This window comes from Mustelus asterias, chromosome 12 (assembly GCF_964213995.1).
Source record: "Mustelus asterias chromosome 12, sMusAst1.hap1.1, whole genome shotgun sequence".
NCBI lineage: Eukaryota > Metazoa > Chordata > Chondrichthyes > Carcharhiniformes > Triakidae > Mustelus > Mustelus asterias.
In genome coordinates, this window is record NC_135812.1 from 68,517,114 (window position 1) to 68,661,292 (window position 144,179).

The window sequence follows — 144,179 nt, forward strand, 5'->3', positions numbered from 1 at the left end:
TCACAAGTTGCGCCTCGATACTCTTTTTTTTCTGGAAAGTTAGGATTCACTTTGTTCCTGGTGAATCACTTAGGTAATCATTCGGAATATTCATCTTCAGTTTCAAGCCCATTTTTATCTTTTAATGGCTCGGATGGCACAGTGGTTAGCACCGCTGCCTCACAGCGCCAGGGACCCGGGTTCAATTCCCAGCTTGGGTGACTGTGTGGAGTTTGCACATTCTCCCCGTGTCTGCGTGGGATTCCTCTGGGTGCTCCAATTTCCTCCCATAGTCCAAGGATGTGCGGGTTAGGTGAATTGGCCATGCAAAATTGCCCCTTAACATCAGTGGGACTAGCTAGGGTAAATGCATAGGGTTATGGGGATAGGGCCTGGCTGAGATTGTGGTTGGTGGTTTTATGGGTTTTATCATTAGCTTTGATGCTCTTGGGTTCAAGATGGGGAAGAAGATTGGGCAGAGTTCCATTACTTCTGTCATTTTTGATGTAAGGCCCCTTATTATTTAACAGCTCAAGATTTACATTAAATAATAATTCCTTGGGCGGGCGACTGCCTTATCCCAGCAAGAGTTAACATTTGCTTGTGGACAAAATGAAAATAAATGGTGGAATGTTGCCATAATTTAGGAAGTTAGCAGGTTTCTGTTTTCTCAACCTCCAGCAGGCTCACTTTCAACACCAACCAGAGGGAAGAATGTTCCTGTTACACTGGAGATAGACCATTTAAACAGCAGTATATCATTGTAACTAGATATATTTAGCTTTCTGCTATACTGAAGCTTTCAGTTGTTTTGTGACTAGTTACTAAAAACACCACATTTTTAATAAACCAGAGAACTTGTGGCAATAAATAATCACCTTTGTTATTTTATTGCCCATCGGCCCCAAGTCCAAATTCTGTCACCCTTGGGATCGAGGCGGTGCTGGATTCGAAGATCTTCGACATGGGGCCTAAGAGCAGCCAGCGTCTTGCAATCAGGAGTGCGGAGAGAATATCCAACTCTATCCTGCCAATGGAACAGGTCGCTGAGTGTCCGGAGAATAGGGAAGGCTTGCGGGGGAAGACAGATCTTTCAGTGCTACAATGGACTGATTCTGTCCTCTGTGATCAGCTTGGGGATCAGCTTGGGGATGGCCTCTTCATTTCTGCACTTGCTCTGTTCCAGAATTGATGCCCAGATCTCCTGAGAGGGAAAAAAAAACATTTTATTCTTAATTTAATCTTCATAAAGTTATGATTAATGCACCTGGATGGGCTCGGTACTGATGAAACCAAAGGATTTAACTGAGGGACATTATTTGGACATAAAAGGTTAAAGTCTGAGGCACATGGTGGGATTTTATGGCCTCGCTCATCCCGAAACCATAAAATCCCGCCCGAGGTCAACGAACATTTCTATTCCATCCTCCGATTCCGCGGCAGGCGGAATGGTAAAATTCCAGCCATAGTATCAGCAAGGGTTAATGAACAAAAGATATGCTGGGATTATTGCCAGGTGAAGCAATAATATATCCAGGTGCAGGCTGATTTTACCTGGTCAGTAAGCATGCTCAAAAAGAAATAGAAGTGCCAATTAAAAGAGCTCTTCCAAATGTTTTACACTGGCATTGTACAAAGCTATCATAAGAAATCGTCCCTTGCACCATTCATGCACTCATGTTCAAACTGTCGCCTTCAGATGGCAGCCATTTTGTTTCCTCACGTGACCACACCAGCACCTCAGGCCTACATTAGAAGCTGATGCGTCATCGACATCCTAATGTGCCACCCTGTTGTAAGGTTCTAGCACCCCCGATAATGTTTTCCTTTCTTTATTCATTTCATCACCAACAGCTTGCTGGTTTATTTTGTCGCAGCCTCCAAGATTGTGCTCCTTGTTTTCATAGATCACGGTTGTGTGTGTCATTTCTGAAGCTGATTGTAGGTGCTCTTATGTTGCTGCCTGGATGCTGTTCAGCTATACTTAATGGACACAGGCCAAGTGGTTTAATGATGATGAATTAGCAAAAGAGCATCCAACTTGCTGTCCGATGATTAATCTCACTGCAAGCAGGGAATGGACAAACAGCAACACAGCTGGCACCAAATTGATGGATCATTGGCAACGATGTGATATTTGACATAGTTCCTGTAGCCTCCCCTATTCTCATTCTTTAATAAAGATCAAAACGCAGTAAACGCTAATGGTTTTGTTGTATATGAATACCTTGATCCATTTCTATCAACTTTTTAAACCATTTAGCGTCTCCTTAAAATGTCACAAAAGCATTCGGAAATTTTACAATAATATCGAAAGAGCTTAATTTCCAAGCAGAAACGGCAGAATGACATGTGCGCACTTAGCAAATGTCCTCTCTTCTTTCCAAACATAACACTAGATAAGCGGACCCAGGAGGGTCCAGAGTGGAATGCCATGTTTGCCTCAGAGATGGCCTGCTGCTGGAAATTAATTTGTGATTTTTTTTCATTTTACTTCTCAGGTTAGGTGGGAATTTTACCGCCCTGCCTGCCATGGGAATCAGAGCAGGCAAAGGGCGGACAACGGGAAGATCCGTTGACCTCAGGCGGGATTTTATGATTTTGGTGCGAACGAGGCTGTAAAATCCCACCCATAGAATTCCTACAGTGCAGAAGGTGGCCATTCGGCCCATTGATATCTGCACTGCTCCTCCGAACAGCATCTTACCCAGGCCCAACACCAGGCCACCCTCCCCTCCACTCCCCTGCTCTACCCCTGTAGCCTCATGCATTTACCATACCCAATCCACCTGACCTACACATCTTTAGATTGTGGGAGGAAACTGGAGCACCCGAAGGAAACCCACACAGACATTGCGAGAAAGTGCAAACTCCACACAGACAGTTGCCCAAGGCTGGAATTGAACCCGGGTCCCTGGCGCTGTGAGGCAGCAGTGTGAACCGCTGTGTCACCATGCCACCCTGCAGTTTCTCGTGTGTGTTTGTGTTTTGCTCATGTTTGAGTCACCTCTCTCTTGCCTACATCTTTTGCCAATTAAGGAAACACTCTTATTGTCCTGGCATGCATTTCCTTTCCGCTAACACACAGGAATTTCAGTTCACTGGACAAAGATATTTCTTCTCCTGCAAAGTGCAACAACAGACATTGTCCAGGCGAGTTCTAAGGTGCAATAATAACCCGCCATCACTGTGCACACACAAAGCGCAAGATATTTATAACTTGCAGCAATTAGCAAATACCACTATTATTTTTCCCTCTTGTTGTGCAAAATATAACCATGTATTTCCAATTCATAGAATTGGCCATTCGGCCCATTGAGTCTGTACTGACCACAATCCCACCCGGGCCCTGTTCCCGCAACCCCACGCATTTACCTTGCTAATCTTCCTGACACTAGGGTAAATTTCGCATGGCCAATCAACCTAGCTGGCACATCTTTGCACTGTGGAAGGAAACCGGAGCACCCGGAAGAAACCCATACAAACACTGGGAGAATGTGCAAACTCCACACAGACAGTGACCTGAGGCTGGAATTGAACCTGGGACCCTGGTGCTTTGAGGCAGCAGTGCTCATCACCGTACCGCTATTTTTTGAATTTCACCATCTGCTGTGGTCGGATTTGAACCTGGATCTCCAGAACATTAACTGAGTTTCTGGATTAATGGTCTAGCAACAATACCACGAGGCCATTGCCTGTGTTTATCTAATTAATTTATTCTATATATATATATATGCATTTATATATATATATTGTAGATACTTTTTTAACGTAATGTCATGTGGCATTTCCTCAATGCAAGATTCCCATCAGAAGTGGGCTGAGGTCGGTATTTTGACCATTCAGCCAATCCAATTTTGGCCCTGTCCCTGTCTCTTGAGTCAGGTTAATGAGTTATTCTGGGTAGATTCCCAGCACTATGTGAACGCTGTGTTGTAGGTTCACCACTGTGGGAACGGGAAATTCTGTGTTGTTTCCCTGCTTTCTGCAACTGAATGAAGCAAGCTAACAACTTTTGAAATGAGAACTTCAAGCTCATAACAGCAGGGCGCAGCGTGTGAGTGAAGGAGAGCCGGAGAATTGCCGGTGGACGCGGAGGGGAAAAAAGAAGCAGAAATGAGAAATTAAATACTTTTTAAAAAGTAAATTCCTTCAGTTTACTTTTGTCACCATGAATAACCATGGTTAGGCTGGTTGCAGTGGTAATAGGTGAACTATTATTTCCTTCTTCATGCATGCATTCTAACTGGATAGCAAACCTTGGGCAACAGAGAAAAGAAGGCATTGATAAGGTGCCACACAAGAGACTGATCCAGAAGGTTAGATCCCAAGGGGTTGGGGGTAGAGTAGTGGCTTGGATTGAGGATTGGCTAACTGATAGAAGGTGTGGCTTTTGCTACCAAATAAACCTGTTGGACTTTAACCTGGTGTTGTTAAACTTCTAACTGATAGAAAGCAGAGGGTTGGGATAAATGGGTCCTTCTCCAGTTGTCAATCTGTGACTATTGAGGTCCTGCAGCGTTCAGTTCTCCGACCACAACTATTTCCAATCTACATCAATGACCTACAAGCAGGGATAGAGTGTAACATCGCGAAATTTGCTGACAACATGAAAATAGGTGAGAAAGCAAGCTGTTATGAAGAGATTAAAAAGTTTACAAATGGGTATCGACAGGCTAGGGGAATGGGCCAGAATCTGCCCGATGGGGTTTAGTATGGATAAATGCGAGGTTATCCATTTTGGCTGGAAAAATAAAAGGGCAAATTACTACTTAAAAGGGGAAAGGCGTCTGTGCAGAGGGAGGTGTCCTTGTGCATGAGTCTCAGAACGTTGGTACGCAGGTGCAGAATGTTATAAGGAAGGCAAATGGAATCTTGGCATTTATTGCAAAGGGTCTAGAGTATAAAAGTAGAGAAATGTTGTTACAATTGTATAAGGCATTGGTGAGACCACACTTGGAGTGTTCAGTTTTGGTCACCTTCTTTGCAGAAGACTGCGGTGGCACTGGAGGCGGTTCAGAAGAAGTTCACTAGATTGATTCCAGATTTGAAGGGGCTGTCGTATGAGAAGTAGTTGGGTAGCTTGAGCTTGAGCTTGCACTCGTTGGAGTACAGAAGAATGAGGGGGGATTTGATTGAGGTTTATAAAATACTCAATGGGATTGATAAAGTAAATATTAACCAAATGACTAAATAACCAAATAACCTTCTAGAACAGTCTAGGACAAGAGGTCATAGTTGTAGAGTAAGATGGGGGAGGTTCAAGACAGAGATGGGGCGGCACAGTAGCACAGTGCTTAGCACTGCTGCTTCACAGCTCCAGGGACCTGGGTTCGATTCCCGACTTGGGTCACTGTCTGTGTGGAGTTTGCACATTCTCCTCGTGTCTGCGTGGGTTTCCTCCGGGTGATTCGATTTCCTCCCACAGTCCAAAGATGTGCGGGTTAGGTTGATTGGCAGTACTAAAATTGCCCCTTAGTGTCCTGAGATGCATAGGGTTAGAGGGATTAGTGGGTAAATATGTCGGGATATGGGGGAGGACCTGGGTGGGATTGTGGTCGGTACAGACTTGATGGGCCAAATGGTCTCTTTCTGCACTGTAGGGTTTCTGTGATTCTATGATAAGGAGAAGCTACTTCTCACAGGGAGTTGTGAATCTATGGAACTCACTGTCCCAGAGTGCAGTGGATGCAGAATTAATGAATGGATTCAAGAAAGAGATAGATAAATATTTGATCAAAAGCGGGATAAAGGGCTATGGGAAAAAGGCAGGGAAGTGGAGTTAGGGTGAGATGGAGATCAGCCATGATCATATAGAATGGCAGAGTTGGCTCAAAGGGCTGGATACCCTACCCTCGCTCCTAATTTCTATTTTCCTATGAATTGGGGCAGCTCAGCATTCCATACCATTTTGCCATCATTTGAAGGCAAATGTTGTTGCCCATTTCCATTGAGATGAGGAGTGGAGTCAAATTATCCCAGCAATGGCTTGGGGTTGGGATTTGTTGGTGGGCCTTCTCATTCCATCTTCTTCCTTTAACCATTCTGGATCCACCGTAAAAACAGCCAGATGACCATGCAAAGGAAGATCCAGGGCAAGATACCAGCTGGGCTCCACTTTCAGCATTGTCAGTTGTGAGTAGGTTTGAGCCTCAAAACAGGAGTTTGGCCTTCTGTTGAAATTGGCAATCCATTGCATTTCAGATGGCACATTAAAGATAGAGCCTAGCTTATCATGCAGGTTGATGATAGAAGCCTTGTGGCAATTTTGCAAAAACAGCGAATAGTTCTCCAGATGTCCTGACCACCATCTTTTCCTCAGTCTCCCACAATAGAAAACATTAATGACTTACTTGCCACATTGCCATCACTGAATTCCCCGCCATCAGTGTGCTGGGGGTCACCATTGGCCAGGCATTAAATTGGACCAGCCATATAAGTACTGTAACTACGAGAGCAAGTCAGAGATTGGGAATTTTGTGGCGAGTATCTCAATTCCTGGCTCCCCACTACCTGTCCACCATCTACAAGGCATAAGTTAGGTACATAATGGAATACTCTCCCTTGCCTCGATGAGTTCACTATCCAGGACAATGCAGCCTGTTTAATTTGCACCCCATCTACCACCTTAAACATTCACTCCGTCCACCACTGGTGGACAGAGGCAGCACTGTAGCACTGCAGCAATTCACCAAGCCCCCTTCAACAGCACTTTCCAATCCTACGAGTTCTAATGCCTGGAAGGGCAAGGACAGCAGACACATGACCTGCAAGTTCCCTTCCAAACCACTCACCATCCTGACTTGAAACTATATTGCCGTTCCTTCACTGGATTGTTCAGACCTCTGCTCGAGGAAGAAGCAGAGGGCCCTCAGATCGTCCTGGTGGGGGATGGAGGTGTAGAGGGATTGGACATCCATAGTGAAGACGAGAAGGTGGGGGGTCAGGGACTGGAAATTGTTGATATGGTGAAGGGCATCAGAGGAATCATGAATCTAGGTGGTTTAAAGACTGGACAAGCATAAAGAGAACGGAGTCAAGATAGGAAGAAATGAGTTCTATAGGGCAGGAACAGGCTGAAATTATGGATCTACCAGGACTGCGCTGTTTGTGAATTTCGGGAAGAAGGTAGAAGCCGGCTGTGCGGGATTGGGGGTCTGAGGTTGGAGGCTGTGGAGGGAAGATCTCCAGAGGCGATAGGGTCAGTGAACATCCTGGAAACAATGGCTTGATTTTTGGTGGGGTCGTGGTCCAGGGGAATGTAGGAGGAAATGTCTGAGAGGTGGTGCTCAGCCTGGCAAGAGGTCAGTATGCCAGACAACAACAGCACCATCCTGCCAGCAGGTTTGATAACAAAGTTGAGGTTGCCATGATGTGGAAATGCCGGCTTTGGACTGGGGTGGGCACAGTAAGAAGTCTCACAACACCAGGTAAAGTTCAGGTTTATTTGGTATCACAAGCTTTCAGAGCACTGCTCCTTCATCAGGTGAGTCATCAGGTAAGTTCAGAAGGAGAGGGGTTGGAGTGGATGAAGGAAGCAGAGAAATTAAGATGGCCGACAGTTCTTAATGAGAAGGAGGACAGTGGCAGGGGTTCAGGTAGAGGGAGAATACTGGAGGCAGGTGAAATGATCAGTTGAATGCCGAGAAGACCCCTACCCAGATAAGTGAGCACTGAGACGGAGGCAATGGAAGAAGCGTTCAGCATCGTGCTGAGCCCGAAATTCATTGAGGTGAAGTGAATAAAACTGAGTCCTTTGCTGAACACTGGAACACTGGCTAGTTTGCAGAGGCTTTTTAAACATTTTCTGTACTGATGGTGAGAGCTGGTTAATCAATCACTTCTGTATACAGCCCATGCCTGACTCAGTTCCAACTTCCTGCTAAGTGCATTATCACTCTATATAAAATGAACAGTGTTTACAATGCCAATTATAACAGGCAAAGACAGCAAGAGACAGAAATCTTATTGTGGAATGTCTTGGAATCTTATTTTAGTTTCAGAGTATTCTGGAACTGTTAAGACCAACACAAAGGGTAAAGATTTCAGCTTGGCACAATGCAGTTTTGAAGTGAGTTGTGCGAGCTATGTTTGATCACTTCTCTCTCTTAGCCAAAATATCCTTTCTTATTTCCACTCTGGATCCTCGGCTTTGATTAACTATAATGCCGGACTGCAACAGAATTTCAGCTTTTCTTGAAATTTGGTGCCATTTAGACCTCACGTACAGTTTTTAAAAAATGTATTAGTATCACATGTAGGCTCATATTAACACTGCAATGAAGTTACTATGAAAATCCCCTAGTCGCCACACTCCGGCACCTGTTTGGGAACACTGAGGGAGAATTTAGCACGGCCAGTGCACCTAACCAGCACATCTTTCGGACTGTGGGAGGAAACCAGAGCACCCGGAGGAAACCCACGCAGACACAGGGAGAATGTGCAGACTCCGCACAGGCAGTGACCCAAGCCAGGAATTGAACCTGAGTCCCTGGCGCTGTGAGGCAGCAGCGCTAACTACTGTGCCAGCGTGCCGTAAAGGGTATTAACCTGGAGCCCACATTAGTTGGGGAGCAGGACAATCATTATACAGGAAACCAACTAAATCCTTGTTCATTTTCAATAATTCTGGATTTTAATTTTTTGAGTCATTCCCTTTTCCAGCGAAAGTCGGGTGATTGTTTCAGCATTTTCTATTTCAGAATGAGCCTGTTTGAAGGTGATGAGGACGTGGGATGTCCCTGCTTCTGCCTCCTGGGATTTGCACCAAACACCTGACTGTCAATAAAACAAATCAGGGGAGGCAATGGCCTAGTGGTATTATCATTCAACTATTAATCTCGAACCTCAATTAATGTTTAGGGGACCCGGGTTCAAATCCTACCGCAGCAAATGGTGGAATTTGAATTCAATAAAAAAGAAATATCGGGAATTAAGAATCTACTGATGACCATGAAACCACTGTCGATTGTCAGAAAAATCCATCTGGTTCACTCATGTCCTTTAGGGAGGTAAATCTGCCGTCCTTACCTGGTCTGGCCGATGTGTGACTCCAGAGCCACAGCAATGTGGTTGAGTCTCAACTGCCCTCTGAAATGGCCTAGCAAGCTGCTCAGTTCAAGGGCAATTAGGGATGGGCAATAAATGCTGGCCATCCAGTGATACCCATGACCTACGAATGAATTTTTTAAAATCCCTCTGATTCAACCTAGCTATCAGGTACGCTATCAGGAACACCCAGACAGCTCAATGGCCTCCATGTGAGCTGGGCTGAGATTGAACAACCACTGTGACTCCAAGTCAATAAGAAGAAAGATTATTCTCCTATAATGCTGACGAGATAGGCCAGATTTTATTTTTTATTTCGATTTTAATCTAACTGAACAAGTCACCAAAAAAGGGATAATGCAGCCTTGAAGCTGTTTTTATATAGAATCCAGTCAACATATGTCATGTTCTTCGATGGTGTTTGGCTTAAGGGCTGTACTTTTTTTTCCAAACAAGACCGACAATGATCTGAGCTATTAATCCTTTACAGCAACACAATCCAAAAATCTCCGGGTTACACACAGCAGAACCATTCAAGCCTTGCTCTTGCTATGTCTTTCTGTTGAAAGCATGTGTTTGTAGTCGGCAAACACATTTCCCTTTGCTGTGGGATATCTGTTCATTTTCTATCCATGATTGACATCTCAATCAGTGAAGAAACCAAAATGCAATGTTCACCAATGTTTAACAACCTCCTCATCTAACTCGCTACCTCTTCCCAACAGTGAACTAAAGCGATGGTTAGCAATAAATCAGCAATCAACCTTACATTCTGAATGTGGATGCCATACATTCTTAATACTGGGTGCCAAAGCAACATTTCACAGATATTAACACAAGGACTGCATTTTCATTTCATACTTTATACAGGGTGAAGTTGTTCCAAATGCTGCGTTGAATGATGCCAATGGCATGTATTCAAGTGTAAGATGGTGTAACACTTTGTCAAGTATTGCCAATGGCTCATGTGAAATAACTCCTTAGAAGCCGGTGTCCCTTCACCAGATTCCCTTTATTTACAAACTCAATTCCACTCCTGGAGTGTTTCAGGTACAAAGTCAGAAGCAGGAGTGCCAGTGGACCTGACACTCCCATATTTATATACAGGTGAGGCTCCCTGATTAGAGAGGCAATTATGACCTGAATCAGGGAGCTCATACTCCAAGAGGCCAGCCTCGTTGAGGTCCTTACACCATGAAAGCCACACGTATCCTTAGCCTTTCACAGCAGCATTGAACAGCCCAGTTTGGAGGTTAGGCATTTTTTCATTCGATGCAAGGGAAAATAGGAAACAGAGTTGCCCCAGCCATTGTTACTCATTTTTATTTTATTTATTGATACACGCGAGCAAGTAGATCTTGAACTTCCAAATCCATCGTTCATGATATGGGAGCATCATCTGGCAGTGAAGAAGATGGTTCTGGAGCTGCAAAGTTAAATTTTACTTAACCAACATTGTCGTCACTTCTGTTACGTGTTGGCTGGATTGCTTGCTGTCTGCTTAATCTTAGAGCAATGCAGGAATGATACAAGTTTCAAATCTACAACAAGTTCATTAGCAAAACTTTAAAACAGCTCAGAAGTCAAAGGAGTTTCCATATACACATACTATCAGTTAGAACCCAGGCTTTAGTAATAGAAGTTTCTCTGTTTAATTAGCTCTCTAGCTGTACCCACAGCAATCAAGTACAGTCACTTGGATCAGAGAAACAACTAACAAAATCAAACATAGATTTATCAAACCATTCCACTGCAAAGTCCTTGTTAAGACAAAATACCATCTTCATACTAAGGATACCATCCCATTGGGTTTGTGGCACTATCGCTATGCTAAATGAGATAGGTTCAGAGCAGAACTATAACTGTAAAACTGGGCATCCGTGAGGTGTCGTGGGCCATCAGCAGCAGCAGTATTGTATTTCCCCACAGTCTGTAACCTGATAGTCTGATGTTTCCCTCACTCTGATAGTACCATCAAGCCAGAGGACCAAGCATCGTTTGATGAGCAGTGCAGGAAGAATAAGCCAGGAGCAGCATCAGGCATACTTAATAATGAGGTGCCAACCTGGTGAAGCTACAAACAGAACTACATGCAAGCTAAACAGCGAAAACAGAATGCTAGAAATGGAGGTAAGTGATCCCATGATCAGCAGATTAAAATCTCTGGTGTAGCGGAGGCTGAGGGGAGACTTGATAGAAGTCTATAAAATTATGAAAGGCATAGATAGGGTTGACAGTCAGAGTCCTTTTCCCAGAGTTGAAATGGCTAAACGAGGGGGGTGTACACTTAAGGTAAGAGGGGGAAAGTTCAAAGGAGATCTGAGGGGCAAGTTTTTTACACAGAGTGGGATGGTGGTGGAGGCTGATATGATAGGGGTGTTTAAGGGGCTTTTAGATAAGCACATGAATATCCAAAGAATAGAGGGGTATGGACCAAGGGCAGGCAGAAAGGATTAGTTTAATTTGGTGTCATGTTCGACACAACATCGTGGGCCGAAGGGCCTGTTTCTGTGCTGTACTGTTCTATGTTCTAAAGTTGCCACATCCAGTCATGAATCGTGGTGAACAATTAAACAACTAACAGGAGGAGGAGAAGGAGGAGGCTCCACAAGTCTCCCCATGATGGGGGAGCCCAGCACAAGACAAGGCTGACTATACTGGGAGGGGTTGTCTCAGGTCTCTCTTCCCATATCTCACCATGAAGTTTGGCCATGTCAGAAGTGGAAACTGCGTAAATTATCAGGAATTTTTCTGATGTTTCCAAATAAACATTAGAAGCTACAGTTTTCCCTTGTTACATTTTAATGATCCGCGAATCCTTTTGAAGAAATCTGAGCTGCATAATTCTCCTTCTCATTCAGGAGTAGTGTGGAAGTAATTTGAAACTCAGAGCTCAGCAATACTCTTGCAAGACAGATCTAAAGTTTACACGACAAAAACTCAGTAAACGGTCAACTGCAAAAACAATATCTAAAACCTTGTGAGTCAAGCCCACTAGAAACATCCTACAAAAACACGGACGTTAATTTGATTTCAGCCTCTCCGACATTATAGTAATTTCATTAAAATAGCTCAGCAATGTGCTTGGACATATAAGGGAACTACAAAAAGCAGTTTCTCTGCTCTGATAATGTGGTGATTGACACTGCGTCCTTGTTTTCAAGAAAATAAAAGATAACATGAGACCAGAAAGCCAGTTGGCTTGCCAAGCCCATTCTTTCTGGAGCCCAAACACTGCATGTCCTTTCATGGACTCTGTGTTGCCGGGTTGATCTCCTCAGGGAACAAGGCAATCACAGCTCAAACCTGCGGCTATTGGAACCTCCCATCATTGGTCTAAGCTTACACCTTACAACATTCAATCAAGGCCAGTTATGTGCAACAAAAGGCATCCTTCTGGTTCCAGGAGCACACGAAAGATTGTGTTTGATTTATGTTTCTCCAACTGACTTTCAGTCCCATATTAACCAGATATTTGTGCAGCTCTTTTGATTTTGTACTTGCGACTTCCAATCCTGCGATCACAGTCCAAGGTAAATAGCCTGGCTTCATTTGCATCATCCATGCCTCTCATCAAATTAAGGACCTGGATCGTGTCCCATCTCAGTTCTCCTTTCTCCAATGAAAACAAGCCCAGCTCTGGAAATCTCTATCCATGGCCTAAAGCTTCAAGGCACAGTACCATTCTTGCTGATCTTCCCCAAATGCTGTGTAAAGCATCGATGGCCTTTGGGAGATGGAATTTCCAAAGCTACGCTCACTATTCTATAGCCTCACCAATAATGTTGGTCCGTTGCAATAACTCGCTTCAACCACAGAAGTACTTAGCATGTTTTGTAGTCGTGTTGATCCAGCTTCACACTGACCAGATGCCTGCATGGGTTATACTGCAGAAGTAATTTGGCATGGTGGCACAGTGGCTAGCTCTGCTGCCTCACAGCGCCAGGGAATCTGGTTTGATTCCCGGCTTAGGTGACTGTCTGTGTTGAGTTTGCACATTATCCCCACGTCATAGAATCATAGAATACCTACAGTGCAGAAGGAGGCCATTTGGCCGATCGAGTCTGCACCAACCACAATCCCACCCAGACCCTATCCCCATAACCCCACGTATTTACCCTGATAATTTCCCTGACACTAGGGGGCAATTTTGCATGGCCAATCAGCCTAACCCACACATCTTTGGGCTGTGGGAGGAAACCGGAGCACCTGGAGGAAACCCACGCAGACACAAGGTGAACGGGCAGACTCCACACAGACAGTGACCCAAGCCGAGAATTGAACCCAGGTCCCTGACGCTGTGAGGCAGCAGTGCTGACCACTGTGCTGTGCCGACCCCCATGTCTGCGGAGTCTGTATGTTTTTCCCGTGTCTGCATGGGTTACCGGGAACCCACGTGCTCTGGTTTCCTCCCACAGTCCGAAAGACGTGCTGGTTAGGTGCATTGGCCATGCTAAATTCTCCCTCAGTGTACCTGAACAGGAACTGGAGTGTGGTGACTGGGGGATTTTCACAGTAACTTCATTGCAGTGTTAACGTAAGCCTACTTGTGACACTAGTAAATAAACTTTTCATTCACATTCTTCAAATTGCATGTTTTTTTTAGTAAACATTAATGCTCAGGAAAGTGAAAGGTGTAAGTGCTGATGTGGAAACAAAGCACTGTGTCTTCCTTCAGCAGCATTATCCAGCTCTCTCAGTTGCTGAAGTACAACTTACATTCAAATTAAACCCTCTACTGTATTTTACTCCCTCTACTGTACTACAACTAGGTCTTTGGGTCCAAATTCTACAAATTATACCTCTGTACTCCAGAGACGTTTCCATCTCCCAAACCACTGATCCAGGATAAGATGGGCAATTTATCGTCATCCATACTGAACACAGTTGAGTTCACTCAAAATCATTTCATATATTTTCATTTCAAAGCACCATGAAACGTTTGCTGTTTCATGGGAATAAAATGTGGCTGCGAGGCTGTAAACATACTTTTCCTTTTGAGTTGAAATAATTCATTCTTTAACATCAATTTAACCTTTTGGGGAAGTGAAAAAGCTCAGAAAATCAGCAAGTTGGGATCCCGGCGAGAGTACGTCTTGCAGAATGGTTTGAAACTTGGCCAAAATACGGTAGCCAAAGAAATTCTGTCACTGTTATTCTGAGAAAGACAGACAACCCAGGAGAAAAACTACATTAAAGTGTGACCAATAAACCCATTTCATCGCAATTTAACATAAGAACATAAGAACTAGGAGCAGGAGTAGGCCATTTGGCCCCTCGAGCCTGCTCTGCCGTTCAATAAGATCATGGCTGATCTTTTCGTGGACTCAGCTCCACTTACCTGACCGCTCACCATAATCCTTAATTCCTTTACGGTTCAAAAATTTATCTATCCTGGCCTTAAAAACATTCAATGAAGTAGCCTCAACTGCTTCACTGGGCAGGGAATTCCACAGATTCACAACCCTTTGTGTGAAGGAGTTCCTCCTCAACACAGTCCTAAACCTGCTCCGCCTTATTTTGAGGCCATGCCCCCTAGTTCTAGTTTCACCCGCCAGTGGAAACAACTTTCCTGCCTCTATCTTATCTATTCCCTTCATAATCTTATATGTTTCTATAAGATCTCCCCTCATTCTTCTGAATTCCAATGAGTATAGTCCCAGTCTACTCAGTCTCTCCTCATAAGCCAACCCTCTCAACTCCAGAATCAACCTAATGAATCTCCTCTGCACCACCTCCAGTGCCAGTATATCCTTTCCCAAGTAAGGATACCAAAACTGTACACAGGACTCCAGATGTGGCCTCACCAGCACCTTATGCAGCTGCAACATAACCTTGCAGTTTTTAAACTCCATCCCTCTTGCAATGAAGGACAAAATTCCATTTGCCTTCTTAATTAGCTCCTTGTGATTCTTGCACAAGGGCACCCGGGTCCCTCTGCACAGCAGCATGCTGCAATTTTTTACCATTTAACTAATAGTCCATTTTGCTGTTATTCCTACCAAAATGGATGATCTCACATTTACCAACATTGTGCTCCATCTGCCAGACCCTCGCCCCTTCACTTAGACTATCTATATCCCTTTGCAGACTTTCAGTGTCCTCTGCACACTTTGCTCTGCCACTCATCTTAGTGTCATCTGCGAATTTTGACACGCTATACTTGGTCCCCAACTCCAAATCATCTATGTGAATCGTAAACAATTACGGTCCCAACACTGATCCCTGAGGCACACCACTAGTCACTGATCACCAGCCAGGAAAACACTCACTTATCTCCACTCTTTGCTTTCTGTTAGTTAGCCAATCCTCTATCCATGCTAATACATTACCCATAACACCGTGCACCTTTATCTCATGCATCAGTCTTTGGAACGGCACCTTGTCAAATGCATTCTGGAAATCCAGATACACCACATTCACAGGTTACCCATTGCCCACTGTGCATGTCATGTTCTCAAAGAATTCCACCAAATTAGTCAAACGTGACCTGCCCTTCATGAACCCATGCTGCGTTTTACCAATGGGACAATTTATATCCAGATGTCTCGCTATTTCTTCCTTGATGACAGATTCAAGCATTTTCCCTACTACAGAAGTTAAGCTAACCAGCCTATAGTTACCTGCCTTTTGTCTACCTCCTTTTTTAAACAGTGGCGTCACATTTGCTGTTTTCCAATCTGCGGGAACCACCCCAGAGTCCAGCGAATTTTGGTAAATTGGTTTGGCAGTTCCTGCAGGCTAGCTTTCCTTTCATAAACTAGTCCTCCAAAGTTTGAAAGAGCAGCAGACGAAGCTATCTATAAATATCACTGTGAGGTGCGAAGCCGCACATTAATGAGTTCACGGTGACATTTTTGCTCCAAATGTTACCTCACCCCATGCCGCTGTAGCATTTGTTGTTTGATCAGCAGGGTTAATTTGACACAAAAACTGGAAACAGACTTCTTTGTTATTCAAGTTGACATCAAGTTTTCTTTGGGCTGCAGTGCAAAAATCTTGAATATTGTTTTAATTTTCACCTCCTAATTCTCAATAGACTTACTTGCCAAGAAACACATGTGCGGTTTATGAAGTTCTACCCTGTGTAGTACTGAGCGATATCAAGCAAAAAAGATCACAAGCTGGGTTGCTCCCCTGGATCAAGCTGATGTGTGGTGGTTGGGAGTGTGGCTTTTGTCTTCATTATATTTAGATGCCCATATGCATATAAAACTATAACCGCTGTGCAGCAATTTGCCAATTTTTTCTTTCATCTTGTTGTGACAATCTGTTATCTGCTATTTGGTGTGTAAATTAGTTGAATTATGTATTGAAATATCATCTCCCCGGGTAATTTATCTTCCAGAACTGGATGGTAAACAGAAGGCAGGTTCGGCGACCGCTTCATAGCTCACATCTGAAATGACGCATTTCTAATTGTTATCTTGACATTTTCTTTCCCCAAACCTAGTAGTGTGAAAGGTGGCCATTGCCTCCTGCAGAACAAACATGTTGCGATGATCAAAAAGATCTCATAACTCGCGTGTTGTTGACTGAAGCTGTGCCATTTCTGTAAGAAAGTCAGAACAATTGCCTGTTTGAAATAGCTGTCAAGAAAATAACCTGAAGTTTCTATCTATCCACGCACTTAGCTAGCTACTGAAATAATAATACATTGCCGAAGGGTTTGATGCACTTGTCTTGCTCATGTGATGGAGAATGAGGACAAAATTTTCCCATTCTGCCCGCCATGGGTGGGACAAGATCAGACAAAGGTCCGTTGACCTTGGGCAGGATTTTTCAGTCTTGGGATGAGCATAGCTGGAAAATCCCGCCCATAGAGTTTTACAGCACGAAATGAGGTCCTTCGGCCTATCCTGTCTGTGCCAACCATACAGCAGCTATCTATTCTAACCCATTGTCCAGCAATTGGTCCAGAGCCTTGTATGCTTTGGCATGTCAAGTGCTTATCTAAATGCTTCATAAATGTTGTGAGGGTTCCCTACTCTACCACCCTTTCAGGCAGTGAGTTCCACATTCCCACCACCCTCTGGGCTCAAATCCCCTCTAAATATCCTGCCCCTTACCTTAAATCTATGCCCTCTAGTTATTGACCCCCCTACCAAGGGGAAGGTTTCTTCCTATCTACCCTATCTATGTCTCTCATAATTTTGTACACTTAAATGATGTCCCCCCCCTCAGCCTTCTTTGCTCGAAGTAAAACAACCCCAGCCTAACCAATCTTTCTTCATAGCTGAAACTCTCCAGCCCAGGCAATATCCTGGTATATTTCCTCTGTGCCCTCTCTGGTGCAATCATATCCATCCCATAGTGTGGTGACCAGAACTCATACAGTATTCCAGCAGTGGCCTAACCAGTGTTTTTTACAGCTCCATCATAACCTCCCTGCTCTTATATTCTACGATGTGGAGATGCCGGCATTGGACTGGGGTAAACACAGTAAGAGTTTTAACAACACCAGGTTAAAGTCCAACAGGTTTATTTGGTTTATATTCTAGTTATATTCAGGTTTATATTCTATGCCTCGGTAATAAAGGCAAGTATCTCATATGCCTTCCTAAGCGCCTTATCTACCTGTCCTGCTGCCTTCAGGAAACAATGGACATGCACTTCAAGGTCCTTCTGGTCCTTTGTACTTCTTAATGTCCCATCATTCATTGTGTATTCCCTTGCCTTGTTAGTCCTCCCAAAATGCATCACCTTACACATTACAGGGTTAAATTCCATTTGTCACTGTTCAGCCCATCTGACCAGCCCATCTAAATTGTCCTGTAATCTAAGGTTGTCCTCTTTGCTATTTACCACATTGCCAATTTTTGTGTCATCTGCGAACTTACTGATCACACTTTCACGTCTAGATCATTAATGAACACAAGGGACCCCGTACCAATCTCTGCAGTACACCATTGGACACAAGCTTCCAGTCACAAAAACAACCTTCAATCTCCTGCCACTAAATCAATGTTGGATTCAAAATGTGCACTCAGTTCCCCGGTCAATCAAGTTGGAACATTTAATGCTCCAGCCAATTAGGCAAAGGCTTAAAGATTCAACTCAGTAGCAAAATCCTGCGGTTGCTGGAAATTTGAAGTTTGCCGACGACACGAAGGTTGGTGGGGTTGTGGATAGTCTGGAGGGATGTCAGAAGTTACAGAGGGACATAGATAGGATGCAAGGCTGGGCGGAGAAGTGGCAGGTGGACTTCAACCCAGATAAATGCGTAGTGGTCCATTTTGGCAGGTCAAATGGGATGAAGGAGTACAATATAAAGGGAAAGACCCTTAGTACTATAGAGGATCAGAAGGACCTTGGGGTCCGGGTCCATAGGACTCTAAAATCGGCCCCGCAGGTGGAGGAGGTGGTTAAGAAGGCGTATGGTGTGCTGGCCTTTATCAATCGAGGGATTGAGTTTTAGAGTCCGGGGATAATGATGCAGCTATATAAGACCCTCGTCAGACCCCACTTGGAGTACTGTGCTCAGTTCTGGTCGCCTCATTACAGGAAGGATGTGGAAAAGATTGAAAGGGTGCAGAGGCGATTTACAAGGATGTTGCCTGGATTGAGTGGCATGCCTTATGAGGATAGGCTGAGGGAGCTCGGTCTTTTCTCCTTGGAGAGATGTAGGATGAGAGGAGACCTAATAGAGGTCCATAAGATGTTGAGAGGCATAGATCGGGTGGACTCTCAAAGGCTTTTTACCAGGGTGGAAATGGCTGCTACGAGAGGACACAGGTTTAAGGTGCTGGGGTGTAGGTACAGAGGAAATGTTCGGGGGAAGTTTTTCACACAGAGGGTGGTGGGCGAGTGGAATCGGCTGCTGTCAGTGGTGGTGGAGGCAAACTCAATAGGGTCTTTTAAGAGACTCCTGGATGAGCACATGGGACTTAATAGGATGGAGGGTTATAGGTAGGCCTAAAAGGTAGGGATATGTTCGGCACAACTTGTGGGGCCAAAAGGCCTGTTTTGTGCTGTAGTTTTTCTATGTTTCTAAAAGATCTGGCAATCTCTGTGGAGAGAGAATGTTTCAGGTTGATGAGCTATCATCGGATTCAATTCAGCTTTGTTGATAGTTCTCAAAGGAAAAGCTCACATTTCACGACCTGGGCCAGGATTTTCCAGCCGTTCATGGCCCACCGCTGCTGCAAGCGAGTATGGAGAATTTGGTGCTCAGCCAAATCTCCGACCAATGCAGCAGGACCAGAAAATCCCGTCGACGTGAACAGCCGGAAAATCCCACCCCTGGTGTTCATGGTAGCATCCTATCACTGAGATGGAAAGTGATGAATTTGATCCCTGCTGCTGACACCAGCAAAGGGAGACCAGGATATGGTCTCTAAATACTGGTTTGGCAGCTAGCACCTACACCCAGGTGGGAAGAACATTGGTTCAAGGGCAATATTTCCACTAATGAGTCAGAAGGGTTGATGTTGGTCCATAATCCAGAAGCCCCAGAACTCTAATTACCATATTGATCCCCAACAGGGGTACTTGTGACTCTCCCTCTGCTCCCTCTCCGAAAGGGCCAGAGGGCTTTTTTGACCTGGGTTGCAGCTTCCATTAGGGAAGGTACTCCTACTATAAAACCTGTGAGGAAGGCGACTCACTTCCCCACCAAATAGGTCAAGAAATCCATGAATTAGACTTGAGTTTGGCCCTGCACTATGGCTAGAACACAATTCACAGAATAAAATGAGGACATTCAGCTGATCCTATCTGCACTGGTCAACAAGGGACCATGCAGCCCAATCTCACTTTCCAGCTCTCTCTCTCTGTCACCTTCAGGCATTTTAATTGTGTGCCCAAGTACTTTTTAAAGGTTATGGCCAGGAATCTTCTCCCCAAAAAATTGTAAGTCCCCAATTCATGTGAGAATGGGAGTAACTCCCGCTGATTGTTTTTTACCGTGATTTTCAGAATGAATCTCCGACACTCTGAAAATCGGGGGGTTTGGGTAACGGAGAACCAAACCTATTCCCGCCCGAGAGACTGGCAGTGTAGATTTGAACGGGCCATTGCACATGCGCTGATCTGTCAGCTTATGGGCAGTGGACCACACCGCACTGCTGGCCTCCCGATCGCAGGCCAGCCCAATCGCTGGCCAGCACAGCAGCTCCCCCATTGCTGGCCTTGCAAACACCTCATTCCCCACACCCCAACCATTCGCTGGCCTCCTGGATCTCCCTGGGCCAGCCCCGATCTCCCTGGTCCCTTCCCGGCCAGTCCCAATCTCCCAATACCCACCACCCCTGGCGGCCCCAACCCATGCCCCCGACAGACCCAACGAGCCCTCCCCCACCCACCGGCAGCCCCGACTACCCCCCACCACCCTCCCCCGGCAGTCCCAAGGCTCGGGGAAGCCTGCGAAACGGCCTCCGCTGATGTTTCTAGGCCTACTGTGCTTCGGCTGGGAGAATTACCCCCATGAGAGTTTTTGGCTCCACCACCCAATCAGGCAATGAGTTCTGGATCCTCACCATCTTCCAGGTGAAAATCAATTCCCCTCGAATCCAGGAAATCTATGTCTCCCCAATGGCTATGGACCCTGCAATGAAGGGGGATAGGTCTTACCCATCCATACTATCTATCCACGTCCCGGACATGTTCCGAGGTTGGTGTCAATTGTTTGCAACCATGCCGTTCTGTTTAACCTCAAGTTGATATTTCAAACTGATTGCTTCTCCATCATGAAGATAATTTCCACCTTCACAAAGGGGTGCTTCTTTCCGTTAACCAAATAAACTAAATCAACAAACTGCAGGATAAATTAAAAGGGATACAACATCCAAGTAAACTCGAAGGAAACTTAAAACATCAGAACAAGACATGGTTGAAGGGATCAAAAATGCACCCCGTTGCCCTCAGTGCCCACTGGGCATGGACGCCCTTGATGATGCTAGCTGCTTACTCGGGACAGGCAGCAGTGAATCTAGCCACAGAAGAGGGGCAACCAGTTGGGATGGCCAATCCTTCCTCGACTGCCGGCTCCCTGGGAAAATTAATGGCCAGCCTGGTTATGTCCAAGAACAGCCCCACGAGGAGGTCCACCTCCCTCTCCATCCCCTTCTCCAATATTGAAGCTGTGTGCGTGTATGTGTGATGGCTGTTAGCAATTAAAATAATTACAAGTTTAACTGATAGTATAACAGATGATAAACAGATGAAACAAGTAGAGGTTGCTTGCTTCCAAATTCAACTAATTTATTTGAAGAATGAGCTCAATTATGATGAAATAACATTCTCTCTGAACTTAATGAAACTTATAGAAAGCAGAAGTTACTGCAGGTGGCCACTTGGTCGTCTGTCTGCTTTATTTATCTCTCTCTCGCACATACACAGCTTCAGCATTTATTCGGATACCCATAAGAAGCACAGCCTCAACGTGTAAAACAACTGAACATAAAAGTTACCCAATTTTAAAATCTATCTTTCCGATTGTCTTCAAATTAAATGACAATCAAAATTGCTCCCAACAACACAGTTGATTGAATGTTACTGGTAAACCTGACTAATTAGACATTCTACACAAGCTCTCACGCACGGACTGCACAAATCAGATTCAGCTCAGAAACACAGCTCTTGGCAAAAATATCTAACCCAAGCCCAGGCTAAAGAAACAGTACTCCGGGTATTGAAAGACACAAAGTCAATTCAGTTGATGGATATAATTATGCTATTACGCAGTATGTCATATTTTGAATTTTTAAATTTTGTTTGAATCCTTTCATTGGACAATGGCAGCCTCATTTAGCGAGGGAAATGACATGAAGATATTCTTCAGAAGCTCTTTAAAAATTATGTCACAAGATGTGTGCTGGGCCAGCATTTGTTCCTGTTGAGAAATACAGTGGGGAGCCGCTATTTTGAACCGCTGCAGTCCATGTAATGTTGGTGTCCATGTGGGAACCCGCTAGCTAGACAGATATTGCACGGTGAGATACTGGCATGATATAATAGGAGATACTGGCCTGGATTTTGCAGTTGTAACAGTGGCAAAATTGGTAGCGTTTATGTTCATTACAACTGTGAAGCTGAGAGCAACTTCTGACATTCACATTTACTCAGCTAAACACAGAAATCCAGAAGTTCCTGTCAGTGATTCCTGCTCCTCCATAGGATGCAGAATTAAAGTCCCCATAGATGGAAATTTTAGAAATGGTTAAGCGATGGTCTAGTGGTATTATCACTAGCTTATTAATCCAGAAACCTAGCTAACATTCTGGGGAGCCAGGTTTGAATCCCGGCATGGCAGATTGCAGAATTTGAATTCAACAAAAAAAAGTCTGGAATTATGAATCTACTGATGACCACGAAACCATCGTCAATTGTTGGAAAAACCCATCTGGTTCACTAATGTCCTTTAGAGAAGGAAATCTGCCGTCCTTACCTGGTCTGGCCTACATGTGACTCCAGAGCCACAGCAATGTGGTTGACTCTCAACTACCCTCTGAACAAGAGCGATTAGGGATGTGCAATAAATGTTGGCCAGACAGCGATGCCCATGTCCGATGAATGAATTTTTAAAAATTACTTAAATTGTCATGAACTGTTTTGCTGTAAAACCCTTGTTAAAGTTCTGCCTTGTTGAATGAGGAGTACTTGGATTTTCAACACTATTCTAAGCTCATAATTACTGCTGAACAAACTCTCTGGGTGGGATTTTACAGCTCCAAGGCCAATGGAGATTTCTGTTCTGGGAACCTTGCCCGCTCCGATTCGGAGATTTCTGTTCTGGGAACCTCACCCGCCCTGATTCCAGGATGGGCGAGGTGGGAGGGTTTCGGCCTCTGATCCTGAAAAAATAAATTTAATGTGCTGCAAAATAATTAAAAAGTTAAGGATCATCAATGGATTCTTGACATTGCTGTCTGTGAGAATACTTCAATGTGATTTGTTGCTTCGTCTGTTTGATGACATCACTATTCATGGTCACATGGTAAGCAGCTTCCAATCAACGCATGCATCATACAACCGCCCAAATGGAAATTTAAACACCTTACGGGAAATAATCAATCCTTCAAAAGTTGTAGCTAGACAGCAGGTTTAATGCTACTCACTGTTAACCAAGTTAAGATTTGGATTTGGCGATGATTCTGGTGTTGAACAATCCCAGGACTTTGTTTATGATTGTAATAAATCAAGAAGGTCAGCTACTGAAGTCTGCAGACCTCAATTTAAATTTTTCTTTTTAAATTCTGTCCATGCAATTAATGTTCAGTGAATTCAATTTTGACAATTTGAAGATACATTGCACAAATAACTGCAGTAATGTAAAAGTCAAACACTGCGGACGCTGGGAATCTGGGAATCAGCGCAACAGGCTGGGAGACTCAAGCGGAGGCCATTTAGTGGGCTCCCCGCTGGGTGCCACGGTCTCCATGCATGTCCAGCCGCCAGAATTCTGGTGCCATCTGCTCCGCACCAGAAATCGGTGCAGGGCTGAATAGTTTATGGTAATGAGGACTGAAGTCTCCAGGTCCGCCAGGACTGTTTCCCTCCAGTGGGCTTTACAATAGCTCCCCACTCACACAGAGCTGGCAGCCCAATACAACTGGAGTGAAGGGGGGCCATGGAGGCCCTCCAGGAAGTCGGGGGTAAGGGAGGGGTGCACCTTTGGCATTGGCATTGCCAGCTTGGCAGTGCCAGCCTGGACCCCTGGCACTGCCCTTGGCATTTCCCACCAGGCATCGGGCAGTGCCAAGGAGGTGGGGCCAGAGGGATGGGGCCTAATGATGGGCAGGGCCTCTGCTGGAGGGATCGATAGAGGTGGGGGGTCCTGCTGCCACTCTGCATTCACAGTGACAGAGGGAGGGAGGCCAGCGATTGAGGCTGGACATTGGGGTGGGGGGTTTGGCATGCTGGTGGGGGGATCAGGACTGCAGGAGAGGGTTCAGGACTGGGGGGTGGAGTCAGGGCTGCTGGTGGGGAGGGAGAGGAAATCAGGAGATCGGGCATGCTGCGGGTATGTTGGGGGTATCGAGGCAGGATGGGGGTGGGTCGTGGCTGGCCCAGACACGTCCAAGTTCCCAGTGATCGGGGGATGTTGTGGGGGGCGGGGGGGGGGGGGTCGCATGTACAGCGATGCAGGGTCATGGGACTGGCCAGCAATAAAGCTGGCCAGTGATCAGGAGGCCGGCCGATATCAAATATCCCCATTCATATTTTCCCCATCCCTCATTGGTGACTTAATGATGTTCCCCGCCATATGTTCCCCAATGTTTATAATTCCCCTCTTTTCGACATGATGTCACATAGGCGAGGTTTACATCCACTTTTTTAAAACGTGAAGCATGGTTAAGTATTGCCCCCTGGAGGAGAGGAGCATGCCCCAGCACCCTGACAATGCTCCCTGGCAATCACCCTGGCAGTGCCAGGGACACTAGCTGCCTGTGGAGATTCAATGGTGGAAGGGAGGCGTTAACTTTATGTGTGGAGGGATGTTGGTGGGGTACCCGAGGTGACCAGTACTATCAGGAAAACTTGGACAATACAAGACTCATGCAGCTAGTGTTTCTTTGTGTAAAGATGTAACTTTATTTAGACGAGCAGCTGATGTATACAATTCAAACAGGTCAATTATAGGTTTTCTTATCAATAACTCCAGTCTTCCATTAACTTTAAATCAATCATCTTCAATAATATCAATCAACAATATACCTGTCATGTACTCTAGCCAATTGCATCTCTCCTTCTGGCATCATGGTATTTCATTAGTTAACTAAAAACGAATGCTCCTTCCTCCCAGTTGGCTCAAACTACTTTCCCCGTTGCCTGGTTTCCCTAGGTGCTGGTTGTAAAGGTTAAAGGGTATGTTCTCATGGGTTCCCATATAGTGCACTGTCTAACTAGACTAACCCATGATGCCACGCCTGGACACCAGTCCGTCTCATCCGGACAATGAATAAACTCTATTCATGAAGTCAGATTAGGTGTTCTAATTGTTCCTACCACGAGGTAATAATTTAGACACTCTCAAGGCTATAGAATTCTCTCGGAATATGGTTTGACCCAATGGACTTTACCATGATGCTTTGCAGGATTTACCTTGATAAAAGCGTACAATAATTATTTAAAAATACATTAATACATTCAAAAATATTATTATATATGCTTTAAATCTCAATACTTGTTTATATCTCTTACTGCATTTCATATGTGTGAACTGCCTTTTTATTAGCTTATGAATTTGTGTTTTAAGAATCATTTAACTTAATATTGGTAGTTCTGTCAGTGCCTCAATATCTAATGTTTGAAAATCTTACTAATATTATTACCCCACTTCAGGGGGGTTGCCCTGCTGTCTGTGGGAGGAGCGTGTTCCCCTTATCTGGGGGAGTGGTGTGGTTGCCCCCCAGTTCATGTCTCATGTGTCGGGAGGGTTCCCCTTTATCTGTGGGTGGGAGAGTAATTTTTTTAATGCAAATTGGGGGGCCCTTTAAAAACATCGCCCCCGTTGGAGCTGGTGTTGCTGGCTGTCAGGCCAGCACGCCAGATTGTTTGAGCTCAGAGTGCCATAATATCTGGAGAGAAAACTCGGCCATGCAGCTGGAGAACTGAGCATTGGCTTTCTCGCCTCAGCCAGCACTCTGTGCGCAGAGTGCAAAATTCCACCTCACATGCTGGAAAGACTGAGAGGGAAGTGGTGAGGGCAGAGGTGTGGAGGGTGGGGTGGTCATGATTGAGGGCCCTGTCAATCATAAGGGCACACCTCAATTCAAAAAGGAAAACATGTTGCGTCATATTGGAAAGTAGCATCATCGGAACAGATGCGACGGAGGCAGAGAAACTGAGAGAATGGGATGGAGTCCTTACGAAGGTGGAATGTGAGGAGCCGTCGTCAAGAAAGCTGTGGGAGTTGGTTGCCTGTGATAAATATTGGAAGATAATCGATCCGCAGAAATGGAGACAGAAAAGTCAAAGGGACGGGAAGTGTCAGAGATGCTCCCAAATGACGCCACTGGCATGTCTTCCTTTTTCTTGAACCATGGACGACTTCCCCCAAATCACTGTGGCTGATAGGGCCCTGAACCATGTCCGACCCATCACTGCACCTCTGTCCCCATCCTTCCCCTCCCTCCCAGAGAAATGATAGGCTTCCTCCCGTCCTCACTTTCACCCTACGAGCCACTACACTCACGCATTCAAAGGATCATCCACTACTATTAGCCAACTCCAGCATGATGCCACCAGCAAACATGTCTTCCCCTCACCTCCCCTGTCAGCATTCTGTATGGACTATTCCCTCCGTGACATCCCACTCCACTTCTCCATCACCCCCAATACTACATCCCTTTCCCACAGTGTCTCGCAGGAGATGTAACATCTACACCTATACCTCTGTGGTGAACCATTGTTGGTTCCCACCAGGTAGTGCTGAGCCATGGTCTGGCCAGTACTATGAGTCTGTAGATATGTTACTGTTGGGGTTAGGGTTGGGCTGTTCTACCTGTTAATATAGTCCTATGGTACACCCCGGGGGCTCTGCCTCCTGGGAGAGGTATAAAGGTCACTGCTCTGCCTGGTGACCCTTTAGTCTGGGATCGTATACTATATATAGTAGCTCTGTTATTGTTGGCAATAAAAGCCTGTATTTCCAGAGTACTTCCAGCCTCTTGTGTGTTATATCGCGCATCAATTTTATTGCCAACAAGTAAATTATTTTTTTTGGAAAAAAACGACAAAAGAAAACATGGAGCAAATGCTTAAACCCGAACGGCTTACGTTGGACCCACGTGCGGCAGGAGCATCGAACACTTTCGACCACTGGTTGAAGTGTTTCCAAGATTACCTCGACGCCTCCACAGCGGTCACCGACGACGCCGACAGACTACGGGTCCTCCACGCGAGGGTAAGCGACGCTGTATACCTAGCGATCCGTGGGGCCACCGACTACAAACGGGCCCTCGAGCTTCTCAAGAAGCGATACAACAAACCGCCGAATGAGATCCATGCTCGATACCTTCTAGCCACTCGACGGCGGCAGCCCGGCGAAACGACGGAACAGTACGCGTGCGAGCTTCAGCAGCTAGCCAGAGCCTGCAACTGCAAGTCAGTGTCGGCAGACCAGTACATGAACGACCTAGCTCGAGATGCGTTCGTGACGGGAATCGGCTCGTCGTACATCCGCCTCCAGCTGTTGGAGCAAGGTAACCTCGATCTCACTAAAACCATAGAGTTAGCTGACGCTCTAGAAACGGCCTCCAAAAGTCTGGCGATGTACCCCGACGACCACGTGGAGACAGTGTGGCAGGGGCAGTCACAGACTCCACTTCATTCAGCGGGACCGAAAAGCTGCGCGATTGCGTTCCCAGCCTCGGACCTGACGACGGCAGCAGCTCCAGGTGGCCCGCGGTGTTACTTCTGTGGGGGGGTGAAACACCCTCGGCAGGGATGTCCAGCTAAAGCGGTGCTGTGCTCCGCCTGCGGCAAGAAGGGGCATTATTCCAAAGTATGCCGGTCCAAACCTCCATCCAAGAACAGCAGTGCGGCGTGTGACTCCCCGGAGCCGGCCTCCTTGTCTTCTGCGTCTTCAAGGTCTTCTACCACGTGCGATTCCAGGACGTCGCCATTCCGAACAACGGAGTCGCAAGACCCGTGCGACCTGCAGGGGCCGAAGGTTTTGGCGCCATCGTCCACGTGCGACCTATGGGGGCAGCCATTTTGGTTGGCACCGACCGCGAATGACCAGCAGTGGTCGTCATCAACCATCTCAGCTGCCTGCAGTTGCACCCACGAACCAACGGTGGCGTCGATCATCCTGGACCAGGCCAAGCCTCACAGACTCGACAAGTCCATGATGGACATACAGGCAAACAAACGCCCGATTTATTGTTTGTTTGACAGCGGGAGCACGGAGAGCTTCATTCACCCGGACACCGTGAAGCGGTGTGGTCTCCAGATTCGGACTGTCAAGCAGACAATTTCGATGGCGTCAAGGTCTCGGTCTGTCACAGTGCTAGGGAGCTGCGTGGTCAGTCTGACGGTGCAGGGCATGGTTTACGAGAACTTCAGGCTCCTTGTGTTACCGCACCTTTGCGCGCCAATACTCCTAGGACTAGATTTTATGGTCCACTTGAGTGTAACCCTGCAGTACGATGGGCCACTCCCTCCGCTTTCAGTGGGAGACCCGCAGCCTCTAAATTGCCCAACGCGCTCCACATGTAGTCTCTCAATGCTTAGGATTACCACACCCTCCCTATTCCAGAATCTCGTGCCAGGCTGCAAGCCCATCGCAACAAAGAACAGGCGTTACAGCGCTGAGGATCGGATCTTCATTCGATCTGAAGTTCAGCGGCTCCTCAAGGAAGGGATCATCCAACCTAGCGCTAGTCCTTGGAGAGCGCAAGTCGTGGTGGCTAAGAATGGGAACAAACCCCGGATGGTCATAGACTATAGTCAGACCATTAACAGATACACGCAGCTGGATGCGTATCCCCTCCTGTGCATATCTGACATGGTCAACCAGATTGCGCAGTACCGGGTGTTCTCCACCATCGACTTAAAATCTGCTTATCAACAGCTCCCCATTCGGCCAGAGGACCGACAATACACGGCCTTTGAGGCGGATGGTCGCCTGTACCACTTTTTAAGGGTTCCTTTTGGTATCACGAATGGGGTCTCGGTCTTCCAGCGTGCTATGGACCGAATGGTGGACCAGAACGGGCTGTGGGCTACCTTCCCGTACCTGGACAACGTCACCATCTGCGGCCATGACCAGCAGGACCACGATGCCAACCTTCTTAGATTCTTACGCACTGCATCTCGCCTGAATCTGACCTACAACAGGGAGAAGTGTGTATTTCGCACGCGCCGCCTAGCTATCCTCGGATACGTGGTGGAAAACGGGGTCCTTGGCCCTGATCCAGACCGTATGCGTCCTCTCCTCGAACTTCCCCTGCCCACTAGCGTCAAAGCACTGAGAAGATGCTTAGGCTTCTTCTCATACTATGCACAGTGGGTTCCCAATTACGCGGACAAAGCCCGTCCGCTCATCAAGTCTACCTCTTTTCCCCTAGCAACAGAGGCTCGCTTAGCCTTTGCAGGAATAAAAGCCGACATCCCGAAAGCCACGATGCACGCTATCGATGAGTCCATCCCCTTCCAGGTGGAGAGTGATGCATCTGATTTCGCCCTGGCCGCCACACTTAACCAGGCGGGCAGGCCCCTCGCCTTTTTCTCTCGCACCCTCCAAGGCCCTGAAATTCGACATTCGGCGGTGGAAAAGGTGGCCCAGGCCATTGTGGAGGCCGTTCGGCATTGGCGCCATTACTTGGCGGGTAAACGGTTCACTCTACTCATGGACCAGCGGTCCGTGGCGTTCATGTTCAACAACACGTTACGGGGTAAGATCAAGAATGATAAAATCTTGAGGTGGAGAATCGAACTCTCCACCTACAATTATGATATCATGTACCGTCCAGGGAACCTCAACGAGCCCTCGGACGCCCTGTCGCGTGGAACATGCGCTAGTATGCAGGAGAATCGATTGCAGGCTCTCCACAATGACCTCTGCCATCCGGGGGTCACTCGGCTCTTCCACTTCATAAAAGCCCGGAATCTACCCTACTCGGTGGAGGATGTCAGGTCCATAACCAGAAGCTGCCGGGTATGCGCGGAATGCAAACCGCACTTCTACCGACCTGACAGGGCACACCTCATTAAGGCCACTCGTCCTTTCGAAAGACTGAGTGTGGACTTCAAGGGCCCCCTTCCCTCGACAGATCTGAACGTGTACTTCCTCAATGTGATTGATGAGTACTCACAATTCCCTTTTGTCATTCCCTGTTCTGATATGACCGCTGCCACGGTTATCAAGGCATTACGGGATCTTTTCACCCTGTTCGGTTACCCCTGTTATATCCACAGCGATAGGGGCTCGTCGTTCATGAGCGACGACTTGAGGCAATACCTACTCTCATATGGGATTGCCTCTAGTAGAACCACGAGCTACAACCCAAGGGGTAACGGACAGGTTGAACGAGAGAATGCTACAGTCTGGAAGGCTGTCTTACTGGCGTTGAGGTCTAAAGGTCTTCCAGTCTCCCGTTGGCAAGAGGTACTCCCTGATGCGCTCCACTCCATACGCTCAATCCTGTGTACGGCAACCAACGCTACTCCTCATGAGAGAATGTTTTCATTCCCGAGGAAGTCTTCCTCTGGGACCTCATTACCGTCTTGGTGGACGTACTCAGGACCTGTCCTCCTGCGGCGGCATGTTAGGACCCGCAAGTCCGACCCTTTGGTTGAACAGGTCCATCTCCTCCACGCCAACCCTCAGTATGCCTACGTGGCATATCCTGACGGGCGAGAGGACACGGTCTCGATTCGAGATCTGGCGCCAGCAGGTAGCTTGGAAACCCCTGTCGCTCCCACACCTCCTGTTAGGGACCCCCCAACCATTATTTCCCCTCCTGACACGGCGCGGGCAGTATCGGGACCACCACTTAACCCTCTTACTCCCGTGTACAGCTTGTCTGAGTCCAGGACATGGTCGCCACTTCAAGGCGTGCCCGAGTTCAGCGGATTGTCACCACCTCGTGGTCTACCGGCCCGTGAGGCACTGGAGGAGTCGCTGGACACCGCCTTGGAGAGAACGTCACCCCGATTGCCTGAACCGGTGTCATCGCCGGTGTTGAGGAGGTCACAACGACGGTGCGGTCCCCCAGACCGTTTGAACTTATAGACTGATGAACAATTGTTCTGTGTTTGTATCCCGCCGGCCTTTGTTTTCAAAGGAGGGGTGAATGTGGTGAACCATTGTTGGTTCCCACCAGGTAGTGCTGAGCCATGGTCTGGCCAGTACTATGAGTCTGTAGATATGTTACTGTTGGAGTTAGGGTTGGGCTGTTCTACCTGTTAATATAGTCCTATGGTACACCCCAGTTGGCTCCGCCTCCTGGGAGAGGTATAAAGGTTACTGCTCTGCCTGGTGACCCTTTAGTCTGGGATCGTATACTGTATATAGTAGCTCTGTTATTGTTGGCAATAAAAACCTTTATTTCCCGAGTACTTCCAGCCTCTCGTGTGTTATATCGCGCATCAACCTCCTCCCTCCTCACAATCCATGGCCCCATTCAGGTGAAGTATTGTTTCATCTGCACCTTCGTCAGATTAGTCTACTGGACTGGCTGCTCACAATGTGCTATCCTCTACATTGAGGAGACCGAGTGCAGGCTGGGTAATCACTTTCCCTCAGACATTCAGCAAGACCTCACCCTTCCCGCTACTTGCCAATTCAACTCACCATCTTGTTCTCATGCCCACATGTCCATCCTTGGCCTGCTGCAATGTTGGGGAGACCATGCAGATGCTAAGACAATGGATGAATGAACCCTGCTCGACAATCACCAGGCAAGAGTGTTCTCTTCCTGTTGGGGAACACTTCAGCGGTCACGGGCATTCGGCCTCTGATCTTCGGGTAAGCGTTCTCCACGGTGGCCTTCACAACACATGACAACGCAGAGTCGCTGAGCAGAGACTGATAGCCAAGGTCCACACACATGAGGACGGCCTCAAACGGGATCTTGGGTTCATGTCACACTATCTGTAACCCCCACAACTTGCCTGGGCTTGCAAAATCTCACTAACTGTCCTGGCTGGAGACAATACACATCTCTTCAACCTGTGCTTAACCCTCTCTCCCCTCACGTTGTCTGTACCTTTAAGACTTGATTACCTGTCAAGACTCGCATTCCAACCATTATTTTGTAAATTGAGTTTGTGTCTTTATTTGCCCTGTTTGTGAACAGAACTCCCACTCACCTGATGAGGGGGCAGCACTCCGAAAGCTAGTGGCTTGTGCTACCAAATAAACCTGTTGGATTTTAACCTGGTGTTGTGAGACTTCTTACTGTGTTTACCCCAGTCCAACGCCGGCAGCTCCACATCACTGCTGCAACGTTCCAGTGGAGCCCAATGTAAAATAGAGGAACAGTGCCTCATCTTCCGATTAGGCCCGTCACAGTCTTTTGGACTTAACATTGAGTTCAACAACTTCAGACCATGAACTCTCTCCTCCATTTTGATTTATTTTCCTGACCCCTCCCCCACAGGGACATCTATAATTTGTTCTAATGTTTTGTTAATGTTTTTTCTTATGTTTTTGTTACAGAGTGTTGACCCTTGTTCTTGCTTTTATTATAATCTAATGTCACTATGAACACCTTTTTTAGTCTTAACACAACCATCAACACTCTCTTTGTTTTGTGCCCATGATATTTTTGTCAATGTCTCCTGAGCTCCCACCTATCCCTGCCCTTCTATTCTACTCCACCTTCTCCAGCACCCTCTCCAATATTATAATCCATCACATTTCCACCCCTCTTCATCTCTGGTAACATTAACTCTACTTCTCTCTCCACAGATGCTGCCACACCTGCTGAGTCTTCCCTGCAATTTCTGCTGTTATTCCAAATAACTGCAGTATTGGTCAAGTCCTGGTGGTGGCAACATGGAGCGCTATTTCTTCCAACAGCACCACCTGCAGGAACCCAATATTACCGCAGGTTTTATTCAATTGAAATCCTCCCTTTTCTCCCTGCTTTACAATCATTTTTCAAAGATTACCAACGTCAATGTTTGCATTCTATTTCTCTCTTTTGAAGGGCAAAGAGCCAGCCATTGATTATGAACCAACTGTCCCAGTAGGCAGCTCAGTAATAGAATAATAGAATTCCTCCAGTGTAGAAAGAGGCCACGCTACTGCGCCTGTTCGGGTACACTGAGGGAGAATTTAGCATGGCTAAGCCACTAACCAGCACGTCTTTCAGACTGTGGGAGGAAACGGGAGCACCCGGAGGAAACCCACCGAGCCTGCACCAACAATAATCTCACTCAGGCCCTATCCCCATAACCCCACACATTCACCCTGTTAATCTCCCTATCATTAAAGGACAATTTAGCATGGACAATCCACGCAACCCACACATCATTGGAGTGTGGGAGGAAACTGGAGCACCCGGAGGACACCCACGCTGTTGAATACACTCTAATTCACTTCCTCTGTACCTCGGGAGATATTACCCTTATTTTTTTAACTCCAAAAATCCATGATGTTAAGATAAAGCTGTGATTAAGCAACTTAAAAATATGCTGTGTAACAGTGTTCTGTCGAATTAAGATGTGTAGGTTAGGTGGATTGGCCATGCTAAATTGCCCCTTAGTGTCAGGGGGATTAGCAGGGTAAATATGTGAGTTACAGGGGGCCTGGGTGGGATTGTTGTAAGCTTGATGGGCTGAATGACCTCCTTCTGCACTGTAAGGATTCTATGATTCTGTTACTCTTTGTCTCAAATAAAATTGGTTTGCCAGCTTAAAACACAGTGAAAAGAATTTCAAGCAGGCTGTGATTTGCTGCTATTCCACTGGGAGAGGAAAGAGGTGGTATAAAGGCTGGTGGGCAGTTGATTTAGTGAAATCAAAAAACTCGAATCAGCAGGTATGTGTTTATGTTACAAATATAAATATAATAAGTATAATGGGGCAGCACGGTGGTTAGCATTGCTGCCTCACAGCATCAGGGACCCGGGTTCGATTCCCGGTTTGGGTCATTGTCTGTATTGTGGTGATATAAACAGGGCCTAGTTTTAAGGCTGATAAAATTGGATATCCTAAATTGAAGAATTGGGCACATTGAAATCAAACACAGTCAAACCTCAGGCAGGCCAATTGTACAATACACAAATGTGTCTGGGCCTGACCCATCAACCACCCATCAAAGGTCGTTACACTCTACTTGAGACTTAGCAGGAGATCATGGCACCTCATTGAAATGTATCGGTCTATTGTTAGAAGCCCAGATCGGGCCAGACTTTCTGTCACCAAGAGATCCTGTAGAAACCTTACCTGATAACAAGTTTAACAACATGGAGATGGACACCTGGGGGGCGGACCCTGGTGTCCTGTCAGGCAGACATCAAGAAACCCACTGGGTATTGGAACCCCCTCCTGGGACCTCATTGGCCGGAAGCCAGAGAAGTTTCTGGAAAGGCAAGCAGGCTGGGGATAAAGGGACACACTCAGAGGCACACAGCAGCGAAGACTCGACAGGGGAGACAGCCGTGACCATTCGGAAGACTGACCAGAGAAGGAAGGAAGGAAGGAAGAAGCGGCCATCGAGACTCACCTTCGTGACGACAGACCAGAGGGACTCAGAGAATCGGGCCTGCAGTTTAACCAAACCATCTTTGCGGGTAGTATACTTGAATCTGGAGTATCCTCTTGTTTTATGTGGGTAATTTAAGGGTTAATAGTGTTATTATTAATAAACTTGTTGAACCTTTACTTGTGTTTGTCCTTTGTCCACCTTGCAAATAAGGGCACCGGGGTAAAACCTTGGAGTAAGTAAACTGGTTGAAAGTATCTGAGAATTAACAGGTACAACAGTATGGAGTTTGTACGTTCTCCCCGTGTCTGCGTGGGTTTCTTCCGGGTGCTCCCGTTTCCTCCCACAGTCTGAAAGACATGCTGGTTAGTGGATTGGCCATGCTAAATTCTCCCTCAGTGTACCCGAACAGGCGCAGGAACATGGTGACGAGGGTATTTTCACAGTAACTTCATTGCAGAGTTAATGTAAGCCTACTTGTGACACTAATAAGTAAACTTTAAGGAAGCAATGATTTGATGCATCAGCTGTGACTGTCACTAGCCTGTCTCTCTTTTGCTCCCTCCCTTTCCCCCTTCTCTCACCTACAGTTCAAGCAGTCTTTAAAAAAACTCTTGTCCATCTCGGACTGTTCGATATGGGTTGAAAAACATTTGTTTTAAAAATAAGTCTTGGAAAATAAGCATAAGCCATTTGCCTTGTGCTGTTATAGATGTTAAAGGAAAACATTTTTGGAAATGTTGCTTCTTAAACATGCAGAAAGAGAAGGGAGATCAGGCTGCAGTAGGACACAGTTGGAGTAGGACACAGGTTGGCTGGTGAGGGGGGTCATTCTGCTTTACCCTTCATCCTTTTCTCCCAATGTCCATTAAACCGGTCAGCAAATATGATTGTGTCACTGGAAGGATTTATTGTCTCCATTTGCCTCATGTCATTTCACAAAGTGGCTTAGCAGAATTAACAAGCCATCAGAATCCACTGAACTTCCACATGATCACTAGAAATTCCTCCCATTGGCAGTTTAACAATAGACTCCAACCTTCCCACCTCCAACTCCCCAATTGACAGTGTTCACTGACAACTGGGCTCAAAGACACTAATATCTGCTTGTGTCATAGAAAACCCCACTCCTTTTTGCCTTCTTTACTATCTTTGAATAGCAAGGGGATAAAAGTGCAACATTTACCAATGGTAATAAATCTTTTCAATGGTTGTAATGGTCGGACTTTGTGCAGGAACAGCCATTGTTTTGGTACCTCCAGTCTCCCCATTAGTCAGTTTTGTATTTGCATTGTTCCAGGCAGGTGTGATCCGCAGATACATCAATGTTGCGTTCATCAAAGATTTGGTCGACTCTGTCCATTCTTGGAGAAGACCCAATGTGTTAGTGAACTCCTTCTCCTCCTCATAAATAAATAAGCACTCACCTTTGGCATTCTCCCTGCTGGCATGCCAGCTGATACTGAACGGACCACGCATTGTGCACACTCTGCCCAAAAATGCCTTTGTGGTTCTATTGCCATCATAAAGCCCACTTTAAAAACCAAATTTAGCTATGCTCTTGCTGATTATTCCCAGGACCCTGGCAATGGCATTAATTGGATTATAAACACTTCCCTTCAACTTTTAGGATGCTAATGACCCACTTCTGCTGGCTGCAGGCTTCAAATCTCCCCTTAATAATTTGAATTTGTGGGGCGAATTTTCCCATCCTGCATGCCACGAGAATTGTAGTGGGCGAGGGGTGGACTATGGAAAGATCCGTTGACCTCAGGGAGGATTTTCCGGTTTCAGGGCAAGTGCAACCGGAAAATCCTGCCTGGTGTGATGTTGCTGACAATGAAAAGTCAACAACCTGATAAGCTAACTATGTTCGTATCTCTACAGATGCTTCTGGACCTGATGAGTATTTCCAGCATTTTCTGTTTTTATTTCAGATTTCCAGCAGCTGCAGTATTTTGCTTTTGTATTGCTGGCCGTCCCCTTTAGTTTTTCCTTCAATTCTAATAAATACCACCAATAGTTTTTAGCCTGAACGTCACACTTCCGCAGCAAAATACTCTTCACCTTTCACAGCAAACAGGAGTATATTTTGGGAAGCAAAAGGATTAAGCTTGTTTCTGCTCAGGTGTACCTATACACAGATATGTTGTTAAGCTAGTTATTGTAACAATTTAAGAATAGGGATGTTTTGCTGCAATTGTATAGGGCATTGGTGAGGTCATTCCTGGAGTATTGTTTACAGTTTTGGTGTCCTTGTCTGAGGAAGGATGTCCTTGCTTTAGAGGGAGTACAGCAAAGGTTTACCAGGCTGATTCCTGGGATGGCAGGTCTGTCATTTGAAGAGAGATGAAGTCGGTTAGGATTATATTCACTGGAGTTTAGAAGAGTGAGTGGGGATCTCATAGAAACTTATAAAATTTTAACAGGATTACACAGGGTGGATTCAGAAAGAATGTTCCCAATGGTGGGAGAGTCCAGAACGAGGGGTCATAGTTTGAGATTTAGGGGTAAACCTTTTAGAACTGAGGTGAGGAGACAGTTCTTCACCCAGAGGCTGGTGAGTGTGTGGAATTCACTACCACAGAATGTAGTTGAGGCCAAAATGTTGTGTGATTTGAAGAAGAAATTAGATATAGCTCTTGGGGCTAAAGGGATCAAAGGATATAGGGGGAATCAGGATATTGAATTCAAAGTTTTTAAGTTTATTTATTAGTGTCACAGGAGGCTTACATTAACGCTGCAATGAAGTTACTGTGAAAATTCCCAAGTCGCCACACTCCGGTGCCTGTTTGGGTACACTGAGGGAGAATTTAGCATGGTCAATGAACCTAACCAGCACATCTTTCGGACTGTGGGAAGAAACAGGAGCACCCGGAGGAAACCCACGCAGACACGGGGAGAACATGAAAACTCCACACAGACAGTCACCCAAGCAAGGAATCGAACCCGGGTCCCTGGAGCTATGAGGCAGCAGTGCTAACCACTGTGCCACCGTGCCACCCAATGATCAGCTATGATCAAAACGAATGGTGGAGCAGGCTCAAGGGCCAAATGGCCTACTCATGCTTCTAGTTTCTATGTTTCTATGATTTAAAACCACCTTCTGTGTTCACTTTCCAGGAAATAAGCTTTATGTGTAAATGCTTGAATCAATGAAGGAATCACTCATTTTTGTTTGTGACAAATCTTAGCACTATACCCAGCAAGATATTAGAGATAGTGAATGATGGTCACCAGGCTGTTGATTACCTGTATTTGTGGTCTGTTGTGATTATTGTTGGCTCTGTAATGACTGTCCCATCGGGGGATGCACTTAGCAATCATTTGCAAAAGCAAAATGCTTCTGGTATTCAGGAAATTTGAAATAAAAGATGCTGGAAATACTCAGCAGGTTGGGGAGTATCTGTGAAGAGAAAGAGTCTTAAGGTTTCACGTTGATGGTATTTCATTGGAAAGGTAATTGATCTGAAATGTTAACTTTCTTTGCTGCCGCACTTGCTAAGGATTTGCAGCGTCTTTTGTTCTTTCATTTCTGCCCTCTCTTAAACATTTGTGAATTGTTTGAGTCCAGATTCTGAAAGACTGCTCTTGTGTCTTTGAATTCCATTATTATTGACCATTTTTGATCTATTATGAAGGTGCTATTCTTCTCCTATATACTTCCACCTTCCCCGTGGTGCAATTAGTGAGCGCGTTCGGCTGTTAACTGAAAGGTTGGTGGTTCAAGCACACCCAGGTAAGCAACTTTCAATGCTATGCTCTGTCTGTATAGCACACAAGAAGAATACTTTTCACTGTATACCAATGCATGTGACAATAATAAACCAAATCAAATACTGAGTTTGCACATCAGAGTGAAGACAGATATCAGTTGACAAGGATTCAATTTGGTTCTATAGCCGAGAGGCCAATTGCCAGGGGGCACAGATTTAAAGTGATTGGTAATTAGAGGTTACATGAGGCAAAACGTTTTCATTCAGGAGGCAGTGGGCATCTGGAATTCAATGCCCAAGTTGAATAGTATGATAGTGAATTGGGAAAATTGAGCCATAGAACCATAGAAAAATTACAGTGCAGAAAGAGGCCATTCAGCCCATCACACCTGCACTGGCCAGAAAAATGAAACTAGCTGCTCATTTTAATCCCATTTTCCAGCACCTGCTCTGTCGTCTAGCAGGTTACAGCACTTCAGATGCAGATTCAGGTATCTTTTAAATGAGTTCAGTGTTTCAGCCTCAATCACCAACTTAGACTATAAGATCATAAGACTATGTCTAATCAGTGCAGACGTGATGGCTGAATGGTCTCTTTCTGCACTGTAACTTTTCTATGGTTATATGGCTCAATTTTCCCAATTCACTATCATACTATTCATGTTGGAGGCAGATGAGAGACTCCTTAGAATTCCACATTCATGTAAAACCTTTCGTCCTGAACATATCTTTCAAGGGGCACGGAAGAGTTACTGCTTTTGGGACATATGATGTGTAGTTGACTAGAATATTGCAAATTACTTCATCTGCTCATTTAAAAAAAAATTCATTTATGGGATGTGAACATCGCTGGCTAAACCATTTTCTATTGCCCATCCCTAATTGCTCTTGAGAAGATGGCAATAAGTTGCCTTCTTGAAATGGTCCCTGAGGTGTAGGTACAGCCACAGGGGTGTTAGGAAGTGTGTTCCAGGATTTTCACCCAGTGACAGTGAAGGAACGATGATATATTTCAAAGCCAGGATGGTGAGTGACTTGGAGCGGTACCTCCAGGGAATGGCGTTCCCACGTATCTGCGCCCCTTGTCCTTGGTCATGACTTGTGCTCCCTAAGGAACCTTGGTGAGTTACTGCAGTGCATCTTGTAGATGGTACACACGGCTGCCACTGTTCGTTGGTGGTGGAAGGACTGAATGTTTGTGGGAGGGGTGCATAATCAAATGGGATGCTTTGATCTGGATGGTTTATTTATTAGTCACAAGTGAGGATTACATTAACACTGCAATAAAGTTACTGTAAAATTCCCCTCGTCGCCACACTCCGGCGCCTGTTTGGGTCAATGCACCTATCCAGCATGTCTTTCAGATTGTGGGAGGAAACCAGAGCACCCGGAGGAAACCCACTCAGACACGGGGAGAACATACAAACTCCACACAAACAGTGACCCAAGCGGAAATCAAACCCAGGTCCTTGGCGCTGTGAGGCAGCTATGCTAACCACTGTGCCATCGTGCCACCCTGTGTTGAGCTTCTTGAGTGTTGTTGGAGTTGCACCCATCTAGGGGAGTGGAGTATATTCCATCACACTCCGAACTTGTGCCTTGTGAATTGTTGCCAGGCTTTGGGGAGTCAGGAGGTGAGTTGCTCACTGCAGGATTTCCAGCCTTTAACCTACTCTGGTAAACACAGTATTTATATGGCTCATCCAATTCAGTTTCTGGCCAATGGTAACCCCCAGTATGTGGATCGTGGAGGATTCAACAATGGTAATGCCATTGAATGTCAAGGGTCTGTGGTTAGATCCTCTTGTTGGTCATTGCCTGGCACTTGTGTGGTGCGAATGGTACTTCCCCCTTCTTCTGTTGAATCTGATTTCTTAAGTGTATATTGATTCTGAGGTAACAGTCTGTCACCATCCATTTTCCATCAGTCAGAGAGATCAGGCACGCCCTGTGGTGTCCTGCACTCTATCCAGGGTTCCTGGCTATCTTATAGTCTCATCATCCTGCAGGCACTTTGCATATGAACGTAGGTTCAATTCCAATGGAAGATCTTTTCACAGAGTCTGAATATGGGGAGTGAGGTTGAATTGTAATTCTGTGCGTTCCCTCATACAAGATACTGCAGCAAACTTGTCAATCCTGTATCATGCTGCTACAATTCAAGTCGTGCATAAGGCTGCAAAGTTTCAGGGGAGGTGGTGGCACAGTTGTATTGTCACTGGACTAGTAGTCCAGAGAGCCAGAGCAAGATCTGAGGCCCCTGTTCAAATCTCACCATGGAAGATGGTGAAATTTGAATTCAATAAAAATCTGGAATTAAAAATCTACTGATGACCATGAAACTATTGTCGATTGCCAGACATTGGTTCACCAATGTCCTTACCAATGTCTCTACTTTCTCAGAAGACTAAGGAAATTCGGTATGTCAGCTATGACTCTCACCAAGCATTCTTTCTGGTTGTATCACAGCTTGGTATGACTCCTGCTCTGTCCAAGACTGCAAAAAGCTACAAAAGGTTCTGAATGCAGCCCAATCCATCACGCAAACCAGCCTCCCATCCATTGACTCTGTCTACATTTCCCGCTGCCTCGGAAAAGCAGCCAGCATAATTAAGGACCTCACGCACCCCGAACATTCTCTCTTCCACCTTCTTCCTTCGGGAAAAAGATACAAAAGTCTGAGGTCACATACCAACTGACTGAAGAACAGCTTTTTCCCTGCTACCATCAGACTTTTGAATGGACCTACCCTGCATTAAGTTGATCTTTCTCTACACCCTAGCTATAACTGTAACACTGCATTCTGCACTCTCTCCTTTCCTTCTCTATGAATGGTATGCTTTGTTTGTATAGCGTGCAAGAAGCAATACTTTTCACTGTATGCCCATACATGTGACAATAATAAATCAAATCAACTCAAATCAAACCTGCCGTCCTTACCTGGTCTGGCCTACATGTGACTCCAGATCCACAGCAGTATGGTTGACTCTCAAATGCCCTCTGAAATGGGGAGCAGTTAGGGATGGGCAATAAATGCCGGCCCAGCCAGCGACACTCTCATCCCATAAATGAATAAGAATGGTGGTCAGGGGTTAGCTCATGAAAATTCTCTATTGCTGCAAAGGCTAATAGAGGGAGATGTGGCAGGGCACACACTGCGACAGCTGGTGGAGTGTAGAGGGTGAAACGTTGAGGCTTTATTTTAGTGTAATTTTGGCTGTCACAGCTGTGAATTCACATCACAACACACATTGCAATGCTGTCTCCGTGAAGAAATTTCATGCAGGCTCCATCTACTGGCAAAGGCAGAAATAGCACATTCCTTCATATCCTCCACTGAGCAAGAATAGAAGTTTGCTCTCTGCTGGTCAGACTCCTTTTCGCAATCAGCTTCATTTGTTTAAGAAGCAAACTCAGTGGCAGAAGATCTTGCAAATAAAGAATGTTCACGTTAATACAGCACCTCATTGGAATAAAATGCCTCAAAAGGTATTTCAGACATAATAACCAAGAATTGACTTGTCACCAAGGTTTTTGGCCAGTCCTGTCTTTTTTTAATTCATTTGTGGTACATGGCCATCAGGCTGGCCATCATTTATTGCCCATCCTAGTTGCCCTTGAGAAGTTGGTGGTGAGCTATGTTTTTGCAACTGAGTGGCTTGCTAGGCCATTTCAAAGGGTAGTTGAGAGTCAACCACATTGCTGTGGCTTTGGAGTCACATGTAGGCCAGACCAGGTAAAGACTTCCTTCCCTCAAGAACATTAGCGAACCAGATGGGTTTCTCCGACAATCGACAATGGTTTCACGGTCATCAGTAGATTCTTAAGAATCAGGTCATCAGTAGATTCTGCAGTCCCTATCTGCTTCAAGAAGACGACCATCATCCCGGTACCTAAGAAAAACCAAGCAGCGTGCCTTAATGACTATCGGCCGGTGGCTCTGACATCCATCATTATGAAGTGCTTCAAAAGGTTAGTCATGACACAAATCAATTCCAGCCTCCCGGACTACCTGGATCCACTACAGTTTGCCTACCGCCACAACAGGTCCACTGCAGACGCCATCTCCCTGGCCCTGCACTCAACCCTGACTTCTTGAGGCCTTCGGGGTTCCCTGCGTGCTGCCACACATAATGGCTTCTTACAGCCTCCTTCATATAGTTCAAAAACACAAAAAGGGGCTATGTTAATTTAAAGAAGCCGCACAAAAAATAAATGAATTAAATTGCACTCTTTTCAAGAAATCCTTCTTGTCGCTATTGACGTATTCACTCCTTTGGAAGATTCATTGTGATGTCCAAGGCGACCATGTATTATCAGTGACTCTCTCGTGACAGATTCTGAGATAACGTGGTTGAACAACGCTTAAGCAATCACCTGTGGGGACAGCTCGTCTGCTGTGATTTCTATCTTCAGAAGACTTTCAAAATTTAAATTGAAAAGTTTGTTAAAAAAGCAGGAATATTCGCAGTTTCTGCTGGTGATCATTTCCAGATTCTTGCATTTTGATGTCTTAAAGACAGAACATCTGAAATGCACACCAGGTTGGGCCAGTATGTAAAAGAGAAAAATTATCATAGAGTCCCTACAATGCAGAAGGAGGCCATTCCACCCATCAAGTCTGTACTGACAACAATCCTACCCAGGCCCTATCCCCACAACCCCATGTATTTACCTTGCTAATCCTCCTGGCACTAAGGGGCAATTTAGCATGGCCAATCAACCTAATCTGCACATTTTTAGATTGTGGGAGGAAACCAGAGCAAATTTGAGAGTCTGTAGGTGTTGCTTTGGATACTCATATATGTCCAGTTATGCTTGGCTTTTTGTGGGATATAGAATCATGGGATCCCTACAGTGGAGAAGAAGGCCATTTAACTAATCGAGTCTGCATCGACATCTTAACCAGGTCCACCCTGTGCCCTATCCCCGTAACCCCATGTATTTTACCCCATTAATCCCCTAATCTACACACTAAGTGGAAATTTAGCCAATCTACATAACCTGCACATCTTTGGACTGTGGGTGGAAACCAGAGCACCGGGAGAAAACCCACACAGACATAGGGAGAACATGCAAACTCCACACAGACAGTGACCCAACCCGGGTCCCTGGCGCTGTGAAGCAATGGGGAGAAAGACTTCTGAGTGTAGTTGACCAGTTAATTTCTAATTCTGTTAGCGGGTAGAATGTTATTGGCCAAGGTAGGTAATGTGTATTAATGTGATTGGATCATCCAGTTTGGATGACAGATTGGGCGGGAGAAACAAATCTTCAAAAATATCTGTTTTGCTCATGTGATGTAACATCAGAGAGGTAGGAATCCTCTGACTGTCTCTCTCCCAATACGTATTGGTCAAATAAAGAACATCTTTAACTGCATACTGTCTTTCGCAAGTCTTTGTATTAGCTGAGATCAGCTGAATGCCAGACCTCCCAGAGGGAAACCCCAGGAAAATCCTCTTACATCTCTTTCTGCCTTCTGAAGAGACAACTCTCTCCCCAACACTCTGGTTCATTCGTAGGACATTCCCATCATCCTTTCTCTCCCCTAAGGCACCTTTCCACTCAAGCGGAGGAGGTTATAACACCTGCCATAATACTTCCTCCCTTATCATTCACGGCACCAAATACTCCAGTTTAGGGAAAACACAACTTGTTTATTTACAGGTTAAAACTATACAGAGGCTTGCAGCCTCATGGCTGTCGTCAGCTCCCGAGATGATAATGAGTATAGAAGGCCTCACTTGCCAGGCTGATCTCCCCACCCTGCTCCCCGATTGGTTCTCCAGATCATGTGACCCTTACTCTGCCAATTAATCCTTAAAGGGACAATCACCACACAGTGAAACAGCAATTTATTTGTATTTAGCATATCGCTCACAGTGTGGTGTCCTCTACACTGGGGAGTACAAATGGCAACTGGGTAAGCCCTCCGTTCAGTCTGCAGACATGAACCTGCGCTTGCTATTGTCTGTCCTTTCAATCCTCCACCTTGCTCCCACTCTGACCTTTCTGTCCTTGACCTGCTTTAATGTTTCAATGAAGTTTAAAGCAAACTCGATGTACACCATTTCATCTTTCATCTTGACACTTTACAGCCTTCTGAACATTGAGTTCAACTACAGAAACAGAAAATGCTGGAAAATCTCAGCAAGTCTGACAGCATCTGTGGAGAGAGAATAGAGCATCAAATTCATCGAAGGATCATCCAGACTCGAAATGTTGGCTCTATTCTCTCTCCTAATACTACAAACAAATTAAAAAATGATTAAGTTTAAAAAGGTAAATCGTCATAACCTCAACCTGTGTAAGATCCATGCATATCCACGCGGCACAGTGGTTAGCACTGCTGCCTCACAGCCCCAGGAACTTGGGTTTGATTCTCAGCTTAGGTCACTGTCTGTGCGGAGTCTGCATGTTCTCCCCATGTCTGTGTGGGTTTCCTCTGGGTGCTCCGGTTTCCTCCCACAGTCTGAAAGACGTACTGGTTAGTTGCAAGGGCCATTCCAAATTCTCCCTCAGTGTACCTGAACAGGTGCCGGAGTGTGGCAACTAGTAGATTTTCACAGTAACTTTGTTGCAGTGTTAATGTAAACCTACTTGTGTCACTAATAAATAAACTATTCTGTCTTCACAGATGCTGTCAGACCCGCTGAGATTTTCCAGCATATTCCGTTTTTGTTTCAGATTCAAGCATCTGCAGTAATTTGTTTTTACCTGGTTGGGCCTCGATGGTCTCTTTCTGTGCAAGACATTCCATGTACTTTTCTTTAGTTATGATGCAACAATAGTCCCTGTTGTTTTAAAAGATGGAAATTGATATTACTCTTGGGCAGCAAGTCTGAGCTTAATGTGTTCCTACTTCCACAAGAGTGTTTTTGTTTTAAAAAGCGATGTAAGTGTAGTTTATCCAATCAAAATATTGATAATAGCCCACCAATTAATAACTGTCAACATTATAATCAGAACATCTAATCCATAATACTTTGCATAATTTTGCATATGTCTGGATTGAACCTCATCAAGCAAAACAATTTAACCATATACCTCCCCCCCACCCCCTCATCTCCCCTCCCCCTCCCCCCCTCATCTCCCCTCCCCCGCCACCCCCACATCTCCCCTCCCCCGCCACCCCCTCATCCCCCCTCCCCGCCACCCCCTCATCTCCCCTCCCCGCCACCCCCTCATCTCCCCTCCCCGCCACCCCCTCATCCCCCCTCCCCGCCACCCCCTCATCTCCCCTCCCCCGCCACCCCCTCATCTCCCCTCCCCCGCCACCCCCTCATCTCCCCTCCCCCGCCACCCCCTCATCTCCCCTCCCCCGCCACCCCCTCATCTCCCCTCCCCCGCCACCCCCTCATCTCCCCCGCCACCCCCTCATCTCCCCTCCCCCGCCAGCCCCTCATCTCCCCTCCTCCGCCACCCCCTCATCTCCCCTCCCCGCCACCCCCTCATCTCCCCTCCCCCGCCACCCCCTCATCTCCCCTCCCCTGCCACCCCATCTCCCCTCCCCGCCACCCCCTCATCTCCCCTCCCCCGCCACCCCCTCATCTCCTCTCCCCCGCCACCCCCTCATCTCCCCTCCCCGCCACCCCCTCATCTCCCCTCCCCGCCACCCCCTCATCTCCCCTCCCCGCCACCCCCTCATCTCCCCTCCCCCGCCACCCCTTCATCTCCGCTCCCCCGCCACCCCATCTCCCCTCCCCGCCACCCCCTCATATCCCCGCCACCCCCTCATCTCCCCTCCCCCGCCACCCCCTCATCCCCCCTCCCCCGCCACCCCCTCATCTCCCCTCCCCCGCCACCCCCTCATCTCCCCTCGGCCGCCACCCCCTCATCTCCCCTCCCCGCCACCCCCTCATCTCCCCTCCCCCGCCACCCCCTCATCTCCCCTCCCCCGCCACCCCCTCACCTCCCCTCCCCCGCCACCCCCTCATCTCCCCTCCCCCGCCACCCCCTCATCTCCCCTCCCCCGCCACCCCCTCATCTCCCCTCCCCCGCCACCCCCTCATCTCCCCTCCCCCGCCACCCCCTCATCTCCCCTCCCCCGCCACCCCCTCATCTCCCCTCCCCGCCACCCCCTCATCTCCCCTCCCCGCCACCACCTCATCCCCCCTCCCCCGCCACCCCCTCATCCCCCCTCCCCGCCACCCCCTCATCCCCCCTCCCCCGCCACCCCCTCATCCCCCCTCCCCCGCCACCCCCTCATCCCCCCTCCCCCGCCACCCCCTCATCCCCCCTCCCCCGCCACCCTCTCATCCCCCCACCCCCGCTACCCCCTCATCTCCCCTCCCCCGCCACCCTCTCATCCCCCCTCCCCCGCCACCCCCTCATCCCCCCTCCCCCGCCACCCCCTCCCCCGCCACCCCCTCATCCCCCCTCCCCCGCCACCCCCTCCCCCGCCACCCCCTCATCCCCCCTCCCCCGCCACCCCCTCATCCCCCCTCCCCCGCCACCCCCTCATCCCCCCTCCCCCGCCACCCCCTCATCTCCCCTCCCCCGCCACCACCTCATCTCCCCTCCCCCGCCACCCCCTCATCTCCCCTCCCCCGCCACCCCCTCATCTCCCCTCCCCCGCCACCCCCTCATCTCCCCTCCCCCGCCACCCCCTCATCTCCCCTCCCCCGCCACCCCCTCATCTCCCCTCCCCCGCCACCCCCTCATCTCCCCTCCCCGCCACCCCCTCATCTCCCCTCCCCCGCCACCCCCTCATCTCCTCTCCCCCGCCAACCCCTCATCTCCCCTCCCCTCCCCCGCCACCCCCTCATCTCCCCTCCCCCGCCACCCCCTCATCTCCCCTCCCCCGCCACCCTCTCATCCCCCCGCCCCCCCCTCATCCCCCCTCCCCCGCCACCCCCTCATCCCCCCTCCCCCGCCACCCCCTCATCCCCCCTCCCCCGCCACCCCCTCATCCCCACTCCCCCGCCACCCCCTCATCCCCCCTCCCCCGCCACCCCCTCATCCCCACTCCCCCGCCAACCCCTCATCTCCCCTCCCCCGCCACCCCCTCATCTCCCCTCCCCCGACACCCCCTCATCTCCCCTCCCCCGCCACCCCCTCATCTCCCCTCCCCCGCCACCCCCTCATCTCCCCTCCCCCGCCACCCCCTCATCTCCCCTCCCCCGCCACCCCCTCATCTCCCCTCCCCCGCCACCCCCTCATCTCCCCTCCCCCGCCACCCCCTCATCTCCCCTCCCCCGCCACCCCCTCATCTCCCCTCCCCCGCCACCCCCTCATCTCCCCTCCCCCGCCACCCCCTCATCTCCCCTCCCCCCGCCACCCCCTCATCTCCCCTCCCCCGCCTCCCCCTCATCTCCCCTCCCCCGCCACCCCCTCATCTCCCCTCCCCCTCATCTCCCCTCCCCCGCCACCCCCTCATCTCCCCTCCCCCGCCACCCCCTCATCTCCCCTCCCCGCCACCCCCTCATCTCCCCTCCCCCGCCACCCCCTCATCTCCCCTCCCCCGCCACCCCCTCATCTCCCCTCCCCCGCCACCCCCTCATCTCCCCTCCCCGCCACCCCCTCATCTCCCCTCCCCCGCCACCCCCTCATCTCCCCTCCCCCGCCACCCCCTCATCTCCCCTCCCCCGCCACCCCCTCATCTCCCCTCCCCCGCCACCCCCTCATCTCCCCTCCCCCGCCACCCCCTCATCTCCCCTCCCCCGCCACCCCCTCATCTCCCCTCCCCCGCCACCCCCTCATCTCCCATCCCCCGCCACCCCCTCATCTCCCCTCCCCCGCCACCCCCTCATCTCCCCTCCCCCGCCACCCCCTCATCTCCCCTGCCACCCCCTCATCTCCCCTCCCCCGCCACCCCCTCATCTCCCCTCCCCCGCCACCCCTCATCTCCCCTCCCCCGCCACCCCCTCATCTCCCCTCCCCCGCCACCCCCTCATCTCCCCTCCCCCTCATCTCCCCTCCCCCGCCACCCCCTCATCTCCCCTCCCCCGCCACCCCCTCATCTCCCCTCCCCCGCCACTCCCTCATCTCCCCTCCCCCGCCACCCCCTCATCTCCCCTCCCCCGCCACCCCCTCATCTCCGCTCCCCCGCCACCCCCTCATCTCCCCTCCCCCGCCACCCCCTCATCTCCCCTCCCCCGCCACCCCCTCATCTCCCCTCCCCCGCCACCCCCTCATCTCCCCTCCCCCGCCACCCCCTCATCTCCCCTCCCCCGCCACCCCCTCATCTCCCCTCCCCCGCCACCCCCTCATCTCCCCTCCCCCGCCACCCCCTCATCTCCTCCCCCGCCACCCCCTCATCTCCCCTCCCCCGCCACCCCCTCATCTCCCCTCCCCCGCCACCCCCTCATCTCCCCTCCCCCGCCACCCCCTCATCTCCCCTCCCCCGCCACCCCCTCATCTCCCCTCCCCCGCCACCCCCTCATCTCCCCTCCCCCGCCACCCCCTCATCTCCCCTCCCCCGCCACCCCCTCATCTCCCCTCCCCCGCCACCCCCTCATCTCCCCTCCCCCGCCACCCCCTCATCTCCCCTCCCCCGCCACCCCCTCATCTCCCCTCCCCCGCCACCCCCTCATCTCCCCTCCCCCGCCACCCCCTCATCTCCCCTCCCCCGCCACCCCCTCATCTCCCCTCCCCCGCCACCCCCTCATCTCCCCTCCCCCGCCACCCCCTCATCTCCCCTCCCCCGCCACCCCCTCATCTCCCCTCCCCCGCCACCCCCTCATCTCCCCTCCCCCGCCACCCCCTCATCTCCCCTCCCCCGCCACCCCCTCATCTCCCCTCCCCCGCCACCCCCTCATCTCCCCTCCCCCTTCCCCCAACTTCCCACCACCCTCCTTAGCCACGATGGCCTCCTCCACACTTATGTAACATTTTAAGATTCTACAATTTGTACCTTCCTATAATTGCTGCTCAGGGGGAGCCGGGACTGTTTGGAAAAGTGCAAAGTGTGTGCGTTTTGTTTGTCTGGTGAAACAGTTGAGTTTGTAACATGTTGCCTGCAGCTCCCAGGCCAATGCTGTGTGTTGATTGGGGTCAGTGCAGACACTGTGACTCGCAATGCAGCTTCTCACCCTGGCTGCTTAAAGCTGTGGGTTTTTGGCTGTAATGTGTGTTTCTCTCTGATATCAGGAGCAGTTGTGGCTCAGATTGCTCACACAGGAGGGGGGCTGCACTATGAGTGTGTGCCTAGTGGTCTAAGCTGTTTAAAGGGCTGTAGTTTCTTATTGCCTCTCCCATTCCTTTCTGCACGCATTGCGGAAGTTGCTTTAATCTGGCATCTCCGGGGCGGGGATTGCAGCACCAGAAGTTGTCAGAAACAGCGACGGAAGGATAGTGAATGTGGACAGAGAGAGAGGGGAGAGTGTGTGCAGTGAGCTGCTGAATCTCCAGTCTGCATGTTGCTGCAGAGGTTGTCTGTCCGGGCGCTGCAACACCGCTCCTGCTTCAGGCTCTCCCTCCCTGCACCCTCTGCCTCTCCCCTGCGGCTCTCCATTATGTCCCTCAGCCCGGCTGGGGACCGCAGGATCCCCTCCAACAGGAGGGAGAAGCCCCCCAAGGACACCCTGAGACACATCAAGTCCCGGGAGAAGAGGAAACGTGTAGACACCCATGGACCTGCCACTGTCTATCTGCAGGTGGTGGGGTCTGGCAGCAGAGAAGCTGCAGCCTCTCTCTATGTCTTCTCTGAGTACAATAGGTAAATAATCATGAATTTTGTTGCACTTTATTTCTTTTTGCGGACCTTTCTGTGTATATGTGGTTCTGTGAAATGTATACAATTGCCAAACTCCCTCTGACATAGAGTCATAGAGATATACAGCACAGGAACAGGCCCTTCGGCCCAACACGGGCAGCACGGTGGCACAGTGGTTAGCACTGCTGCCTCACAGCGCAAGGGACCTGGGTTCAATTCCCAGCTTGGGTCACTGTCTGCGTGGAGTCTGCACATTCTCCCCGAGTCTGCAAGGGTTTCCTCTGGGTACTCCGGTTTCCTTCCACAGTCCAAAGATGTGCGGGTTAGGTTGATTGCACAAGTGAAATTGACCCTAGTGTCAGGGAAATTAGCAGGATAAATGAGGGTTACGGGAATTGGGACTGGTTGGGATTGTGGTTGGTACAGACTCGATAGGCTGAATGGCCTCCTTCTGTACTGTAGGGATTTTATGAAATGTCATCCAATAGGCTGCTCCTATATCTCTGGCATTGCACTTCTGTGTCACTGTGCCACCTTTGGGCTTGGGTCACTGTCTGTGTGGAGTTTGCCCGTTCTCGTGGGTTTCCTCTGGGTGCTCCGGTTTCCTCCCACAGTCCAAAGGTGCGTGGGTTAGGTTGATTGGCCGTGCTAAATTGCCCCTTAAGTGTCAGGAGGACTTGCAGGGTAAATACGTGGGGTTACAGGGATAGAGAATGGGTGGGATTGTGGTCAGTGCAGACTCGATGGGCTGAATGGGCTTCTGCACTATGAAAAACTCGTCCATGCCGACCAGGTTTCCTAAACTGATCTAGCCCCGTTTGCCTGCGTTTGGCCCATATCCCTCTAAACCTTTCCCATCCATGTATCTATCCAAATGTCTTTTAAATGTTGTATTTATACCTGCCTCTCCCACCTCCTTTGGCAGCTCATTCCATACACGCACCACCCTCTGTGTGAAAAAATTGCTCCTCAGGTCCCTTTCATACCTGTGCCCTCTAGTTTTCCCCTTACCCATGGGAAAAAACCTTGGATATTCACCCTATCTATGCCCCTCATGATTTTATGAACCTCTATAAGGTCACTGTTCATCCTCCTATGCGCCAGGGCAAAAGACCCCAGCCTCTCCTTATTATTCAAATCTTCCAGTCCTGGTAACATCCTTGTAAATCTTTTTTGCACCCCTTCCAGTTTAATAACATCCTTCCTATAGCAGGGCAACCAGAGTTCCATGCAGTACTCCAAGTGTGGCCAATGGCTTATACAGTTGTAACATAACGTCCCAATTCCTGTACTCAATGCTCTGATCCATGAAGGCAAGTGTGCCAAATGCCTTCTTCACCACTCTGTCCACCTGTGATGCCACTTTCAAGGACTATATACCTGCACTCCCAGGTGTCTCTGTTCGACAACACTCCCCAGGTCCCTACCATTAACTGTAAGTCCTGCCCTGGTTTGTCTTACCAAAATGCAACACCTTGCATTTATCAGAGTTAAACTCCATCTGCCATTCCTCAGTCCACTTGTCCAATTGATCAAGATCCCATTGTGATATTAGATAACCTTCACTGTCCATCACACTGCAAATTTACTTAGGTGTTTCTGTGGCCGCAAATGAGACTCGAGGATTGTATGTTGCCTCCCTGGTGCTAGAGTCAAGGATGTCTCAGAGCGGCTTCAAGACAATCTGAAGGGAGAGGGTGAACAGCCAGTGGTCATGGTACATGTTAGTACAACCGACATAGGTTTAAAACAAAAGGGATGAGATTCCAAAAGCAGAATATAGGGAGCTAGGAAACAGGCTGAAAAGTAGGACCTCAAAGGTAATGATCTCAGGATTACTGTACCTCGTGCTAGTCAGTGTAGAAACAGCAAGATACGTGGGATGAATATGTGGCTGAAAAGGTGACGTGAGGGAGAGGATATCAGATTACTGTGGCATTGGGACTGGTTCTGGGGGAAGTGGGACCTGTACAAACAGGATGGGTTACACCTGGGCAGGACCGGGACTGATGTCCTTGGTGGGGGGAACTTGCTAAAATGGTTGGGGACCGTTTAAGCGAATATGGCAGGGGGATGGGAACCTGTGTAACGATTCGGAGCAGGGGAAATCAAGAACAAGAGGAAAAGACAGCAAGGAGAATAAGAAAAGTGATGAGCAGAGAAATCAAGGGCCAGCGTCAGATAAGGACACAGTAAAAATTAGTAGAAGTGGGACAAGAAACGTTAAAAGGGCTCACCTTAAGGTTTTGTACCTGAATGCTCGGAGCATTTGGGGAAAAAAATGGATAAATTAGTTGCGCAGGTAGATGTAAAGGGGTATGATATGGTTGACATTACGGAGATGTGGCCCAAGTTGACCAAGGATGGGAACTAAACATTTGAAGGCTATTCAGTGTTTAGGAAGGACAGACAGAAAGGAAAAGGTGGTGGAGTTGCATTGTTCATTAAAGAAGATGTTGATACGATATTGAGGAAAGATATTAACATAGATGATGTGGAATCTGTATGGGTCGAGTTAAGATTCACCAAGGTGCAAAAAAACATTTGTGGGGTGTTTTACAGACCACCAAACTGTAGTGGTAATGTTGGGATTAGCTTTAGACAGGAAATCAGAGATATATGTGTTAAAGAAACATCTGTATGTATGAGTGACTTCAACCGGCATATAGATTGGGAGAGTCAAATTAGTCACAGTACAATAGAAGAGGAATTTCTTGAATGTATATGGGATGGTTTTCTGGACCAATATGTTGAAGAACCAACAAGGGAACAGGCTATTCAGGACTGGGTATTGTGCAATGAGAAAGGATTAGTTGGCAGTCTAGTTGTGAGCAAGCTCTTGGGGATGAGTGACCATAGAACATAGAACATAGAACATTACAGCGCAGAACAGGCCCTTCGGCCCACGATGTTGCACCGACCAGTTAAAAAAAAAAACTGTGACCCTCCAATCTAAACCAATTTCTTTTCGTCCATGAACCTATCTACGGATCTCTTAAACGCCCCCAAACTAGGCGCATTTACTACTGATGCTGGCAGGGCATTCCAATCCCTCACCACCCTCTGGGTAAAGAACCTACCCCTGACATCGGTTCTATAACTACCCCCCCTCAATTTAAAGCCATGCCCCCTCGTGCTGGATTTCTCCATCAGAGGAAAAAGGCTATCACTATCCACCCTATCTAAACCTCTAATCATCTTATATGTTTCAATAAGATCCCCTCTTAGCCGCCGCCTTTCCAGCGAAAACAATCCCAAATCCCTCAGCCTCTCCTCATAGGATCTCCCCTCCATACCAGGCAACATCCTGGTAAACCTCCTCTGCACCCTCTCCAAAGCCTCCACATCCTTCCTGTAATGTGGGGACCAGAACTGCACACAGTACTCCAAGTGCGGCCGCACCAGAGTTGTGTACAGTTGCAACATAACGCTACGACTCCTAAATTCAATCCCCCTACCAATAAACGCCAAGACACCATATGCCTTCTTAACAACCTTATCTACTTGATTCCCAACTTTCAGGGATCTATGCACACATACACCTAGATCCCTCTGCTCCTCCACACTATTCAAAGTCCTCCCGTTAGCCCTATACTCAACACATCTGTTATTCCTACCAAAGTGAATTACCTCACACTTCTCCGCATTAAACTCCATCCGCCACCTCTCGGCCCAACTTTGCAACCTGTCTAAGTCTTCCTGCAAACTACGACACCCTTCCTCACTGTCTACCACACCACCGACTTTGGTGTCATCAGCAAATTTGCTAATCCACCCAACTATACCCTCATCCAGATCATTAATAAATATTACAAACAGCAGTGGCCCCAAAACAGATCCCTGAGGTACACCACTTGTAACCGCACTCCATGATGAATATTTACTATCAACCACCACCCTCTGTTTCCTATCCGCTAGCCAATTCCTGATCCAATTTCCTAGATCACCCCCAATCCCATACATCTGCATTTTCTGCAGAAGCCTACCATGGTGAACCTTATCAAACGCCTTACTAAAATCCATATATACCACGTCCACTGCCTTGCCCCCATCCACCTCCTTGGTCACTTTCTCAAAAAACTCAATAAGGTTAGTAAGGCACGACCTACCTGCCACAAAACCATGCTGACTATCACCTATCAATTCATTACTCTCCAAATAACTATAAATCCTATCCCTTATAATTTTTTCCAACATCTTGCCGACAACAGAAGTGAGACTCACCGGTCTATAATTCCCGGGGAAGTCTCTGTTCCCCTTCTTAAACAATGGGACAACATTCGCTAACCTCCAATCTTCTGGTACTATACCAGAGGCCAACGACGACCTGAAGATCAGAGCCAGAGGCTCTGCAATCACTTCTCTTGCCTCCCAGAGAATCCTTGGATAAATCCCATCCGGACCAGGGGATTTATCTATTTTCAGACCCTCCAGAATATCCTGCACATCCTCCTTATCAACTGTAATACTGTCTATTCTACTCCCTTGCAACCCAGTGTCCTCCTCAGCTATATTCATGTCCCCTTGCGTGAACACCGAAGAGAAATATTGGTTCAATGCTTCACCAATCTCCTCCGGTTCCACACATAACTTCCCTCTGCCATCTATAACTGGCCCTAAACTTGCCCTAACCAACCTTCTGTTCTTGACATACCTATAGAACGCCTTAGGATTCTCTTTAACCCTATCCGCCAAAGTCTTCTCATGTCCCCTTTTAGCCCTTCTAAGCTCGCTCTTCAACTCCCTCTTAGCCAATCTAAAGCTTTCTAGTGCACTACCCGAGTGCTCACGTCTCATCCGAACATAAGCCTCCTTTTTCTTTTTAACCAACAAAGAAACTTTTTTGGTGCACCACGGTTCCCTAGCCCTACCAATTCCTCCTTGCCTGACAGGGACATACCTATCGCAGACTCGCAGTAGCTGCTCCTTGAAAAAACTCCACATGTCGGACGTTCCCAGTCCCTGTAATCTCCTAGTCCAACCTATGTTTCCTAATTCTCTCCTAATAGCCTCATAATTACCCTTCCCCCAGCTAAAACCACTGGCCCGAGGTTCATGCCTATCCCTTTCCATCACTAAGGTGAACGTAACCGAATTGTGGTCACTATCACCAAAATGCACACCAACTTCCAAGTCTAGCACCTGGTCTGGCTCATTTCCCAGCACCAGATCCAATATAGCCTCACCTCTAGTTGGCCTGTCTACATACTGAGTCAAAAAACCTTCCTGCACGCTTTGAACAAAAACTGACCCCTCTAACGAGCTAGAGCTATAACAATTCCAGTCAATATTAGTCAAGTTAAAATCCCCCATAACAATTGCCCTATTACTTTCACTCCTAAGCAGGATTGACTCCGCAATCCTTTCCTCAACCTCTCTAGAACTTTTAGGAGGTCTATAAAAGACTCCCAACAGGGTGACCTCTCCTCTCCTATTTCTAATCTCCGCCCATACTACCTCAACAGATAAGTCCTCATCAAACCTCCTCTCTGACACTGTGATACAATCTCTGACCAATAATGCTACCCCTCCCCCTCTTCTACCTCCTTCCCTACTTCGACTAAAACATTTGAACCCCGGGACCTGCAGCATCCATTCCTGCCCCTGCTCTATCCATGTCTCTGAAATAGCCACAACATCGAAGTCCCAGGTACTGATCCACGCTGCAAGTTCACCCACTTTATTGCGAATACTCCTGGCATTGAAGTATACACATTTCAAACCCTGCTCCACCCCACCTCTGCAATGCCGTGCATTGCAGTCCCCATCCATGCATCCCTCACTTTCAGCCCCACTACTCAGGATCCCTCCCCCCCCCCGAATCAGTTTAAACCTCCCTGCATGGCCTTAGCAAATTTACCCCCCAGGATATTGGTCCCCTTCTGATTAAGGTGTAGACCATCCTTCTCATAGAGGTCACACCTTCCCCAGTACGAGCCCCAATTGCTTAAGTACCTGAACCCCTCCCTCCTGCACCATCCCCTCAGCCATGAATTCAAACCTTCCCTCTCCCTATTCCTCTCTAAACTATCCCGTGGTACAGGCAAGAGTCCAGAGATAACCACTCTGTCAGTCTTGGCCTTTAGTTTCCACCCCAACTCCATAAATCCCTGCCTAATATCCCCTTCCCCTATCCTCCCTATGTCGTGTGTCCCCACATGTACAATAACTTGTGGTTTATCTCCCTCCCCCCTAAGAGTCCTGAATACCCTGTCAGACACATCCCGGACCCCAGCCCCTGGTAGGCAACACACCAACCCTGAGTCCCTACCTTTAGTTCCGACCCTCCTATCTGTCCCCTTAATTGTGGAGTCCCCAATCACAAGGCCCAGTCTTTTACAGCCCCTAACCACCTGAGCTTTCTCACTCGGCTCACCCCCAGAGATCTGCTCTCTATGCTCAGTTGATTCCTCCTCAACTGTAGCCTCCAGCACCGAAAACCTATTATGGAGGGGAACCGCCCCAGGGGATTGTCTTCCCGATTGCTTCTTACCCCTCCTCCTGGCATTGACCCAAGCCTCATTTCTAGGAGTTACTATTTCTCTATAACTCCTATCAACTTCCACCTCCGCCTCCCATAATATGATAGAAAATGGTAGAACCCTTAGGAGTATTGACAGGCAGAGAGATCTGGGTGTACATGTCCACCGATCACTGAAAGTGGCAACGCAGGTGGATAAGGTAGTCAGGAAAGCATACTGCGTGCTTTCCTTCATCGGTTGGGGCATTGAGGATAAAAATTGGTGGGTCATGCTGCAGCTGTACAGAACCTTAGTTAGGCCTCATTTAGAATTTTGTGTACAATTCTGGTCACCACACTACCAGAAAGATGTGGATGCTTTGGAGGGTGTGCAGAAGAAGTTTACCAGGATGATGCCTGGTCTGGTGGGCATAAGCTATGAGGAGAGGTTGGATAAACTCGGTTCGTTCTCACTGGAACGATGAAGGTTGAGGGGTGACCTGATAGAGATTTACAAGATTATGAGTGGCATGGACAGAGTGGGTAGTCAGATGTTCTTTCTTAGGGTAGAAAAGTCAGGTACTAGGGGGCTTAAGGTAGGTTTAAGGTGCGTGGGGAAAAGTTTAAAGGAGATGTGTGAGACACGTTTTTTACACAGAGGGTGGTGAATGTCTGGAACGTGCTGCCTGGGGAGGTGGTGGGAGCAGGCACGATAGCAGCATTTAAGGGGCAACCACGCGAATACATGAATAGGATGGGAATGGAAGGATACGGACTCTATTGGATGCATACCATTTCAGTTTAGGCAGGCATCATGATTGGCACAGCCTTGGAGGGCCAAAGGGCCTGTTCCTGAGCTGTACTTTTCTTTGTTCTAAGCCTTTGTCGAGGTGGATAGTGACGTGTTTGATTCTGAGCGAACGTCCTGATGATATGAGGCATGAATTTTCTATGTAGGACTGGGAAACATTACTGAAAGGAAGGACGGTGATTAGGTAATGGTAGGCATTTAAGGAACAAATAGGTGAACTCCGGAAGTTGTTTATTCCTGTTTGGTGCAAGAGTGATAAGGGAACAATGGCCAAACCATGGATTACAAGGGAAATTAGTGTTAGTATTAGATTCAAAGAAGAAGCATACAAATTGGCAAGAAAGAAGGCAATAGACCTGATGATTGGGTGCAGTTTAAAATTCAGAAAAGGAGGACCAAGGGATTGATTAAGAAGAATATGAATGTAAGCTAGCAAGGAATGTAAAAACTGACTGTAAAAGTTTCTACAGGTATGTAAAGAGAAAAAGATTGACAAAAGTTAATATAGGCCCCTTACAGTCAGAAATGGGTGAATTCATACCAGCGAACAAAGAAATGGTTGAGGAACTAAATTCATACTTTTATTCATGTCTTCCTTTGTGAAGACAGAAGCACGTACTAGAAGTTCTGAGAGAAATAAGTTTTAGTGAGGCACTGAAGGAAATCAGTATTAGTGGAGGAATGGCTTTAGGGAAATTGATGGGATTGAAGGTGGATAAATCTCCAGGGCCTGATAATTGTCATCTCAGAGTACTTAAAGGAATGGCTCTAGAAATAGTAGATCCATTGATGGTTATTTTCCAAAATTCTTTGGACTCTGGACTGGTTCCTACAGATTTTGGGATATCTATTCAAAAAGGGAGGTTGAGAGAAAACAGGGAACTATAGACAACTTTTTAAAGTTTATTTATTAGTGGCACAAGTAGGTTTACATTAATACTGCAATGAAGTTACTGTGAAAATCCTCTAGTTGCCCCACTCCAGCACCTGTTTGGGTACACTGAGGGAGAATTTAGCATGGCTAATGCACCTAATCAGCACGTCTTTCGGACTGTGGGAGAAAACCGGAGCACCCGGAAGAAATCCACACAGACACGGGGAGAATGTACAGACTCCGCACAGTCACCTAAGCTGGGAATCAAATCCGGGTTCCTGTCACTGCAAGGCAGCAATGCTAACCACTGTGCCTAAGGTCAGTACTGGGGAAGTTGCTGGAGTCTATTATCAAGGATTTCATCGCTCAGCATTTGGAAAGCAGTGGTATAATCAGACAAAGTCAGCATGGATTTACAAAGGCGAAATCATGCTTGATGAATCTATTGGAATTCTTTGAGATGTAACTAGTAGAGTTGACCAAGGTAACCGGTAGATGTGGTTTATTTAGACTTTTGGAAGGCTTTTGATAAGGTCTCACATAGCAGACTGCTGTGTAAAGTTAAAGCACATGGGATTGCGGGTAGTGTCTTGAGGTGGATCGAAAGCTGGTTAGCAGATAGGAAGCAAAGAGTTGGCTTAAATAGGTATTATTCTGATTGGCAGTCAGTGACGAGCAAGGATCTGTGTTCAGACCTGAACTGTTCACATATATTAATGATTTGGAAGAGGGAACTAAATGTATTATCTCCAAATTTGCAGATGGTACAAAGTTGGGTGGGAGGGTGAGCTGTGAGGAGGATGCAGAGATGCTTCGGGGTGATTTGGACAGGCTGAGTGAATGGGTATGTGCATGGAAGATGCAGTATAATGTGGATAAATGTGAGGTTATCCACTTCAGTAGCAAAAATAGGAAATTATTCAAATGGGTGTAAATTGAGAGAGGTGGATACTCAGCGAGACCTTGGTGTCCTCATGCATCAGTTGCTGAAAGTAAGCACGCAGGTACAGCAGGCAATAAAGAAGGCAAATGGTATGTTAGCCTTCATAGCGAGAGGATTTAAGTATAGGAATAGGGATGTTTTGCTGCAATTGTGTAGGGCGTTGGTGAGGCCACACCTGGAATATGGTGCACAGTTTTGGTGTCCTTATCTGAGGAAGGATGTCCTGGCTATAGAGAGAGTACAGCAAAGTTTTACCAGGCTGATTCCTGGTATGGCAGGTCTGTCATATGAGGAGAGACTAAGTTGGTTAGGATTGCATCCACTGGAGTTTAGGAATCTTAAAGAAACTTATAAAATTCTAACAGGATTAGAACATAGAACATTACAGCGCAGTACAGGCCCTTCGGCCCTCTGTTACACTGACCAGTGGTACCAATCTAAAGCCCCACTAATCTACACTCTTCCAATATCATCCATATGTTTATCCAATAACCACTTGAATGCTCTCAACGTTGACGAGTCCACCACTGCTGCAGGCAGGGCATTCCACATCCTTACTACTCTCTGAGTAAAGAACCTACCTCTAACATCTGTCCTATATCTCTCACCCCTCAGTTTAAAGCTATGTCCCCTCGTGCTAGCCAACACCATCCGAGGAAAAAGGCTCTCACTATCCACCCTATCTAATCCTCTGATCATCTTGTATGCCTCTATTAAGTCACCTCTTAACCTTCTCTCTAACGAAAACAACCTCAAGCCCCTCAGCCTTTCCTCATACGATTTTCCCACCATACCAGGCAACATCCTGGTAAATCTCCTCTGCACCCTTTCCAACACTTCCACATCTTTCCTATAATACGGCGACCAGAACTGTACGCAATACTCCAAATGCGGCCGCACCAGAGTTTTGAACTGTTGCAGCATGACCTCCTGGCTCCGAAACTCAATCCCTCTACCAATAAAAGCTAACACACCGTACGCTTTCTTAACAACCCTATCAACCTGGGTGCCAACTTTCAGGGATCTATGCACATGGACACCCAGATCCCTCTGTTCATCCACACTACCAAGTATCTTACCATTAGCCCAGTACTCTGTATTCCTGTTACTCCTTCCAAAGTGAATCACCTCACACTTTTCCGCATTAAACTCCATTTGCCACCTCTCAGCCCAGCTCTGCAGCTTATCTATGTCCCTCTGTAACCTGCCACTTCCCTCCGCACTGTCTACAACTCCACCGACTTTAGTGTCATCCGCAAATTTACTAATCCATCCTTCCACGACCTCATCCAAGTCATTAATAAAAATGACAAACAGCAGTGGCCCCAAAACACATCCTTGCGGTACACCACTAGTAACTGAACTCCAGGATGAATATTTCCCATCAACCACCACCCTTTGTTTTCTTCCAGCTAGCCAATTCCTGATCCAAACCACTAAATCACCCTCAATCCCATGTGTCCGTATTTTCTGCAAAAGCTTACCATGGGGAACCTTATCAAACGCTTTGCTGAAATCCATATACACCACATCAACCGCTTTACTCTCATCCACCTCTTTGGTCACCTTCTCAAAGAACTCAATAACGTTTGTGAGGCACGACCTACCCTTCACAAAACCGTGCTGATTATCCCTAATCAAACTATTCCTTTCTAGGTGATTATAAATCCTATTAGGCAGGGTAGATTCAGAAATAATGTTCCTGATGGTGGGGGCGTCCAGAACTAGGATCATAGTTTGAGGATAAGGGGTAAACCTTTTAGAACTGAGGTGAAGAGATATTTCTTCACCCAGAGGGTGGCGAATCTGTGGAATTCATGACCACAGAAAGTAGTTGAGGCCAATACATTGTGCGATTTCAAGAAAAAATTAGATATAGCTCTTGGGGCTAAAGGATTGAAGGGATATGGGGGAGAAGGCAGGATCGGGATATTGAGTTTGATGATCAGCCACGATCAAAATGAATGGTGGAAAAGTCTCAAAGGGCCGAATGGCCTACGCCTGCACTTCTATTTTCTATGTTTCTATGCCTCCTATATTCTTATCCAAATCGTTTATATAAATGATACACAATCAGATTGTCAGAAAAACCTATCTGGTCCTTTCGGGAAGGAAATCTGCTGTCCTTCCCCGGTCTGGCCAACATGTGACTCGAGAGCCGCAGCAATGTGCTGACTCTCACCTGCCCTGGTTTCAGTGAGGTGACTAGGCGATTTTCAGAGTAACATCATTGCAGTCTTAATGTAAGTCGACTTGTGACATAAACTTAAACTCTTTTCCTTCTAGATGCTAATGGCTAGAGTTGCTCGCATCTTTCCTCACAAATATCATAGGAGCCCTTGGTTTCCTTTTCCCTCGTATGTTAGTACAGTTTTCCCCTAAATACATCTATCATAGACGCGCCTTTCAGTCAGACTAGATTCTGTGGCATATTTCAGAGGTGTCTCGGGAGGGTTGGGTGGGTGGGGGGGGGGGGGGGGGGGGGGGTGAATTTCCAGTTGTCTTGGTCAATATTTATTCCTCAGTCATCATAACCTATGGTGGCAATTGGCAGCAGTTTTGTACCACAATTTGGTTATCGTTTTTTTGAAGATACATAATTAAAATGTTTTAAAGTTTACTTATTAGTTTCACAAGTAGACTTACATTAACACTGCAATGAAGTTACGGTGAAAATCCCCTAGTCGCCACACTCCAGCGCCTGTTCGAGTACACTGAGGAAGAATTTAGCATGGCCAAGGCACCTAACCAGCAAGTTCCTCAGACTGTGGGAGGAAACCGGAGCACCCAAAGGAAACCCACGGAGAGAATGTGCAAACTCCACACAGACAGTGACCCAAGCCGGGAATCAAACTCCGGTCACTGGCGCGTTGAGGCAGCAGTGCTAACCACTGTGCCACCGTGCTGCCCTTGCAAGACAGTTGCATTTTATGAAAAATACAAACCTATATATGCAATAGGAACAGGAGTAGGCCATTTGGCCCCTCAAGCCTGCTCCGCCATTCAGTAAGATCTCAGCTCTACATTCTCTCCTACCCCTGATGACCTTTGACTCCTTTGTTAGTCAAGAATAAATTCATCTCCATTTTAAAAATATTCAATGACGCTGCCTCAACTGTTCTCTGTTCAGACAGCCACCCAAAGGCCGGAATTGAACCCGGGTTCCTGGCGCTGTGGCACACTACACCACCGTGCTGCCCAAATGCACAATAGTTTGTTCTAATTCCCCATTGTTCTTGTAAAATTGGCGACAGACCAGCAGAAGAGAGCAGCCAGTCCGAAAGTCCTGACAGAAGTTGGGCCAGAGGAGAGTAGTTCTCTAAATACCACTGATTTGAGGAGTAGCTCAGTGTGGATATGAGCTACAAACTGACAAGGGAGCAAATGTATTTGTTGCTGACAATTATTTACAAAACAAAAACAGCCTATTTGGTCTGGAAAGAGAAGCAGTCAGCTGGAGCAGTATTTGAAACCTGCCCTTATGGATATCTTGGGGACATGCGTTGTGTTTTTTATGCCTGTGATCTTATTTTCAAAATGGTTATTGTTTGTCCTGAAAAATATTTTCGGTAGATTGGATATTTTACCCAGCATTCATTGCAATACAGGGACTGCTGTAAGATAGAAGGGTTTATGTGCTGCTATGGATGCTGGGTAGCTAGCTTTCCATTCCGCTAACACTATGGCTGGGATTCTCCCAAAAATATTCCAAGGGCTGAATTTGTGTAAAAACTGGAGTAAATCCTGCTGGTTTGTTTCACAATGAATCTCCTGCACTCTGTGCACTGCAGAGAGCCTCAGGGAGATTCGCATGGAAAATCAGTGGGCGGGGCCTATTCCCGCTGGAGAGGCCAGCAGCATAGCGCTGAGCGAATCACTGCGCATGCGCTGATCTGTCAGAGCGGAGGTCGGCGCGTGCGCAGTAGCCCTGCACTGCCGGCCTACTGATTGCTGGCCAGCCCTGCCATGCTGCCCCTCCGATCCCCACACACCCCTGATTGCTGGCCTCCCGGACATCTCCGGGCCAGCCCTGATGTGTTCCCCCCACCCCCAGTGGCCAGCCCCTATCAGCCTCTTCTCTCCTTCTGCCACTGATCCTGAATACAGAGTTGCAGCGGGATCCCCCACCCCTACCGATTGGCCCACCCCCTTGGCACTTCCTGATGCCCGGTGGGAAGTGCCAAGGTGTCCCTTAGATATTGCCACTTTGCCCCTTGGGCAGTGCCAGTGGGCCAGGCTTGCACGACCAGGCTGGCAATGCTCAGGGGGCACCCCCTTATCCCCGACCTCCAGTAAACAGCCTCCGCTGATGTCTCCCGGCCTACTGCACTGCTGGGGTAGCGAAACAGGCTGGGAGAATCACCTGCTATTTCTTTCTGAAAATCCATTCGAGCTTGCTTGCTCTGTATTTTAAGTTGTTTGAGGACCTCATACATTGAAGACTGTCTACGGTTTGTAATTTGCAAATGACCATGATTTTAGAGTGCCTCTTGTATGATTCAATGATAAAATATAAAATATACAATGCCAAAGAAGGCCATTCGGCCCATTGAGCCTGCGCTGACAACAATGCTTATCCCCATAAGCCCACATATTTACCCTGCTAAATCCTCTGACACTAAGAGACAATCCACCTAACCTGCACACCTTGGACTGTGGGAGGAAACCGGAACACCCGAAGGAAACCCAGGCAGACGTGGGAAGAACGTGTAAACTCCACACAGACAGTGACCTGAACCCGGGTCCCTGGCACTGTGAGGCACCAGTGCTAACCACTGCGCCACTGTACTGCCCTATACAGTTTATTTAGGTCTTTATTTATTGTGCAATTTATTTGTGTCTCTGATGTCAGTTTTTTGTAGAGGCTTTTTAAAAAATATAGTACAGGTTGCACGAGCATTGGATATTAAGTAAGAAGACTCCAAGCATTTTCCACCATTTGTATTCTTGGGACATCCCAAAGTGATTCACAGTTGATAAGTCACTGTTGTTGAATGTAGCTATTGTTGTTTGTGATATACTTCAGTTAGATCCAATTTTTCTTTCCCTTGGAGGTCGCAACGATATTGGAGAAATCAGATGTTGCATATAAAGTTTATCTAACCGTTAATAAGCAAAATCTTGTTGTACTGATTTAGAGTTTACCCAACAGTGAGGCGGTTGCACAAATTTAAAGCAATATAAACCAGCTAATAAGATGCATTGCCATGGTTCAGAGTCATAATTTCACCTGAGTTGTACAGATTTTACAAACAGATTGCCTGCGTTTCATGTGTTGCATATTATTGGAAAACAACCTGCGTGTTTAAAAAATGACTAACGTTGTTATTTTGCCACTGGATGTCAGTAGTGCACTAAGTAACACTATGATTTTATGATCCCCATGGAGAGTGATAGTTTTAAAAAGAGATGACTTTCCCAGATGGCCATTGCAAGTGACTGAAGGACAAGATTTCTTTCTCAGAATGGCAACCGGTGACAAGTGGTGTCCCGCAGGGTTCAGTGTTGGGGCCACAGCTGTTCTCTTTATATATTAACGATCTAGATGACGGGACTGGGAGCATTCTGGCCAAGTTTGCCGATGATACAAAGATAGGTGGAGGGGCAGGTAGTATTGAGGAGGTGGGGAGGCTGCAGAAAGATTTAGACAGTTTAGGAGAGTGGTCCAAGAAGTGGCTGATGAAATTCAACGTGGGCAAGTGCGAGGTCGTACACTTTGGAAAAAAGAATAGAGGCATGGACTATTTTCTAAACGGTGACAAAATTCATAATGCTAAAGTGCAAAGGGACTTGGGAGTCCTAGTCCAGGATTCTCTAAAGGTAAACTTGCAGGTTGAGTCCGTAATTAGGAAAGCAAATGTAATGTTGTCATTTATCTCAAGAGGCTTGGAATACAAAAGCAGGGATGTACTTCTGAGGCTTTATAAAGCACTGGTTAGGCCCCATTTGGAGTACTGTGAGCAATTTTGGGCCCCACACCTCAGGAAGGACATACTGGCACTGGAGCGGGTCCAGCGGAGATTCACACGGATGATCCCAGGAATGGTAGGCCTGACATACGATGAACGTCTGAGGATCGTGGGATTATATTCATTGGAGTTTAGGAGGTTGAGGGGAGATCTGATAGAAACTTACAAGATAATGAACGGCTTAGATAGGATGGACGTAGGGAAGTTGTTTCCATTAACAGGGGAGACTAGGACGCGGGGGCACAGCCTTAGAATAAAAGGGAGTCACTTTAGAACAGAGATGAGGAGAAATTTCTTCAGCCAGAGAGTGGTGGGTCTGTGGAATTCATTGCCACAGAGGGCTGTGGAGGCCGAGACGTTGAGCGTCTTCAAGACAGAAATTGATAAATTCTTGATTTCTCGAGGAATTAAGGGCTATGGGGAGAGAGCGGGTAAATGGAGTTGAAATCAACCATGATTGAATGGTGGAGTGGACTCGATGGGCCGAATGGCCTTACTTCCGCTCCTATGTCTTATGGTCTTATGGTCTTAAGATTTCACTTTTAAAGACTTTTACTGTAATAAAAAAACCTCAAATTAACATAGATCAAACATTAATTAACAGGCAACTAATACATCATACTGAAGAAAAAAGTAAGTTCCACACTAACTAATACAACTGAAATGTCTCACAAAATGCTTTTACTCAATGTGAATCTTGTGGCAAATGTGTAGCAGTAAAAGAACATTCTGGAAGTCACTCCTAGCTCTCTGGTGGAAGTTTGCCACACCTGCCACTGAAACCTCACTAATGTCCTTCGACAGTTGGTCCAACCCGCTTAAATTTCCCGGATCCAATTATTACAGCATGGTACACCTCTCGATGATTAACTTTCCGTAACCCTTCAAGAGTCCTGCCTGTCCCCATTCTTTTGAACAGAAACTGAACACATAAAAGCAGCTCCTTTGGTCTTAACACAGACAGTGTTCCCTCCTTCACCTCAGCAGTAGCCTTTTATCACTGTAACTCGGCAGCTGCTTTTCTTCTGTCCTTTGAGCTGTGGAAGGTGCTAAAACTACCATTCAACACCTCAGCGGCTTTGCTTCTCTCCACATGGCAACCTGCGATCACAGGACTGAGGTGTTAACCAGGAGTTCCAGTTGCATCTTTCCCTAATTCTCTTTTTTTTTGGTTTTAAAAGGACATTTTAAAACATATCTATCTTGTAAAGTTCAGCGTTCACGATTTTAAAGCATGCTCTAACAGTTAAATGGTAGCGCATTGTGATTTCAACAACTGGTTTCTACTTCAGCTTTTATTGTAGGCTGCAGAGACTGAGGCAGGGGCGATATTACCAAAAAACCTCTAAATGCTGAACAAGTGAGAAAATGGGAGAGTTTCAGACTCGTTTTTTGGCGAGTTGAAAAAAGGAATCTTATGGGCACCTGTCAAAGAAATGTGTCAGGATGTGATTCTTGCCAGAAAGGGGCGGAATGAAGCCTAATCTCGCTAGTGAAGCCGGCTGCTGAGCTCTCGGGGCGCCATTGCACAGGTGCATCGATCTCCCAGTACACACTGTACTGGGAGATCTCCTGTCACTCCCCCTCCTACTGACATCGGGTCCCGCTGCCAATCACTCCCAGTGCTGGGCTCCTATATGGGCACGAAGCTGACTTCACCGGCAAAACAGAGCGGAAGGTCACGAGAGGTGAAAAAACGGGCACAATCTTGACTTTTCACCGTTCGCCATACCGACTGACTGATGGGACGAGCCAATAAGATCCACCCCAGCATGTTTTGCACTCCAATGGTGTTTACAAGGAAAGTGAGCAGCTACTGCTTGTTTCAGAGGGTTTGTTTCTGCTGACAGAAAAGCTATAGTACAATCAGAGATAGCAGATTGACTTCAAACTGACTTGGCCCTGATAACCTTTACCGATTGTATGTGTTGCAGGTATCTCTTTAACTGTGGAGAAGGGACACAGCGGCTGATGCAGGAACACAAGTAAGGATAGTCTCTCTCTATGTTGCTCTTATCAAACACTCTTATCAGGCACATGATAAACTTTAACATTTTAAACTTTGATTATATCACATACGGCAATGTGTGCTGTTCTTCTGATGAAAGTTAATGTTCTCATTTACAGGCTGAAGGTTTCTCGTCTTGACAATATTTTTGTGACACGGATGAATTGGTCTAATGTCGGAGGATTATCAGGTCTGAATGTCGACGTTGGAATGAACGTTGCTAGAATTTGAGTCTTTCTTTTAAAAAAGAAGAGGAATTAAGAAGTATTTTGGGTTAGGAATCTAACGACTGTGAAATGTTATCTGAATCCCAGCACTAGAAAATTGAAATGTTTATGGGCAGCACGGTGGCACAGTGGTTAGCACTGCTGCCTCGCAGTGCCAGGGACACGGGTTCAATTCCGGCCTCGGGTCACTGCCTGTGTGGAATTTGTACATTCTCCCCGTGTCTGCGTGGGTTTCCTCCGGGTGCTCCGGTTTCCTTCCACAGTCCAAAGATGTGCAGGTTAGGTGGACTGGCCATGCTAAATTGACCCTAGTGTAGGGGGATTAGCAGGGTAAATGATGGTTATGGGAATAGGGCCTAGGTGGGATTGTGGTCAGTACAGACTCGATGGGCCAAATGGCCTCCTTCTGTACTGTAGGAAGTCTATGATTCTATGTGGAATTACACACGGTCATATGTTGGGTCAGTCCTGCAGTTGCATCAGGATTGTACGTGAGGGTCCAATGGGGAATTTGGCCGGGGGAGGGGCAGGGGGGTGGTGGCAAATGGGTGAAGGATTTATGACGTGTGGGGAACATGGATTTTTCTTTTTAATTGAGTTTGAGGGAGCCCCAGATACTTTTTGGTAGCAGTTTGATGCAGGTTGTTTGCTAGGTCACTTAGGCAGGAGTTGAAAGTTAATCATGTTGGTGTGCCATTGGGACCAAGTAAAGGCCAGACTCTGTAATTATGACAGACTTCCTTCCCTAAATCTGGCAGGTAGACTAACTCTGTCCTTAAAATGTGTTCTCCAGGTATGATTCTAACGCTGAAGGACACGGGCGTTCCCAAATGTGTATTCTCTGGACCGCCACAGTTTGTAAGTAGGAATGAGGTTGTTGGATAGCAAACTCAAGAAACAAGTTGCAGGGCCACAATGTGCTTGTGTGCAGTGGTGTTTCTCACTGTAAGGTCTTGTTTCCCTGGAGAATGAAAAATCACTCGCTATGTAAGGTTCAGTCGCTCCCATACTGCCCATCAATCTGCTTATTGATCTGAGGGCAGTGAAATGGGGAAAAGAATCAAAACGTATGACATCCGTGCGAGTATTGTCCAGGCTTACCTTCTGTCAACAACCACCTCAATCATGGTGGTAATTTCCAGGTGCTTCTGTTTCTGAATGTCTGCAGTATAACATTTGCCATTTTGATTATCAAGTGATCGGCTTTATGTCGTTTTACGAATGTTGCATGGCCTTCAACTTATTCTGTATCTACATGGTCACAACTAGTAGTACCTTGTTTTTTTTTCCCCCCTCATTTTTTTTTTACAGGCAACCCCATGGTTATATTATCCAGGAGCTGTTTTCAGATTAATGCTGATGACAGCTAGACTTACCTTGCTGTTTCCCCCTCTAATCCCCTGTTGTCCTGCAATTGCAGTCACAGAGGAGTGAGCTTGTAACCTTGCCCAGTATGTAACTGGGGAGGTCATAGAATCCCTACAGTGCAGAAGGAGGAAGTTCGGCCCATCGAGCCTGCATCGACAGCAATCCCACCCAGGCACTATCCCCATGTATTTACCTTGCTAATCCCCTTTATATTATGGGGAAATTTAGCATGGCCAATCAACCAAACGCACACATCTTTGGACAGGGGGAAGAAACCGGAGCTCCAGGAAGAAACCTACACAGACTGGGGGAACGTGCAAACTCCACACAGATAGGCATACAAGGCTGGAATTGAACCCGGGTCTCTGGTGCTGTGAGGCAGTCGTGCTAACCACTGTGCCAACGTGCTGCCCAGAGGAGCCGGGGCCTGGCGTGGGTGCTGCATTGGTCCCTTTGAGTTGTTGAACAGGGCTTGATTTTTGGGCATTAAACTGCTGAACATCACGCAGGTACAAAGTCCAGAATCGAGCTGTCCAAAAGCCCGGCATTTGTAAAAATGGGAATGAGTGCTACCCGTGCCGTTTTACCTTGGTTGATAGTTTCCCCTCGACAATGTGATCAAGAGTCCCTGCGGTTTGACACCTCTTGTTCCTTGTATCACGAGCCCAATTCAGTTTGGGAAAGTCTCTCCGCACGGTGGCACAATGGTTAGCACTACTGCCTCACAGCACCAGGGACCTGCGTTCGATTCCTGGCTTGGGTCACTGTCTGCGCAGAGTCTGCACATTCTCCCCGTATCTGCGTGGGTTTCCTCCAGGTGCTCTGGTTTCCTCCAACAGTCCAATGATGTGCAAGTTGGGTGCATTGGCCATCCTAAATTGCCCATTAGTGTTCTGGAATGTGTCGGACAGAGGAATTAGCGGGGTAAATATGTAGGGTTAAGGGGATAGGGCCTGGGTGGGATTGTGGTCAGTGCAGACTTGATGGGCCGAATGGCCTCCTTCTGCACTGTAGGGTTTCTATGATTCCGCAGGTGTGCCGCGTGCAGTACCAGTGCACTGATGCCAAACCAGTCGGGGAAATTTCCAAAATCCCACAAGCAGGGAAGATCAGATCGATTCACAGACTATGGCATGTGAAAGCACTCGGTGAGTTATAGAGGGCAGTGACAGTGCCCCACCGTCAGGCTAGTCCCCAGCCCAGCTGAGCGAGCTGAAAAACCGGAAACCCTTTTCACTTCATTCTGCCCATCCATGACCCGCCTTTTCTGTGTAACCATAGTGGATGTCAAGGGGCATCCAACAGTCCTTGAAGCAACTCTGTCAAACTTTGGGAAACCATTGGGGAGAGGACTGAAGTCTACAAGGTTGTGTTTTGCCAGTTAAAAATGGCATCTTGCCTGGTTTTATAGATCAGCTGAAATTTCCAAAATCCACGGTCTCAGTCCTGATGGTGCCAGATGTTGGATTTCCAATCCAAATCCAAAGGGAATTCCAACATCTGGCACCATCAGGACTGAGACCGTGTCAGATATTGGACACCATACCTGCAAATGGAAGTCTGGTCTTAAAAGATTTAAAATTGTAAATTAGCAAGTACAGCAGTTACACTCGCAAGATATCAAGGTTTTAATGTCAATTCTTTAGGTCCTGAGTTGGATATTATGTATGAATCAGTTGACACTAATTTTCCTCATTTCTATCATAGGATAAATACTTGGCTGCTATTAGAACATTCTCTGGTCCCCTACAAGGACTGGATTTAGGTATGACTTGTGGATTTATGTTTGAATTACCCAGGACCTTGTTCATGAATGAATCTTTTCAACTCATTGTTAAATGCCTTCCTTCCTTGCCAGCTGTGCGCCCTTACACAGACCCAGACTATGCTGATGATACTATGACTGTGCATCAGGTGCCCATATTTGGTAAGTGTTATTTCTCCTATCCCATGTCCTTGTTTGTAAAGAATGTCGATTTGTTTCCTTCTGGTTTCTTTCAGACCCGGGTAACCCAGGCGCCTCTTTGAGGGGTACCGGCAGCTGCCAGTGGCACAGCCAAATTTCCCAAGCCAAAATTTGATTTGATTTATTTGATTTGATTTATTGTTGTCAGATGTATTAGTATACAGTGAAAAGTATTGTTTCTTGCACGCTATACAGAAAAAGCATACCGTTCATCGAGGAGGAAAGGAGTGAGTGCAGAATGTAGTGTTACAGTCATAGCTAAGGTGGAGAGAAAGATCAACTTAGTGTGAGGTAGGTCCATTCAAAAGTCTGATAGCAGCAGGAAAGAAAGATAGTGTGACATGAACCCAATATCCCAGTTGAGGCCGTTAGACGCTGCAGCAACGGATGAATGAACACCACTCGACAATCACCAGGCAAGACTGTTCTCTTCCTGTTGGGGAGCACTTCAGCGGTCACGGGCATTCGGCCTCTGATATTCGGGTAAGCGTTCTCCAAGGCAGCCTTCACGACACACGACGGCGCAGAGTCGCTGAGCAGAAACTGATAGCCAAGTTTCGCACACATGAGGACGGCTTTCAAGTGTAAGTTGATAGGGATTCAGGACCGGCACATTCCTGTAAGGATGAAGGATAAGTATGGCAAGTTTTGGGAACCTTGGATAACGAGAGATATTGTGAGCCTAGTTAAAGAGAAAAAGGAAGCATTTGGTTCATGTCACACTATCTGTAACCCCCACAACTTGCCTGGACTTGCAGAATCTCACTGGCTGTCCTGTCTGGAGACGATACACATCTCTTTAACCTGTCTTAATGCTCACTCCACTCACATTGTTTGTACCTTTAAGACTTGATTAGCTGTAAGTATTCGCATTCCAACCATTATTCTGTAAATTGAGTTTGTGTCTTTATATGCCCTGTTTGTGAACAGAATTCCCACTCACCTGAAGAAGGAGCTTAAGGCTCCGAAAGCTTGTGGCATTTGCTACCAAATCAACCTGTTGGACTTTAACCTGGTGTTGTTAAACTTCTTACTGTGTTTTCCCCAGTCCAATGCCGGCATCTCCGCATAAGGAGAATATCACAGCTGTACTCCGGGAGGACACCTCATAGGGCTCATACAGCGAGGCAATATGGATGGAGCTCAGGAATAGGAAAGGTGTAGTCACAATGTTGGGGGTTTACTATAGGCCACCCAACTGCCAGCGGGAGATTGAGGAACAGATGTGTAGGCAGATTTTGGCAAGGTGTAAAAGTAACGGGGTTGTTGTGAAGGGAGATTTTAATTTCCCCTATATTAACTGGGACTCGCTTAGTGCGAGGAGTGTGGATGGGGCAGAGTTTGTAAGGAGCATCCAGGAGGGCTTCATGAAACAGTATGTAGATAGTCCAACGAGGGAAGGGGCCATACTGGACCTGGTATTGGGGAATGAGCCCGGCCAGGTGGTCAATGTTTCAATAGGGGAGCAGTTCGGGAACAGTGACCACAATTCAGTAAGCTTTAAGATACTGATGGATAAAGATAAGTGTAGTCCTCAAGTTAAGGTGCTAAATTGGGGGAAGACTAATTACAACAATATTAGGCAGGAACTGAAGAATGTAGATTGGGGGCAGATGTTTGAGGGCAAATCAACATCTGGCATGTGGGAGGCTTTCAAGTGTAAGTTGATAGGGATTCAGGACCAGCACATTCCTGTAAGGATGAAGGATAAGTATGGCAAGTTTTGGGAACCTTGGATAACAAGAGATACTGTGAGCCTAGTCAAAGAGAAAAAGGAAGCATTTGTCAAGGCTAGGAGGCTGGGAACACACGAAGCAAGTGTGGAATACAAGGAAAGTAGAAAGAAACTTAAGCAAGGAGTAAGAAGAGCTAAAAGGGGTCATGAAAAAGCATTGGCCAGCAGGATTAAGGAAAATCCCAAGGCTTTTTACACATATATAAAGAGCAAGAGGGTAGCCAGGGAGAGGGTTGGCCCACTCCAGGACAAGGGAGGGAATCTATGTGTGGAGCCAGAGGAAATGGGCGAGGTATTAAAAGAGTACTTTGCGTCAGTATTCACCAAAGAGAAGGACTTGGTGGATGATGAGTCTGGGAAAGGATGTGTAGATAGTTTGAGTCATGTTGAGATCAAAAAGGAGGAGGTACTGGGGTTCTTGAGAAACATCAAGGTAGACAAGTCCCCAGGGCCTGATGGGATATACCCCAGAATACTGAGAGAGGCAAGAGAGGAAATTGCTGGGGCCTTGAGGGAAATCTTTGTATCCTCACTGGCTACAGGGGAGGTCATGATGTGGAGATGCCGGCGTTGGACTGGGGTCAACACAGTAAGAAGTCTAACAACACCAGGTTAAAGTCCAACAGGTTTATTTGGTTGCAAAAGCCACTAGCTTTCGGAACAGGCTGTTCCTTCGTCAGGTGCGTGGGAGAACACCCAAGGACCCAACGAATCTGTAACTGTGGGCAGTGATGCCATGAGTTACATGTGTCTGTGTGAAAGTACCCCTGTCTGCTTCTGCTTTTCAAGCTCAAACCTGCTGTTGGTTTGACAATTTTATCCCTGAAGTTTACTGCAGTTTAGATTCGGTGCAAGTCGCAAACCACTTCACATTGATCGAAAATAGGCAAGCTATAATATAACTGGGTTATAAAAGTGTCAGCTTGCTTTTTGTTGATGGGAGGAGGGGGGAATAAATATCTGACATTGTAAGAATGTCTGGAACATAGCTAAATGTGCAGTTTTATGGTTCCCTGCATATCATTGCTTGGCCTTTAGAGCTTGAAATGTATTTTTTTGGGGGTGGTGGGGGGAGGCTGCTGGGAGTGGAGGGGTGTTGCTGGGGTCGAGGTGGGGGGAAAGGTGCTGGGGGGGGGGGTTGCTGGTGGTGGGTGTTGCAAAGAGATTGGTTAAATATATCACCGTGTAATGTTGGGTTTGCAGCTAAACTGGACTCGAAGGAGAGCCGAGGGGCAGATGGTAGAGCAGGTGGATCACTTGGCAAAACCAGCCCCAACCGGCCCCGTTCACCAAAATCTGTGAAGTGGCAACTGGAGGAGAACTGTGAGGGTCGCTTACAAGAAAACTTGAAGGAGAAGCCAGGTAAAAAATGCATCGCAACATCCGTTAATAAGCATCCTAAAGGATGCAGTAACTTAGCATTTGGAAAGCAGTGACAGGATTGGTCCAAGTCAGCATGGATTCACAAATCTTCTGGAGTTTTTTGAGGATGTGACCAGTAGAGTGAACAAGGGTGAACCAGTGGATGTTGCATATCTGGACTTTCAAAAGACTTTTGACAAGGTTCCACACAAGAGGTTAGTGAGCAAAATTAAAGCTCATGGTATTGGGGGTAATGTATTGAAGTGGGTAGAGAACTGGTTGGCAGGCAGGAAGCAGAGAATAAATCTTTTCAGAGTGGCAGGCAGTGACTGGTGGGGTACCACAGGGTTCAGTGTTGGGACCCCAGCTATTCACAATATACATTAATGATTTGGATGAAGGAATTGAATGCAATATTTCCACATTTGCAGACGACACTAAGCTGGGTGGCAGTGTGTGCTGTGAGGAGGATGCTAAGAGGCTGCAGGGTGACTTGGACAGGCTGGCTGAGTGGGTAAATACTTGGCAAATGCAATGGTGGAGAAAACAGGAAGGAAGATTATTATCTGAATGGTGGCAATTGAGGAAAAGGGGAAGCACGACATGACCTGGGTGTCATGATGGGACAGTTGTTGAAGGTTAGCATGTAGGTACAGCAGGCGGTGAGGAAAGCTAATGGCATGCTGGCCTTTATAGCAAGAGGAATTGAGTATAGGAGTAAGGATGTCTTGCTGCAGTTATACAGGGCCTTGGTGAGGCAACACCATGAGTATTGTGTGCAGTTTTTGTCTCCTAGTCTGAGGAAGGGGATTCTTGCTATTGAGGGAGTCCAGCGAAGGTTCAACAGACTGATTCCTGGAATGGCAGGACTGACATATGAAGAGGGATTGGATTGAGTGGGCTTGTACTCACTGGAATTTACAAGTATGAGAAGGGATTTCATAGAAATGTATAAAATCCTGATGGGACTGTACAAGTTAGATAAGGGAAGAGTGTTCCCAATGTTGGGGAAGTCCAGAACTAGGGGTCACAGTCTAAGAATAAGGGGTAAATCATTCAGGACTGAGATGAGGAAGAGCTTCTTCACTCAGCCAGTTGTGAACCTGTGGAATTCTCTACCACAGAAAGCTGTTGGGGCCACTTCGTTAGATATGTTCAAGAGGGAGCTGGACGTGGCCCTTGCGGCTAAAGGGATCAAGGGGTATGGAAAGAAAGCGGTAATGGGATACTGAAAGTGCATGATAATATTAAATGACGGTGCAGGATCGAAGGGCCGAATGGCCTACTCCTATTTTCAATGTTAATCTGCTTCTGATTGTGTTGATCATTCTTCCGTGTGTCTTTGCTTGGATACGATTGGTCATTTATTTCTGGAAGATTCTGAGCTAGAGCCTGAGTGCATTGCACAATCGGGGAAATTCCATGCTACCCTTGCAGGAACACTTGTTATTTTAATGTTGCACAAGCCTCCCAGGCACAGTACAGAATTGTACACCCATTGGGCGGGATTTTCCAGCCGCGCTCGCCCCAAAACCGGAAAATCCCACCTGAGGTCAAAGGACCTCTCCATTGATCCGCCCCTCACCCGCTACGATTCCTGTGGCTGGCGGAACGGGAAAATTCGCCCCATTATCTCCAACTATACGAGCCAATGCATTACTGTGAATATAAAGAATTTAACCTTGGTCCATGCTTTGGGGGATCCTTTCTCAGTGGGGACCAGTGATGAGGGTGAACTGTCGCTTTGGACCATGCTTGCGTGTGGGACAGCAGCAGTAGCAGGTGTTGAGCTGGATTGGAGAGGTTTTTACGAAAACTGTTTGTTTACATTTGTCTCTCCTTTTTATTTTAGAGAGGAATCCAAATATGTCAACGAGAGACCCTTCGCTAGTGGTGGCTTTTGTCTGCAAGGTAAGTGTTCTCTAGCTGAATGGTAGCAGTTACTCCACAGGATAGGAGAAACCGAGTTCCCCTTAAAACAGATGGAGGTGTTAAAAACCTGGAAGGAGTTTGTAGAATAACGACACTGCGAGCTCTGGCAGAATGTTCCAGAACCGATTTGAAGTGATTGGCAATAGAAGGGAGGTGAGAGGCAGGCCAAGTCTTTAAACTGTGACTTGTGATCTGGAGGTGCAATGTCTGGAAGGCTGGTGGACACATGTTCAATAATTACTTTCAAAAGAGAATTTGCGAGATACTTGAATGGTAAAGGTTTGTAAAGTTTTTAAGTTTTAAAGTTCATTTGTTAGTGTCACAAGTAGGTTTACATTAACACTGCAATGAAATCACTGTCACAATCCCCTAGTCGCCACATTCCGGCGGCTGTTTGGGTACACTGAGGGAGAATTTAGCATGGCCAATGCACCTAACCAGCATGTATTTCGGACTGTGGGAGGAAACAGGAGCACCCGGAGGAAACCCACACAGACACGGGGAGAACTTGCAGACTCTACACAGACAATGACCCGAGCCAGGAATTGAACCTGGGTCCCCGGCACTGTAAGGCAGCAATGCTAACCTCTGTGCCACCTTGTCGCACCTGTAAGGGCAGAGTGGGGAAGAGGAGGTGGCTGGTGAGTGGACTTGATTGGGTAGCTCTTTTTAATTGAAGCAGCCTAAGCACGATAGGCCATGCGATATTGCTCTTTAGTTCTAGAAGGACTGGGATAAGTGGTTAGCACTGTTGCCTCATAGTGCCAGGGAACTGGGTTTGATTCCAGCCTTGGGTCACTATCTGTGTAGAGCCTGCGCGTTCTCCCCGTCTGCGTGGGTTTTCTCTGGGTGCTCCGGTTTCCTCCCACTCTCCAAAGGTGGGCCATGGTAAATTGCCTCTTAATTTCCCAAGATGTTTAGGTTAGTTGGATTAGCCATGGTAAATGTGTGGTGCTGCAGGGGAAGGGGCCAGGGGAAGATGCTCTGTCAGAGAGTCAGTGCAGTCCCAATGGGCCGAATGGCCTGCTTCTGCACAGTAGGGATTCTATGAGCTCAGACAACGCTTTACTGAGTTACTATAATAAAACTACTTTCCTTTGCAGCTTCATCCTAAGAAAGGAAATTTCCTCGTTATGAAGGCTAAGGAGCTCGGTTTACCAGTGTAAGTAATAAGGCTTTGCTCTTCAAAATCCTTAGCTATTGAACCTCTGGAATACTGAAGGAGAGGCTTGTCATCCGAATGGGCAGTTTAACCAGAGTATAGATACGCTCTGACTGCTATAAATGTAAACCAAAGAAAGCGGAGATGCACAAAATGAGTCCAATCAGGAAGGGAAAAAGTAGCACAATTTTTTGGATGGGACCCAAGACCCTCTTTGTGGTCTAATGTTGTGACAAAAACTTTATAACTTTCCGTTGAAGAATCCCACCTGAAATTTTAATCCTCAGCCTGTCACGGGTTTATTTATCTCCTGTTTTTATTTAATATGGTCAGAAATTGTTAGAATATTGTTCACACTGAGAAACTATAAATTTTCCAGCAGCACATAACGGTCATCTTCAGAAGTAAATCTGGTTATGTTTTAGTGTAAAATTCTTCAGATATCCCCCCGCCCCCCCCAAAAAAGTAAAGAAGTTTAGAGACGATTTGAGCTTATTTTCTGAAATTCAGACTTGATGCAGGATCAAACGTTTTGTTTGGTTCTTTGCTTTCACATGTGTACAAACTTTGCAGTACCATCACAGATCCTTCTGTCCATTGGTGCCCGGATAGCCAATCAACAGCGGGGGTGGGGGGAGAGGAGGAGAGGGGCTGGGTACACGTTTGCTCATTTTTGAATGAATCTCGCGTCGCAAAACAAAAATGTCCAAGCTCCTCCTCCACTAGCTTTCACTCAGTATCCTGACTTGGAAATATATCACCATTCCTTCACTGTCGCTTGGTCAAAATTCTGGAACACACTCCCTAACAGTGTGGGTGTACCTACATTGAGTGGACTTCAGTAGGTCAAGATGGCAGCTCACCCCCACCTTCTCGAGGGCAATTAGGGTTGTACAACGAATGCTGGCTTAGCCAGCAAAGCCCACCTTCCTTGAATGAATAAGAAATAAAAACTAACTTTGTGCAAGTTACGAGATTCACACTGCACTGTGGAGGGAAGTCACTGTCTGCCTTGTAATGTTCTAATGTCATTATAAACAACAGGATTATGAGAGACATGGACAGAGCGGATCAGGAGCAACTATTCCCCTTACTTGAAGAGTCAGTCACTAGGGGACATAGGTTCAAAGTGAGGGGCAGGAGTTTTAGGGGGATGTGAGGAAAATCTTGGTGACCGTCTGGAATGCACTGCCTGGGAAGGTGGTAGAGGCGGGTTGCCTCACATTCTTTAAAAAGTATCTGGTTGAGCACTTGGCACATCATAACATTCAGGGCTATGGGCCAAGTGTTGGCAGATGGGATTAGGTGGGAGTTCAGGTGTTTCTAATGTGTTGGTGTGGACTTGATGGGCCAAAGGGCCTCGTCTGCACTGTATGATTCTATGAAACTAGAGGGCATAGGTTTAAGTTGAGAGGGGAAAGTTTTAAAAGGGACCCAAGGGGTAACCTTTTCACAGAGGGCCATGTGTATATGGAATGAGCTGCCAGAGGAGGTGGTAGAAGTGGGTATACATTTAAAAGACATTTGGACAGGTACATGGATGGGAAAGGTTTGGAAGGATATGAGCAAAAGGAAAATGGGACTAGTTCAGTTTAGGAGACCTGGTCAGCACGGATGAGTTGGGCCGAAGGGCCTGTTTCCCTGCCGTATATCTCTATGACTCTATCTTCAATTGTATCAGAGTGGAAAGGGGGATAAAACGTTTTCCTAACCTTTCAGTTTTTGGGAGCTCCTTGTGTTTACCATGGGTAGTTTTAATAACGCTAACAGTATTTTTTTGTCGGTTTATCCCTCCCTTTGTGTTTCAGGGGGACATCGGCCATTGGACCAATTGTTGCCGCTTTGAAAGATGGGAAGAGTGTAACATTTGAAGGCAGGGAGGTTTGTCATATTCCTTCAGACTTTCACATCCTATTGAATTCACGAACATTGCTCGCACGGTACTTGTGTGGGAGACTGCACAGAATCCAGCTGTGTTGCAAGTTCAGGAGAGTTCGAGGTGCAAGCAACATGAACGGAATGTGCTGCCTCCAACTTTCATTGCTTCAAGGATTCTTTTTTCTACTCGTTGCGTTCCAGTAAAACCACTTTAATTGCGAATGACTTTCTTTTTACCAGCTTAGATTGTGTTAGATTCCTGAAGGTGCAGCATCGGTGTAAATAGTACTGGATTCGATTAATTATTTGGAACTTGTCTACCTGGGGCTGAGATTCTTGTCTTAGTCCATCTTAATACCCAAATGGATGCATGTGAAAAGTGCCTCTCTCTCTCTCTCTCTCTCTCTCTCCCCCCCCCCCCCCCCCCTCCCCCCTTCTTTGCTAACATTAATGGACCTGGGAAAGCAAAGTACTGCGGATACTGGAAACCTGATAATTCTTGGAAATACTCAGCAAGTCAGACAGCATCTATGGAGAGATACAGGGCCTTGGTATTTTTCATTGGTACTTTTTGGATGTGATGAGGGGGAGTAAATAGTTACATGCTGAGTGGCTCTGCTAATTTGGGGTGGCATAGTGGTTAGCACTGCTGCCTCTCAGCGCCAGGGACCCGGGTTCGATTCCTGGCTTGGGGTATCTGCCTGTGTGGAGTTTGCACAGTCTCTCCGTGTCTGCATGGGTTTCCTCCCACACTCCAAAAATGTGCGAGTTAGGTTGATTGGCCATGAAAATTGCTCCTTAGTGTTAGGGGGATGTCATGGAGATTAGTAGGGTAAATATGTGGGGTTACGGGGATAGGACATGGGTGGGATTGTTGTCGGTGCAGGCTCGATGGGTCGAATAGCCTCCTTCTGCACTGTAGGGATTCTATAATTACTCTGACCTTTCTCTCTGACTTTGCTCAGATACATTTTATACATGTTCCCAATTAATCTCAAGCTCCCGGTGCTTTTTAAAATAAGCCATCAAATTGTCTGCCTGCTTAGTGCCAAAATTTGAATGAAGCTTCTTAATGGGCACAGTGGTTAGCACTGCTACCTCACAGCGCCAGGGACCCAGGTTGGATTCTGGCCTCGGGTGACTGTTTATGCGGAGTTTGTACGTTCTCTCTCTGTCTGTGTGGGTTTCCTCTGGGTGCTCCGCTTTCCTCCCTAAGATGTGCGGGTTAAGTTGATTGGCCATGCTAAATTGCCCCTTAGTGTCAGGGAGAGATCAGCAGGGCAAATACGCATAGGGATCTGTGCATAGGGCCTGGGTGGGATTGTTGTTGGTACTGACCTGATGGGCTGAATGGCCTCTCTCTGCACTGTAGGGATTCTATGTTGTCTATGATATATAAAAAAAAACAACCCAAGTACATTCTACCTGGTGCTGATCTTGAAGGACCAGAACACGTTCCCACTTTATTCATTCCAACTGTGTTTAACAGAGTTCTGCATTTCTAAGCGAGAATTGATTCATATTTTAATACTCGGTCTACCTTTACTCAACCAGTTGTTTCCCATTATCTTGCTGTGGATACTCGTCAGACTGTTGACATGTTGCTTTTAGTGGTTGCATGTTTCTGATGCTTAAACTCCATGAATATATTCTGCAGATCCGACCTGAGGAAGTGTGCACACCTGCTGATCCAGGGCCCACCTTTCTGGTGTTGGAATGTCCCAGTGAAGAATTTATTGGCTCCATGTGTGAAAATGAACAACTCAAAAGGTGAGTTATCCACAAAGGTTTCCCCCTTTTTCTTCCTCCCCAGCGATCGTGTCCTTGAAGCGCACAGCGAGGGCTTACTGGGATGCGATGGACAGTGAGGAATATCCCAGCAATACCTGGGGGACTATGAGGGCCAGGGCTGGCCTATGCCTCATTGGCTCAGCCTATCATATTGTTGCATTGCCACCTCAAGATGTTGTTGAAGCAAGTGCAGAGAGCAGCCAATGGCACTTTAGCTATGGCTACAATCTTTGGAGTGACCACTTGTCTAACTGCACAGATCTGAGGAACAGAAGAATCCATTGAATTATTTCATTTGGAGGTTGTGCCTCTTGAGTCTTCCTCCGAGTGAGAGCTCACAGCTACATGACTGGTACCTCTGCTGTCTTGGTCTTGACGTAATTGCAGCTCTAACGAAGGTGGTCAAGATGGAAAGTTGGCACTTCTCAGGACATCCCAATTTTGTAAATAGCTCAGGTTGTGCAAACTATTGTAATATAATGTATTATGTCCAATAAAACAAAAATAATTCTGAAAAAAGAAACAATTGTTCAATAAGATTGGACGTTGCCTATTTTTGAAGAGGTTAAATCCTATTATAGACTTCTGAGAATTCCTCAGTTTTATCTGGTAGGACAGATGATCACCAGCCTGAATGCATATTTTTCCCCTTGGGACTTGAGGCCTATCTTTTTTGATTTGATTTATTATTGTCACATGTATTGGGATACAGTGAAAAGTATTGTTTCTTGCACACTTTACAGACAAAGCTTACGATTCATAGAGTACATAGGGGAGAAGGAAAGAATAGGGTGCAGAATATCGTGGTACAGTCTTAGCCAGGGTGTGGAGAAAGATCAGCTTAATATATGGTAAGTCCATTCAAAAGTCTGATGGCAGCAGGGAAGAAGCTGTTCTTGAGTCGGTTGGTATATGACCTCAGACTTCTTTAATCTTTTTCCTGACGGAAGAAGGCGAAAGAGAGTATGCCTGGGGTGCGTGGGGTCCTTGATGTCTGCTTTTCCAAGGCAGTGGGAAGTGTAGGTGGAGTCAATGGATGGGAGGCTGCTTTGCGTGATAGACTGGGATTCATTCACAACCCTTGGTAGTGCCTCGCGGTCTTGGTCAGAGCAGGAGCCACACCAAGCTGTGATACATCCGGAAAGGATGCTTTCTGTGGTACATCTGTAAAAGTTGGTGAGAGTTGTAGCAGACGTGCTGAATATCCTTAGCCTCCTGTCCATTCGTTAATAAAGAGTGAGCGGGCCAAATGCTCCCTGTCCTTTACCGATGTCGCCCTGTTCTCCAAATTGCCTCACTTAGGGGTATTAGGTAGCTGCTGAAACCTCTTGATTCACTTTACGTATGGATTGTCTTCCCACTCTTTCTCCCAGGCAGCGTACGGTTAGCCATGATGTGGAGATGCTGACGTTGGGTTGTGCATAGTAAGAAGTCTCACAACACCAGGTTAAAATCCAACAGGTTTATTTGGAATCTCAAACTTTCGGAGCGCTGCTCCTTCACTCACCTGATGAAGGAGCAGCGCTCCGAAAGCTCATGATTCCAAATAAACCTGTTGGACTTTAATCTGGTGTTGTGAAACTTCTTGTTCAGCGCATGGTTAGATTAGAAAACTGAGCTGTGCTAGATTCGAGCCGTACCTTTAGTAAACCAAACAATGTTCTTTAATCGTGTGTCGGACTTGATTAAATTTATGTTTTTTGCAGGTATCAAGCAGGAGGGTCTGAAAGCCCTCCTGCACTCGTTGTTCACATGACGCCTGAGTCTGTTTTGGCAAATAATGTTTATAAAGCATGGATGGAGAGGTAATTGAATTTTGTGACTTTGCTGAGTTGGCGTGTTTTAAATTGCCGTGTGGGGATGGAGGACTGATTCTTAATCAATATAGAAATAACAAGAAAGCTAATATTGCCCTGTGTGACTTCTTGGGTTGAGTTTTTTTCCCTCCTTTTCTCAGTGAATTCTCTCTGATGATGGAGTTTGCAGCTGGGAATACTAAACTGCTGCAATGCACCAACGATGCCCTGATGTTTACAGCCAGTGTTACTCTTGTGTTTGTTACTCTTTCCAATATCTTTAATACAGAGCTTGGCATTTAATACAGAGCTTCATTACATTTGCACGATATTCTGTTATAATTGCTAACACAGTGCAGTGAAATTTGATATCCATTAAAAAATATCTATATGTTAATTAATTTTCACTGCAAATTTTCACTCCGTGGGGCGGGCATGGTGGCACAGTGGTTAGCACTGCTGCTTCACAGCACCAGGGACCCGGGTTCGATTCCCGGCTTGGGTCACTGTCTGTGTGGAGTTTGCACGTTCTCCCCATGTCTGTGTGGGTTTCCTCCAGGTGCTCCAGTTTCCTCCCGCATCTAAAGATGTGCGGGTTAGGTTGATTGGCTATGCTAAATTGTCCCTTCATGTCAGGGGAACTGGCCAGGGCCTGGGTGGCATTCTGTTTGGTGCAGACGTGATGGGCCAAATGGCCTCCTTCCGCTCTGTAGGATTCTATGATTCTATAAATTCTGTTCCTGAATTACTTATGTAGGACATGGTGAGTGCTTCAAGTGTGCCTTTGAAATTCCTTTGTGCTCTACTGGCTTGGTTCAGTCAATAGTGCTTTGGCTTTCTGAGCCTGATGCTTTTCATTTCAAATTTAACTTCAGGATTTTAGTAAGAGGATGTTTGCTGACCCCAAAGCTGAATAAATAACTCAAGTTTGACTTGTAAAGAGTTTGATTTGCAATATTTTTTTGCATGGATGTGAGAGCAAGGTATTGCACATAAGAGGTCTAAAGCACAGAAAAAGGCCCATCATGTCTGCACTGGTCAAACCATCAAATATTCTAATCCCATTTACAGCACTTGGTCCATATGCCTTGATATTGCAAGTGCGCATCTAAATACTTCTTCAATGTTATGAGGGTCTCTGCCTCCACCACCCTTTCAGGCAGTAAGTTCCAGACTCCCAACACCCTCTGGGTGAAAAAGATTTTCCTCACATCCCCACAAAGAAAATTACAGCACAGGAACAGGCCCTTCGGCCCTCCAAGCCTACACCGACCATGCTGCCCGACTGAACTAAAACCCCCTACCCTTCCGGGGACCATATCCCTCCATTCCCATTCTATTAATGTATTTGTCAAGACGCCCCTTAAAAGTCACTATCGTATCTGCTTCCACTACCTCCCCTGGCAGCAAGTTCCAGGCACCCACCATTCTCTGTGCAAAAAAACTTGCCTCCTGTCCCCTTTCTTAAATTTATACTCTCTGGTCATTGATCCCTCCACCAAGGGGAAAAGTTTCTTCCTGTCTACCCTCTTTATGTCCCTTTATACATGCTGTGAAATATGAGAATGGAAAGGACCAGTTGGACAGAAAAATTATGAAATGTTGAGGAGAGTGAAGGAACAAAGAAATTTGCTGAATGTAATGAGGAACAGGTAGCGCTATGAGGTCGGGCGCATCTTAGGAAATAGACACGTTAAGAGGCGTTATGGAGGGAAAGTAACAAGTCAAAAGGGGAAGGAAGAGAATATCAATGCTGGGTGGCTTGAAAATTGAAGGAAGTTATTGGCAAATGAATAGACTGGCACAGGATAGAGAGACCTAGATGACCTTGAGCCAAGGGCATGGCTTCTGGCAGAGCACACATGATAATGATTTGAGCATCAAATAGGCCAGTATCTCATGCAGTGTGGAGGGAGTGCTGGATTGTCAAAGGTGTCTTTCTTTTTGGGTAAGTGCTGTGTTCCTGTTTCAGTGGTTTGGCTGAATGTTAAACATCTTGCCCATCCAAAGGGGAGGAAGTTCTGCTAACCATCATTCCTTCCCTACAAATTGCCAAAATCAGATTCATCTGGCAGTTGCTGTTTGAGATCTAGCTGAGTAAAAATGCATTTCTAAGGAAAGTACTTTAATGGGGAGCACTTTTGAGGTGTTTCTGAATCAGGCAAGGTGGCACAGTGGCTAGAACTGCTGCCTCACAGCGCCAGGAATGTGGGTTCGATTCCCGGCTGGGGTCACTGTCTGTGTGGAACCTGCATGTTCTCCCCGTGACTGCATGGGCTTCCTCCGGGTGCTCCCGTTTCCTCCCACAGTCCGAAAGATGTGCTGGTTAGGTGGATCGGCCATGCTAAATTCTCCCTCTGTGTGCCCGAACAGGTGCCGGAGTGTGACGACTGGGAAATTTCACAGTAACTCCATTACAGTATTAATGTAAGCCAGCTTGTGACACTAATAAGTAAACTTAAACTTATAAACTTCTTACAGTACTTTAGAATTACGAATGTATTTTCCCTGAACTTGATGTATGTCTGCTCTGGAAGTCACCTGTACCCTACTTTTAAGAGTAATTGTGCATGCTGGTTTGTCTTTTTATCTTCTTGTCCTTCACTCCACTCGCAGGTTTGGGCCTACCACAGAGCACCTGATTCTCAATGAACACAATGAGACTGTCCATAACCTACGCAGCCACAAGATCCAGACCCAACTAAACCTGATTCACCCAGATATCTTCCCCCAGCTGAAAACCTTTCGCACCAAGGTAGGGATGTGATTCAAGGTCTTGGGAGCTGGCGGAAAGTATGGGGGTGGGAAAATGAGCCTTTGATGGCCTAAACAAGGTCTTTGGGGCCAAACACGTATAACATTAAAGGAAGGAGAGTCGACTGTAACTTACCTACATGCTTTACTTTGTAGTAGCTGTTTTTATGTCCCACAGTATTTATACTGGGAAATTGAAAGAAAGCAGTATGAGCTAACCACTTAGTTACTCACTGGAGTACTGGAGTATTGATGGAATAAGACTCCTTTTCCCTCATGATTTTTTTTTTCTGTGATTTCCATTATGCCCTCCAAAACCTGCTTAACGGATGTGTCTGGGACTGCTCGCCTGGGGGCAGCAATGTAGCGAGTGTTGGAACAAATACAGGGTTAAAGCAGAAGAAGAGTACAGTGGTACCAATCACATACCCAGGAGATGTGATATTGATGGAAGAAACCTCTGAGGGAATAGCACAGGATTGCAGTCACTGTATTTGCTCCAGTGCCAGTAGGGATGTCATAGAACTATATAAAAGTTACAGCACAAAAGGAGATCATTCAGCCCTTCTTGTCTTTGCAAGTGTATAATCAACTATGGAGTGAATGTGAAATTTAAATTGCTGGCACTCCTCCTTGGGCCTTGCTTTAGTCCTCGTAGTGTTTGGCATAATTGTCACACTTTCTGGAATATCCTTGTATTTTAAGATGGAACTGATGTGTTATATTGCTATTTGAACACACCCTGCTGAGCTAAGCATGCCTTTTAACCCACTAATGCCCATGACATCCCCCTAACACTAAGCAGCAATTTATCATGGCCAATCAACCTGACCCGCACATTTTTGGACTGTGGGAGGAAACCCACACAGACACGGGGAGAATGTGCAAACTCCACACAGTCAGTGACCCAAGCCGGGAATTGAACCCGGGTCCCTGGTGCTGTGAGACAGCGATGCTAACCACTGTGCCACCGTGCCGCCCAAGGAGAGAATACTTTTCATAATTTTTAAAATTATCAACAGCAAAACACAATCTCAGGCTTAAGCCATTTAGCTTTTTGGTAAAAGAGCAACCTTAACAAATTGGAAACCAATTTGTTTAGTCAGTTGAGCAAATTGGACTGTTTCTTTGACTGGCTGGTGTATTGTGGGGATAGTCTGCATTTTAAGAAGAATAATAATAAATTTGAATTTGACTGAATTGTGCTAGTTTGATCCAGTCAGTAGCAGGAGCTTACCTTCTCTTTGGTTTCAGGAACAGACAGCCTCTCTTAATCTGCCAACTGTTCGAGGTGAATGCTTGCTAAAGTACCAGCTGAGGCCCAAATTTGAATGGCAAAGGTCAGTTCACGTAAGTTAGACAAATTTATCATGGCCATCTTCTGGAGACTGATGCAATGTCAACTCAAAAACCAACGCGTAGTCTCTCAAAACCCAGAGAATTCTTCGCTCCACAAAGTAAATTCAGTTAACGACTTTCTATGCTTGTGTAGTATCCATCGTAAATAATTTTGTTTTGATTCTTTCCGTTTTTGCATGAATATTACATGGAAAGCAGGTTCAAAACGTAAATACAAGACAGTCACCAATAAATCCAATGGGCATTCAGGAGAAACTTCTTGACCAAGAGAGTGGAAAACTTTACTATCAAGATTTCCTGAGGCAAATGGTGTAGCTATAGTTGAGGGGAAATTAATTAAGCACATGAGTAAGAGTCATGCTGATGGGGTTAGATGAAGAAGAGTGGCAGAAAACTTGTTTGGCTCATAAACGCTGACATGCAAGAGTTGAACCTGGGACCATAGAATCCCTACAGTACAGATAGCGGCCATTCGGCCCATCGAGACTGTACCAACTCTCTGAAAGAGCATCTTATGTCCCCCCCCCCCCCACACACAGAAGTCGTAGCAGTTGAGATAGGGTCATGCTAAGGTCCGTGGTCCTTGGGCGGGATTTTCCGATCTTGGGACGAAACTCCTGCCCACTTCCTCAATTGAGTTGAACCAATTCTTTAAAAACGTTCGCAACAATTCATTTTGTTTTTGTACTCAATGCCATTAAAGCTCAGGATCCCTCATGTTTTACTAATCATGTTCTCTCCCTACCCTGTTGCCTTCAACAATTTGAGCTTCACGAGCCTTCAGTTGTTGGGTTTACCCTTGCATCCTATTTTTGAACATCTACAATTCTCTCCAGTCTTCTGTCACCATCCCTGTATGCATTGGAAGATTATAGCCAATGTCTCCACAATTTCCTCCATTACTTCCCCAAACATATACCAGAAGTGTTACATGTACTGGAAAATAGGATCAGAATGGATAGGTGCTTGATGGCTGGTGTAGACACGATGGGCCAAAAGGCCTCTTTGTGTGATGTAAGATTCTTTGACATATTCTCTCTCCAGCAGTGTAATGTTCTCTGCGACCCCCTCTTTCTTTCCTTCATTATCTTTGCTGAACCCCTCCTATCCAGGAGTATTTATTATCCAGTTCTGCTCATTTTTGGCACAATATCATATTTCCTGCGTCTGTCTGTGCTTGCAGCGCACTATCCTTATTTACAACACCTCTTGCATATGGACACGCACACTGTAATGCTAAGTTAGACCTTTATTGCCCTCCCTGTTACTCTGACCACATCTAATGACTTAACTATTTCTTATTCTAGTGCTATCTGTCCTTTGTGCATCTTCTTTTTCCTTCCTGGTGGTACATCCTGGTTCCCATCCCCTGCCAAGGCAATTTAAACCTTCCACAATCACATGACCACACTGCACCACAGGGAGATTGGTCCTGTTAATGTGTGACCCATCTGGCTTGTAAAGGTCCCAACTTCCCTGAACCAGCCCCAATGCCCCAGGTTTCTATATCCTTCCCCCTTCCACCTTCTCTGCAAACATTCATCCATCCTGCTCTCCTATTTCCTGTGGCACTGGGAGTAATCTGGAGATTACCAACCCTGACAAATTCTGCAGTCCTGTTTGCTAGTTGAATGGTAGGGCCTCATCCTTCTTTCCTATAACATTGGTGTAAATCTGGACCACAGCCAGATGGTTGTTCACCCTTCCCCTCAGAGTGTTCTGCAGTTGCTCTGTGACATCCCTGACCGGCATGTTTTCCTGGATTCACATCTGCAACACCTCTGTTTTCTTAACCTAACATGGTTGCTCTCCCAATCTTTTGCCTGCTCCCAGTGTCTTTCCCCCCTCGCCTCCCTCCATACAGCTAAGCTGGCTATGGTGCCTTGCAATTGGCTATTATTATTTGCCTACTAATTCAAACTCTTTAAGCATTTCAGTTTAATGTGACAAACAATGACCGGAGTCAACTCTTAATTCCCTTAACAATCTTCCTTTATTTAACGCTTTATACACCAAGTCAAACTTAATACAGTTGCAACACTTAACTCTTTTACTGAATTTTAACTCTTAACTGAACATTAGTTTAATTCTTTAAGTGAAAATAGATACTATCCGGTTTAGAAAGAACTGGCCAGGTCCGTTCCCAATCCAAAGTCTATCCTTGTGGTTTCTGAACATGTTTCCCAAGGCACTTTCTTCTTACTGCGATGGTTGTTCTCTAGAGTTATTGCTGCAGACAAAGAACTGAAACATCTCTTTTATCCACAAATTGTTTCAATGCTTCCAGAAGGTTCTCTGGCACCCAGCCAATGGTGTAACCAGAAACCAATCACGTTGCTGGAACAGTCAATGAAATTACTTGTAAACGACTCCATTATGCTTGGTTCAGAGAGCATGTAGCTCACATAGCACCCATAAACCTTGGGCCATCAGGTCTAACTCAAAGTAAACAACTTCCCATATTTGGCCAAAACAGGAAGTTTCAGATCACAGCACCCAGCCAGACTAGGTCATGGCTCACAGCAACTGTACGACATGCATCTATTTTTCATTATAAGTTGACCAAAAATCCTAGCATGCTTAAATCTCAGTCAACATTCCTTTTTAAAAGCTAATATTGCCATTATTGTTGTTACAATCATTGTTGGAGTTTTTCCTTCTCACACTGTGCTCCCCAGAGAAACCACCATTCTCCATCTCAACAGGACCCAGAACTGAACACTGGTTTTAGAATGAGATGCATTCAGGGAGAGTTGTACACTACCTGCCTGGAAGTCACCCATTCCCTCTTTGTCTGTGGCATCCAACAGCTATGGAGTGATCACATTTTTTTTAAAAAAGTGCTATCCACAAAACTATTTCCGCCTCATGGGTGCACTACAGTGACTCCAGCTGCAGCTCAAACTTCAAAACCTGGACCTTGTGCTGCCCCAGTTGATGACACCTCCTTTACAGGAGTTTGAGCGAAGCGTCCTAGAGTTACCACGTGGAACAGGATGTGCACTCCAAGGGATAGAGATGCCCTGCTGTATCTCTCTTGATTAGATTATTAAGTGACTAAAAAGAATCTTAAATGCTCACTGTTTACTCATCAAACAGCAGCTTCTCTTGTTATTTTATGGGGGGGGTAATGTAAATGCTTTTATTGAACTCCTATTATTTGTATTCCTCAGATTTTCATTTACTAAACATCTTGGAACTATGCAATACTGCTGTTCCTTGTTATTTAATTTTAACCTTATCCACACGATCTGTTTGATTAATTGAGTACTGCTTGGAACTGGACAAATTATCAAACTGGTGTTAGTGTTTATACGAAGTAATTGATTTAGTCTTTAAAATTAAATTATCAGCTATAATTTAAACTAACCAGCATATTCACTCCATGTGATTGCTTTGTTTCACCACTACAGAGCAGGCAAGGATAATCACAAACAGTGCAACAACTTGTTATCAGAATTCACCAAGTTCAAATTCAGTGTATAATTATGAATTGAATTATGCATCTACCATTCTCGTCGTTTTCTACTTACTGGTAGCACAGTGGTTAGCACTGCTGCTCTTGTAGCTCCAGGGACCCGGGTTCGATTCCCGGCTTGGGTCACTGTCTGTGCGGAGTCTGCACGTTCTCCCCATATCTGCGTGGGTTTCCTCCGGGTGCTCCGGTTTCATCCCACAGTCTGGAAAGATGTGCTGGTTAGGTGCATTGGCCAAGTTAAACTCTCCCTCACTGTACCCAAACAGGTGCTGGAGTGTGGCGACTAGGGGATTTTCACAGTAACTTCATTGCAGTGTTAATGTAAGCCGACTTGTGACACCAATAAATAAACTTAAAAAACCGTGTGTTCATTTTGAGGATCACATACTGCATTGGCCAATGTAAGTCTTTAATATTTACTGATATCCTTAAAGTTGGTTATTGATCATAGAATCCCTACAATGCAGAAGGAGGCCATTCGGCCCATCGGGTCTGCACCGAACACAATCCCACCCAGGCCCTATTCCCGTAACCCCACATATTTATCCTGCTAATCCCTCTGACACTAGGGTCAATTTATCATGTCGAATCAACCTAACCCGCACATCTTTGGATTGTGGGAGGAAACCGGAGAACTTGGAGAAAACCCACGCAAACACGAGGAGAATGTGCAAACTCCACACAGACAGTGACCCAAACCAGGAATTGAACCCGGGTCCCTGTGCTGTGAGGCAGCAGTGCTAACCACTGTGCCACCATTTAAATTAAAAGACTGGTAGCGGTGGATCAGAGGACGCAGATGCTTGTGAGAAGGAGTTGTTGCAGGAAAGGGAAAGTGATCTTTGTTTGCCGAATGCTGCTCTAAGCCAGATTGGAGACGCGTTCCACATCTCCTCATTTTGAACATTAATTACAGTGGGGTTTTTTTTTGCACTTCCTGCAGAGATGCTGTGGTTGCGGCTGACACGGATGAGTTTATTAAAGAAGCTACAGAAATCCCAGGCTTCTTGGAGAAGGTTGAAGAATGTAAACACTTATTATCGGCAGACCCTATTGTTCAATCAGGTAAATGAGACTTTAAAAAGTTCACCTTTTTTTCCTGGGATGGCAGGATTGATTGTCATACGAGGAGAGATTGTGTCGACTGGGCCTGTATTCACTGGAATTTGGAAGAATGAGAGGGGATCTAATCGAAACTAACCCGATCTAATTCTGACAGGGCTGGGCAGACTGGATACAGGGAATGGTGTTCCTTCTAGCTGGGAGGTGCCGAGAACAAGGGGGTCACCGTCTCAGGATGCAGGGTAGGTTGTTTAGGACAGAGATGAGGAGAAACTTCTTGGGGTGATGATCTTGTGGAATTCTCTTATCACAGAAGGCTGTGGAGGCCAAATCGCTGAATATGGTAAAGAAGAAAATAGATTTCTAGACTCTAAAGGCATCAAGGAGTAGGGAGAGTCCACGGGAATGTGGCATTGAGGTGGAGGATAGCTAGGGTCATACTGAATTGTGGAGCAGGCTCGAAGGGCTGAATGGCGTACTCCTCCTGTTTTCTCTTTCTAAGTTATTGGACTGATTAGGTTGACTTTGTGAGGTGCTGCATTTTGGAGGATCAAATTTAGGTGCAAGTTATACTGTAAGTGACAGAACCCTTAGGAACATTAACATACAGAGGGAACTGGGCGTGCAGGTCCACAGTTCCCTAAAAGTGGCAACACAGGTGGCCAAGGTGATTAAAAAGGCCCATGGCATTCTTGTCGTCTTCAGCCAGGGCACTGAGTACAAGAGTTGGGAAATTATGTTGCAGCTATATAAAACCTTGGTTAGGCCACATTTGGAGTATTGTGTGTAGTTCTGGTCACCACATTACGAGAAGGAGCTTTGGAGAGAGTGCAAAGAAGATTCACCAGAATGCTGTCTGGTCTCGAGGGTGTTGGCTGTGAGGAGAGGTTGAATAAACTAGAATTGTTTTCACTGAAAAGACGGAGGCTGAGAGGAGACTTGATAGAGGCCTACAAAATTACGAGAGGCACAGACAAGGTGGATAGTCGGAGGCTTTTTCCGAGGGTGGAAGTGTCAATTACAAGGGGCACACAGGTTCAAGGTGAGAGGGGGAAAGTTTAAGGGAGATGTGCGGGGGAAGTTTTTCACGCAGAGAGTGGTGGGTGCCTGGAATGCCCTGCCAGAGGAGGTGGTGGAAGCAGGCACATTAGCAACATTTAAGAGGCATCTGGATGGGTACATGAATAGGGATGGAATAGAGGGATATGGACCGAGTAAGGGCAGAAGGTTTTTTTTAGTTTAGTTAGGGCATCATGATTGGCACAGGCTTGGAGGGCTGAAGGGCCTGTTCCTGTGCTGTACTTTGATCTTTTTAAAGGTGATGGCTGGTTATTAACAGCTCTTGCTCTGTTAAAGCTGCTGGGTGATGCTACTCTTGTTTTGGGGTGTAGCTGTTGTGTGGTACAATAATCAAATGTACAGCCACCTTCCGCACTGCAATCGCTCCCCATCTCCAAGATCTATGTGGTCTCGTGTTGTGGTTGTCTCAATCATTTCTGGACTGTAGGTGCACCTTTTAAGAGGCATTTTGACATAAAGTGACTCTGGAGTTACACTTCCCTAGTAATTGTTTAAGGATCTAAGCTAGCAGAAAAATATTCTGTGCCCAGCCCTTTTTACCAACCCAACAGTGGGTTTGTTCCCACAGGAACTTGTCTGTTCAGATGGAATGGTGAATATCACTTTAAAATGTGTAATAACTGCAGTAGTTAGATTTCAGCCTATTGAGTTGCTATTGGTCAATATCACTGCTGTTTATTCACCTAAATAAGAATGTGGCAGTGCCTTTCACAGTGCCTGTCATTTATATACTGTAAAATCAAATATTCAGGATTATGTGTGAATGTCACAGTCATACAGCACAGGAACGGGCCCTTCGGCCCACCATGTCTATGCTGACCATCAAATACCAATCCTCTTCCCTTTTTATTCATTCATGGGACATGGGCATCACTGGCTGGCCAGCATTTATTGACCATCCTTAGTTGCCCGAGGGCAGTTGAGAGTCAACCACATTGCTGTGGCTCTGGGGGCACATGTAGGCCAAACCAGGTAAGGACACAGATTTCATTCCCTCAAGGACATTAATGAACCAGATGGGTTTTCCCGACAATCGACAATGGTTTCATGATCATCAGTAGATTCTTAATTCCAGATATTTTTTATTGAGTTCAAATTCCACCAGCTGCCGTGGCGGGATTTGAACCCGGGTCCCCAGAACATTAGCTGAGTTTCTGGATTAATAGTCTAGCGATCATACCACTGGGCCATCACCTCCCATTTGCCATCACTTGGTCCATAGTCTGCGATGCCTTGGCGATTAACTGCTAGTCCAGGTGCTTCTTAAATGTTACGAATACCTGCCTCCACCACCCTACACCAGTAATTTTGTCTCATGGTCCATGAGATGGTCTTAGTTATTACCTTTACCTCCTTTGTGACTCTGTTGATGAAACATATCCTTGGCCTGTATTCCCAGGGAAAGAGGATAAATACCCCGAGGTAGTTTTCCTTGGAACTGGATCTGCCATCCCAATGAAGATCCGAAATGTTACCTCCATCATTCTAAACATCGAGTAAGTCCTTTTTTTAAAAAACTGTCTGCTGCTGTTAGTTAATCGTAATATTGTAGATTAGGTAGCATTCTATTGCAATTGGCTTAAAAAGAAACTTGTGTTTTGTGTTCCACGCCTCTTTGTTTTTCGTCCTAGCTTTTGGTCACAGGGTGGCACGGTAGCACAGTGGTTAGCACTGCTGCTTCACAGCTCCAGGGACCTGGGTTCGATTCCCGGCTTGGGTCACTGTCTGTGTGGAGTTTGCACATTCTCCTCGTGTCTGCGTGGGTTTCCTCCGGGTGCTCCGGTTTCCTCCCACAGTCCAAAGATGTGCGGGTTAGGTTGATTGGCCATGCTAAAATTGCCCCTTAGTGTCCTGGGATGTGTAGATTAGAGGGATTAGTGGGTAAAATATGGAGGGATATGGGGGTAAGGCCTGGGTGGGATTGCGGTCGGTGCAGACTCGATGGGTCGAATGGCCTCTTTCTGTACTGTAGGGTTGCTATGATTTCTATGAATCATAGAAACCCTACAGTGTAGAAGGAGGCCATTTGGCCCATCGGATCTGCACCGGCCACGATCCCACCCAGGCCCTATCTCCACAACCCCACACATTTATCCCGCTAATCCCTCTAACCTACACATTTCGGGACAGTAAAGGGCTATTTAGTATCAACCTAACCCACACATCTTTGGACTGTGGGAGGAAACCAGAGCATCCGAGCAGACACTGGCAGAATGTGCAAACTCCACACAGACAGTGACCCAAGCCAGGAATCGAACCCAGGTTCCTGGAACTGTGAGGCAGCAGTGCTAACCACTCTGCCACCGTGCTGTCATCTGTCTTAATATCTGCTACTGTGGCTCAAGTCAGGTTTTGTTTTGTAACACTGCTGTGAAGTGTCAATGGATGCTTATCTCCCTTAAATGCACAATCGAAATGCTTGTTAGGTTCATGGATCTCCGATATTTTTTAAAAAGCCCACTAATCAGTAGACTTTAATTTAAAGCCCAGTCAATTCTTTTTCTTTTTGTAGCTGGAAAAGAGACAACTGGAGATAATTTTGTTGCAGGCAATCTGTGGGAAAATTATATTTTCCCCTTTGTCCCACCCTGTGTTGAGTCGTTGAGATCTGCTTTCAGAGTTCTGTACTGGCACCAGTGCTTATACCCGAACGGGTGCATTGGGGTCCTTTAGCAAACAACAACCAATAATGGTTTAATAAAATGGCCACCATTTTCCTCTTACTGTGTCCTGTTATTAAGGTAGAAAGTCAACAAATTTCATGAATGAAAGTAGGAAAGCAGCTGCAGTAATATTACAAGAATCCTTTGATTCTGATTAGACTTTTTTTTCCACTGTTAGCGCGACACGCTCTCTATTATTAGATTGTGGCGAAGGCACCTTTGGGCAGCTCTGTCGTCACTATGGGGATGATGTGGACAAGATCCTCTGTAATTTGTCGGCCATCTTTGTGTCTCACATGCATGCCGACCATCACACAGTGAGTATTTGTATTTGCGATCTGCTTAATCATCAAACCTGACGGTGTTATTCTTCTGGTGGGGAGGCCATACATCAAATGTACCTGTTCAAAAACCTGTTGGGATATTGAAGTAGCCTGATTTTACAGAGTAGTCTGAGATATGGGCAGGGGAATTGTGTCTCTCCTCTCCACCCCCCCCCCCCCCCCCCCCCCCCCCGCCTCAAGTCCATAGGTCTGCTTCATGCATTGGATGAATATAACCAGTGACTGAATGAATAGTGAAAAAGTATATGGTCTGGTTGAGATTCTGTAATGAAGGTAGGTGCAAGTGAGGAATCACAGAAAGGTTACAGTGCAGAAAGAGACTATTCAGCCCTTTGGTTCCATGCCAGCTCTCTGCAAAAGCAGCTCAACCCATCCCATCACCCACACTTTCCCCATAGCCCTGCAGATATTTTCTCGGGGATCGTATTATTCCCTTCAAGAGGTTCGGAAAGATTTATTTGCATGCAGAACAGTAGCAATGTGGATTGTCTTTTTTTTAAAGAGTGTTACTAGTAAAGAGAGGTGAACTGACTCTTGGCTTTGTCCCACTCCTGGGTTGGTTATAACAGAGTTTTAATTAAAGATAAAAGATATTGCCAATTGAATATGTGCTTAACTGTGTATAGCTTGCTGTAAGAACTAAACCAGTCAGGCTCCTTGAGTTACCAAGTAAGGAGTTAGTTTAAATACTAAAACTTACTTGGGTATGGATGCAGATAGACCTCAAAGGTTTAAAATGTACAAATATGTCCAACTTCCTACTGATGCAAAAAGCACACGCATGCACCAAAAGAAATAAAATCATAGAGTGTCAAATTTTAAAATGTAGCCGTGTGAAATGTTGAGATCAGAAAGATTATTAACGGATTATCAGGATGCTTGTCCACAGCTGGAGGGTCACTTTCCACAGTGGCTGCTGCTGGTACTTTGCTTTCTTATTGAAGCAGTTGCTCTGCAGTTTTGGTTAGTTGATCCTCCTTTCTCTTGAAGACGGTGGTGTTGAGTTGGAATCCTCCTTTAAGAACCCTTGGTTTGAGCAATGAAGTCCTCCGGTGGGTTTTCAAACCACGGAAACAGGGCTCAACTTTGTTGTAAAAGGTTTGTTATAATCCTTGACCAGATCTCCAAGGTTTTGGTAAGATTTGGTTAGGGACCAAGAATGTTTTGTTTAATGTAGACAAGCACTTGCTCAGTGAATAAACCCATGGTATCCATGATTTTGAAACAATGAAAATAAACTTAAGGTCAGAAAACTAAAACAAGCTATAATATCTTATACTCTAATATTCCGGTTGAAAATGAGGTACGTGTGAATTAACAAACCAAATGTGGTTGAACACACCCCATTCATTGTGTAGTCAGAGATTCTATGATTCTATGACTACACAATGAATGCCAAATGCAACCAAAACAGATTCCATGGACGACGTAACAAGCTACCCAAACATTAGTAACACCGAGAGTCTCAGAAGCTCCGTCTCTCTCACAACGTTTTCCTCTTTTCTCTTGATGATCTCGCCTTGGAGCGACTTTTGGACATAATTCCAACTCCAATTGCATCAACGACAGCCCACCTCACAATGTTTCAATCTGGTCTCCCAGGACTCTGTCCCCCTGGATTCCCAAGCATACACTGAAACTTAAACTTACAAGCACAGCTTAGATCTTCAGCTGTGCTGAGCAGAACACTGCTACTCCAAAGGGGCACCTTCAGCCCAGCGGCCTGCAACACAGAGTCACCAACCGTCAGCTGTCTTCTGAGGTCTTCAAGGCTTCTTTTGAACTCTTTGTAATTAGCAGAACTTTTCTTGAGCCTATTTCACTTAAAAGTCTGCTACCTCGAGCCGTTTTCTTATTTGGGAGCCTTTTTTCTCTGGTCCTCTCGTTTTAACTGAACTGAGACCTTTTCATGTCCCTTTCTCCCTCCTGGGGCTGTCTTGGGACCTCTCCCTATCTCGTGCCTCAGATACTTGCTGATCGTGTTGCTTTGTCCCCTGTTACCTGACCCATTTTTTAATGCCGTTTTCTTGTGCACAAGCACAGTGGACCCAAAGAACGTGAAAATGCCAATCCATGCATGCATAGCACACATTAGGCTTGTGCATACACACACACGACACGTCTGTTGGGATGTAGTTCCCGACCTCTGCTGTCAGGACCAAGGTATATTTGGCTTTCATAAAGGGTTTCAGAGAGAGAGCGGAGGAGCGTAGCTGTTGCCCCCTCTGTTACTTTGGCAGTCTCTGTTTGTTTAAATCCAATATATTTTACACCCAACATCTGCTTCATGAAATCCCTCTCGGGTTTCAGGCTGGGGCTTATCTTAGCCATTAAGAGTTCTAGAGACATTTGTCTTTATGAAGTGGCTTGTGACTTTCGCAAGCGCAAATTGAGACCACCGTCCTACAGCAGTTATGTACAGCACAACATTACAGATATTATACCAAGGGGGACTGCTTCTTCAGTGGAAAATGGGATAAATATTTCATAGAATCTCTGCAGTGCGGAAGGAGGCCATTCAGCCCATCGAGTCTGCACCGACCACAATCCCACCCAGGCCCTATTCCCGTAACCCCACATATTTACCCTGCTAATCCCCTGACATTAGGGTCAATTTAGCATGGCCAATCAACCTAACCCACACATCTTTGGACCGTGGGGGGAAACCGGAGCACCCAGAGGAAACCCACACAGACAGGGGGGGAATGTGCAAACTCCACACAGACAGCGACCCGAGCCAGGAATTGAATTTGAGTCCCTGGTGCCGTGAGGCACCATCTATTTGAAGCAGAGGACAACACAAGTGTGGGAGAATGCCAGTTTGAGAGACCAATTTTGTACTGCTTAAGCCAGCAATGGTACAATGAGCTAAATGTTGTCCTCCCGTGCTGCAAATTCCCATAGTTCAATGCAAAATACAGAAACAACACAAGTGGTCAAGTGAGTTCTAGAGTAAAATTAATAAGTTTATGGGGACAGGGTTTAAGCCTTGGTTTAGAAACATCCTCAACGTTGACTATGTTTCTGTGGGCCCCTGCTGTGTTTTGCTGTTTAAACTACCTCATAATGAGAGTTTGTTGAATGCATTTGTTGATGTATCTTCATTCAGATTAATGAGCATTATGAAAAGGCTCTGATCATTGTGCCTATCAGTGAATCTTTGTTACTCTTGATTGTTTTTTTTTATTCATTTGTGGCACATGGGCATCACTGGCTGTGCCAGCATTTATTGCCTTTCCCTAGTGCCCCAAGGGCAGCTGAGAGTCAACCACTCTGCAGTCACATGTAGGCCTTACCATGTAGGTAAGGACGGCAGATTTCCAGGACATTAGTAAACCAGGTGGGTTTTTCCGACAACCGACAGTGGTTTCATGGCCATCAGTAGATTCTTAATTCCAGATAACTTTTATTGAATTCCAATTCCACCATCTGCTGTGGCGTGTTTCGAAGCCAGATCCCGAGATCATTATTTGATTTGATTTATTATTGTCACATGTATTGGGATACAGTGAAAAGTATTGTTTCTTGCATACTATACAGACAAAGCATACCATACATAGAGAAGTAAAGGAGAGAGTACAGATTGTAGTGTTACAGTCATAGCTAGGGTGTAGAAAAAGATCAACTTAATACGAGGTAGATCCATTCAAAAGTCTGATGACAGCAGGGAAGAAGCTGCTCTTGAGTCAGTTGGTATGTGACCTCGGAATTTTGTATCTTTTTCCTGACGGAAGAAAGTGGAAGAGACTATGTCTGGGGTGCGTGGGGTCCTTAATGATACTGGCTGATTTACTGAGGCAGCACGGGAAGTGTAGGTGGAATCAATGGATGGGAGACTGGTTTGCGTGATGGACTGGGCTTCATTGACGACTCATTAGCTGAGTTTCTGGATCAATAGTTTAGCGATAATACCACTCCCTGTATTAAAGTCCTGTACTGCTGAGAGGGGTTGAGGGCAGGGACTGAGCATATTTACTGCTATGGCGGGGGATGGGGTTATATAGAAACTGTGACCACTGCATAATGTAATCATATTCATGGTGATGCTTTGTCTCTCATTTCCTTTACAGGGCTTATTAAATATATTGTTGGAACGAGAAAAGGCTCTGGTAAGTTGGATTTCTTCTCTGAGTTTAAATTTTGAATAAATTTGAATCAAGTGACCAATTACACATTGGCTCCGAGGTTTTCTTGCAAGAAAGCAGTAATAGTTTAGAAAAATCTTATTGCTACAAGTTTGTCTAAACTCTTGTCTTTTTTAAAATTCCCCGTGCAATTTGCTGTTCCCCAGACAGGGAGGAGGACGGGAAAACTTTTCCCAGCCCTGTTTGTATTCTGTTTTAGGATGTGGGCTATGTTTAATGCGATAAACCTGGAGCTTTGCTGAACCCTGTGACAACGCCACACATATTGGAAATGAGGTTCTGGCACATAGGACAAATCCAACACTTGCAAAGCTCCACAAACATTCAGACATCGGTTCTCTTCACAAATGTTGCTCGACCTGCTGAGTGTTTCTGCACTTCTTCAGATTTGCAAAATTAACAAAAGTACTGCAGATACCCCTGAAGCATCTGACTGGGCATTAGTCAGAATAGGTTCATTGGTCCCTGGAAGTGAGTAGAGAGATTAATCTGTCAGTTTGGAGAGAGGAAGGGACAAAGACTCTGATACAATCCATCGTACCTGGGTTGATTCTTTAACTGAGGTATCCAACCAGCTCCATCTCCCTGTTTATTCCCCATTGCCCTGTTAATGTTGTTTCTTTCAAGAACTTAACCAGCTATCGCTTTGATAGTTTCCATTAAGTCTGTCTCCAAACACCATTTCAGGCAGAGCATTCCAGATCACAGCGGCTGGCTGCGTTTCCTCGTGTCACCTCCGGCCATTTTGGTAATGACATTTTAATCTGTGGCCTTTGGTTACAGACTCTTTGCCTCTGGAAATAATGGGTGGTATTCTCCGGCCACGCGCGCCCCAAGACCAGAAATTTCCGCACGACCTCAACGGATCTTTGAATGTTCCACTGAATTTTCTGTCTTGTCCGCTACAGTTCCCATGGTGGGCAAGACGGGAGAATTTCAGTCAATGTCCCCCTTGTAGAATCATTGAAACATAGAATCCCTACAGTGCAGGAGATTTTCACAGTAACTTCACTGCAGTGTTGATGTAAGCCTACTTGTGACACTAATAAATAAACATCAAGAGGCCCGTTCAGCCTTAGACTCTCCGACAGAGTATCTTTCCCAGGCCCACCCTTCGCCTTATGCCTGTAACCCCACACGTGCACCCGCTAATTCCCATTACCTACACATCTTGGGACACAAGAGGGGCAATTTAGCATGGCCAATCCACCTAATCTGCACATCCTTGGACAGTGGGAGGAAACCAGAGCAGCCAGATGAAACCCACGCAGACACGGGGAGAACGTGTAAACTCCGCACAGACAATCACCCATGGCTGGAATTGAACCCAGGTCCCCGGTGCTGTAAGGCATCAGTGCTAACCATCTTGCCCTTCTTGTTCAAAGTCATTTGGTACTCTCTAGAACAACACCAGATTCTCTGGTCTCGTCACATGATTGAACTCTCTACCCTGGTACCAACCTAATTAATCACTCCACCCTTTCTAAAGCTTTACCATCCTTCCAAAAGTGCAGTGTCCAGAACTGAACACAATACTTGAGCTGAGACCTAACCAGTGTTTTAAGTTGAGCACAACCTTCTTGTTTGTGTGTTCTATTCCTCTGTCAATAAAGCCAAGGGTCCTGGATGTTCTTTTTAAAGCCTCCTTGTTCCGCCTCCTTCAAAAATGTTGTATGGATGCACCTGCTTTTAAAATTGTATTGCTCAATTTATAATATCTCTCATTCTTCTTATAAATATGGATCACTCCACATTTCTCTGCATTAATTTTCATCTGCCCATCTGCAGTCTTTCTGTGTCCTTCTGAAGTGTCTTTTTCCCCACTGTTTACTGCATTTTCTGAGTTGGGTTTTGGCCATCAATCAACTGAAATTATGCCCTGTAGCAATATATATATATATCCAAAATGTGCGGGATAGGTGGATTGACCATGCTAAATTGCCACTTAGTGTCCAAAGATGTGTAGATTAGGTAGATTAGCTATGGTTAATGCACAGGGTTACGGGCGGCATGATGGCACAGTGGTTAGCACTGCTGCCTCACAGTGCCAGGGACCCGAGTTCAATTCTGGCCTTGGGTGACTGTCTGTGTGGCGTTTGCATGTTCTCCCTGTGTCTGCGTGGCTTTCCTCCGGGTGCTCCAGTTTCCTCCTACAGTCCAAAGATATGTGGGTTAGGTTGATTGGACATGCTAAATTGCCCCTAAGTGTCAGGGGGACTAGCAGGGTAAATATGTGGAGTTACGGGGATAGGGTCTGGGTGGGATTGTTGTTGGTGCAGGCTCAGTGGACTAAATGCCCTTCTTCTGCACTGTAGGGATTCTATAATATAGCGAGGGTGGTGGGCCTGGGTAAGATGCTCTTTGGAGAAGCAGTGCAGATTCAATGGGCTGAATGGCGGCCTCCTGCACTGTAGGGATTCAATGGAAGGAGCAGCGTTCCGAATACGGACCCTTGAGGAATACCATTATCTACTTGTCTCCTCACTGCAAATCATCCCTAATCTCTGCATTCTGTCCCTTAACCAGTCTTGTATCACGCTGCCACCATCCCTTTCAATCGTAAGATTTAATCACATAAGCTTCAATTTTACTCTCAGATCTTTATTATTGCTCAATATTTTATTCCCCTATTCATGAACGATAAATCCATTTTGTTTTTCAGGCTTCCCTGGGGAAAGGCTTCAGCCCAGTTTTACTTGTGGGCCCATTACAGATCATGAATTGGCTGAACCAGTACCATCACCATTGTCAAGAGATTCTCCGCCATATCGAGTGAGTTTACACTCGCAGAATAATTCTGTAGACCAAGCTATTTCTTTTGGAGGGATGGGGGATGGTGAGGGCGAACGGGGGTGGCAGAGAGGAGGTGGGGGAAGAGGAGAGAGGTGAAACTGGGGAAAATAAGTAAAGCTGATGGTTTCCTGTCACAAAAAAGGCAGTTGGAGGAGTGAAGTATGGAACAGTTTCAACCCTTTGGTCAGGACCTTTGTGCTTAGAATCCCTACAGTGCAGAAGGAGGCCATTCGGCCCATCGAGTCTGCACAGACCACACTCTCACGCAGGCCCTATTCCTGTAACCCCACATATTTACCCTGCTAATCCTCTGACACAAGGGTCAATTAAGCACGGCCAATCAACCTAACCCACACATCTTTAAACTGTGGGAGGAAACCGGAGCACCCGGAGGAAACCCACACAGACACGGGGAGAATGTGCAAACTTCACACAGACAGTGACCTCAAGCTGGAAATTTGTGAGGCAGCAGTGCTAACCACTGTGAGAGTTTGGAAATTTGAATCATTTCATGTACTAAAATAGTTCCCAACATTTATAGAGGTGATTATACTTCAAAAAAAAGTATTTAATTGGCTCCAAAGCTGTTTAGGATAAACCTTTAAGAACTGGGTGAAGAAATTTCTCCTCACCTCAGAGTGTGGAATTCACTAACACACAAAAGTAGTTGAGGCCAAAACGTTGTCTGATTTCAAAAAGAAATTGGAAACGATAAGAGCTGTATCTAATTTCTTCTTTAAATCAGGCAATGCTTTGGCCTCAAAGCTACTTTTATTGTAGATTTCGGTCTTGGGGCTAAATGGATCAAGGAAGATGGGGCAGAAGGGCAGATCAGGGTATTGAATTTGATGATCAGCCATGAGCCTAATGAAGGCTCGAAGGACCGGATGACCTACTCCTGCTTCCAGTTGCTATGTTTGGGCCTTCATAAGTTGTGAAAAGTGCCAAATAAATGCAAGTCTTTTCCTTTTGAACCGAGCCAGTTCTGCGGAGTGTTAAAGGTGACTTCCTTCAATAGGCCCCAAGTGTGGTTTTGTAGGGTTTTTTTTGTATTGAGACTAATACTTGCTCTGCCACAACTATTAATTATTCTCTATATTCTGCTGACTAATTGAGTTGAAGTTACAGATAATCCAGCTTTGATACGAATAATCAAGCTCACGATAAGTTGTCTCTCAAGACTTAATTAACTGTTAAATACGTTCACTCTGGAGAACAGAAGTATGATTGTTTCAGCAATGGTGCAGTCTTCTTCCTGACTCTATTCTGACAAAATCTGATGAGGTTAGAGTTTTATACAATATGTGTAAGTGAGATTCCCGAGAATGTCCCTCGGGACGAGGAACCCCGGTTGCGCGAATGAATTGGGAAAGCTAGGTTAGGCATCTTCCCGGAGAACAGACCATCGAGAGACAATTTAATCGAGGTGCTCAAAATCACCGGGGTTGGTAGGCACACTGGATAGGGAGAAAAAGCTCCCCTGGCGCAAATGTCGAGAACCAGAGGGCACAGATTTAAGACGAGTGGCAAAACAGTCGAAAGCGGTAGGTGGAAAATCCTTTCTTTAATGTGAAACGCACTGCCAAAGAGCGTGGTGGAGGCAAATTCAATTATGCCCTTCTAATGAGAATTAAGCAATTGTGAAGTCAAAAGAATTGCAGGATTATGGGAGGGAAAGGGCAGGGCAGCAGGAATAGGTGTGATGGTCTTGCAGAGAGCCAGCACAGATACCAAGGGCTGAACGGCCACCTTATGCTATAACCATCAGTCATACACCATTGACTACATTATTGTGTGCGATATAGTCATACACTATTATGCTACAACCACCAGCCGTACACCATTAATAGGCACTGGCTATTTGAACTTCCATTCCAAGAATTCACTATCAACTTGTTCCATCATTTGTATAAGAGCCAGTTGATTAAATACCCTATTTCTATACAATATGGCCCAATTAAAGATGTGTATATAAGCATTATCCATACAATTAATTCCTGACATTGGATAATTATAGAATACATGCACGTTTTTGAAGGCTAACACGAACTGAGTTAGACTCCACTTAGGCACTGAGCTCCCAATTATAGATTGGATGTGTTCTTATACTTGTCATGGAATTTCTGTTAATCGTCAATTCTTCTTATTATTCACACCATGAGCTGCTAAGGCTGCTAGACTTGTGGTTCCGGAATAATCACCTCATTGGCATCGAGTCCAATGCGATGCTGCTTGCAAATAGCCATTTCCAGTCTGCCGCACCCCTGCACGAGAGATGTGTCTGTTTTGATTTTAAGCATTTACATCCTGTGCTCATTTGAACAGCGAGACCAGCAGTCAATTTCCAAGGTGTAGATGGGAAGGATATCTTCATTCGGAAACTACCAAGAGCCTTTGACATTCGTGGGAAATCTGGCTGGCTTTAGGTGGATAGGGGTTGCACAATATCGGGTTTTTAAAATTTTATTCAGCATCGCTGGCATTTGCCCATCTCTAATTGCCAGCTGCTGCTTCTCACCTGAAAAATGGGTGGTTAGCAACATAAAGGCAAATTCTTTCGGGTGGCATGGTGGCACAGTGGTTAGCACTACTGTTTCACAGCACCAGGGATCCAGGTTCAATTCCGGCCTCGGGTGACTGTCTGTGTGGAGTTTGCACATTCTTCCTGTGTCTGCATGGGTTTCCCCCGGATGCTCCGGTTTCCTCCCACACTCCAAAGATGTGCGGGTTAGGTTGATTGGCCATGCTAAATTGTCCCTTAGCTTCAGAGAGACTAGCTAGGGTAAGTAGGTGGGATTATGGGGCTAGGGCCTGGGTGGGATTGTGTTCGGTACAGACTCGATCGGCCGAATGGCCGCCTTCTGCACTGTACTGATTCTATGAAAATACTGCGGATGCTGGAATCTGAAACAAAAACGGCAAATGCTGGAAAATCTCAGCAGGTCTGGCAGCATCTGTGGAGAGAGAATAGAGCCAAAATTTCAAGTTGTTTTTGTAATATACAGGTGTAAATATGTGGGGTTATGGGAATAGGGCCTGGGTGGGATAGTGATCGGTGAAGACTCAATGGGCCGAATGGCCTCCTGCACTGTAGGGATTCTATGTTCTATTTATGAATGATTTGTATGCGTGGGCCCTTTAACTTTTTAAAGGAACCACTTGTGTGCAGCATGGATAGGAACCTTTGGGTTGCAGCTTAGAGGCAACATTAGTGACCAGTTGACAATTGGGGATGGGGTGAGCCTTTTGGGTGCCCCATTGATGCTCAGTGCCCTCAGGAGGCAATTCTCAGGCGGAACCTTCAAACAGGTGAGCGATTGTCCATCGCCAGCTGAAGGAAGGCTGAATGTTGGAATCACACTCCAGTTGTAGGACCCAGATTGCAATTATCAAATACAAATGGGTGGTGTGAGAGCTCACCCACTTGTCCCAGGTTGTGAGCAGCTGAAGTCAGAGGCAACCGCCTGGGAATCTTTACATTTTCTTTTGTAGCGGGCATGTTCTTATTGGGCTGGCTTGCAAAACTAATTGGACCCACTTCCAGCCCATTGGCGAACCCATCTGGCAACACTCTGACGAAGGTGGTAAGAGAGACCTTGACCTTAACCTTCCAAAAGACTTGGGGATGCTGAATCACATCAAATTGGAGGTTATCTCAGCTTATGGGGGGGAAATTGGAGTTAAGGTACAAACCAGCCCTGGATCCAGTTGAATGGCCTAACCGGTTGAAGAGACTGAATGGCCTACCTCTGTTAGCTGAGGAGAGAGAGTCTGAGGAGTGAGTCTTCAATTACTGGCTGTGTGCGCCATTCAAATATCTCCCTTGTGTTTCAGGATCATCTCTGCTCGGCATCTTGTGGAAGGCGCAGAAGTTACCAAGTTCACCGCTCAAGACGCTATTCGGTCTTTGCTGAAGAACCTCGAACTGGAAAAGGTAAAGGTGCCTTTAAGTCTGCTTTGGATGTTGGGTTGAATTCTCTTGTTTGGTGAAGCAATGGTGTTTTTGTTTTAAAGTGTTATTGAATGGCAGTGCGTGTTGGATCCAGAGCAGAGCAGGTCCAGTCTGACTCCACCTGCTGAGTTTCTGCTCTGACCTGGCTTGAAGCAGGAGACATCACTGGGGATGAAGTTCGTCTTTGACAGTATAATAAAACGAGCAAACAAAGTATCTGAGGAAGGATGTTCTTACTCTAGAGCAGGTGCAGCAATGGTTTACCAGACTGGTTCCTGGGATGGCGGGAATGACGTATGAGGAGAGATTGAGGATTATATTTGCTAGAGTTTCAAAGAATGAGGGGGGTATCTCATAGAAACCTATAAAATTCTAACATGACTGGACAGGGTCGATGCAGGGAAGATGTTCCTGATGGTGGGGGAGTCCAGACCAGGGATCATAGGAGCCACTCACCTGATGAAAGAGCAGCGCTCCGAAAGCTCGTGATTCCAAATAAACCTGTTGGACTTTAACCTGGTGTTGTGAGACTTCTTATCATGGCAAAGACCGCGAGAAGAAAAATAGGATTGGGATGAGGCTCACTAATGTCCTTTTTTTTTGGAGATTTTTTGTTTGTTTCCATGTTTATTTAAAGCAGGAGATTTTAATGTGTAAGAATGGGATATGTGCTGCTCCCAGGTATCTCCTGGTAATGGCCAAGAAACGAGCAGTGGTTGAAACTTGGGATAAGACCAATTTCCACTCCTTAGGCTGATGAATATTGTAGGGAGGTCCGCGGTGATGGGAGAATGCAACCCGAGAGAAACGTTAGCCAAAGTAAATCTAACAGACGTTAAGATGCATTCTCAGTGGGTGAGCCCACATCTGTAAATTAGAAAGACAGGTTACAACTGAATGGAGATGGTTGGAGAAGAACAGCTTACCTCATTTGTTTTCCACTTTCCTTTTCTCCACATGTGGCACTGGTAGTTCCGGACTTGTGTCGTGCGTCACTGCAGGAATGCCTTTGGCTGTGCACTTCAACATAACTCAGGCTGGAAAATAGTTTACTCCGGGGACACCATGCCGTGTCCAGCTCTCGTCCAAACAGGTCAGTTTAATAACATTGATTACCAAGAGCTGATGTAAAGGTGAAGTAAAATGTTCATCTAAATCCTCCAATATTTCAGGATACACTGGAGCATCGGAACAGGACTAGGCTATTCAGCCCCTCAAGATTATTTTCTCAGTCAATGAGATTGTGTATGTTAACTCCATTCATCAGCCTTCGCACCATATCTTTTTATATCCTTCCAGTAAAATAAAATCTGCTGATCTTAGGATAGATGAATAACTTTAAATCTATAAATGTGATGTTTCTTGGCTTCTCTGGCTAAAGGCCTGGCTCCAATTTTAAGGTTCTTGTCCTAGATTTGTCCAATAGACTCATAGAATCCCTCCAGTGCAGAAGGAGGCCATTCGGCCCATTGAGTCTGCACCAACCACAATCCCACCCAGGCCCTATCAACATAACCCCACGCATTCACCCTAGCTAGTCCCCCTGACACTAAGGGGCAATTTAGCATGGCCAATCCACCAAACCCGCACATCTTTGGACTGAGAGAGGAAACTGGAGCACTTGGAGGAAACCCACGCAAACATGGGGAGAATGTACAAACTCCACAAAGACAGTCACCCAAGCCAGGAATCGAACCTGGGTCCCTGGCACTGTGGGGCAGCGATGCTAACCACTGTGCCACCGTGCTGCCCAATTGTGGAAGAAGCTTATCTTCTTCTCTCCTCTATCAGTTCCTTTCAACATCCTAAAAACCTCAATACAATTGTCCCTTTACACTCTTCATTCCAGGCATTACACGTCTGCTTTGTTCTCCAGTGTCTCATAATCTAACACTTGCAGTCCTGGGAACATTCTGGCAAAAGGGTCTGTGTTGTCTATTTCGTTTCTGATCTCCGACAACCTTTTGAAGCCTGTCCATTTTTGCTGCTTCATCGTATTCCTTCACATTGAATTATGACTCACCCCAGTCTAGCGCCAGACTGTTGAATACAATGGTCGGCTGGAGTTTGATTAATTAAGAAAGAAGTTCCTCAGTTAGCTTTGAGGCCCACCTATACAATTGTGATCTCCCTACTTGTGGTCAATGGCAGCATAAGGCCTTTCCTCCTCATGTTCTTTGGCTGTGTTCATTCACTGCCCTCTTCATGTCTTTTAATGAGGGATTTCTGTCGGATAGTTATGATGCTTTGTTACTCATGGCTGACCAGGAATCTCTGCCCTTCTTACCCAGGACATGACGGGGCAGGTACCACACAAAAGGCTTCATAATAAGATAAGCGCCCATGGTGCTGGGGGTAGTATATTAGCATGGATGAGAGGATTGGCTAACTAATAGAAGAGAGAGAGGGGGACTATTCTCCCCAAAAAAATTTGAAGTGCCGAATTTGCGCAAAAACTGGCGTAACTCCCGCTGGTTTTTTTAGTGGGAGGTTCAAAATGAATCTCCCACTCTGAGCACTGCAGAGTGCCTCAGCGTCAATCACTGAAAATCTGTGGGTGCGGCCTACTCCCCTGGAGAGGCTGGCAACATGGCGCTGAGCGGGCCACTGTGCGTGTGTCGATCTGTCAGTGTGGAGATCGGCATGTGCACAGTGGCCCCGCACTGCCAGACTCCCGATTGCTGGCCAGCCTACTCACTGACCAGCCCCGTGACCCCCACCTCCCATCTCTTCGCCCCCCCACCCCCCCCCCCCCCCAATCGCTGCTAGAGCAGTGCAGCGGGCTAGGAGAATCGGCCCCAGAGATTTGGGATAGGTGGGGCGTTTTCAGGATGCCAAGTGCTATACTACCGGCCTCCCCAGCAGGAATAGGCCCCGCCCACAAATCTTTAGTGTGAATCCCGCTGAGGCACTCTGCAGTGCTCAAGAGTGTGGGAGATTCATTTTGAAAATCCCGCTAAAAAAGCCAGCGGGAGTTACTGTAATTGGTGGCGAATCACTGGGATCAGTGCTGGACTAGAATTATTTACAATATATATAAATGACTTGGACGAAGAAAGTGAATGTACTATTTCCAAGTTTGTGGATGACACAAAAATAGTTGGGAAGGCAAGTGGTGAGGATGACACGCAGTCTACAGGAGGTTATAGCTGAGCGAGCAAAATCTTGGCAGATGGACTATAATGTTGGAAATGTAAAGTTATGCACTTTGGTAGGAAGAACAAAGGAGCTTAATATTATTTAAATGGAGAAAGACTGCAGAAAGCTGCAGCATAGAGGGATTTGGGGGTCCTTGTGCATAAATCACAAAAAGCTAGCATGCAAGTTCAGGTGATTGGGAAGGCAAAGGGAATGTTGACCTTTATTTCAAAGGGAATGAAGAAACATAGAAAATAGGTGCAGGAAAGAATCAAAATAGACAAATTTTGCTAACTATACAAGGCCGCACCTGGAACACTGTGAACAGTTTTGGTCCCCTTATTTAAAGAAAGATATACTGGCTTTGGAGACAGTTCAGAGAAGGTTCACTACGTTGATCCCGGGTGTAGAGAGATTTTCTTATGAAGAGATGTTGAGTAGGTTGGGCCTGTACTCATTGGTGTTTGAAAGGCAGGCTTTATTGAGACAGGGAGGGTTCTCAAGTGCTTGACAGGGTAGATGTGTAATCTCTAAGGGGTTTCCCATTTCTGTTTGTGAACAGAACTCCCACTCACCTGATGAAGGAGCAGCACTCTGAAAGCTTGTGGCTTGTGCTACCAAATAAACCTGTTGGACTTCAACCTGGTGTTGTGAGATTTCTTACTGTGCTTACCCCAGTCCAACGCCAGCATCTCCACATCTTGCCCATTTAAGACAGAGATGAGGAGGAATTTCTTCTCTCAGCGAGTAGTGAACCTGTGGAACTCTTTATCGCAGAGAGCTGAAAAGGCTGGGCCATTAAGTATGTTCAAGGCTGAGATAGATTTTAAATCAGTAGGAGAACCGAGGGTTATGGGGATAAGGTGGGAAATTGGAATTGAGGATTGCTGTTTCTCATCTGAAAAATGGGCGGTTAGCAACATAAAGGCAAACTCTTTAGGGCAACATGGTGGCACAGTGGTTAGCAGTGCTGCCTCACAGAGCCAGGGACCTGGTTCAGTTCCCGGCTTGGGTCATTGTCTGTGCGGAGTCTGCACGTTTTCTCCCCCTGTCTGCGTGGGTTTCCTTCAGGTGCTCCGGTTCCCCCTCACAGTCCAAAGATGTGCTGGTTAGGTGAGTTGGCCATGCTAAATTCTCCCTCAGTGTACCCAAACAGGCGCCGGAGTGTAGGGGTGTTCACAGTAACTTCATTGCAGTGTTAATGTAAGCCTACTTGCGACTAATAAATAAACTTTTACTTTACTTAACTTTAGGATTATCATGTCCAGTCAATCATGAGCTCATTGAATGGCAGAGCAGACTCAATGGACTGAATGGCCTACTTCTGCTCCTATATCTTGTGGTCTTATTATCCATCCTTGTAGTGCAACCAGACACAGCTCCTCTGTTGAATGCTACCTTTGATGGAAATGTCAGTCACCAGTCATCTTCTGTTTGTTGGTTGATAACCCTGGGCACAATATATTAATTAATTTTTGTTTCTGATAATTTTGCCATCTTTTGATTCATCAGTCCGCGTTGTGGGGAAATTTCAAGAGGTGACCAATTGTGTCTTAAACTAAACCAATTCAAAACTCACAAGGCAAATATCTCTGTGCAAAAGACATAACAAATTTATTTAACGTGAAACATAAGACATTACAATACAAGTGTACAGCCGATCGGAGTCTCAAAGGATTAAATAGCTCGAAGGACAAGGCGACAGAACCTCTCCAGAAGAACTGAATTAAAGGATCAAATACAGATCAATTATACTTCATAATCCATAATTCCACCTTTCATTAGCTTCAAATCCATTCCATTTAACAGCTATACATCAATACAAATCTCTGCCAAGTACCTCAGCCAACCATATTATACTTAATAGCATGGTGATATCTTATTCATCCAACTGATTACGGACGTAGTCTTCCCTTTTAGCACTAACTAACTCCTTGTCACTTGGTAACGACAGACGCTACTGCAATGTCAAAATGGATGATCCCACCGGCTCACTGCCAAGTTCAATAGACATGTGTTCCTGCATCCAGGTTCATATCTATTCTGTGTCTGGGCAATGAATACATCTATTGAAAATCTTGCATAATGCCACCCGATAAGACTTGCTGACTAACCTGTTCCTAGACCTTTGGCTTTAACTATTGACTTCGATCACCATGCCTTTCAGTAACTTAGCTTGACCAAAGTGAACAATACATTGAAATACATTTAAAATATCAGCATATATGTTTTAAAACTATAATTACTTGTTTGATTCACTTACTGTATTCACATGTGTAAGCTGTGTGTGTTAGCTTGCCCAACAATCATTTAACTCCTTACTGATTCCTTGTCCTTTGAAAGACTGCATTCTGCCTATAAATCTTATTAGCTGGTTAGAAATCCCTTTCCACAGTGACGCCTTCTCAGATTAAACTGAAACATCTAAAATGGTTGGGGATGACCAGGTTTCTTTGGTTTGTGGCAACGTTTTGTGGCAACGTTTAACCTCTTCGCATGGTTTTTTCTTCTGTGGCAGATAAAGCTAAGTTTCAAAACCTTTTTTGTACAAAATGGTGCTTTCTGTTTGCTTTCTGTTAGTTTTCTGGGTCTGTGGTTTATTTTTGAAACTTGGCCCCTATCTGCAGACGCTGCCTTGCTAAGGTATACTGGAACAGTGGCCACTTGAGCCAATTCAAGTGATATCTGGTATTTCTGCCGATAATTCAAACTGTAAGGAATGCTCGCCAGCCCCACTTGAACCTCTAATTAATGCAATCCTTTTCCAGTGCTTAAGGTATTTCAAGAGGATTACTTGAACGCGTGGACTTGTTCTAATAAACCCCTAATTGGTTTCATATTCTCTTACAAAATACTGTTGGCCTAGCCTTTTGTACTTCCAGCATCCCACTCTCTTGTGAGGTTCCTGTAAGTGTGGGACATTCCATGTAGTTCAAATTGAAGACCATTGTTTGAGTCGGTGTGTGAGAGCTCGTAAACATGATGTTATTGTTGAGCGAAGTCTACCTCGCTGATCATAAACCTTTATTTTTATTGTGAAAGCAAGGAGGAAAATCTACTGACCTCAAAAGCATGGAACTCCAGTAACACCTTTAGAATGTTAAAAATACATATACCATAAGGAAACTTGAGCACACAGGATAACATTTACACAGTTAAAGCAATCTTACAGAAAAACTCCTAAAAAATATATATGTTTGGTCAAACGTACACAAGTGAACTACCTTCTTGGCAACAACCCATTATGGATTCTTGACCATAAAGTTCCAGTAAGTATTACCCACATCAAGCAATTGTTGTCACTTTAATAAAGGTACACCCCACAACTTCTCGAACACTTCCACTCTGATGTGGAATTCCAGAGGAGGTTCAGAAACAAACTGTTTCCTCAAACAAAGGCTTAACACTGGTTGGCTTTCCAGTTCGAACCTTTCCCAGCTTATCAGCATCCCACACAAAGGAGCTAGTCTTCAGGGCACCGCAGCTCGGTCAATCGAACATTTATTTGCTTAAGTATCTTTTTCCCCTCTCATCTCATGTCCCATTAACTCAACTTCTCCAATTATAAAAATATTTCATGATTTTTATTTTGCCTCCACTTTGATCAATAATATTTAATACATCCTCCCCTGATTACTCATAGATCCTTTTTGTTTTGATTTACTAGTATCACATGTATCAGTGAAAAGTATTATTTCTTGAATGCTATACAGACAAAGCATACCGTTCATAGAGAAGGAAAGGAGAGGGTGCAGAATGTAGTGTTACAGTCACAGCTAGGGTGAAGAGAAAGATCAACTTAGTGTGAGATGGGTCCGTTCAGAAGTCTGACAGCAGCAGGGAAGAAACTGTTCTTGAGTCGGTTGGTTGTGACCTCAGACTTTTGTATCTTTTTCTCGATGGAAGAGAGAATGTCCGGGGTGCGTGGGGGCCTTAATTATGCTGGCTGCTTTTCCAAGGCAGCAGGAAGTGCAGACAGAGCCAATGGGTGGGAGGCTGGTTTGCGTGATGGACTGGGCTTCATTCATGACCCTTTGTAGTTTCTTGCGGTCTTTGTCAGAGCAGGAGCCAAACCAAGCTGTGATACAACCAGAAAGAATGCTTTCCATGGTGCATCTGTAAAAGTTGGTGAGAGTCATAGCAGACATGCCAAATTTTCTTAGTCTGCTGAGAAAGTAGAAGTGTTGGTGTGCTTTCTTAACTATAGCGTCGGCACGGAGGGTACAGGACAGGTTGTTGGTGATCTGGACACCTAAGAACTTGAAGCTTTCGACCCTTTCTACTTCATCCCCGTTGGTGTAGACAAGTGCATGTTCTCCACTATGCTTCCTGAAGTTGATGACTATCTCCTTCATTTTGTTGACATTGAGGGAGAGATTATTGTCATTGCACCAGTTCACCAGATTCTTTATCAATCTTCTGTAAGATGCAAATGTTCCTTGCCATTTCTCAACTCCCTTTTGAAATTCAACAGCTGAAAAAACAATTTCCCCACATATCTCACAATGCTAATTTAATTTCTAACCTATTCACTTGTAACTTGTCAGGGGGATTAGCAGGATAAATATGTGGGGTTACAGGGATAGGGTTTGGGTGGGATTGTTAGTGCTACAGGCTCGATGAGCCGAATGGCCTCTTTCTGCACTGTACAGATTCTATGATTCTGTGAACTCAAACTCACCATAATCTCCCATTATAAATGCATTAACCTAACACCATTAATCTTTCATCTCTTGGATCTTACAGATAACCTGTCTCTAGGAACCTTACCCCTCTTCAATTAACCCTGCTCTCTCACATGCATTTTAACTTCACAGAAAACACTACAAAAATATTTTTAAAAACACATGAAGCATTTCTAAGGCTGGGAATTGTGGCAAAAATACCAAATATTGATTTACATCTCCATGAACCAGTGCCTAAACAATATAGGATAACTAGAAATAGGAGCAGGAGTAGGCTATTCAACCCATCGGGCCTACTCTATCACTCACTAAGATCATACTGATATGATTGTGACCAGAATGGCACTTCCTTGCCTGTCTTCCACAACCCTGACTCCCTTGTCAATTAACTCAGCCTTGGATATATTCAGTGACCCAACCTCTGCTCTCTGGAAGAGAACTCCAGAGATTAACGACCCTTGGAGAGAAGGAATTCCTCCTCATGTCCATCTTAAAGGGGAGGCTCCGTGTTTTTAAGTTGCGCCCCATGGGGGGGCGACATCCTCTCTGCATCCACCTTGTCAAGCCCCCTCAGAATTTTGTTCCAGTAAAATCACCTCTCACTCTTCCTCAACCTTTCCTCATCAGGGCCATTTTAATGGGGATTGGGGGAGTCTTGTAGAGTTGAAGTTGCCCTTTATCTGAACAGTGTCTGTTTACTGAACAGGGCAGAATGCAGACCTGCTGATTCATGAGGCCACATTGGAAGATGGGCTGGAGGAAGAGGCTGTTGAGAAAACTCACAGGTAAGGATGGAATCGGAGGACTGCTGCACTTGTTGACTTTGCAAATCCCCTGGAAATGTTACACCAAATTGCAAAACCCGCCTGTCCCGTCCTGTAGCTTTATTTTGAAGCAAAGGACATCACTTTTTTCGTTCAAGCAAATGACATCTTTCCCCTTCTTCCCTGGTATTTGGGCAATGTTGATCCAAAAATGTGTCTGGAAATACAGGAGATTGAGGCCAGGATTTTTGCAGAGTTGGAATTATTCCAGAGCCATTTAAAAACGCTGGGTGGGATCCAATTCAGAGTCCCTGCCCCCACTTTGGGTGCCCTTCATTGTTGCTGGTGGCAACCCTGCACCCTGCATTCTTGGCATGCTCGGCTCCATTTTGGGTGTAGGCATCTCCTCCAGCCCCAGTGATTTTCGCGGAGGTGGGCCAGCTTCCCCATGGTTCGTGGATCTCTGAGATGAGTTGTGAACCATGGTCTGGATTCTGGAACTTTCTCAAAGGTAATTTCAAAAGTTCTTGCCCTTGCTCTCCATGCCAATGTATGGATCATGTCCATCCCCATGGCTCCTTGTAGTTTCTTGCCAATTCAGCATGGAGGCAATACCTCCATGCTAAAACTTTGTACAAGTATGCCCAAGTCTCTGACAACATAAATATTTACGTGTTTCACACCTTCTGAGCAATGTTCTGATTTTCTATTCTTATCAAAATGAATGACTTTGCGCTTCCCCACATTATACTCCATCTGCCACCTTGTTCATTAATTGAACCTGTCTATATGTCTTTGCAATCTCTTTGTGTCCTCCTTGCAGCTTGCATTTCTATCTAGCTGTATCATCAGCAATGAAACAAGTGAAAACTCTTGCTACCTTGTCTATCTGCTCAAAATCTTCTATGCTTGTATCTTAGACCTAGTGATTAAAAGAAAAGTTTCTCATTTTTGTTTTCATTGACATCAAGAGCTCTCATTATCCAATATCGCACAATAATGAGAATAAATCTCCCTCTTCTCTGTTTCAGCAATGTGCCTGCTGCCTCACAGCATCAGGGGCCTGGGTTCAAATCTGGTGTTGGGTGACTGTGTGGCGGTTGCACGTTCTCCCTGTGTCTGCATGGGTTTCCTCCAAGTGCTCCGGTTTCCTCCCACACTCCAAAGATGTGGGAGGAAACTGAGTACTCCGGTTTCCTCCCACACTCCAAAGGTTAGGTGGGTTGGCCACGTTAAATTACTCCTTAATGTCCCAAGATGTGCAGGTCAGGGGGATTAGCAGGGTAGATACATGGGTTTACGAGGATAGGCCCTGGGTAAGATGCTTTGTCGGAGAGTTGATGCAGACTTGATGGACCAAATGGCCTCCTGCACTAAAAATTCTATTCTATTCTCATTCTTAATGGAGTTGGGGCCATACCTCAGTGCTAAACCCAACAATGGGCATTCCAAAGGGACAGACAGGTTCCCGTATTGGCCATCCGCCGGAATCTTGGTAAAATGTATATCGTGATGCCAGTCAGATTGAATTCACAGGCAAATTGGCATTATGTGGGCTGTTTGCATTGTAAGATAGTATTGTGCAGTGGATCCATGACATGAACCTGGGCTATGGGGAAAAGTGATAAGTTCAGGTAAAAGTAAATGAAAATAATTGGAGGAGGATCTGGACATATCGCTAGAAAAGAAATTGCCTTGGATGTTTTTAAACTCAATTGGCGCCAGTGCTACAGAACGTAAATATTGGATTACATCATCCATACAGAAGTGTCTATGAGATTGATCGAACTTGTGGGGATAAGGCTTCCTCTGCTCTTGGATTGAATGGGGGAGGGGGGTGGGATGAGTGGATTTTGCCCTTTAAGTCAGGATTCCTGTACCTGGGAAATTAGAGGGCTAAAACCCTGCACAGTGTGGAGAATAGCCCCCCTGATGGCAACAATTTTACTCTCATTATTTAATTAGTGCCAAAGGATGAGCTTGAAAACAAATAGGAAGCCAGTATGAAGCCCTCCAGCTTGAAAGGAAATTTAACCTGCAATTTGTGTGGGAGGGGGGCTGCCTGTATTTAGAGGCCTGTCTCCATGTGTTTAAACTTTCAAATGAAAAGATGTCTTGGGACAACCTGGGGAGGCGGTGGCCCAGAGATATTGTGGCTAGACCATTAATCCAGAAATTCAGCTAATGTTCTGGGGATCCAGATTCAAATCTCACCACGGCAGATGATGGAATTTGAATTCAATAAAAAGATATCTAGAATTAAAAATCTGCTGATGACCATGAAACCATTGTCGATTGCCGGAAAAACCCATTTGGTTCATTAGTGTCCTTTAGGGAAGGAAATCTGCCGTCCTTACTTGGTTTGGCCCACATGTGTCTTCAGAGCCACAGCAATGTGGTTGACTCTCAACTGCCCTCTGGACAAAGGCAAATAGAGATGGGCCAGCGATCCCATGTCCCACAAATTAATTTTTTAAAAACAAAGCAGGAGGGAGGGCTTCAAGGCCTGCTTGGAGCCCTGGTCCCACGAGTGCTGTCTCGTGGGAGGCTGTCTCCAGATATCTGGTGTCGTCTTCGAAGCCTTCCTGAGGCTTGAAGGTCAACTTGAATTTTGTGACAGAAGGCTTTAATAGGTCTTTAATGAGCTAAGTTGAATACATGCCCACTTCTGCACTCGCTCCTCGTCCCCTACCCCTCTGTCCTCCCCACATCACACCAAACCATTCTGCTCGAGGAGTTGACACCAACACATGGGATTTTTAATGAGGAGGAAGATATCCCTACATGGTCTACTGGCTTCAGCTTTCTCCCAGATCTCTCATCATCTTCTCTCGATCCAGAGCTCTGAAACTTCCAGCTCCTTTTGATTTGTTCTAATTTCCTTCGTGTTTACCCAAGTGGAACAAAACTAATGAACATGCGGCTTTTAATTAAGCTCACTTGTAATTAAACTTTCCCTGCTCACGACTCTTTCAATGATGCTCCGTGATTGAGGCATGAACTTGCTTTATGTTGAATATTTAATTTGCAGCCTTTGATTCTGATAGTTTAACCCACTCTCGCTCTCCATCACCATATTCCGCACACGTGAATATTGATGATCTGGAGGACAAATGATTTCTTACTCTGGTCTACTTGACAGCAGCACCTTTAACTCCTTTCAATACTTTCATCAGAACATTGCATTATATTCCAAATTGCTTGTCCCAATATTTGTTGGTGCTGATGTTCTGCCAGCCTCTTGTTTTAACCCTTTGTTTGCCCTCTCTTTGCTTCAGCACCACCTCACAAGCCATTGATGTCGGCATGCAGATGAATGCCAAGTTTATCATGTTAAATCATTTCAGCCAGAGATATGCCAAGATCCCCCTCTTCAGTGCTGACTTCAATGAGAAAGTTGGAATAGCTTTTGATCATATGAGGGTAAGTACTCTCTTATTTGTGTGTTGGGGTAGATTCACTATTGTTACATGTTCTGCAACATACTAACGTAAGACCTGTAAATGTAAAGACGGGGTGCCCATCAAACCTATCCTTCCACTCAACGATTGGATAAATAATAGACACCAATCGCCAAGTAATCTCCAAGGAGTGGAAAACCTGTGACCAATAGGTTTGTGGTGTAGTGGGACTGACACTGGGCTAGTAATCCAGAAACACAGGGGAATACTCTGGGGACTTGAGTTCGAACCCACCATGGCAGATGGTGAAATTTGAATTTAACAGAAATCTAGAATAAAACCATGAAACCATTGTTGTAAAAACCAACAAGGTTTGTCCTTTAGGAAGGAAATCTGCCATCCTTACCTGGTCTGGCCTACATGTGACTCCAGAGCCACAGCAATGTGGTTGACTCTTAATTGCCTCCCTTGAGGGCTATTCGGGATGGACAATAAATGCTGGCCCAGCCAGTGATGCCCACCTCCCATGCGAAGAATTAAAAGGTGGGGGGGGGAAATCTGGATAATTCCTTTCTCACTCTGTTCTGGGACTGACGAGAGAGCTCTACAGAGAGCCAGTATGAACTGGGGATTTTCACAGTAACTTCATTGCAATGTTAATGTAAGCCTATTGGTGACACTAATAAATAAACCTTTGCTGGGCCAAATAATTTCCTTCTGTGCTGTTCTACCTCTGGAATCATTCAAACCCATCCAGGAGACAACATTGACTATTTTTATATGTGGTCATTTATTTATATATATACAACTTTCTTGCTAAAGATTATTTCAATTATTCTGTTAAGATTCATGCTGCGGTTTGATCTCCATGGCAATGGAAACCTCCTGACAGCTTTGCATAGAGTCCATATTGCTGATGGGCCAAGATTTTATCTTGCCTCTAGACTCTTCAATATGGTGACTTTTTTTAGTAATGGGGGGAATTATCCGGCCATTCATGCTGGCGGGATTCTCCTGTCCTGCTGGCACTGCATCTCCTCCCGCGGGTTTCACAGCAACGTGGGGGTGACATCGATGGACAATGCCATTGACAGCGACGGAAGGGGTGAATCCCTCCGCTGATGAACAGCACGCCACCTCCCACCACCAAGAAGGCTGGGAGGCTGGAAAATTCCCCCCAGTGTGACTTCAGTGCTGTATTTATCACAACAACTTGACTTTAATCCCATAATCATTTCTGCGCAGGTTCGGTTTGGTGATTTTGGGGCGGTGCCTAAACTCATCCCACCCCTCAAAGCCCTCTTTGCCGATGAGATTGAGGAGATGGAGGAGCGCCGCGAGAAGCGAGAGCTTCGACAGCTGAAAGAGACCCAGAGCGCTCTGAGTACAAACGGGTCTGTGGCCCAGGGACCATCGTGCACTGTGAACACTGCTGAGGCAGTCGCCAAAGAGAAACGCAGGCCTGAAGACGCTGATCAAGACCTGGACCACAAAAAAATAAAACTAAGTTGAGATGCTTCTGGAAAATAATTAATTAGGAAGACCTGGCTCATTATCCTGAATGGGTAATGTACAGGAAAGCAAACACAGTGCGTGCCAAGAGAGTGAATTTGAATTTGGTGTATAAATCAGACGATTGTGCATAGTTTTTGCCAACAGGATAAAAGTGACTTGTGGCTTGAAATAATTCTAGTTATATTTGTTTTTTTTATTTGGGGCAGTAATTTATTTAGGAATTGGGGGCCCAGGTATCTAGACATCTTTAAATCCCCCCCCTTCCCCCTCCCCTGTCCCACCTGACCCACTTTTTAAAGCTCTTTTGGTCTTTCCAGACCCCTCAAATAAAGAAATAGGGCAAACACCCAATATTTTTCTCACTCCAAATGTGGAGGGCAAATAATCCAAAATATTATGTTGAAATTTTGATTGGGAACAACATGAAGTCAGGTTTCGGAAGTATTTTTTTTAAGAAGTACCTTTTTAATTACCTCATCCCATTTTTGATTGCACTGATGAATTATAAGTGCTCCTTCCATTTTTGCCTCCAATCTACCACTGTTGCTCTAAAGTGCTATCTGTCTACATGGTGCAGTGCAGAGGATTGAATTCATTTGGCACCTGACTGTTCCCTCCCTTGGAAAATATCCTCAACAACATTGAGTGCACCTTCGGAAATAACTCTAGTTGCAATTAGGAACCCCTCATGTTTTGAGTGAAGAAAACTGAGACATTCCCATCTCTTATTCCATTACTGGGATGGTGTGCATTGATCTCCGTGCGTGGCATTGCAAGGATGAGCAAAAGTTATTTTCGACATCTGTAGAATGGATCACAAGCAGTCTTCATGAAGATGCGCATAAACATTCATGTCATTCTTTAGTGTTTGTACCAGATGTATAATTTATTTTGAAACCAGAGTTGAAACTTTAGAATAATAAACAAACTTCTTGCCAATTTTGTGATGCTCTATGAGAATGTTATACTATGGTGTTACCAGTTATTTTCAAGAAGTAGTCATAGAATCCCTACAGTGCAGACGAAGGCCATTCGGCCCATCGAGTCTGCACCGACCACAATCCCAACCAGGTCCTATCCCCATAACCCCATGCATTTATCCTAACTAGTCCTCCTGACACAATTTAGCATGGTCAATCCACCTAACCTGCACATCTTTGGACTGTGGGAGGAAACCCAAGCAGACACGGGGAGAAGGTGCAAACTCCACACACACACACACACTGACCCAAGCTGGGAATCAAACCTGCATCTCTGATGCTGTGAGGCAGCAATGTTAACCATTGTGCCATCGTGCTGCTCTGTTAATGTTAATGTTAAGGTCAGCATTGCTGCAGCAACATTGGTGAAAGGTGGTCAGTAGCTTGGGGTTCTTGCCAAACTCATTATCATGCGTAAGATTTATTTTAATTCTGGTTTGATTTTTTTTATCTTTGTCTTTTTTTAACTATATTGCTATTTCAAAATTTAGTGAATGTTGTTGGGATTTCTTTTGTGAAAAATAATATTGCTTGGAAGTTCTCTACAAATATGGAGGTTATGTTATGAATATTCAGCCTCTCAAGCCTGCTCCACCATTCAATAAGATTATGACTGATCTGATTGTAACCTCAACCCCACATTCCTCGCTATCCCTGATAACCTATCATCAAGAATCTATCTACCTCTGTCTTAAAAATATTCAAAGACTCTGTTTCCAATGTCTTTTGAGGAAGAGTGATCCAAAGATTTGTGATTTTGAGAAAAAAACATTCTCCTCATCTGTCTTAAATGGGCGACCTCTTATTTGTAAACAGTGACCTCTAGTTCTTGATTCCCCAACAAGAGGAAACACCCTGTCAACATTCACCTTATCAAAACCCCTCAGGATCTTGCATTTTTTAATCTTGCTCTTTTAATCTCCAGCAGATAGAAGCCTTGCCCGTCCAACCTTTTCTGATAAGACAACCCACCCATTCCAGGTATTAGTCAAGTAAACTTCTCGGAACTGGTTCTAATGCATTTACATCATTCAAATGACATCAATATTGTACACAGCCCTCCAGATGTGGTCTCACCAATGTCCTGTAAAAAATAAGCGTGATCTCTCCACTTTGGTACCCAATTCCCTTCACGATAAACAATAATTTGATTAGCTTTCCTAATTACTTGCTGTACCTGCATCTTAACCTTTTGCAATTCATGCACAAGGACACCTAGGTCCCTCTGCAAACTATCACTATTTGGATAATACGTTTTGTAATGTGTTGGTTTATTTTTCTTCCTGCCAATTGGACAATTTCACATTTTCCCACATTAAACTCCAATTGCCAGATATTTGCTCACTCACCTGAACTATCTATATCTCTTTGTAGCATCCTTGTGTCCTCGTCACAATTTACTTTCCTACCTATCTTTGTACCTTTAGCAAAAGTACCTTCGATCCCTCCATCCAAGTCATTTATATAAATTGTAAAAAGTTGAGGCCTCAGCACTGATCCCTGTGACACATCACTCATTATATTTTGTCAACCAGAAAGTGACCCATTTGTGCCTATTTTCTAATGAAAGCTTTGACAAAGGGTCATCTGGACTTGAACCGTCAACTCTTTTCTCTCCTCACAGATGCTGCCAGACCTGCTGAGATTTTCCAGAATTTTCTCCTTTGTGCCTACTCTCTGTTTCTCTTTAGCCAGCCAATATGTCACCCTGACACCATAGGATTTTATTTTCTGCGATAACTTCTGATGTGGCACCTTATCAAATGTCTTCTGGAAATCTTAAGTACAGTACATCCACTGGTTTCCCCTTTACCACAGCACCTGTTATTTCTTCAAAGAACTTCAATAAATTAGTTAAATATTATTTCCCTTTCAAAAAACCATGTTGACTCTGCTGTGAATTTTCTGAAATGAGCTGCTATATCATCTTCAGTAATTGCTTCTAACATTTTCTCTCTGACAGCTGTTAAGCTAACTGCCTTGTAGTTTACTGCTTTCTGTCTCCCTTTTTCAATAAAGGAGTTGCATTTGATATTTTGCAATCTACCGGAACTTTCCCTGAATCTGGGGAATTGTGGAAAATTACTTCCAGCTCCAATTGAAGTCAATATTTTATGGAACCAAAGAACGTGAGGGGGATGAATGAATGAACATCATGATCAGTGCTCTATGAAATCATCCCTAAAGTATGTGGATCTGTAATGGGGACACTCAAAACATGTATGGGTGGAAGTAGGCGGAGGGAGTTGGTGGTAGTCCACTGTGCGGACACTACCCTGCAGTCATTGGTCAGAATTCTCTGGCCGTTCACATGCCGCTGCAAGCGAGGCTGGAGAATTTGGTGCTCAGCCAAATCACCGTTCACTGCAGCGGGAGCAGAGAATCCTACCACTATTTCTTGCCATTATTCAGCCTCCATGATAAAAAGGGTGTGGAAACTTTAATTTGGAGGATCACTCCTATATGTGTAGGATGTGACTCCTAAATCATAGAAACCCTACGATGCAGAAGGAGGCCATTCGGCCCATCGAGTCTGCACCAACAACAATCCCACCCAGGGCCTATCCCCACAACCCCACACATTTACCTTGCTAGTCCCTCTAACCTACACACCCCAGGACACTAAGGGGCAATTTAGCATAGCCAACCAAACTAACCCTGATTTGATTTGATTTATTATTGTCACATGTATTAACATAGTGAAAAGTATTGTTTCTTGTACACTATACAGCCAAAACATACTGTTCATAGAGAAGGAAATGAGAGAGTGCAGAATGTAGTGTTACAGTCATAGCTAGGGTGTAGGTAAAGATCAATTTAATGCAAGGTAAGTCCATTTAATAATCTGATGGCAGCAGGGAAGAAGCTGTTCTTGAGTTGGTTGGTACGTCACCTCAGACTTTTGTATCTTTTTCCCAAAGGAAGAAGGTGGAAGAGAGTATATCCAGGGTGCGTGGCATCCTTAATTATGCTGGCTGCTTTGCTGAGGCAGCGGGAAGTGTAGACAGAGTTATCTTTGGACTGTGGGAAGAAACTGGAGCACCTGGAGGAAACCCACCCAGACATGGGGAGAATGTGCAAACTCCACACAGACAGTGACCTGAGGCCGGAATTGAACCCGTGTCCCCGGAGCTGTGAGGCAGCAGTGCTAACCACCGTGCCGCCATTAAACTCTTTTTAATGCTCAGTAATTACTTACACGATTCTGAAAAAAAAATCTCAAACCCCTAGTCTGGGAATCTAATACATCACCACTTTTTCACTGAACTATCCTCGCGTGAAGACACATTGTTTAATTTAATGTTTATTCATAAGCTGACATGGCTAACATTGATGCCATCTTAATGTTATGGAACCACAGCAAGAGAAAATCGATAAACCTTACCTAATTATTCTGGCTTAATTAAGTCATTTCAAACAGAATAATCTTAATATAATTAAAATACTATGATCCAAATGTTTGCAGTAGGACTATTTCAGCTCTGACTATATATTACCTCCGAGCAAAAGTCTGCTGCTCCTAATTGATCATGTTTCCATTAAGTGGATTGCTGATATCATGTCTCAAACCAGTCAGGGGAATTTATGCTTGAATTTTCTCTATCAAAGCATGATTGAAACTTATCCATGCGATATTAAAACTAAAATACTGTGTGTGATACTGATGTTGCAGGGGATGAATTTTAACAGCCAAAAATAAGTGGTTTGACTTCTGGAAAAAGTTCAAAAATTCTTCAGAAATGTGAATCCTGTTCCTAAATCAGGGTTCCTAACCCACCTAAGTCTCGACCAGACCGATACATATTACCCCGAACCACACCACCCCAACCTGCCCACCACAATGTAAAAATGCCCACAAACAAAACGTCACTCCATTCTCCTAGCTCTGATAGCCCCCTCTCCTCTCCCACCCCAACAAACACATACATGGAGGCAAAAGAGCCAGGATACAGGAAGACAACAAACCAGCCTTCAAGCATTACCCACCCATCAGCACCCCTATCAGGAAACCCCCAGGAATCTTACCCCCCCCCCAACTACCTGACCTTCCCCCCAATAGCCCACCTACTACCCCTTAGAAAAAGCCCCCCCAATCCAGAGACTTACTCAGCAACATGTACACAAAACCTTCCCAGCCAGGAAATCCCCCCAAATAGGGAACCCCTTTTCACAAAACCACTTTCCAACACACATATCACCTTGACATCCACCCCAACCCCGAGAACATAACCAAAATCCCAATCCAACAGCCCCCTTCAACACACACCACCTCAACAACCACCTCTCCCCAACCACCTCAACAACCACCTCTCCCCAACCACCTGAAATATGGCAGAACCCATGCACCCACTGCCCTCTTCCTCTAGGGTTCCCGACCAACACCTTTTCTTCCCCCCCGCACCCCCCCCCCCCCCCCCCCCCCCACTTTTTGCCTTTTCCTCCTGACCCACCATTTCTTCCACATGTACACCAAAATCCCCACCACATACCTGACAAACAAAAGAATGCCCCTTCCCCCTCCCACACAAATACTTCCCCTCCACCGCACAAGAAAAAACTAATATGAATAATAAAAAAAGGAAACACTGCAAGAGACAAGAAGACAACAAGCCACAATATACGGGCAAGGCATCACAAGGTGCAACAATGGTTGGACGTGAGCCAAATGAAAAGAGGCAGGACAAGGAGACAAGTCCTCTCTCTGTCCAACCACCTAGTCTAGGTTTAACAGGTTAGATCAACAGATGGGTAGTCAACGCGGTTCCAGGAGGAGGATTGGCTGTTTAAAAAGTTTGAGGAGGCTGACTGTCTCCGATTTAAACTGCTTTGAAAGGTCAACCATGGCAGGCTGGGTTTTTCAGGCCCCTGGTGCAGGGAGGCGAGGACAGTTATTGGGGAAAAGGTGTCTTTACAACACTGCTTGTGGGTCTGGAGCAGCATAAGTGCTTCTCTTTGCTTCTCTCTTCCTGTGCCAGGGTCAAGGTTTGCACGAGACCCACCATGGTTGTGGATCAGGCCTACCTGCCCAAAGGGAATCCAAGCCTGTCAATCATGCTGACTTAACACTTCCTGTCTGAAATTGCATCAGTTGGCTTAAATGGGGTGTATTAAATCTATCCAATGGAATAATTCCTACCCTGATCACATTGTTGTTCGCTGTATATCTTTGAAGCTAAGACTACAACTCTCAGTCCTGAAAAGTGCCCAGACTACCTCAAGTTACCCGGGAAAGGCCTCGGGACATCCTTTCCTGCAGCGTATCAGGTAGACAACATTGGCCGGGTTGCAAGAGTATGTACTGTGTCCCTGGTGGATGGTGTTCTCACGTGAGATGATGGCATCTGGATCATCGACACGGATGCCATCATCTCACGTGAGAACACCATCCGCCAGGTACACGGTACATACTCTTGCAACTCGGCCAACGTTGTCCACCTGATACACTGCAAGAAAGGATGTCCCGAGGCATGGTACATTGGGGAAACCATGCAGACGCTACGACAACGGATGAATGAACACCGCTCGACAATCACCAGGCAAGACTGTTCTCTTCCTGTTGGGGAGCACTTCAGCGGTCACGGGCATTCGGCCTCTGATATTTGGGTAAGCATTCTCCAAGGCGGCCTTCACAACACACGACAGCGCAGAGTTGCTGAGCAGAGACTGATAGCCAGGTTCCGCACACATGAGGACGGCCTCAAACGGGATATTGGGTTCAGGTCACACTTTCTGTAACTCTCACAACTTGCCTGGACTTGCAAAGTCTCACTGGCTGTCCTGTCTGGAGACAATACACATCTCTTTAACCTGTGCTAATGCTCTCTCCACTCACATTGGCTGTACCTTTAAGACCTGATTAGTTGTAAAGACTCGCATTCCAATCCTTATTCATTATTCTGTAAATTGAGTTTGTGTCTTTATATGCCCTGTTTGTGAACAGAACTCCCACTCGCCTGATGAAGGAGCAGCGCTCCGAAAGCTAGTGGCGTTTGCTACCAAATAAACCTGTTGGACTTTAACCTGGTGTTGTGAGACTTCTTACTCGTTGTACTCAACCAGCCTGTTCTTGCAAAGCTCTGAGCATAGTCTCCAACATTGGATGGGATTTCATGACTGGACTGCACTTAGTGGACAATCCCAAGTATGTTAAGCATTACACTAAAAAAAAAAGATTAGTTGAGCTTGAGTTGTGACTCACTTGGTGTTTGCTAGAAGCTACAAATATTCATACGTAAGACTCTGCGCTGCAAACAGAAAGAATATATCCAGGCATTGTGTCCTTTTCAGTTAAACAAAAACTTGGAAGGAAACTTGATTTGATTTGATTTATTATTGTCACATAGAGTTATAGAGGTTTACAGCATAGAAACAGGCCCTTCGGTCCAACGTGTCCATGCCGCCCTTTTTTTTAAACCCCTAAGCTAATCCCAATTGCCCGCATTTGGCCCATATCCCTCTACACCCATCTTACCCATGTAACTGTCTAAACGCTTTTTAAAAGACAAAATTGTACCCACCTCTACTACTACCTCTGGCAGCTTGTTCCAGACACTCACCACCCTCTGGACCCTTTTGTATCTCTCCCCTTTCACCTTAAACCTATGCCCTCTGGTTTTAGACTCCCCTACCTTTGGGAAAAGATATTGACTATCTAGCTGATCTGTGCCCCTCATTATTTTATAAGATCTCCCCTCAGCCTTCTACGCTCCAGAGAAAAAAGTTCCAGTCTATCCAGCCTCTCCTTATAACTCAAACCATCAAATCCCGGTAGCATCCTAGTAAATCTCTTCTGCACTCTTTCTAGTTTAATAATATCCTTTCTATAACAGGGTGACCAGAACTGTACACAGTATTCCAAGTGTGGCCTTACCAATGTCTTGTACAACTTCAACAAGACGTCCCAACTCCTGTATTCCAATCCTGTATTAACATATAGTGAAAAGTATTGTTTCTTGCACGCTATACAGACAAAGTGCATTCCCCCACAGCAACACCTTAACCAATCAAGAGTCCACTTACCAACCAATCAGCATCCTCTTCTCATGCAGTATAAATTGCTATTCCCTTTGAAATTTGGTATTCCTGCATCTGTCCTGAGTGTAAAGCAAAAGCCTTCAACAGAATGTCTCTTTATCAGCAGAAATACTCGAGATCTAAATGTTTTTGAGATGGTTGCTGGAATGTGCACCAATAAAAATTGCTTGCTATCCTGGAATATATTGTAAATTTTAGATTGAAAGGATTTTTTTTTTGGAAAGCTGAAGGTGAATTATATAATGAAAAGAAAAAAAATGTACGTCTTATCACTCTCCTTTTTTGGGGAAGTGTCCGAAATCGAATTTTGGAACTGAGAATGGGTCGGAAAATGAAGATTATTGATGGCCATATGGTCTGGACAGAAGCGTTTGACTGTAGTAATGTTTCTCAAAAGTTTCAGTTAAGGTTTAAGCAAATAATATGTGGATAAAACCTTTTGCTTTTTAATTCTTTACATTTAATTTGAAGAATGTTTCTGATGTTTAAAGCTATTTTGTAAACCAACTGTGACAGATTGACTATAAAACAGTTGTTCCTGCTTTGAATTTCAGTTAATATTTCTGTGACATTAATCTTAAAATCAAAGATGTGCAGGTTAGGTGGGTTGGCCATGCTAAATTCCCCTTAGTGTCCCAAGATTAGGGGGATGAGTGGGGTATATGTGTGGGATAGGATAGGGGGATGAGCCTGGGAAAGATGCACTGTTGGAGAGTCGGTGCAGACTTGATGGACTGAATAGCCTCTTCTGCAATGTAAGGGATTCTATGATTCTATTCAGAACCATTATCTGTTTATACTGCTAGCCCTTTTTCTCCTTGATTTACACAAATCTACACTGTATAATTAGTGTGATATGTACATTCTTCCAAACAACGCTAATAAAACTTAGAAACCCTACAGCACAGAAAGAGGCCATTCGGCCCATCGAGTCTGCACCGACCACAATCCCACCTGGCCCTACCCCCATATCCCTACATATTTTACCCACTAATCCCTCTAACCTACGCATCCCAGGACACTACGGGCAATTTTAGCATGGCCAATCAACCTAACCCGCACATCTTTGGACCGTGGGAGGAAACCGGAGCACCCGGAGGAAACCCACGCAGACACGAGGAGAATGTGCAAACTCCACACAGGCAGTGACCCAAGCCGGGAATCGAACCCGGGTCCCTGGAGCTGAGAAGCAGCAGTACTAACCACTGTGCTACCGTGCCGCCTAACTGAGCAAAATATTACCCCTGAGGCATTGTGGCATAAAGTGTGCTTGAGAACGGATGAAAGAAAAAACTATGAAAACTGAACATCTGAAATAAAAATAACATTTTGGGGATGGCTAACAGGTCAGCCAGCAGTTGGGAATCTGATAGTTTGTCATACATTTCTAAGAAACTACAGTGGGATGAATGATTCTTCCTCATATTTTGCTGTGAATTTCTGATCAGTAGTTAATTGTAAAGTTGATCAAGCATAAGTACTGTATGTGAACAGTAAGATGAACAAACTGGGCTTTGTTTGTAGTCTTTGTTCTAGGCCTGCCACTAAGCCTCTCACTCTGGTTGGCTTTGGCACAGTGCACTGATTTGAGACAAAAAAACACACATCACTTTGACGATCAAGGTGTATTGTTTTTTGGGAAAGGCACCAAAGAAAACAAATGTCTTGGAGAGGAATTTTTGGAGAAGACTCTGCTACCAAATATTGAATGCACGAAGATAAGTATCAGAGAATGAAGGCATAGAATCCCTATAGTACAGAAGAAGGCCATTCGGCCCATTGAGTCTGTAGCGACCACAATCCCACCCAGGCTCTATTCCCATAACCCCTCACATTTATCCTGCTAATACCCCTGACACTAAGGGGCAATTTAGCATGACCAATCAACCTAACCCACACATCTTTGGACTGTGGGAGGAAACCGGAGCACCTGGAAGAAACCCATGCAGACACTGGGAGAAAGTGCAAACGCTGCACAGACAGTGACCTGAGGCCAGGATCAAACCCAAGTCACAGAATCATAGAATCCCTACAGTACAGAAGGAGGCTGTTTGGCCCATTGTGTCTGCACCGACCACAATCCCACCCAGGCCCTATTCCCGCAACCCCACACATTTTACCCAGCTAGTCCCCCTGATGCTAATGGACAATTTAGCATGGCCAACCAACCTAACCCGCACATCTTTGGAGTGTGGGAGGAAACCGGAGCACCCGGAGGAAACCCACGCCGACACAGGGAGAATGTGCAAACTTCACACAGACAGTGTCCCAAGGCCGGAGTTGAACCTGGGACCCTGGTGCTGTGAGACAGCAGTGCTAACCACTGTGCCACCTTGCTGCCCTAAGGGGAGGAATATGAGGGGAATTAAGAATAGAGGAGTTTGCAGATGTGGGATGGGATAAGGCCATCAATACTTTTCCTTTGGGCTAAAGAGAAAACAGATGCAAACATTTTCTTCTCTCTCATTTGACTCATTTCCATCCACCCTAATTCACCTCCTATCTACATTGTCCCCTTTCCTTTCTTAATCCCTAAATCACACTGGTAAAGGAAATACACCATTGGTCCTGCACTCACTAAGCTCCCAGGTAGCTTGTCGCCAACCCAGTGTCAGATTGCATTCCCGCCACGCCATAATTTCCTGGGATTTTTCGGCATTCTGTCTTGCATATAGCATCAACACCAGCTTGGATCAATTGGGACACGTGTCTTATTTCTGTGCTACAAGTTCAAAGTAATAATGTTAAGTTCTTTTTAGCTTATTTGTTCATGTATTTCATTGCATTTTGATAACCTCTTATTCTCGTTGAAACCTTTGATAATCTCAGAAAATTATTTTCCAAACTTCACTGTTTAAAAGAAAGATAACTAAATGAATAAAATGGGTGGCACGGTTAGCACTGCTGCCTCACAGTGCCAGGGACCTGGGTTCAATTCCTGGCTTGGGTCACTGTCTGTGTGGAATTTGCAAATTCTCCCCGTGTCTACGTGGGTTTGCTCTGGTTTCCTCCCATAGTCCAAAAGGCGTGCAGGTTAGGTGCATTGGCCATGCTAAATTCTCCCTCAGTGTACCCGAACAGGCACCGGAGTGTGGTGACTAGGGGATTTTCACAGTAACTTCATTGCAGTGTTAATGTAAGCCTACTTGTGACACGAATAAATAAACTTTAAACTTAAACTTCCATGTTTGCTGTTTTGGGTTCAGTGTGGTCTAATTCAGAGGAAATTCTGCTTGCTAGATATATAGGGCGAAATTTTCCAGGCATTCACGCCAGTGGGATTCTCAGGTTCCGTTGCAGTGAATGGAGATTTGGCTGAGCGCCAAATTCTCCGTCCTTGCTTGGAGTGGCAGCAGGGCATGAACAGCTGGAAAATTTGGGCCATAAAATTTCAGAAGATTTAGATTGTTTTAATGATTATATCAAATACCCCTGGAATTGGTGAGAGGTTTGTTTCTTCATTTGTTGTTAGACTGTTTAATGCAATCCACCTCCTGATATGTTCAATGCTGCTCATAGATGAAAACAAGACAAGTAAAGATTTTTAAAAATCTATTTTCCAGTAATCTGCGTAATGTTTAAGATTTACACAGTTACCTGTAAACCTCATACAAGTTAGCAATCTTCCTCTCAAAGTCTGTCGGTGCAACATCAAATGTAATCTTGAAGTGAATTTTTGCAAAGTTTTGATATTCTTCCATTTTAAATTAATTTCTAGGATGATTGAACTTCACATTCTTAAAAATAAGATGAAGTCCAGCATCATCTAAAGTTAAAGTTTATTTATTAGTCACAAATAGACTTGCATTCACACTGCAATAAGGTTACTGTGAAAATCCCCTAGTCGCCACACTCCGGCGCCTGTTCGGGTACACTGAGGGGGAATTTAGCACGGCCAATTCACCTAACCAGCACGTCTGTCAGACTGTGGGAGGAAACCAGAGCACCCGGAGGAAACCCATGCAGACACGTGGAGAACATGCAGACTCCACACAGACAATGATCCGAGCTGGGAATTGATCTTGGGTCTCTGGTGCTGTGAGGCAGCAGTGCTAACCACTGTGCCACTTTTAACAGGTACTTGTGAATTTGGTGAGAGAATTTAAAGGTAATGAACGAGAAACCCAGATACAATTACAGTCAATCCTTGAATTGTACAATCCACTGGCAATTGGCAATGACATTTCTATTTATCTGTTGCTCCGAGTTATATATTTAAAGAGTTGCAGGTTGCTTTAAGAGCTGATCACATGATTTGATGTCATTCGGGTTGCTGTTTTACTTTCAGTTTGTGCTCTGTGCAGTGGATGGATTTCTCTTTCAATAAACCTGTTTGTTAGTTTGAATCTAATTGAGCAAACCACAGCTTTTGTTTTTGTTTAAAACTCACAACCCCAAACATAGTTCGGACATTACACTTCACTATGCTCACTGCAGCGTTTTCCAAATTAGAAATCTGAAGTAATTTTACTGGATGAGTGGGGCCGTGCAATGGTCTAGTTGTTTTTGCTGAAGCAATATGTCACCTCTGTATTGCTATTGCAAAAAATTCTAGGCTTTTTATTTTCCTTCTGGTTTGCCTTTTTTTTTGTTTTGGGTTCAGTTTAATTGCATTAAACTGTAAATTGTTTACAGTTCCACAATGTTTTTATATATTTTTGATCAATTCCTAGTCATCATTCTGTTCACAAATTGGCTGGTGTTTCTTGTGCTGTACAGACCTGACGCTTTTCTTGTCCATTGAAGGTAGTCAGTTAAAGTTTTACAGTTTATTTATTAGTGTCACAAGTACGCTTAATATTAACACTGCAATGAAATTACTATGAAAATCCCCTAGTCGCCATACTCCGATGTTTGTTCAGGTACAGCGAGGGAGAATTTAGCATGGCCAATGCACCTAACCAGCATGTCTTTCAGACTGTGGGAGTAAACCGGAGGAAACTCACTCAGACATGGGGAGAACGTGCAGATTCTGCAGACAGTGACACAAGCTGGGAAGTGAACCCGGGTCCCTGGCGCATTGAGGCAGCAGCGCTAATCACTTGAACCATTTTTAGGTGATGGCTGACTTTATGTTGTCCATCGATTCTCATCGATTCAACTGGCTAGAACTAGAATCAGACAAACAAAAAGAATTGTACCTGTGTAATAGGATTTCTTTCACTCTGGTCCGGAGTACCTGTACCACCTCCATAAATCCATGGGGTGCAATTCTTAAAATTAAAGATAAAAAATAGGAGCTTTAATTATCTCTCAGTTCATTCACAAAGTTACGGGTGACTTAGGTCTGTGCGTGTCTATCATTCTGTACAAATCAGGTAACAAGATGGCCCGCTATTTAAAACAGGTGAACTGAACAAGAACATTTTTAAAACCTGAATTCGGTCTGATCCAGAAATATGGAGAAGCTTTCAGCAAACAAAAATGTAGGCTGACAAACCTTCACGTTTTGTTCCCTATCTCAATCAGACTTGCCAGAGTAATCAGAATTACTCTCTGACAAAGGATCATCCAGACTCAAAACATTCTACTTTCTCTCTACAGATGCTGTCAGACCCCATTGAGATTTTCCAGCGCTTTCTGTTTTTGTAATCAGAACTCTTGCTATTTACAACGTGCGATAGTCCCAGTGGTGGATTGTGCCCAGGAAAAAGAGTAGGCTGTAGTTTATTCAGGAACTGATGGACATTATTGTGGATTATTTTGAGCAAGGGGACAGAAACAAAATTAAATTGGTGGGTTCGAGCCATGAAAGAGGCATTTATTTTTCCTTTCCTATTTTAAGTTCTTGAAAGACACTCCTTTTATATTTCCCACTTCCGTTTTTTTTCTCTTTTTCCAGCTCCTTCCATGTCTTTTCAGAAGGGGGGAAGAAACAATAAAAAATTGGGGAGTAAAATTGGGAAATGACTAGTCCAGGCCAAACTGGACCTGAACATGGAACTCCAGTGGTAACGGTAACAATGGTATTAATTTTTGACATTCTTAAAAACTTTTCTTTCCCCTTTCCTCAGTTTGTTTTATCCATAGAATCCCTACAGTGCTGAAGGAGGCAATTTGGCCCATTGAGTCTGCACTGACCACAATCCCACCTGGGCCCTATCCCCTTAACCCCATGAATTTAACTTGCTAATCCCCCTGGCACTAAGGTTAATTTAGCATGGCCAATCAACCTAACTTGCAAATCTTTGGTGTGTGAGAGGAAACTGGAGCACCCGGAGGAAACCCAGATAGACAAAAGGAGATTGTACAAACTCCGCACAGACAGAGTGACCTGTGGATGGAATTGAACACAGTAAGAAGTCTCACATCACCAGGTTAAAGTCCAACAGGTTTATTTGGTAGCAAAAGCCACTAGCTTTCGGAGTGCTTTTGGCCTCTGATCTTCGGGTAAGTGTTCTCCAAGGCGGCCTTCACGACACACGACAATGCAGAGTCGCTGAGCAGAGACTGATAGCCACGTTCCGCACACATGGGGATGGCCTCAACCGGGATCTTGGGTTCATGTCACACTATCTGTAACCCCCACGACTTGCCTGGGCATGCAAAATCTCACTAACTGTCCTGGCTGGAGACAATATACATCTCTTTAACCTGTGCTTAACCCTCTCTCCACTCACATTGTCTGTACCTTTAAGACTTGATTACCTGTAAAGACTCGCATTCCAATCATTATTTTGTAAATTGAGTTTGTGTTTTTATATGCCCTGTTCTTATGTTCTTATACCCCAGTCCAACGCCGGCATCTCCACATAATGGAATTGAACCCAGGTCCCTGGCGCTGAGAGGCAGTCGTGCTAACCACTGTGCCATCGTGCTGCCCACCACCTTCCTTCTAACAACCCACCTTCCCCGCCCATCTCCACATCTTGGAGTCATTGTTTAATGACTTCTCCCTCCTGCTATCTTGCTCTTTGCTACATTTTCCCCTCTTCCAGTTCTCACTGCCACACTTTCTTTTGGCAGCAGCCTGGGGTGGGGAGGAGCTGAAAGTTTGTTGATTACCAGCCTATACTTCTCTCTTTTCCTCTCAAACCACCTCCCAACACACACACAGTAAAGCAACCTGCAAACAAGCCAGTTGCTATGGGCACGAATCGCTTGGCTTACTCCCTCTCACTGGGCTCCCAGCTTTCAGAATCGCCCGGGCAATAAGAGGAGAGAGCTACAGGGATTCAAACACTCCCAAATAAAGAGTCATGGGGGAGAGCAGCTCTGAGCAGGGCTGGGATTTCCTCCAGGACTATGTCCTGAAGACGCTGAAGCTGAAAGCTGACCGCTGGCACAAGTGCGTGGGCACCGAGGAGCACCGGCTGGTGATCCAGGACTTTGTGGAGAAGGGCGAGCAGACGGTGTTGGTGATATCCCTGAACCCAGCCGGACACCTAGTGCCCAGCCTGGAGTTCCCGAACCTCAGCAAAAACAAAGCCGTCTTCTTCGTCAAAAGGCAGAAGGAGAAGCTGACCGCAGACTCCATGAAGAAGAACCTGGTGTTCGGTGACCTGGCTTACTGCCCTCTGGACCAGTTCGCAGCCCTGGTGGACGAGGTAATCCCAATTCAAAGCTCCATTGACTTAAGACGTCGTAGCCAGATCGAGACAAGGTTTGGGAATAAAATGTTAATCTTTCAGGTGAAGACCCCTCTGGTCAGAACAGCAAAAAAAAAGCCAAAGCCTCTCTCTCCGGGTTTTGAATGAATTTCCTGGGTTTCCTATACTGTAAGCAGAATAAAATCCAGCTCGGTTGATTTTCACAATCCTCTGTCACTATTTCAAATTTGCAAGTTTCCATTCCTGTTTATTTTCCATTTCTATTGATTTCTGCTAACAAGAACATTGATTTATTTCTAAACTGGCCCAGCAACGTGCCTATGGCTATACTAGTCTGAAAATGCCTGATCTTGTTTGAATTTAGAAGCTAAGCAGACTCAGGCTTGGTTAGTACTTGGATGGGAGACTGCCTGGGAGTACCAGGTGCAGTAGGCTCTTGCTATGGGTGGCACAGTGGTTAGCACTGCTGCCTGACAGGGACCTGGGTTTGATTCCCAGCTTGGGTCACTGTCTGTGCGGAGTCTGCATGTTCTCCCTGTGTCTAAGTGGGTTTCCTCCGGGTGCTCTGGTTTCCTCCCACAGTCCAAAAAACATGCTGATTAGATTAGGTGTATTGACCTGAACAGATGTCAGAGTGTGGTGACTAGGGGAATTTTGCAGTGACCTCATTGCAGTGTTCATGTAAGCCTCACTTGTGACTAATAAATAAACTTTAACTTTAAAGATGCAAGCACCTCAGACAGCACTCTTTGGTTCATATCTGGGTACAAGGATTTGAAGAATTCATGAGTTTCAGTTTTTTACAGGGAGCCGATGGCCTAGTGGCATTATTGCTAATCTATTAATCCAGAAACTCAGCCAATGTTCTGGGGACCCGGGCTTGAATCCCACCACGGGATTTTATTGAATTTGAATTCAATAAAATAATACCTGGAATTAAGAATCCACTGATGATCATGAAACCATTGTCGATTGTTGGAAAAACCCATCTGCTTCACTCATGTCCTTTAGGGAAGGAAATCTGCTGTGCTCGCCTGGTCTGGCCTACATGTGACTCTAGAGCCACAACAATTGATTCTTAACTGGTCTCGGGCAATTAGGAATGGTCAATAAATGCTGGCCCAGCCAGTGATGCCCCTGTCCCACGAATGAATAAAACAAGAGTGGTCACTCCAACCAAGCAATCATGAGACAGGTTCAGGTTCAGGTTCAGGAAGCAATGCACCTTCTTTTAAATACACTGAGCCAGAAGACGTCTTAAAAAAAGGACATGGATTTCAATTTGGCTATTACCCTATTAATTTAAAATTTGATGTGCCTGGCTTCTTCCACACTGGTTTTTAATAACTCTCCATGGCGTACGACACATGAATTTAGTCAATTAGTATTTATTTGAGGAAAACAGAAACGCATGAGTGTGAACATTCTGTTCAGCAGGCCATTACTGCAACGTGTTGAAATAAAAGTTCAATAAAATCACCTGAAGCAACTTGTCCCCTTACTCAGGAAGGTACAATTTAGTGTAGTATCGTGCCGTGGTTTATGATGACTGAATAGTTTAGATTTTGTTTTTCTCAGTAAGGGGTGTACTTGGATTTTGGTTTCAGGTTTTGATTCCCTCATAATTATCACCAATGGAGTTTCTGGTAATTCTGTCAAATTTTACTTTATAGGTGATTAGGTGATTTTTAACCAGTGATTTTGGGGATGGGGGAGGGTGGGGAGGGGGGTGGGGGGATATAATTCAAAGGATCCGTTCTTTTCCTGTAAACACATGGCATATTACACCATATTGTTGAGTATTTTGAGCTATTGTTGCTATGGATTACAGTTCAACTTAATCTCAGCCTAAATCCCTATTAAATTTGATGGGAGGCTTTAAATCAATCTTTAACTGCATTCGAGCTAAAGACAAAATTAAAAGTGTCAACTCAAATTTAGATCTGTTACACATAACAAATAGGTGCAATCAGTTCTTGGCTACATCACAGAAAATACATTCCATTGATTGAATCAATGATTTTCTGTGACTTTTTAAACTCGGTGTCCTGAGGTGAGAGGCATGAATAATTAACAAGATCTTCCACTCCTGAATACTGTCGAGTGATCCCCATTGTAAAGCAGAGGTGCTGAGTGAAAACAGGTTTTTTTAGGTTTGGCTATGCTACCCTCTACATTCATAGAATCTCTACAGTGCAGAAGGAAGCCATTTGGCCCATCGCACCTGCACCAACAACAATCCCACCCAGGCCCATCCCTTGCAACCCAATGTATTTACCCTGCTGGTCCCCCTGACACAAAGGGACAATTTAACAGGCCAGTCCAACCTAATCCATACCTCTTTAGTCTGTGGGATGAAACCGGATCACCCGGAGGAAACCCACGCAGACAGGGGAAGAATGTGCAAACTCTGCACAGGTAATTACCCAAGGCCAGAATTGACCCTGAGTTCCTGACGCTGTGAGGCAGCAGTGCTAACCAGTGTGCCACTGTGCTACCAGTAAAGTCGAACATTGCTTTCCAGGCTCAGACGTGCAGACCAGTTACTTGGTTAAGGCCTCTTAGGATGGCCTCTGGCTACAGCACTTTTCAGGAGAGAGAGAGGAGGGATGTGCAGGAGGAAAGACATTTTACAAGCTACATGTGACTCCAGAGCCACAGCAATGAGGTTGACTCTCAACTGCCCTCAGGCAACTAGGGATGGGCAATAAGTGCCATGATGTGGAGATGCCGGCGTTGGACTGGGGTAAACACAGTAAGAAGTTTAACAACACCAGGTTAAAGTCCAACAGGTTTATTTGGTAGCAAAAGCCACACAAGCTTTCGGAGCTCCAAGCCCCTTCTTCAGGTGAGTGGGAATTCTGTTCACAAACAGGGCATATAAAGACACAGACTCAATTTACATGAAAAATGGTTGGAATGCGAATACTTACAGCTAATCAAGTCTTTAAGATACAAACAACGTGAGTGGAGAGAACATCAAGACAGGCTAAAAAGATGTGTATTGTCTCCAGACAAGACAGCCAGTGAAACTCTGCAGGTCCAGGCAAGCTGTGGGGGTTACAAATAGTGTGACATGAACCCAATATCCCGGTTGAGGCCGTCCTCGTGTGTGCGGAACTTGGCTATCAGTTTCTGCTCAGCGACTCTGCGCCGTCGTGTGTCGTGAAGGCTGCCTTGGTGAACGCTTACCCGAATATCAGAGGCCGAATGCCCGTGACAGCTGAAGTGCTCCCCAACAGGAAGAGAACAGTCTTGCCTGGTGATTGTCGAGCGGTGTTCATTCATCCGTTGTCACAGCGTCTGCATAGTTTCCCCAATGTGCCATGCCTCAGGACATCCTTTCCTGCAGCGTATCAGGTAGACAACGTTGGCCGAGTTGCAAGAGTATATACCGTGTACCTGGTGGATGGTGTTCTCACATGAGATGATGGCATCTGTGTCGATGATCCGGCACGTCTTGCAGAGGTTGCTGTGGCAGGGTTGTGTGGTGTCGTGGTCACTGTTCTCCTGAAGGCTGGGTAGTTTGCTGCGGACAATGGTCTATTTGAGGTTGTGCGGTTGTTTGAAGGCAAGAAGTGGGGGTGTGGGGATGGCCTTGGCGAGATGTTTGTCTTTATCTGGGTAAGGTACTCTGTCAGAGAGTCGGTGCAGACTTGATGAGCTGAATGGCTCTTCCGCACTGTGGGATCTATGATTCTATGATTTTTGTATAAATTACATGAAATGTAACACAGTAAGAAGTCTAACAACACCAGGTTAAAGTCCAACAGGTTTATTTGGTAGCAAAAGCCACGAGCTTTCGGAACAGGCTGTTCCTTTGTCAGGTGGGTGGGAGGTCTGATCACAAACAGGGCACAAAGACACAAACTCAATTTACATGAATAATGATTGGAATGTGAGTCTTTACAGCTAATCAAGTCTTAAAGGTTCAGACAATGTGAGTGGAGTGAGCATTAAGCACAGGTTAAAGAGATGTGTATTGTCTCCAGACAGGACAGGTTGTGAGACTTTGCACATCCAGGCAAGTTGTGGGGGTTACAGATAGTGTGACATGAACCCAATATCCTGGTTGAGGCCGTCCTCATGTGTGCGGAACCTAGCTATCCAACGCCGTCATCTCCACATCATGAAATGTAACTGCAGCGAAAATGACAAAAAGGATGTTACTTCTCCAATTGTTTAAATATTAATGATGGTGTAATGAAGTATCTAACCATGGAGCCACAAGGTGGAGTAAGATAGGCTTGATTTCTCAACTCTGTTGAGATCCCAATCTTGGCATGATTCAGAAATCAGACCTCCTTCTGCAGGCAGAGGAAGTTTGGAAATTGTGTTGCTTCTGGTCCACTCTATATTCTCTTGGTGACAGGCTGCAGAATAACATTGAATCATAGAATCCCTACAGAGCAGAGGCCATTGAGTCTGCACTGACTCTCTGACAGAGCATCCCACCCAGGCCCTATCCCTGTAACTCTACTTATTTACCCTGCTAATCCCCCTAGTCTACATATTTTGAGACACAAAAAGACAATTAAACATAGCCAAAATCCACCTAACCTGCACATCTACAGACTGTGGAAACTGGAGCACCCAGAGGGAACCCACGCAGACATGGGGAGAACGTGCAAACTCCACACAGACAATGACCCAAACCAGGGATCGAACCCAGGACCCTGGCACAATGAGGCAGCAGTGCTAACCACTGTGCCACATTTGTCGCACACTGATCAGCTATCTGACTGTAGCCAAATGTAGCCCAGTGATATCTGTACTGGCAGAAGACAGGATATGTAAGAAGCTGAGGAACATTACTGCTCTGATAGAGACCAATTCCCCATCCCTTGATTTGCCTCGATAATACAGTATCGAGGTTTCTTCATTCAACATGTTCAAGCTGTATTAAGCTTATTTCTTGCTCCTGAGATAAATGTGCTATTTAAAATTTTCTTTTTTTATAATCTGAAAATCAATTTAACTGGAGGAAGGAATTAACTGAACGTGCTGATCAGATTTTGCATGAACATCATTCACAAATTTGACAAACTTTAAAAATGGCCTCACCTGTGTGGATGATTTATGATGTCCTATTTAACACAAATGAGCGAATCTACACAATGTACTGAAAGTAGTGATCATTGTTCGTCCCTTACAATATATTCCATAACTTGATGCAAGCACTGACCAATAAACATTTGCAATTGATGTTGCAATCTTCATTGGTAGTTGCAAGAGAAAGCTAAATGATTTATGCTGTCTCTCTTTGTCAATTTTCTTCCTCTTTATCAATTCCTTTGCATTCAGTTCTCCCTGCATTGTAAATACTCCTTCCTGCCTGCCGCCTCGCTGCATTGGGTTTATTATTTTTTATTCATTCGTGGGACATGGGCGTCGCTGGCCACGCCAGCATTTATTGCCCATCCCTGGCTGCCCTTGAGAAGGTGGTGGTGAGCTGCCTTCTTGCATCGCTGCAGCCCGTGTGCTGTGGGTTGACCCCACAATGCCGTTAGGGAGGGAATTCCAGGATTTAGACCCAGCGACATATTTCCAAGTCGGGATGGTGAGTGGCTTGGAGGGAACCTGCAGATGGTGGTGTTTCTATGTATCTGCTGCTCTTGTCCTTCGAGATGGAAGTGGTCATGGGTTTGGAAGGTGCTGTCTAAGGATCTTTGGTGAATTGCTGCAGTGCATCTTGTAGATAGTGCACACTGCTGCTACTGAGCCTCGGTGGTGGAGGGAGTGGATGTTTGTGGATGTGGTGTCAATCAAGCAGGCTGCTTTGTCCTGGATGGTATCCAGCTTCTTGTGTGTGTTGGTGCCGTGTAGATGGTGGACAGGCTTTGGGGAGTCAGGAGGTGGGTTACTCGCCACAGTATTCCTAGCCTCTGACCTGTTCTTGTAGCCACTGTGTTTATGTGGTGAGTCCAGTTGAGTTTCTGGTCAATGGTAACCCCAAACGTTGACAGCCTTGGGTGACTGTGTGGAGTTTGCACATTCTCCCCATATCTGTGTGGGTTTCCCACCCAATGTCAACGGGCATTTGCATAGTCCACCCCCGCCCGTTACGATTCCCATGGCAAGGGGGACGGGAAAATGCTCTCCAAAAATATTCCTTAAAACCCAACTCTTCAACCAGTTTTTGTTCTCTGCCATAATATTTCCTTAGAGGGCCTGGCATCATGTTTTGTTTTATAACAGCCGTAAAATATATCATTATGCTGAAGGTGCTCGATACAAGTCAGGAGAGTCAAAATGGCTCCTGTGTAGACAGCTGCAGATAAGGAGCTCCTCACTATGTCCACTTATCAATAGCCATCTGCAATCATCCACGAACTCTTTCCCTCTCTCAGTCCATACTTTAGATTTTCCAGCTCCCTGATCCTAACTGTGTGCTTAGTTTAACCTAAACTTCAAGTTAACTGTTACCTTAAACAGATTCTCTCCGATGGTTCAAAGCCCATTCCCTGACCTACCTTGTGTGCTCTGTTAACAATCTGGAAAGAGATGGCTGCAGATTTTCTCTCATATTTAGCTTCAAACTCCTGGACTTCGCTGGATGTCAGGACCACATATTCTGCATTGGACAACATTGGGAAAAAGTAAGGGCCGGCTTCTGTCCAAAATCCGCTGCTGTTATTTATTTTATTCTTTCTGGACCTGCAGCCTGTGTGAAAATTTTGATCTGCATCATCCTTCAAGCTTGGCGTCAAATTCCTGCACTCTCAACATTAAGGAGACATTTTTTACCCATATTCTGCTGTGACCAACGGTCCTTGATTTTTCAGGACAGTCCTGCGTTCCATGTCTTGGGATGTCTGTTGTCTGACATCATTTGTTCCAAGTTTTAGATCTTTAAATTTCGCGAATGCACAAACCCAGTCCATTGCGCAAACCAACCTCCCATCTATTGACTCCAGCTACACTTCCCGCTGCCTCGGAAAAGCAGCCGACACAATCAGGGACCCCACGCATCCCAGACATACTCTTTTCCACTTTCTTCCATCAGGAAAAAGACACAAAAGTCTGAGGACACATACCCACTGACTCAAGAACAACTTCTTCCCTGCTGCCATCAGACCTTTGACTGGACTTAACTCGTATTAAGCTGATCTTTCTCTACACTCTAGCTATGACTGTAACACTACGTTCTGCACCCTCTCCTTTCCTTCTCTATGTATGCTATGCTTTATCTGTATAGCACGCAAGAAACAATACTTTTCACTGTATATTAATACATGTAAAAATAATAAATCAAATCAAATCAAAATCCTCCTGACCACCCACTCTTGACAGGTCTGCCAGAACAGCACCCCCCCCCCCCACCCCCCGCCCCCCAACACCTCCACCCACGCTCCTCCATGGTCACGTGGTCCCCATTCATGCCAAAGTGTCCCTCAATTTTCTCCCTTAGTGTTAGAAACCATAGAAACCATAGAAAATTACAGCTCAGAAACAGGCCTTTTGGCCCTTCTTGTCTGTGCCGAACCATTTTTTGCCTAGTCCCACTAACCTGCACTTGGACCATATCCCTCCACACCCCTCTCAGCCATGATAGAAACAGGGTGTTGGTCACCCTGACTGTATGATCTAAATTCTGTATCTCTCTTGCTGATCTTCTGCAATATTTAAGGTATTGTGGCTCAGTCTACTGCCCTTCCCCCATCACTGAGAGCCATTGGTTTCCTACTGAGCCTGTGTCTGGCTACTGGTTTGACTGGTTTCTCAGATTCACTCCATTTATCCTGGTCACCAGTTACATATGCATTTGGGTATCATTGTGCCTGGGTCTCACTGCACAGCCTCGCTTTCAATTAACTTGGAACCTTCCCCCGTTGGAATAAAGCCCCGCACTGCTGAGACTGTCGTTGGAATGCAACGACCAGCCCTTTTTAAATAAAAAATTACACACACGTGTCTGCCACTCATCTGAGTGAAGTTTGGGAGCTGTAACATCAAAAGCCTCATGGGCAATCTCAACAGACTTGAGCACCGCATTGTCACCATGGCTCGGGAACTCGGGCGCCACCACATAGACATTGTGAGTCACATGAAGGAGAGGGCCAACTGAAGGAACAAGGCAGCAGGTGCACCATTTTCTGGAAGGGCCTTTCAGAAAAGAAATGACTTCTCCACAGAGTGGGCTTCACCATCAGGAATGAACTTTTTTGATGCCTCAGCAACTCCCCTTGTGTGGGTAAGTGAGTGCCCCATGTCTATCCAGCCCACCTTAATGAGGAATTAGCTTGCCACTGTCATCAGTGTATATGTTTCTACAGTTGAGACAATGATGAGGCTGAGCTGGGAATCTACACCGACCTTGAGCAATTCATAGTTCAAGTCCCAACGGGTGGCAAATTCATCCCCTTTGAAGGTTTCATCACCAGAGTTGCAAGCAGCGAGAATCTCTGGAAAGATGTGATTGGTAAGGAAGTATTAGGGAAAGCAAACTCCAACGAGCTCCTCCAGGTGACAAAATGTCCACAACATGACCTTGTCATTGCCAACACCCTGTTCCACCAATGAGGCAAGCGCAAAACTTCACGGCAATTACCCACAGTCCAAACACTGGCATTTGATCAACTGCATCACCTCTTGAGCATGGGATCACAGAGATGTCCACGTCACCTTACTGATTGCAGTCTGTGGGTTCGGAAGTTCAGGATTCTGATATAGATGTCTTTGTTGAGTGCAGGGCCAGGGAGATGGTGTCTGCTGTGGACCTGTTGCGGCTTTGTGCTTATTGGGCTGACATGGTGGCACAGTGGTGACAAGTAATGATGGCTGTTTGACTGATCATGCTGCCTTGTCTGATCTACCATCACCATCAGCATGGCTCCTAAACAGTGGAGACAACAGATGCAACCCCACAAAACAAATTAACACTGAAGATCTCTAAGATTCTATCAAAGTGACCCTTCTCAGTCAGCACCTCACAGCCAACCTGTCAACCACCAGCCACCAAAAGCTAATGTGTGCCCATAGTGCCTGGTTCACCCTATAGTCTACCATAACAAGCAGCTGCAAAGAGGTACTTGGTCTCTCCATCAGGAAACATCATGAATAATTAGAAGAAAGCAAGCAAGACTTATCAGACCTAATTGAGCATATTTCATTTATTTATTAGCATCACAAGTAGGCTTACATTAACACTGCAATGAAGTTATTGTGAAAATCCCCCAGTCGCCATACTCCAGCCCCTATTCGGATACACTGAGGGAGATTTTAGCATGGCCAGTGCACCTAACCAGCACATCTTTTGGACTGTAGGAAGAAACTGGAGCACCCAGAGGAAACCCTGGGGAGAACGTGCAGACTCCACACAGGCAGTGATCCAAGCTGGGAATTGAACCCAGGGTCCTGGCACTGTGAGGCAGCAGTGCTAGCCACTGTGCTACCATGCCACCCCAATAAGCACAAAGCTGCAACAGGTCCACAGCAGATGCCATCTCCCTGGCCCTGCACTCAACCCTGGAACACCTAGATAACAAGGACACCTATGTCAGACTCCTATTTATTGACTACAGCTCAGCCTTCAATGCCATTATTCCTACGAAACCCATCTCCAAACTCCATGGCCTGGGACTCGACTCCTCCCTCTGCGACTGAATCCTGAACTTCCTAACCCACAGATTGCAATCAGTAAGGATAGGCAACAACACCTCCTCCACAATCATCCTCAACACTGGTGCCCCACA

General features: G+C 45.8%; 2 protein-coding genes, 1 long non-coding RNA gene and 1 pseudogene across 3 annotated transcripts in view; 3 read left to right on the forward strand and 1 right to left on the reverse strand.

Moving 5' to 3' along the window:
* Positions 1 to 848: 848 nt before the first annotated feature.
* Positions 849 to 41,007, reverse strand: LOC144501947 (uncharacterized). Its single transcript, XR_013499225.1, has 2 exons — positions 40,786 to 41,007; positions 849 to 1,183 (listed from the first exon to the last, which is right to left on the reverse strand). It is a non-coding gene; the product is annotated as an uncharacterized LOC144501947 (long non-coding RNA).
* Positions 41,008 to 49,131: 8,124 nt separating this feature from the next.
* Positions 49,132 to 119,091, forward strand: elac2 (elaC ribonuclease Z 2). The gene is made up of 24 exons (XM_078225416.1): positions 49,132 to 49,507; positions 66,496 to 66,546; positions 66,689 to 66,759; positions 67,590 to 67,654; positions 69,872 to 69,929; positions 70,023 to 70,091; positions 73,069 to 73,227; positions 75,080 to 75,138; positions 76,263 to 76,321; positions 78,130 to 78,202; positions 79,857 to 79,969; positions 81,697 to 81,795; positions 84,403 to 84,541; positions 85,795 to 85,880; positions 90,321 to 90,442; positions 92,919 to 93,015; positions 94,361 to 94,499; positions 98,597 to 98,635; positions 101,334 to 101,443; positions 105,299 to 105,398; positions 106,389 to 106,509; positions 113,946 to 114,024; positions 117,282 to 117,426; positions 118,650 to 119,091. The coding sequence occupies exons 1-24, from the start codon at positions 49,206 to 49,208 to the stop codon at positions 118,914 to 118,916; spliced, it is 2,622 nt and encodes an 873-aa protein (XP_078081542.1). The 5' UTR covers positions 49,132 to 49,205; the 3' UTR covers positions 118,917 to 119,091.
* A 15,042-nt stretch (positions 119,092 to 134,133) lies between these two features.
* The window catches only part of dnah9 (dynein, axonemal, heavy chain 9), a 591,107-nt gene continuing 581,061 nt past the window's right edge, over positions 134,134 to 144,179 (forward strand). Inside the window, exon 1 of the mRNA XM_078225415.1 lies at positions 134,134 to 134,481. Coding sequence (XP_078081541.1) covers positions 134,134 to 134,481 — 348 coding nt within the window. The remainder of the gene's footprint in view (positions 134,482 to 144,179) is intronic.
* On the forward strand, positions 134,801 to 134,919 carry LOC144502174 (5S ribosomal RNA; annotated as a pseudogene).

Excerpts from the sequence above, each read along its gene's own strand:
- elac2 (XM_078225416.1), top strand. The coding sequence starts at position 49,206 with ATGTTGCTGCAGAGGTTGTCTGTCCGGGCGCTGCAACACCGCTCCTGC. Across the intron at positions 70,092-73,068 it reads GCATCAGGTGCCCATATTTG|CTAAACTGGACTCGAAGGAG; the intron begins GTAAGTGTTATT and ends TTGGGTTTGCAG. Across the intron at positions 114,025-117,281 it reads GCTGTTGAGAAAACTCACAG|CACCACCTCACAAGCCATTG; the intron begins GTAAGGATGGAA and ends TCTTTGCTTCAG.